Source organism: Glycine max, chromosome 13 (assembly GCF_000004515.6).
Source record: "Glycine max cultivar Williams 82 chromosome 13, Glycine_max_v4.0, whole genome shotgun sequence".
Classification (NCBI taxonomy): Eukaryota; Viridiplantae; Streptophyta; class Magnoliopsida; order Fabales; family Fabaceae; genus Glycine; species Glycine max.
In genome coordinates, this window is record NC_038249.2 from 35509655 (window position 1) to 35638719 (window position 129065).

Genomic DNA, 129065 nt, shown 5'->3' on the forward strand with positions numbered 1-129065 from the left:
TGGTACAACTCCTTGGTTTGTGCCATGGAAAAAATGATCTCCTTCTTGTATATGAATTCATGCCAAATGGAAGCTTAGATTTCCATTTATATGGTGGGAAATACTTCTTGACATGGCCGGTAAGGTATAAACATAGCTCTAGGCTTGGCTTCAGCATTCTTATACCTGCAAGAAGACTGGGAACAATGCAAATGTGTTCCTCATAGGGACATCAAATCAAGCAACATTATGCTGGATGCAAGTTTCAATGCTAAGCTTGGTGATTTTGGTTTAGCTAGGTCACAAACCACCTTAAAGTAGCAGACCCAAAGCTATGTGGAGCATTTGATGCGGAGCAAATGGAAAGGTTAATTAGTGATTATTGGCCTTTGGTGTGCTCATCCAAATTACAGATTCAGGCCTTCTGTAATGCAAGTGTTCCAAATGCTTAAGTTTGAAGCTGAATTGCTAATTCTGCCAGTGGATGCCTTTGACAAACTACTAGCTATCCTTTAACACTAAAAGCAAATTTTTCAACAGTTTCAAACAGTGTATTTAAGTAGTAATTTTTGTAGTAGCAAACTATAGAAAAGTATTGTGCTGACCATTTTACATTGGAAAAAATTTAGATGCAATTGTTTTTGTTGTTTTCTAATTAAAACTGGACTTTTATCTCAATAATCTGTTCAATAAAACTTTACATTAAACATAAATATAAGTTATTAAGATGAAATTCTAATTTTAATTGTAGAATAACGTAAAAAACACTTACAGGGGCAGTCACACCTTCTCAATTTTTTTTTTTTTGTTGAGGAAACACATCTTCTCAAATTTAATTTAAAAAACACTGGAAAAAAACAAACAAGAAAAAGGGTGTTATCACATCATGATGAGCTCGAGCAGTTCGTATGACATAGAAGTGGAGTTAACAAAGTATCATGACTTGAGTTTTTATTCATCACACTCTTTTTTTTTATATTTGGACTTAATTAAATATACGGATAATATTATGAATTTTATTTTATTAAAATTATTAAATCTTGCTGTAGAAAAAATTAATTTGCAGAAATAAATCTTTACAGTTTGAATAGTTAGTATTAAATTGTTTTCAATTTTGACTCAATATGATGTGATAAAACCATTTTGATAGTGTGCGTGGCTCTCTAATAAGTGGAGAGGGGTTTGGTGAAATACGGGGTAGGAGGAGGGGATAGAGAAGCGAAAGAAACCAAACCACAATAAAATATATAAAAGCCCCTTTGATAGAACAGTGATACATACATTTGCCTTTTCTTTCTTACTCATCACGTTCGTTTCGTGGATCCTTACTCATCACAAGTGTGAGGTGACTCTGAATCTCTTATTAACGAAATATTACTATTTACAAAGCTGTTTTGTTATATCTTCAAGTTCTCGTTCGTTTTGGCCATCTCTGTTTAGGATTAGGATTTCGTATTTTCATAATTCATCCTATAAAGTTCCTGTGTTGATAGATCTTTAGGCGATCTGCTTAATTTAGTTAATGAATTTATATATGATTCTTAGGCTGCTTCTTATATCCGTTAAAGTCAACTCAGCCTGTGTGAGTTTTGGTCTTAGCACTTGCAATCATGAAATTAATTATTTCATCTTACTAGGGTCTTGGGGCAACATTTTTCGTATAATTACTAGCATCAAACCAATTTTTCTAACTTTTTTCAATCTCTATCCCTGACTTCTTTGATTTATTAGAAATTAAATGAGGATAATAAGCTTTAAATTCTTGCTAAACTCCCTTTGTGTTAGTTTCATGAAAAGTAAGCTAATAGTTAATCGCATTATGGTGGAGTAGAAAAATTATGAGTTCCAAAGGTGTTGGTGAAGATTGCCTGGGATGGGCAGCAAGAGATGCATCCGGAGTTCTATCACCTTACAAATTCAGTCGCAGGTATATATGTATCTCTCTTATTCCACTTTATATAATGGAGTATGGACTAATGGAGTGTCCATTTTCTGTAAATCACCATATTCTTTTTTCATGGCAACACAACTTCCAAAAGTTACTAGTTATTGCAGTTCCTGGTTGGATGCTACATTCGTGTATATATTTTTGTTTCATTTTTTGTCTTGTCTTGGGATAAAACTTGACTTTCTGACCTTTTTCCTCCCCCTTTTAAATGTCTTGAAAATATGATAATGATGATTGCTCAGGACTCTTGGGAACGAAGATGTTCATATTAAAATTACGCACTGTGGTGTTTGCTTCGCTGATGTAGTTTGGACAAGGAATAAACATGGTGACTCAAAGTATCCTGTCGTGCCTGGGTATTAGGCCTTATTTTTCTGTATGGATGATAAATTGAGAATCCTGTATACTTAAGCTAATCGGGCCATGGTTCCTTTTTCATATCAGTCATGAGATTGCTGGGATTGTGACAAAGGTTGGCGCCAATGTCCACCATTTTAAGGTTGGCGACCATGTTGGAGTGGGGACTTATATAAACTCATGTAGGGATTGTGAGTATTGTAATGATGGACAAGAAGTTCATTGTACCAAGGGATCTGTATACACTTTTAATGGTGTTGATTTTGATGGTACAATTACAAAAGGAGGATACTCCAGTTACATAGTAGTCCATGAGAGGTAAACTTAAAAGACGGCTAGATGCTAATAACAAGTTTTATGAGGTCTTCTCTTCCTGAATTTTATCATAAGCTCTAAAAGTAAGTTTTATTTCATACTAATCACAGGTTATAGCTCCTGTTCATATCATTTTTAGTTTTGCATCTGCAGGTACTGCTTCATGATACCAAAAAGCTATCCATTGGCTTCCGCAGCTCCTTTGCTTTGTGCTGGAATTACTGTTTATTCACCGATGGTCCGCCACAAGATGAATCAACCTGGTAAATCTCTAGGAGTGATTGGTCTTGGTGGCCTCGGTCATATGGCGGTGAAATTTGGAAAGGCATTTGGTTTGAGTGTAACGGTTTTTAGCACTAGTATATCCAAGAAAGAGGAGGCACTGAGCCTGCTTGGCGCAGACAAATTTGTTGTTTCATCTAATCAAGAGGAAATGACGGTAAGCATAACATGAAGCATCTACTACATAACATTTTCTTTAGACCATGAAGAAAACACTAATGATGACAGACTCATGCTTCTTTGTTCTGAAAACTAATTGTGATTCCCATACAGGCGTTGGCTAAATCGTTGGACTTTATAATCGACACAGCATCTGGTGATCACTCGTTTGATCCTTACATGTCACTGCTGAAGACATATGGTGTTTTTGTCCTAGTTGGTTTCCCTAGTCAAGTCAAATTTATCCCTGCAAGCCTTAATATAGGTATGTTGCCTTTGAAGTATAGAAAGCTTGTTGGAATGGCCAGTTTTCATTCGTGTAATTCAATTCGTTGAAGCAGTGGAACTGTAAATATTCATCTTCTGTACGACAGGATCAAAGACTGTTGCCGGAAGTGTTACAGGTGGTACAAAAGATATACAGGAGATGATTGGCTTCTGTGCTGCAAACGAGATTCACCCAAATATAGAGGTGATTCCAATCGAGTATGCCAATGAAGCTCTTGAGAGGCTCATAAATAGGGACGTCAAGTACCGGTTTGTAATAGATGTTGAGAATTCCCTGAAAGAAAAATGAGTTGTTGCCTCCCAAATTGGACATTATTGGACTTCACCTTGTTCGATAAATAATGATGGTCGGAGTTCGTAATTTACTTACATAGAGTTGATTTGAATTTTCTTTAATTATTTTGTGAACTAATATTATGTGATTATAAGAATATTTTGGATTTTTAAATAATAATAATTATGGAAATTAATATGGTGTTATTTTAATTTTAATAATAGATGTTGTAAGTAGTTTGCTTCTAAAGTGTAAAAATTCAATCAAGATTGGAATGCATGATAAGTTTATTGATTTTGTAATTATTATTTTATAAGTTTTATTTATCATGATTTTTCATTAGAGATATAAAGTTTGTCTAATAGTTGAAAAAGAGGGAAGAGAGAGGAAAATGTTGTGGGTTCAAATTCATCATTTGACATCTTTAATAAAATTAATAAAATAATATTTATCCATAAAAAATCATGATTTTTTTATTATTGGTTGACAATTGATTTTTTTTTACCATGAAAATGTATAAATTTTAAACTCTAACGCATATTTGTTATTGGATTTTTAATGTGGATAACCGTTGATGGGTTGGTTTATGCCCTTATGTAGTCTAACTACAAAAGTTGTTAGGATTGTGAAATGAGTTTGGCTGAAGAAGCAACCCGTTTAAACTGATTGGATTTTCAACTCACCAATCTATTTTAACTCCTCTACTTAATCCTTCAAGAAAACTAAACTAGACAAGACAAGTCAACCACCAACCTTTTTTAAGTAAAAATGTTAATATTTTTAATTTAAAAGATAATTAATATTGATTTATTTATTTTTATTTACTTTAGTTTTGTTAAGTTACTATTTTGTTTGTTTGCTGACAAAAAAAACTATTTTATTTATTTAATATTTTAGTTTTTCGGGCAGTGAATTATTATTTCATTGGTTCTTCTTCTATAAAATAAAATATACCTAAGACACCCAACAACAATTTTAGATTAAAATTAAGTTTGTAACTAGAATTTGCAAAAGCGTTTCCAGACTTGTCTCATCACAATTGAATTTTCAAGTAAAATTTTACTCTCAAACATACTTTTAAGAAATAACTAAATATGATTTCAAACATTTTATTTTCAAACATACTTTTAGATCCTTTTGAAAATCCAAACATACTTTTAAAAAGAAATTTGTGGAGGGCAAGACTCCACACCACAACAAAGTCGATATCAGGAGAGGAACTTTGTTTGGCTTGCCAAGAGGCCAAGACAATTCGACAATAGGCAAACGAGAAGAAGAAAAAAAAACGTTGATGTCATGGATGAGCACTGAGAAGTGTTATTAGTGCTGTCATGGATGATCACTGAGAAGTTTCATTTGACATAGGAAGCGCAACTTGACTTGACACGTTTTGCTTTTGCTAATTGCTAATTAGTGTGGTTGTTAATTAAGGATATCATCATATGAATACTTTAGAAATGAACTGCACTAGGTGCAGTTTGGATCCAATGACTTTCACTAACACCTAACGACCATTCAGTTTAAAAAGCAACGGCAAAAGATCTCGTAGCATATTCTTTAAAATTATGTTGACTATCTCAAAGTCACAATATCATCGTGATTTTTTTCAAAGTAACTATATGCAGCTTTATATTCAACGTTGCAGCTTTATATTCAACGTGATTTTATAATTGATTTTGACTCATCTCCCCGTTATTTCAAACATACAATCAATCCAGCTCCTAAACTATAGGAAAAACCCCTATATATAAAAGGGACATATACATTCACTTTTTGTTTCGTATTAGATGATAATTTTTCCTTTGAATAAATCATGAATTTCATAGGGGACTTATTATCTAAGTGATCTTTGTAAAACTATTTAGCTAATTTACAAAGTATTGGACATTCACCACCCTCTAAATAAATGTATTTTAGTAAAGTTTTAATCATTTGAAGGATTTTTATAACATTTGAGGAACTACTTAACATAATTTCTAATGTTTCTAGAATTAATTAATTTTTTATTTAGGACATTTTAGGAAAAGGGATAATATTTCATGGAAGAAAATGGTGATTATTTTTTTTTTTGGAAAATACTGAATATTGTAAATTTGGTAAATAATGTAATAGAAAGAGAAGAGCCTAATATAAAGAAAATAGAGTGAAAATGAAATGAGGGAAAGAAGATACTTACAATGATAATTTTATAACAAAGGCTCGTGCACTTGTCATTAAAACAAAGCTGCAATCAGATGCGGGCATATATCTATCTGTCATAGTATGTGAGTTGATTGAATAAGAACTTGTGAATTATTGTAAACCTTCTAATATTATTTTTGATTTTTACGTGATAAAAAAATGTTTAAAATATCTCATAAAAAGTAAATATACAAGTAGCAAAATATCGATACTAATACTGGTGCAAACTTATTAGGTGATCTGGTTAAAGATAAGAAAAAGGCTAATGTATTCTTGTGTTGATGGATCTTTTATGTGATCTAGTTAATTTCACTAATGAATTACAATCTCGGTTTGAATGCAAACTTATTTAAGCGCTTATTCATGAGTAGCGTTTGGATGCAATTACATAAGCCTTTCTATTTGATCGCACTGATAAAAAGGGCTAGTCTAAGATAAATCAAAGTAAATATTAAGGCTTTTAAGTACAGATAAAAATAAAATTAAAATATATGCTTTGTCCTTATAAATATAAAATTAATATTTTAATTTACTTTTTCTTGAAACCAACATATGATTCAATACTAAGATTCGTTGATCCAGTATAACTTTACCCTATATGTGTCTCCCATTACTACCCGTTTGAACAGCAACATCAGGCACTTGAATGAATTAAATGCTGCACAGCCGCTAGCAGTACATATAGCTCAGAGATTGAGTGTGGCCAGAAATTCCCTGCTCATGCACCATAGTGGTGTGTAATAGTTAGATTGGACAAAGGATTTGACCCCTTTCAATCTTTGGGCCACCCATAACCAGCTAGAAGTCAAAATTTTGAGGAAAAACTCGTTATATTAAGGGTACTCCAAGAAATTCTCAACCCTTTACCATTGAGAGAAAGATGAAACAGAAGTCTGTAATTAGGCTGGTTAAGACAGGATTTCAAGATCTCGCACTAAAACAACAAAAGCTTGGACGGAAACAACTAGTTTAACCTTGGGTCCAATCAACCCAAAATTGCTTTAATTTGCTGCTAAATCTATCAATCCCTTTTCTGAAATTTTGCATATTCAATAATTTCATTTCTGAAGAAGCTGACAAGAAACAAAAGAGACTTGAAAAAAAAAGCTGAAAATTCAGTAACACAGCAAACTCAGGTGCAAATCAAAACCACGTATCACAATGCGGAGATGCACATTCAGATAAACAGAACCCCCAGCAGCTACAATTACAGTAAACAATATGAATGCACAATAAATATATCAAATCACATAAACCTTCCCACTTAAAGATATTCGGATATATACCAATATAATAAACCTTTTTGAAGTATGACAATACTCAATTTATAATAAACAAAAATAATTAAATGATGATTGATTTTAAGTATTATAAAAAAACGAACAGAAAAAGATAGTTAAATCCCAATAAAATTGATGATAAAATAGATGAAGCTTGGTTACTTCTAACTTCAAAGAAGAAACACATGAAGCTTCATTAATTAATAATGATAAAATATAAATCAAGTAAGTCTCAAAGCTTCCAACAAAATAATACAAACAAAATTCTCAAATCCTGCCCGTATTTTAAATCTACCTTAGGCATGCTGGTAATGGTGCAGCTTATACAATAACACTTTGCCTGACGCGTTTCCGACAGCCATGAATCCACCACCAGGACTAAAATCAATACAGCGGGGATAATGCAGGTTCGTGTTTGACGGTGGCCAGTTGGAGAACACAGAATACGATGGGATATGTATTAATTTTAAGCTGCTCTTCTTCATGCCTGAACAGATTGCTAATATTTGAGAGTCATGATTAAATCTCATAAAATCCACTTTTGTAGTCAAATTCTCTATGGTTCTGATAGGCTTTCTCTTACCCCCAAGAAATTCCTCTCTATTGTAAATATTCACAATTCCACTGTCTGAACCAGCTGCAAAATGAGTCCCACTTGGTGAAGTACAGAGAGCTGTGCCATTGATGCAACCTTCATCTACACCTTTATGCAGGCAAGTCATTGTTCTCAGATCCCAGTGGTAAACCTGACCATCACCACCACCACTCAACAACTTTTGTCCATTCTCAGCAAAAGCTAAGGAACGGATTGTTCCATTCATCTTTAGAGTACCAACCAATTGCTTTGTTTTTGTTGATACCAACAAAATATAACCTTCATTACCCGTAAATGCTATCATTTGAGAATCAGGAGACACCTCAAAAACCTCCAAACTCTTCTCTTCCCTACCAACCAGAGGACCTATTTTATCAACTCTAGCCTTAACTAAATCAAAACTATAGAAGAACTTTCTTCTTCCTGATACTATAACCTGAGATCCATCCGGCAAAAAAGAGGCTTTTCGAATGGGGCAATCTTCAAGGAAGATGCTCTGAATTTTGGTGTTCCGCTTGCCATCAATTTGAAAGAATCTAAGCTTCCGGTCCAATCCGGCTGCAAGAAACAACTGTGCATTAGGATGGAACTGGACTGAATTTATGGGACCATTAGCAGGATCCTGAATATTTGCATCCACAAGTCTCGAGTATTCAAGATGTCCCGGCAACAATTTTGTGCCACTCTTCACAACCAGGTCTTCATTTGTCCTGAGAACATCATTCACATCCTCATAACCATGGCTCAAAACAGCTTCGTTTTCATCATCCGTCAACTCATCATCAGAGGATCTATCTATTCTAGAATCAGCCCGTGCCCATTCAGTTCCTGGGTTAAGCTTAACATGCTGAGCCCTCAATCTTGACACGTACTCTGAACCCGAGATCAAATCCTCATCCTCTCCCTTCCTCAACTTCCTTAATCTGTTAACCTTGGCTATGTTCACTGTGGCATTTTCTTCTTCATCATCCACCCACACAGGTTTCTTCTGCAAAGCGCGGTCATCATCATCATGACTTCCCTCAGACAAGTCAGCATCTTCTTCCCGGTAAACCGTGAGAACGCTATCCGCAGAACGGTCAGTGAAGAACAAATCAGAAACCTTTTCAGCAGCCTTCGGAGGTTCAACTTCATCCTCCTCCTTTCCAAACTCAAGTGGGGAATATAAAGAACCAAACAAAAAGTTCTCAAGCTTCTTCATCTCTTTCACTTGTTCCATTGCCAATTGTTCCCCCTCGTCATATTTCTTCTTCTTCTTCACTTTCAGAGTATCACTATTCTCAACATCATCTTCAACCTCCCTCTTGCTCTTATTGACCACATTTTTAGTGCTAGCGTTTTGGGATATCAAACTCATTTTTCACAACCCAACCTGCAAGGTAAATAAGGTTCAACCAATTTGACATTTTGGAATTCAAATCATGAAATGAAATACATAACAAAATACGGAATTAGAGAGACAGTAAATAACAAATTCAAATGAAACAACTAACAATTACAAATAGGTGACGCTGTGATTGGTAAAATCAGAGACAAAGGAAAAAGGGGAATCTTAAATCAAATAAATTAGGGTTGAAAAAGGAGCGGGATTACCTTTGTTTAATAGCCAACTCGGAATTGAGCGAGACGGTGGTGGCTGAGTGAGAGGGACGACGGAGACGTTTTACGGTTTTAGGTTTAAGAGAGGAGAGAAAAACTGCCCCAAGGGTTTTAGCAAATGGATTGGGCTTTTTGTCTTGGGCTAGACGGATTGTATACCAGTTAATTTAACATTAATAGAGAAAGGATTCAACCTTATTATTACCACGACACTTTAATTAATAATTATATTATAAAATAATTAATGTTGTTATATATAATATTAAAAATTTTAATGTATATTTCATAAACATATAAATTTACATAATAAATTTTATGATAATTAATTTTTATTTAATAATTAATTTGTTTATATATATGAATTGTAAATAAAATTATAGGTTTAATAAAAATTTATATATGTAAAAAAATAACAAATTTATTTAATTATCAATTGTTGTGATAAACATTTAAATACGTCATTCAATTAAATATTATATTTGTTTAATTTTCAATCATTATAATAAACATCTAAATACATCATTCAATTAAATATTAAATTTATTTAACTATTAATTACTACAATAAATATCTAAATACAACATTCAGTTAAATATCAAATTTGTTTAATTATCAAATTTTGTAAATAAATTAAATGTATAAAATTATAATTTTTAAAAAAATTCAAAAAATACGGATTGACAGTCCGTATGTTTTAAATTTTTTTAATACGCACCTTTTCTTCTTCGATGATGAAAAATCTCCGAATTTTAGCATATATCCATAAACAACATATGTACACTATCGACGACTACAAACACTTGCAAAAAGATGTTAACAGAAACAAGTTACACTAAAGGAGTGCGATTTTACAAAAAAAAAAGGCGTTACAAAAATGAAAAAAGTAATTTGCTATTTATAACCATAAATACTCATAAGGGTATTTTTGGTATTAAAAAAACTACTCGGTTGTCAACAAGAATGCTCCAAAAGGATAGGATATTAACAGAAGCAAGTTACATTTAAGGAGTGTGTTTTAAAAAAAAAAAAAAAAGACGTTACAAAAATGAAAAAAAAATAATCTGTTGTTTATAACCATAAATACTCATAAGGATATTTTTGGTATTTTAAAAAACCGCTGGATGTGTGTCAACAAAAATGCTAGGTGCCCCCAAAGAGTTCCCAATTTTCAACTAAGCCTCTCTTAGTTTTTGGTTTTTATATCTCTCTAACCTTAAAAAAAAATTCTTCTTTCTTTTTTTTTATTTACAAAAAAAATAATCTTATTTAACTGTTTTTAATTTGGATTAGAATCTCTAGTAAGATAGGTACGTAGAAGCCAAACCCAAAGTGTTTCTTTTAAATTTTATACGGTTTAGCTTAACTTCTTAATTCTTATAACTTACCATCTATCATCTATCATGGTTAACATCTTTTGTTTAACCTTCAATTTCAACATTTTTTAAATTAACAATAATTAAAAACTACAATATATCACATAAATTATTTATCATAAAATTAAGATATAGTTTATATGTTAAAAAATTATTTATTTAAGATTTTAACTATAACATGATTTATGTATTTAGAAATATTTATTTATTATAAATTATAATTTTTAATTGTATAAAATAAGCATTTACTCTCTTTGCTACGCATATGCTAAAATACTATTATATGATAAAAAAATTTATATTAATAATGCATTTTAATTATTAAAAAAATCTGATCACAAATATATTTTTACAAGTTATTGGTATGAAATTAGTATTTTAAAAATATGCAAATTAATCTTATTCTCATTGTAAAATAATAATAACAATAATCATATTCTCACGAGAATAAAAATAATTACTTGGTAAGTGTTTATTCTAAGATTATTATGACAATGTGCTAGCTACTACTATAAGGTTATTCCAAAAAAAAAGTACTATAAGGTATATTCAGCAAAAAAAAAAAAGCTACTACTATAAGGTCAAGCTTGCTTTGTTCCTAAAAGAAGAAGCATTAAAGTAAAATAAAAGAATCATATGTTATATGTACTACATGATGATGCTTGACATAAAAATTAAAATTAAAATAATATTTTTTAATGAATAAATTAAAATAATAATAACAAATCACCTGGGAGCTAAATTAATGATTGGATTAAAAAAGATACAAAAATGGTTAAACTAATTCTCCAATCAATTGACTGCTGATGCTGAGTGAACCAAACACATAATCAGTCTTTAAATTTCAGATCACATGCATCCGTCTAGTCTGAACGAATTACCCACCTCCTCAAGTATATTCTTCGTAAAATGTAAAATCTTATTCAAGGTATGTTCAGGCATTATGTGTGATAATCTATAGTTAAAGTTTTAAATTGCGGTTTGTTAAAACTAATCGAGATTTTCTAAATTAATTATTTAACCAATGCTTCAAACCGCGTTTTAATTTAAAATTTTCCTCACCTCATTGTCGTACGGATAGCTTCTCTTTGGTTGCAACTTTCAATCAAAATTTATTGATTGGATTTTAGCATTCGGCATCGCTTGCCATGGGGAAAGAAACTTGTAACATCATGGTAACTCAAACTATATATATAATTTTTGGGTGTCTAGAAAGAAACAAAACAGCATTTATATGAACCCTCCTTTATTTTTTAGGGGGTGGGGAATTCATGGAAATTTCCTTCTATTGCTTTCCCTGACGTAGAATATCATCCCCTTGGATATTGATTATTGTCTTTTTCAGCGTTTGTTCTTTTCCCTATCTCTGAAAGTTCATTTTGGAATCAAAACTCGTTTTGTGTGTCTGCGATCGAGTTTGGTCAAGAAATACCATCCATGTTGAGAAAATGTGATGCAACTTTTATCTTTCTCGTAACAAAATCTTAATACTAGTGTACCAATCTTAGTCCCCATTTCATAAAACAAGTTAAACTAGCCTAAGGTTAAGATATAAAATATAGTCCGTGACAAATCATGAAAAGGACAGAAATTTGGGCTAGAGAGAATATAGCTGGAGAAAATAGAATTAAATGTAACCAAACATTAAGCTCAAATTATTAATGAATGAATTCATTACATTTCATCATCTGAAATGGCATACTCAGCAGGCCTAGCGGTTTGACTATTAAATAAAAAGGTGAACTCTAAGCTTCATTCGATATTCGAGAAGAGGTTTGTGGCCGTGCTCATTTCTATATTGTTAGCAGAGGAAGAACTATGAGACGATTATACAAATCCAAAACTCATAAAAACAACGAATAAAATCACTGTCTAAGTTACATAAATAAGAAAATCAAAGTTGAGCAATCACAAGACTCATTTGTACATGTATGATATAATTAGAAGCCAAGAAAGGTTTCAAAATAAATTCTCACCCAGAGATGGCTCCTTGCCATGTTAGTCTCCATGCAACCAACCATCTAATATTCTGTTATGCAAGGGGAATCATTTTCTTACTTCTTATGATTACTTTTGTAAACCCACTTTTATTTCATTACCAAGGGTTTGACTATGATGATGCCAGGATTGAAGGAGATGCTACTTTGTTACATTCAAAAATCCAACTCACTTCGACCACAAGGTACCAAAGCAATGCTTACAGTGTTGGGAGAGTCACAAGTTTTGAGTCATTGCACCTGTGGGACATCACATTGATTGGGGAAGTTACATGAAGTAGTAGACTGAAAGCTTGGGGAAGCATTTGATGAGGAGGAAATGGAACATTTAGTGATTGTTGGCCTTTGGTGTGCCAATCCAAATTATACTTCCAGGCCATCTGTAAGGCAAGTGATTCAAGTGCTTAAGTTTGAAACTCCTTTACCAGTTCTCCCACAGAAAATGCCTAAGCCAAATTACCATTCTCCAACTTTGAGTACAATTTTTGCTGCAGTTTCTTCTCCCTCTCCAGCTACATGTGAGAGCCAAATACAATGTGATCAATAGGGGAATTTGATGTACATAAAGTTATTGTTAAGTTCATGTTTCTTTAGTTTTGTGGTGACATCTCACATTCTTGTACAGCATAACTTACAGCATATAGGCGAGTCATTATCTGATGGGGAACTGATAAGTTTCCTTTTTTTGCAGTTATTTGTAAAGTTTATGTAAACTCTTTGCATGCTCGTGTGTGCACTTGTGTTCTTGTGAATTGTGCCGTACGTTTGTATACTTGTGATATAAAATAGAGAGTATGAAAGACACAGAGCAGAAAGTGGAAAAGAGAAGGGCATAGAGCCCAGTACATTAGTCTCTGCTCTTTATAATATATATGATTCTCCAATTATGAAATATTTGTACAACTTAATGAAATAAATAGATGTTGTCTGATTTCTAATATAGTAGAAACCGATTTGACACCAAATCATGCCACTCGTTTTTGTGTAAATTCAGTGATCTTTTTAAGAGTCCTGATTGTTGGGCTGGTATAGAAGTAGGAGTTGGTCAAATAAACAGTTTCATACATAACACCCCAACTTATATACTCTTCACTTTTCTTCATCCCAATTATGTGGAACTTTACATTTTCCAACAATATCACTTGTTTTCTTTAGTAGTACAAACTACAGAAGTAGTTTTGAACCAGAGTATAAAAAACTATATCATGAGCTATATTACAAAAAATTGTACTAAAGAAAGCAAGTGATATTGTTGGAAAAAATTGAATTAAATATAAGAAACATTAAGCTCGAATATTATTAAAATGAATGTAAGTTCATTACATTTCATCATCCCTTTTATTGGTCAACATAACACTTCATCAGCTGAAATGGTATACTCAGCAGGCCTAGCGGTTTGGACTTCATATCGTATGGGTATGGGTCCTGTGAGTGTGACTTAGTCATATTGATTTTAATTAAAAAAGTGAACTCTAATCTTCAATATTGCAAGGTGAGCTGAGGCAGAACTACAAGACAACTATACAGATACAAAACTCATAAAAAACAACGAATAAAATCACTGTCCAAGTTACATAAATAAGAAAATCAAATTTGAGCAATTACATAAGACTCATTTGTACATTACAAAACTCATAAAAAACAACTCATAAAATCACTGTCCAAGTTACATAAATAAGAAAATCAAATTTGAGCAATTACATAAGACTCATTTGTACATTGCATGTTATGATTTAGTGGCAAGGAAAGGTTTCAAAATCAACTCTCACCCAGAGATGGCTACTTCCCATGTTGGTCTCCATGCAACCAGCCACCTATTCTGTTATGCAAGGGGAATCGTTTTCTTTCTTATGATTACTTTTGTAAACCCACTTTCATTTCATTACCAAGGGTTTGAGTATAATGATGCCAGGATTGAAGGTGATGCTACTTTGTCACATTCAGAAATTCAACTTACTGCAACCACAAGGTACCAAAGCAATGCTTACAGTGTTGGGAGAGTCACAAGTTTTAAGTTATTGCAACTGTGGGACATGAGCTCAGGAAAACTCACCGACTTCACTACCGAATTTTCATTTGTCATTTACTCAAACGAGACTAGTTTTGGAGATGGCTTCGCTTTTTTCTTTGCAGATCCAAAGCTTCCACTTTCAAATCAAATACAACAAGGAGGTGGTCTTGGTCTTGTGGATGGTAACCGATTATTAAAGCCAACTAAATATCCATTTGTAGCAGTGGAGTTTGACACACACCAAAATTCCTGGGATCCACCTGGCACTCATGTAGGTATAAATTTCAACTCTATGAGATCTAACATAACTGTTCCATGGTCCATTGATATTAGGCAAATGAAAGTTTATTATTGTGCAATTGAGTACAATGCAAGTACACATAATTTAAATGTTTCTTTCACTGGAAACCAAATCAATGGCAAGCCAATAAAAAGTTATATCTCATGCAATGTTAATTTGAGAGATTACCTACCAGAGAGGGTTATTTTTGGCTTCTCAGCTGCTACAGGATTTATGTTTGAGATGAACACATTGTTGTCATGGTCATTCCGTTCAAGTTTACCAAGTGATGAGAAGGTGTCAAATCAAATACCTCCAATGGCAGCCCCACCAATCCAAAATCCTTCTCCTTCACCATTTCCCACTGCTAATATTAGCCCTAAACAAGAGGGCAACAAAGGTTTATTGAAGGGGATAGAAGCAGGTATAGGTATAGCTGCAAGTTTCCTTATTTTAGGGTTGGTTTGTATTTTTATTTGGAAGAGGGCTAAATTGAAAAAAGAAGATTCAGTTTTTGATCTGAGCATGGATGATGAATTCCAAAAGGGCATTGGACCCAAAAGATTTTGCTATAAAGAATTGGCAAGTGCAACAAATAACTTTGCAGAGGCCCAAAAGATTGGACAAGGTGGTTTTGGTGGTGTTTATAAAGGCTATTTGAAAAAGCTAAACTCCAATGTTGCTATAAAGAGGATATCAAGAGAATCTAGGCAAGGTATAAAGGAATATGCAGCTGAAGTTAAGATCATCAGCCAACTGAGGCATAGGAATTTAGTACAACTAATTGGTTGGTGCCACATGAAGAAAGATCTCCTCCTTATATATGAGTTCATGCAAAATGGTAGCTTAGATTCCCACCTATATCGTGGAAAAAGCATCTTGACATGGCAGATGAGGTACAACATTGCTATGGACTTGGCTTTGGCAGTGTTGTACCTTCATGAAGAATGGGAGCAGTGTGTTCTTCATAGGGACATTAAATCCAGCAATGTTATGTTAGACTTAAGTTTCAATGCTAAGCTTGGGGATTTTGGCTTAGCTAGGCTGGTTGACCATGAGAAAGGATCACAAACCACAATTTTAGCAGGTACCGTGGGCTACATAGCCCCTGAATATTGCACTACAGGGAAGGCTAGGAAGGAATCTGATATATACAGTTTTGGGGTTGTTTTGTTGGAGTTAGCCAGTGGAAGAAAACCAATTGACCTTAATGCCAAGGAAGGTCAAATAACCATATTTGAGTGGGTTTGGGAGCTCTATAGATTGGGAAAGTTACTTGAAGTAGTAGACTCAAAGCTTGGGGGAGCATTTGATGAGGAGCAAATGGAACATTTAGTGATTGTTGGCCTTTGGTGTGCCAATCCAGATTATACTTCCAGGCCATCTGTAAGGCAAGTGATTCAAGTGCTTACGTTTGAAGCTCCTTTACCAGTTCTCCCACAGAAAATGCCTGAGCCATATCACCATTCTCCAACAATGAGTACTATTTTTGCTTCAGTTTCTTCTCTCTCTCTGGCTACATGTTAGAATCAAATACAATGTGTCCAATAGGGGGAATTTGATGTACATAGTTTTACTGGAAAGTCCATGTTTCTTAAGTTTGGTGGTGACATCTGGCATTCTAATGCAGCATAGGTTACAGACTATTGGCGAGTCATTATCTAATGGGAAACTGTGAAATTTCCTTTTTACAGTTGTGAGTAAAGTTCATTTAAACTCTATGTAATTTGTATGTGCGTGTGTGCACTTGTGTTCTTGTGATATCGTACGTTTGTAAATTTGTGATATAGAAACAGAGAAAATGAAAGAAATAAAGAGCAGAAAGTGGAAAAGAGAAAGGCATAGAATCAAGTATATTAGTCTCTCTTATACGTGATTCTACAATTATGAAATATTTGAGCAACTTAATAAAATAAATAGATGTTGTCTGAGTTCTATCAAAGAAGAAACCAATTCCTCTAACCGCAAACGTTTGTGTGTAAAATCTGTAATTGAAATTAATTTGAACACACAACAGATTCAAAATTAATTTTATCAAAATCAATTCTACTACTTTAAAATAAATGAGTCAATCTTCAGCTTTGGATCACTGAGGTGTAAATAGTCATTTGCTTTCTTAGTACAAACTACAGAAGATGTTCTGAACCAGCTATGAAAAAAATATATTATGAGCTATATTACAAAAGTAATGTTTGTTCAACGCAATTAACATATACAAGTTATGACTTATAAATGATGGGAGTAGTAATCATGTGAAAAAAAATCATGCATGTGTAATAGTTGATCCTTACTTCCTTAATACCAAAAAAAAAATGGAAGTATAAGAAAGTTTTCTGAATAATTATTTTCTTTTTTTTGACTGATGACAATTTTTTATTCTCGAAGAAAGAAAAGTAACTATGAATCAAGGACCTTGCATGATGCATGCACATTTATGTATTTTTTTTTGTCAGGTGCACATGTATGTATTTTTTTATCAGGTGCACATGTATGTGTAATGCAAATTGAATTAAGAGCCAGTGAGGAACAAATAGTGGGAGTCTAAATGTATACAGTTTTGGTGTTGTGGTTTCGGAGATAGCTTGTGGAAAAGCAATTGAATTAAGAGCCAGTGAGGAACAAATAGTAGTTATGGTGGAATGGGTTTGGGAACTCTGGCATTGGTAATCTGTTAGAAGCATCTGATTCAAGATTGTGTGGAGACTTTGATGAGCAAGAAATGGAAAGGTTAATGATAGTTGGCCTATGGAGTGCTCACCCAGATTACTCTGAGGCCTACAATTAGAGAAGCAATGCATGTACTTAATTTTGAAGCTCCATTGCCCACTTTCCCATCTAAGATGCCTACAATTGACGTAGCCAAAAGCTACTTACATTGTTCCTTCAACTACTGCATCTGCATCTTCAAACTCTCCATCTTCTAGTGCTGATGCTTTTGGGCCTGCTAAAACCGAGCTTTTGTCAAGTAGCTCTTACACTTGCTCCTCAGAATCCAAAACATCTGCCGCACTTCTGCATTCTATTGAGTACTATGATATGTAATATGTATTCTCACATGTAACCCTTTTGTTTATTATGATAGTTGAAGTCACATGCATGTATGCTGAAGTATAAATGTGAAAGTGTGAGATGAAGTCTCACATTAAGTAGGAATGAAAAAATTGAACACCACATAAATGAAAAAAAATCTATAAAATTGAGTTTTAAGATTTTCTGACTTCATGCATAAACAAAATATTATATTTAAAATATTAGTTTCATTTCTAATATCTCATTCTTTTCTCACATTGATGTTCAACCATGAACTAGTTGAATTCTATTTACATATATGATGAAGCTATTTCCTTCTAATAACGTAACGCCATATAACTAGTATTTTATATATGCACAACATTATGTATATACAATTTTGCAACATTAAGTTATATTTTTTAATTTGTACACTATTACACCAAAATTGTTTCATATATAAAATCACTTTAAATTTTCAAATTTGGTCTTCTTTTATTTATTTTTCATGCATATTGCACTGAACATTCAATAAAATGAAAATATTGATTGCTTCAAAGGTGGGGGCTTTGGGGGAATGAATCTGAATAGCAATTAGGAAGTATATTGTGCATGGTAAGAGTCTTTTCTTGTAATCTTGGACTATGACATCCCTTGCCAGATGAAATTAATGCCGGCCAAAATGGTGGTACCAGCTGTAAGAATCTGAGAGGAGAAAACATTGTTTTCACTCCTCCTTGTTCCATCAAACAGTTACAACAGACCTTGCCTGGGCACCTAACTTGAAGAATCCTCTTATCACATTAATTTTTACTAATTTTCTTATTTGTTAAATATAAAAAAATAGATTAAATATTGCTTTAGTTACATTTTGAGGACTTCAAAAAAATTATTTGTAAAAGTATCAACTAATAAATATTTCATAAATCATTACATATCTAAAAAAAGAAGAAAACAAAAAATACTACTAGATTATCATATATATCAACTCCCCGTTGCTCATAATTTCTTTCAGCTAATCTTTTTTCAACATTTTAATTTGGTAATGCATTGAGAGGAGATTCACTCATTTGGGCGCATTCACGGCATATTTCTCTCAAAACAAAATTAAATGGTATCCATATTTGTTGGTTTGTTTGAAAGCAAGTGTTTAAGATTATATTATTATCCCTCTGCATGCAACGAATGTGTGTGAATGCATATCGGTCTTATCAATGGCTGGAATTATTTCAAATCTTTGGCCTAACGTGTTTTTTACTATTAAGAGATTACTTGCACTGCATTGGACTAGTCAATCTCATTAGCAGTTCAAGTACTCATTCAAAGTTGTTTTATTCACAAACTATCAAGGGCAATGAACATAATAACTGAATAGAGGAAATGATTTTGTATTTTTCATTCCTTATCTTGCTTCGAGGGCCAGCGCCTCCAAAGAAAGAAGGAGAAGGCTAGAGGAAATGATTTTGTATTTTTCATTCCTTATCTTGCTTTATTACATGGCTATTTATAATACTTTTCTAATAACTGAATTTGTCATTTTGCTATGCAAAAATATTACAAATAACAAATTTGTTATATTTATTCCCTAATGGCAGACAACTTATTCTAACAAGATTATGCTACCAGCACAGCCAATTTTTCTATATGAAGTCTTTAAGGTACGATGACTTTGTAATCTTCCTCTTGGACTTGTCTACTTTCTGCACCCCTGCTTGCACCTTTGATTCCATCTTTGTGCCTGTATTTTCTACTACTTCCTTTGGTTCCTTATTAAATAAGTTTTACCTATCAGCTGCAGTGACTATTTTTTTTTTCGTGTTTACTTTTGAAAAGCAAGGATAGTTGAACCATTCCAAATATTAATTAGCGGTAGAGTTCCAAATCCTCTATCCTTCAAAATAATTGCATAAAATTTCAGCCTTATAAAATGTTTTATTTATTATAACAAAAAAAAAAACTTAACAAATGTTAGACATTTGATCAATAACTGCAGCTTGTGCGGTTTTTTAAAACATGCAAAGAATCATGATCTCTTGTCTTGATGCGGTCGTCATGTGTGCATATTCCAATTTCCAACAGGAGCTGTAGACTGTGGATTTGCCTAGTTTGTAACGCATTTTTTTAAACATTGTTGATAGGATCTAACCTAAAAAGAATTCATTTTCTCGTGCCTTATACATGGTGCAATATGGCATTGAATCTTTTGCACGTAACCATTCCTAATTTGACCAAGACTGTCAATACTCAAGGGAACACAAATTGATAAATGATCATTCTATCTGTATCAATTGGTATTCAGAAAGTTTATTCGATTAATAATATTTTAGCATGGGAATTGATAAATACTAAATAGGGATGTGATAATGGTGGGTATAGAGATGTTTATTTCAGGAACATTTTTATATATGGTACGTACGTAGTTGAGGTTGGGGATGAATTACGGAGAACCCATGCAGTCCGTACTCCCATGAAACTTCATGAGTAGAAATATATGTGCCCATTATAATTTTATGTATCTCACATACATGTATATTTCATTTCTCTTATTTGCTTTTTCTTATCACATCATAAATCTAATTATATATATATATATATATATATATATATATTTTTTTTTTACTCAACATATTAAATTTTCATCAAACATTTTTCAAACTCAAACTTTATAGAGATTTATTAACGTACACTCATTTCTTTTTTAGAGTTAGTCTTATTAAGTTATAACTTGAGTATATTTTAAAATTTACCTAAAAAATAAATGAATGTTTCTTAATAAATACTTTTTGGATATATTAATGTATATAATTTTATTTATTTTTAGTTAGAGCATGTTAATTAATAAATCATGCATAACTAAGAATTATCTTAAAATTCACTGACAGTATAACTTATTAATGTATTTCGATTAAAAAATAAATGAACTATGTTAAAAAATCCAAACTAAAGTTAATATATACACACAAGGTGCTTCAAATAAAAATAATTTTTATAATAAAAAATTATAATTAATAATAACAACACTTAAGTTAAAATTAAAAATAATAGATGATTAAATTAAAATTCAATTTAAACAAGTCAATATCTAATTTTTAGATGATTATGATTTTTATTAATCCAGCCGTTGAATCATATTTATGTATCACAAAGATCATTTATATTAAATTTTATTAAAATTGAAAAACAATAAGAAATGATCTATTTTAGTATATTTTAAAATATTTATATTAAGTTGATGTTAATTTATATAAAAGAGATAAAAAATTATTTTAGATTAATATGAAATTTTGTATGGATAATTTATGTGGAAAAAAATTTAATTCAACGATAATTTTTTTAAAAATATATTATTCAATTAAAAGCAATAAAATAATATAATAATTATTAAAATATACTATTTATACAGTAATTGAAGAATTTCTTGACATGAGCCCATTAATCCGTGGTATAATAAACTGATGTAGCCGTTGGTTTATTAATTGATAATTCAGAAGGCATAGCAATATTACTATCCTTTTATCCTTTTCTCACGTGGCAAACGAGTAAGATACCGCACGACAACGGCTATATTTTTTTAATTATTATTTTTGCTAATTTCTTAAAAGAGTTTATTAATCATATATATATATATATATATATTGATGGTGTAAAATAACAGTATAAATTATGATTGACGCAATTTTTAAGATAATTATTATATTAAATTTATCTTATATCTAAATTATAATTTGATAATAATTTAAAATTTTAAAATTAGATGGAAGTTGAGAAGATCCAATGCATAATTAGATTTTTTTCTTCTTCTGGAGATGCATAATTAGAGATGTAATCATATTTGAAGCCAAAAATCCTAAGGGTTTGATGGAGAATTTCCTAGTCTACTGCATTATATTTTTTTTTCAAATTTAATTAAAAACTATACCATTTCAATTTCTTTTATTTGGACTTTTTCATGTGGTAGAGAATTTCTTTTACTCTTCCCAAAAAAATAATTAGAAAGGACACCACAGAGTTTATAATATGAAATATAATTATCCCACAGAGATATGGTAAATTTGAATTTGGTGAATTTTGGTGGACAAGTTATAAGTACATTTATAAGTATGCTTTGAACCTTGAAATATATTCTAACACTGTAAAAAAAAAGATAAGATACAAAATAATAGTAAAAGACTTTCTATGTTTTACGCATTTTAATTTATAGGGAAAAAAAGACAAAGACAAGTTATTTTTGTCATAAAAATATTATTAATTGATAACTTATCAACTATATTTATTTATTATCAATGTAGGTTCATAATAATTTGTTTTTTTTTATAAAAATTTAAAATAAATATATGATACTCCAATCTAAAATTGGAAAATCTGACAAATTTAAAGAAAAAAATAACTTACTCTAAAAAAAAGAATAAATAACTTACATTTATTTTACCTTAAAGAGATCAGTGAAGCTGGAATATAAAGATATAATAAATATATTGTAAATATAGAAATTTATTTTTATTGTAAATCCATCTCATTTGGTAATTGATATAGATAATAATCTTTGAAAATTTTCTTCAATAAGAATTTCGGTACCCTTTCCCCTTTAATATTTTTCCTTAGATTGATAGTAGAAATTTTGTAGAAAGCACTTTAGTGACGAGTTGTGTTTTTTTACAATAATATTAGACCTCTATATATATATATATATACATATATAGTAGTTAATCACTCTTAATAAAAAAAGTTTAATGCAATAAAATATCTTCTTCAATCATATTTTTCTTTTATCCGTAAAACTTAAACTTAAAAGATTTAAACTTAATTTGTAGTAGTAGTGGAACTTTAATAAAATTTAATAAAAAAAACTCAAACTCCACGTATTGTTTTTAATTGTTACCCCTGGATTGGTTACTAGTAATAAGTCGTCCCTAAAATTTATTATTATTTTTAACCAAGGATCACTCAATTTTTTTTTGTAAGCGTATATAATAATACTATATATCACTCAAATATATTGTTATTATTATTCGTATTTACTTATTTAGTTTTGTGAGTGTATTTAGGAGGAGAGTTCTTCCTCAAAAAAAAAAAATCTAGGAAGAGACCAAACCTGAACACGTACTATTTTATATACGTTAAAAGAGTTCATTACTGATTTTTTTTTTTTTTTACTGTTGTACATAAATGATTATGTTGATTATTGTTTATATTGCATTGAAAAAGAATAATGAATAATGAATAATGATTAATACATGTGTAACGGCATGGAAACATTAATCTCTGAAATGGTCCGAGTAATGTGAGCATAACCGATGCTGATTGCTCACACCTCTATTTCTTCGCCTCTGGATCAGATCCCCCCAATCCCAGTTTCTTCATCTTCTTCTTCTTCATAACATGACTAGAATACTTTCTCTCTCTCTCTCTCCGAGCTTACAAGGGTAGTTAGTGAAGAAGAATGGTAGTACTTCTTGTTCCTCTACCCTTGTAACGCCAAACCAACCAAAAACATAACATAACCAATGTTCCATTTCCACATACAACAACATTCATTGACAATCCAATAACGCCAATAACCCCCCCTTTTGGCCTTTGTTTTGTTCCTCGCAATCCCTCCATTATTTTCCCTTTGGATTGGGATTGGGTGTTGTTGAGTCAAAATCTGTTAACCTCACCCAGATGCAGACTCTGGGTTTGTTGGTTGCTCCTGTTCTCGGTTTCTACCTGAGGTTCCTTCGTTTCTCTCTTCGCTTCCTTCTTCTCATGTTCATGGATTTCCCTTCCACCTTCAAGTTCATCACGCAAGCCAGTGAACTCGGTTGTGGCTTCCTCCTCCTCGGTTACTTCTCGCGCCTCTTCAACTTCCTCGGCCTCCTCTTGATCTTCTTCTTCTGTCTAAAGTTTCTCCGCTCTCCGCTCCTCATCTCCAACCACGAGAAATCGTCGTCGTCGTCGTCGAGAGACGACAATTCGAATTCGAAGGAGGAGGAGAATTTGTTCAGAGAGGAGAGTTTGGAGGACGAGGTGTTCGACGTAATGTCGCTCAGGAGGATGGTGAAGGAGGAGCGGCAGCGGTACAACGCGGCGTGCGCGGAGATCGAGCAGGAGCAGGGGGCGGCGGCGTCCGCGGCGGAGGAGGCCATGTCCATGATTCTGCGGCTGCAGAGCGAGAAGAGCGCCGTGGAGATTCAGGCCAAGCAGTTCCAGCGCGTGGTGGAGCAGAAGCAGGAGTACGATCTCGAGGTCATCGAGTCGCTCCGGTGGACGGTGGTGCAGGTGGAGTCGCAGAAGAACCTTCTAGAGCGTCAGTTAGGGGTTTTGAGAGAGAGGCTTAGACAGTTCGTCAATGATCAAGAGATACAGCAGCTTCAAGAACAAGAACAAGAACAGGAACTCCAAGGCACAGCCAGTGATGATGATTATTATGATGATCATGATTATGATGGTAATGATGATGATGGTGATGAAGATAGCAGTGGATTCTTGAATTTCTCTATTGAATATGATGATGCAGATGCTTCTTCTTCTAGAAATCACTCACCCCCACACACACCACAGCACTTGTAAGTTTGCATGCTCATCCACATGCACATGGACATGGACATGGTTCCTCAATGAAAAATGCCTTTTTTTGCCTTTCTATTGTAAATTGTATTTATTTATTTGTTTGTTTTATTCACAATGTTGGTGAAAAGCTACACAATATGTGTTAATAATGCGTGTGTCTGTTGTCATGGTGGGGATTGGAATAGGTTTAAAGTTGGTTCAGGTTTACTACACTAATTGTTCTCACTTGACAGGGCAAGTATTTGACCAAGGTTTTAAATTGTGATACGGAGGAGATAATTTACAATCTTGATTGTTGATTTTGTATCTGGTTTTGCTTTTGTTAAAACCTCACTTTAGAAAAATGTAAGTAGATAGTTTCATTGAATGATGGTAGTAGGATTAGGCATCTCATGAATGAGAAAGCAACCTGGTACTGGAGGTTGAATCAATCAGATGGGCCAGTGCCAGTGTCAAGTGGGGCTTGTCGGGTAATGTAGGAAGCACTAATCTTTGCCTAATATCTTCGACTTTTTCATAATCCTCTAGGAGATTTAGAAGTTCATTTCTCAATGTCTGGAATTTAGTGATAACACGAGACTGTGTATGAAGTATCAACTATAAAGGAAGTTCATTTCTGTTCAAAAATTAGTAATCTTCAAATGAAGAGCACTATTAGGTTCCAAGATACATGCATATTCCTCAGTTAGCGTACCATCTTGTAGACGTTTCAATCTTCAGGTAATGACACAGATATTCACATTAATTGTAACCTTTGATGTTCAGAGTTCAGACTCTTGAGTATGTACTTGCTCGGTATTGACACAATGTTAGTTGATGTTAACACAGCATCCTAAAATAATGTGATCACTGTAGCACTGCCATTTTTATTTTTGAAAAAAATAAGAAGTTTAGAACGAAAACAACTTTCATGTTCTAAAGATTCTTACAAATTTCAGAAAAAAATATATTGTAGAAATTAAATTTAACATCTAATCGACATATGAATAAGTTTTGGTATTTTTGGGTGAGGACAAAAGACCCACAAGCAACAACTAATGCACTACAACACGGGGCAGAGGATTGCCAATGAGTCCATTACATCAAAACATGAACATGATAACATCAGGGTGAATTGAGGACAGGATGTGTGAAGTGCTGTGTGTATGCTTGCGCTTCCACCCATCATGTTTGATTATAATTAATAAAAGTATTTCGTAAACCTTTCATCCAAACTAATGTAATGATTAAGGACTTAAACATTTCTAAAAAGCTTGGAAGGTCCTGTAATATTTACTCGGGGTTGTTATCAGCATTAATTTCGGAAGTGAGAAAGGAAATAAAATTATTTAGTTCAATAAAAATTACTATTATTTTAAGTTTTTTTACGACAGTTTAATCTTTTATTTTGACATTAGTAGTTTAATATTAATACACGGTAAATTATTTTTACAATATTATGTAATTTAAGAAATGCAATCACATCCAGTAAAAAGAAAAAAAAAAAAGAAGAAAGAAATGCAATCATATAAAACATTTTAAATTATGTTGTTACATTGAATATCTATTAACTCTTATCTCTATCTATTTTTCTATTTATATTATACAATTCACAGATTTTTATCTGTATCTCTTACATCCCTTTTTGTTTATTTTTCTGCCTGTAGGAAAGAGTTCTTTTTCGTTATTGCCAGAAGGTAAAAAAAGTAACATTGTATATTTGCATATCTTATTTCCTATTTTGTTATGCTAAAAACGCTACTGTCTCTTAATCCGCACTGTCCAATTTATGCGAAGTTTCTGATTAACCAGAAAAGAGATACATTTTTAGAAGGAAAAATAATCATTTAGTATACAACATCACTTTTTCCTCACCCAGTAAGAGTTTCTTGTCTTCTCTTATTTTCCAAAAGGTAAGATAACCATAGATTTCAATACAAAGCGACAATATGATTCAAAATAGTTAGGTGATTGTTAAGGGTCACATTAAAGATATTGCGAGTGATTGAGGTAACAATGCAACTGTAATCGGTCCACTTGAAACGATATTTTTTTATCAAATTCTCTTCCTATTTCTGAGTGTATGTCTTATTTCATTTTTTTAAAGTGGAATTAAACATATTTCTATTACTTAGTTAAAAGCAATATGTCAAATACATATGAAGAAAAGAGACGATAGCTAGCAAGGAAACTAGATGGTGCAGTCGTGCAGGCTATAATGTTGATTCTTGATTTAATATATCTGGTTTGTTAAATAACGTTTTATCAAAAACCTCACTTTAGAGAAATATAACTAATTGGTTTCATTTAATAAGTTACTTTTGATGTTGACGGAGTCTAGGTTCCAAAATACATGCATATTCCTCTGCTAGCTTACCATGCCATAGATGTTTCAACTTTCATTTATCGAAAAAAAAATGTTTGTTGACAATGGTCATTTTTTAAATCTATTTCATGATATATTTTTATAGGGATGCTTTTATAATTATTATAAAAATAAAACAAAAAACAAATAAAAACTGTTCAAACTAAATAAATTTTAATTAATTAATTATAATTAAGATTGAATACTAGAAAATACCACATATGATATTGATAAATTTCTTATTTTTTTATTATATTATTTGATTTAAAAGATGAAAAAATAGATTTTTTAATGAAATACTTATTTTAATAAAAAGCAGTAAAAATTCATCCAAATCAAATCGTAAAACATTGATTTTGTTACTCCTCAATCCTGTCTTTGCTAAAAAAGTAAAGATATATGTTAAGAATAGATATTAACCAGAGTACAATATGTTGCTATCCATAATCATGTAAACAATTTTTCCACTCTTGGATAAAGCTTGCTACATTCTGCTTTGCTCGAAACTCTCATCATGTCAAGCCTCAATGCGGCTGAACCCATAGCATTTCTTTAACCTTTGTAGTTTCATGGCTTCCCTCACTTGTTCTGTATCAAGCCAATGACCATTTCTGCTATGTACAATCTGCCATGAAGCTTACAAGCCGACACGAGAGAGCTCCATATTCTTGCACTTGGTTTCATGGGCATTGTTCTCAGTATTTTCAGAGCATCTTCAAGCTTCCCTGACCTTCCAAGAAGATCGACTAGGCATTCATAATGCTCTATAGTTAATGGAATTTTACAATCTGCTTGTACTTGTTTGAATATCTGGTGCCCCTCAGCTACAAGGCCAGCATGATTTCAAGCAGATAAAACTGCAAGGAAGGTTATTGCATCAGGTTTCACTCCTCTCTCGTTCATTTCATTAAAATCTTGTTCACCAAATCCATGAAAGCCATAGGCACTGATCAAACTAATCCATTAAATCCATTTAAACTAATTAAGGACGAGTTACTTTGCAGATTAAGTTTGCATTTTGCAAGTGATACTCTAGCAAGAAAGGAAACTAGTGTCACCGAAGTAAAATGTGTGTCTTGCCTTTTTGATTGTGTCCATGTTTCTGCCTCACATGGATCATCTTATTAAATTTAATTTCTGAATAGATAATATTAGGAAGAATGTCAGATCTTACAGTTTGAGAAGTCTATATTAATTTTGCTTTTGTGATGACTGATAAATGTGTTCTTATTTATCCATCAAGTAATGGAATACTAAATATTATCGTCCACCCTTGAGTTTTTCTTCCCCATCCATGTAATGGTACGTGCAGCATGCTTCTATGGTAATAGCAAACTTAACTGGCAGAACTCAGAAATATACAGTATGCTGTCCACTTTCATGATTCATCATTTTTGGTTACATGCAACTTATGGCAGAAAGAATTGGATATCATAACTTTGGCATTTTTCCAGGTGCTTCTGTAATGCTTGCAGAATTGGCAATGGAAGCTGGTTTGCCTGAGGGTGTCTTAAATATAGTTCATGGAACCCATGTATGCTATAATCTTTTCTAATTAAACTTTTGTTCTTCACTTGTTCACTTGTTTCTCGAAAAAATTTCCAAGTAAAGGAACTCTTGGGCTTATTTGGTATTTGGTAATTAATTGCATCATGTATTCAAGTTTTAAATCGGAGAGTTGCATATAACAACAATTTTGATGCGCCCATGCCACTTTCTGTGCTTTGCTTTTCTTGTTTATTAATTGTCTTAATAATCCAATTGATGACAGGATATTGTGAATGCTATTTGAGACGATGATGACATCAAAGCCGTATCTTTTGTTGGTTCAAATGTTGTAAGTCATCTAATGTTTCGTTTAGCTTTACTGCTTTTATGTGATGCCTAGGCAATCCTGTTTTATGTTAGCAAAATTGAATTATTTTACAATTTAACGGTACTTACATAAAAAGATGCAAGATGACTAGTGATTCAAATGCTATTTTTTCTTAACTGAAATTCTCCTCTTAAATATCCTTTTTTGATGTTTTTATTTTGTATAGGCTGGAATGCACATATATGCTAGAGCAGCAGCTAAAGGGAAACGTGTTCAGGTGGATGCACTTAGCTTTCTCCTCCCCTTAGCAAAATTGTTTCTTACTGCTCATGGTAGTGATCAGAAATTTTGAACCTAATAAAAATTTGTATTCAGGCTAATATGGGGGCCAAAAATCATGTGGTTGTAATGCCTGATGCTAATGTAAATGCTTTAGTTGCTGCAGGTTTTGGTGCTGCTGGTCAAAGGTGCATGGCTCTCAGCACTGTTGTTTTTGTTGGAGGCTCAAAACTGTGGTATCTTTCTCTATCAAGTTCTTATTCAATTTGTTTTATTATGATTTTTGTGGTGTCATCTTGCGCTTGAAGCAATTTTATGCTCTTCCTCTAGTGCTTGTTCCAAAATGATCTGGATGTCTTTGGTGTGTGCCAAACTGAATCACCACTCTTCCTTTCCCAAGACATAATTCAACATCTCCAAAATATAATCACATTTTTTGAACATTGATACTGCTGTGCAAATTAGCAGGAATGGTTAATTCTTTCCATCCTTTTGATAATACTGGTGACTGTTCCAAGTATTTCGATTTGTTTGTGATGCAGTCTTGGTGAGGAAATTGACTTTAGTTATCTGGCCTCATAAAACTTACTTTTAACCATGTATTTATAATCTTTCAAGTATAATAACTTCATCCTTTAGCCTTTACAATATTTTTCCAGGGAAAGTAAACTTCTGGAGCATGCCAAAGCTCTTAAAGTAAATGTTGGAACTAAACCTGATGCAGACCTTGGTCCAGTCATTAGCAAACAGGTATGTGTTTGGCTCTTGAACTAATAGCAAATCTTCAGATTATTGTTTAAGAATTACTATTCAGTGCATCACATTTCCATATTGATCTTGTATACATTGTAGTTATATGTTTCTTAAATATTCTCGCAATCTTACCCACTGCACAGGCAAAGGAGCGAATACATAAATTAATTCAATCTGGGGTTGAAAGTGGTGCCAGATTAGTGCTCGATGGAAGAAATATAGTGGTAGCTTTTATAGTCTCAATCACTTCATTTCATATTGCGTTGTTGGTAGACATTTCTATACTTTTTCATATACGATCAATATACCTCTTCAATCTTTAGCAATTAGCATAGCAATTGACCTGGGAATGTTCTGAAACTCAAAGGCAGCAGAAAGGTTTATGCATACAAAGATTGTAATCAAAGTAATAATCCTCAATTAAGACTGCTCAACAATTCTTTCGTGCATATCAAGTAGGTCCTAGGGTATGAATCTGGCAATTTTATTGACCCAACCATCTTATCAGATGTCACTGCCAACATGGAGTGCTACAAGGTATTTTAGCACTAATTTAATCACCAATCTGTTGGTGTTTACTAAAGAATTCCAGAAAGTAGAAAGACTTGAGTGTTAATTATACTTAAAGCTAAACTTGATATCTCTCTATCATGGCCTGTGAAGGAGGAGATCTTTGGACCAGTTCTTCTCATGGAGGTGCATTTTATTTGTCTCATACTTAGCATTCTCTAATTTGGAAATGTTTTATTTGTCATTATTTGTTAAAGTAAGAGGCCCCATCTGCCTTGGATTTTTCATTTTGGCTCAATATAATGTTCTGCTGACACAGTTTTTCATTTTTACTTTTTAACTTCAGGCTGATAGCTTGGAAGAGGCCATAAACATTATCAATGAAAACAAGTACATTGGTTAACAACTAATCCATTTCATTTGTATTTGTTGAACTGTCATTTATCTCTTACTGTGACTTTTACAACAGGTATGGAAACGGTGCTTCTATATTTACCACATCTAGTGTGGCTGCGAGGAAATTTCAGGCCGAGATTGAGGCTGGGCAGGTTTGTCAACTTAGTGGGATGTTTTCTACCAAGTCATGTGACTTTTTAAAAAACTTGATGAGTTGTGTTTTAATCTTCACCATTCACAATGAGATTTAACACTCAATGTTTATTTCTCTCACTCTCACATGAAAAAGGTCCTCTCACTATATATATATATATATAGATATATATATATATATATATTATGGATACTCACGTGTGACTGCATTTGAACTAGGTGGGCATCAATGTTTCCAGTTCCTTTGCCCTTTTTCTCATTTACTGGCAACAAGGCCTCATTTGCTGGCGATCTCAATTTCTACGGTATAGTGATTTCTCCCTAAGCTAGCTCTTCCTTTTCAATTTTGCATGTGATATTGGTTATACCCTTGGATTTGAAATTGGTACAATTTTTCGAATGATAGGCAAGGCAGGAGTTAACTTTTATATATTGCCTCAGAAACCTTTTTACTCAAATAAATCCTGTTAAACTATTATCTTATATTTTCAACTTCATTTCGTATCCTTATCAAATTCTTATGTAAGTAATACACCCACCTATTTTTATAAGAGAAGGAATTAGTTTACTCTAAAGAGTAACTCTTCTCATTCTTTGCATTCATTTTATTGAAATTTAATAATTATAATAAGTATTTAATTTTATTCATTAGATTCTAGAAAAATCAATAAATAATTAAAATAAAGAATAATTCTTTTAAAATTATTCTTGTATTTGTGTATTGTTAATTTGTTATAGGAATACTTGAATCTCTCGAGAGCAAGGGTATGAACTTTCAACCTGACACTATATACATTCTAAATATAGGAAACTATAATTTTTTTTTTTTGGTGCTGAATGGAAACTATAATTATGTTATCATTAGCACAATATTATATTCAATTACTAATTACAAAATATGATTCAACTTGTTTTTTTCGTTTAAGGTCAGAGCTTGAGTTCAAAACGAGGAAAATGACAAAGTATCAAGAAGGAGATTAGGAACTCATGGAATCATATTTACTAACGAGTGACATAAACAAACGAATTTAATTCTATACTTTTTTATATAAAAAAATTGTATAATTGTAGAGTCGAATATAAAGAGACTAGTAAAATTTATTAATTTCTTTTACAAAGTTAATGTAAATAATAACAAAGATTTTAGGTTAATGAATAATCTTAGTTGATCATTGAAATTCAAGTTTCCTTCTCACTTGACGTACTGGTGGGAATCCTCAATCCAAGAATCCAACTTTCTCCATTTTTTATTTCTGTTCAAATGCTCCGAGCAATGAACGATCATGAGACATTTATTTTTCGCCATACATTCACAGCATAAAACAAGAGAAAAGGATATTAAAAATAAAACATTCCAAACACTTTCGGAAAGTGACCACCACGACTAATAATATCCTCTCTAATACACTCATATTAATTGAAATATACACTCTCTTATTGGTTGGTTGAAATATATTAAAAATTACAAAATCATCTTATTGGATCATCAAATACGATATGAAACACATCATTTTTTCTAGTTTTCTAAAAACTTCAACCAATAAAAAAGTTGATATTCAAAACATTTTTCTCACTAATTAATTAAGATCTAGAAACCACTTCCAGCAAAGTGTTGAAATCTTGTGCTGCTTTCCCTTGTGGTCCTGCTGCATCCACAACTGTCTTTTTCACCTTGATTGCATTTTCCTTCATCTTTTTCCCCTCTTCCTCCACCAGAACCAGCCTCAAGCATTTCACCAACCCATCTTTGGTGAACACTCCACCTTCCACTCTCACACCAATCTCCCAAACATCCTCAACCATCCTTCCAGTCAACCCATGATCCCCAAAGAAAGGCCTGCATATCATAGGCACCCCATTGGACATGCTCTCAAACACCGAGTTACACCCGCAGTGTGTCACAAACACACCCACAGAACCATGTCCCAAAACCTGAGTCTGTGGGGCCCAAGCCACAACTTTCCCACTCTCACTTGTTCTCTCAAGAAACCCTCTTGGCAGAACACCCTTCAGATGCTCCTTGAGAGACCAAAGAAAGGGAACACCACTTGCTTCCAATGCTTCAGCCACTGCCACAATCTCATGAGGAGGTGGGGTCACCACTGTCCCAAAGCTAACATATGCCACTGACCCAACACCATTATTCTGCTTCTGCTTGTGATCCAGCCATGACAAGCACCCTGTTGCATCTGTGTCTGATGGAGGCAAGGGTGGTAGAGGCACTGAAAGAGTCAGAAAACCAACGTAGAGAAAACTCTTCAACTTTGACCTCATGTCATGAACCAACAACGGTGGATCTAGTTCCTCAAAGAAATTCACAACCACTGCCTCAGCTTGTGGCAAGACACTTCCCAATGAAGCTAGTGTCTTTGAAAACAGTGTCTCCTCTTCGCTGTCAGTACTGTTGATCACATCTTCTGGCAAGTCTTCAACTCGCATCTTTGACAACCCAGGAATGAAATCCAAAGGGGTGTTTTTGTCACTGTTGTTATCATATTTCTGGCGTATTAAGTCGGTGTGAAAATGTGCAGAGAGAGAACATGACAAAGGAGGCCAAACTAGAACGCATGGAACGTTCAAGTGTTGAGCCACAAGGAGAGAAGGTGTGACAAAAGCATCAGCGATGATGCAAGTGACACTCTCTTTAGTCTCTGCCACTGCCATGTCTATACCCTTTTGCAAGTTCTCAGGACCAGCCTCAAGAAAAAAGTTTACTCTCTCAACTGGGTGGCCACCTGGGACATGACCCTCTGGGACTCCATCGCTTATACTATAGAACTTGATGGTGTCTGGGATGTGGGGTTTTGAGAGAAGAGGTTTGTTGGAGTGTTCAGTGCCTAGGAATGAGAATTTCAAGTTATTGGGAGTGGCATGAACTAGCTTGAGCACAAGGTTTAAGAGGGGAACAGGGTGGCTTCCAAAGGGGAAAACAAACACTGCGACATGTTTCTTCTCTTGTGAGTTTTTCATGGTTTGGTGAGAGCAATGGAGTTTGGTTGGGTTGGAGACTTGATATTGAGATTTGAGAGTGCAGTGTGATTACTGGTTTGTGAATGTCTATTTGTATCTATTCATGGTGTAGTAAATAATATGTAACCAGCTTTCAACTCAAAACAAGCCTTCCCTTGTTTTAGTTTCCAACATACAGTCCATCACGATCTTTGACTATAATATGTAACATTTTTGCCTAACTATTGTAAATAAAATAACACCAAAAAATTAGTTTTCTTAATCTGAAACCGCTTAAAAATTCTAATTCTAATATACAAAATGAAATACCATGAGTGGTAGGTAGTGAGTATATTATAACTCGAGGCAATTGAAATTATCTCACTTTCACCATGAATCTAGTGTTTCTAACCATATTCGCGGGGTCCCTATACTTAATGAAAATTTATTGTACGCATGCATATGTACATCAACTTGCAAGTTGGGGTGCTACTAGGAATCCAACGCACTTGTACGATTTTTTAATATCTCATTTTTCTAAGTTTCATTAACATTATTTTTTTTTTATCATATCATATCACTTTTTATATTTATATTTATATTTTTTTTCTCTTTTATCTCTTACTAGGTGCCAAATAATAATATTTTGATGTTCAAAACAATCAAGGTGAATTACACTGATAATTTGCCAAAAAGATGTACCCATTAATTAAATTTAGTTAGGTGCATGAGGATACTATTTTTGGTTTACTTACTTTTCATTGCTTATTAATTTGCTTAGCAATATTCTTAACAAGACTTAATGACATATTCAGGCCATTTTATCACTTGAGTTTAACCCAATAATATTACATATCATTTGCAACAAGTCAAGCCTCGTGACCAAATAAGAAAAGTCTCATATGACTTTTTCTCTGGATTTATACTCTGGACTCCAGAGCCACAAAACGCCTCTTTCAGTGATCAAAATTCTGTTTCAAGATCAGCTTCTTGAATTTTAAAATTTCAAATTAATCAGTAAAAACACACTCTAGATCTCTTTTATTATTTTAGAGGAGTACTGAGAATATATTTTCTAACACATTTTTTTGTTGTTGTCAAAATATATTAAAAACTATAAATCTAGAAAAGAGTCATGAAATATAGAACTCATTAATAAAAGAAGCTGTTAAGAAAGTTTATTTCTAACATTTCTGTAAGTGAAAGATTAGGAGCAAAGCTAACATGCTCACTTAGTCACCTGCCTTGATTTTAGATTTCATTTAAACATCTTTTATTATTCTTACAAAACATTCATTTTTTAAAGAATATAAATAATAAAATTGATGATATAATAAAATAAATAAAATAATATCATAATATATTTAGCACAAAATTTAGAATAAAAATATGGATATTATAATAAATATTTCGTAAATAATAATTATATTTTTTTATGATATTAATATTTAAAAAACGAATAAGTTTTTTTTAAATGGAAAACACCTACTTATTAAAAAATAATGACACCTAATTAGTAGGCATCTTTCATTTAAAAAAGATTAAATATAAAATATTATCTTATTTAATTTTAATAAAATACAATATAAAAAATAATATAGTAAAATAATTTGTTATTATTTGTGAAATGTTTGTTAATATTAATACAAATATTTTTAATTTATATTGTTTATGTATATTATACAGACTTTTTTTATTAAAAGGATGTATATTATACACATAAAAATACCAAATGCAAGTAATTTGTCATCATCAATTTTTGTTTGTACAGAACTTTCTGCCGTAAATATGTTTTATTTTTTAAAAAAAAAAGTAAGAATAATACCTAATAAATAGATGTATTTTTATTACGCGTCTCACTTTTGTAGTTTTGTTTCAACTGATATCTTACATGTCAGAATTTATCTTTTTATTAATATCTTCTGTGATTTTTTTTATTGCACACAATATCTTCATATTTAACGTTTACAGCAATCTTTCTCTTATCTCCTAAAATAATCCTATCTTATAAGAATACTGTAATATTTTTAAACATTCAAAATATTATGTGTAATTGTGAAAAAATATTCAAGAAATATAAGTATATTTTGTTATATAATATTTTTAAGAAGAAAAAAAAAACTTTATGCAGCCACAGAAACGTGGTGACTGGTGAGCCATTCACGGAAAATTAAACATGTTGTCGCAGTCTGTCCTTGCTCATTTACTCACGTGGAGCTCGCTTTCACTATTAAAAAATATACTCACACCTTTCAATTTTATATACCTTAGTTTTTGATATTTTAACATCCTATTTCGTAAGTTAATTTAAAAAAATAATTTTTATTTATAAATAAATAGAGTTTTAGAAAAATGATGAGATTTTATAAATAAATAAATAAAGAAATATAATTATTAATTAAAATAATGATTTAAGAGAAAATAAAAAAGTATTTTATTTATTTGTTTGATAGAGAATAAAATAGAGTTTATTTTTATAAAATAATAAATAAATAGAGTAAACCTAGCTATAAATAGTGTTAGGTTAGTTTTCACACTGACGTTGTCTCTTTTTTTTTCTCGTTTTTTCCCTTCTCCTCTCAAAACCTTTTCTTCTTTCCTACAGCCAAACCTGTCTCAGAAAAACAATGATCTCAGACTCATTCACCGTTGGATCGTCATGAAATTTGAGCACCACGCTCGCAACCCAATTCCGAGCATTCTCACCGTTGGGAATTTCGATATCATGTTTGAACTGAGATAAATATCCTTCGCATTGTAGCTTTTTTCTTTCCCGCAGAAACCAAGAGCTGTTTTGGTATAACTATGATCCCGGTTTCATTAATCGTTGGATTATTGTGAAATTTGGATATGTTGTTCGAAATTAAATTGCGCACGCTTTTACTGTTGGGATTTTCGAGATGATGTTCGTAGAGAGAGAAAAAGGAATCGCATGAAGATAGTCTAAATGGAGGCTTCAATCTCTTTTACGTTTCTCTGACGTTTAGGAACTCTATCGGAGCAATCGGAGGAGAAACTTGAGGAATCTTAGGAAATCGCTAGAGATGCTGTTATCGCTATCGGAAGACACGTGAGTCCGCTTAGAGGTAAGTGCTGAGTTATTCACAGTTGGGGATTAGTGAGAACATGTGTAGGGATCCTTAGAGGATTTTATTTTTGGATGTTTGTTAAATTGCAATTTTTCCTTTATGATTACAAATAAAATATTGATGTCCTAATGAAAATTGCTTGATAAATTGTGTTCTTGATATTTGTATATTTTGACCTATGATTTTGATATAATTGTGTAATATTATTTGAGGGGTTTTAGTCCTCATGTTGTGATAGTCTTTTATATAAATTGTTATATTGAGGATATGAAATGATGATTCAAATTGTGAGTATGTGATGAATTGTAGGATAACATGTTACTTTGAGATTATAATATTGTTATTGAGATTGAGTATAAGTGTAAAGTTGAACATGTGTTACTTTGTGAGATACGTGTAAACATGTAATGGTGGATTGTGACACTATGAGATGTGAAATTGTGAATGAGTTCTAGTTGTGGATGAGTGTGTAGTTAACACTTGATGTGAAATCACTTGTGTTGTAAGCTATGAATTGTACAATAACCCGACCATCGTTATCTTGAGAAAAGCATTGATGAGCAGTGTTAAAGAGAAAATGTAGGTTTCCTATTTAGGAACCAGTGTTAAATCGTAGCGCAATTGTGTTGAACGTGTTTAAAACACAAGTGTAAGGTCGTTGGTATTGTATAATTCATGAACAGTGTCTGCATGCAAAAATTATTTTAGGGGTTGGACCTGAATCAGGAGGGAGAGGCCCTGACGGACTCTTCGGAGTGTAGGCTTTGGGGGTCACCGGGTTTGAGTGCTCCTTTAAGCCTATGTTGATCCCATATGGTTAGAACATTCTCGCAAAACATCGTGACCCTGACTAGTCTCCCTATGATCTTACTTAGTGATAGTGACCTGACAAACCCATGGTGTGGTGTGTCTTGTTATGTACTCCTAAGCGTCCCAGGGTGGTTTTTCACTGACATGGTACCACATTGCATATAGGATTGAGTCTTAGCATAACTGTTGCATATGTTTGCTGATTGATGTGTTATTATTTCTTGATCGAAGTGTGAGATTCTTGTGTAATGTGATTGATGATTGAAAAGTGAATTTTGAATGACGAAGTGATGAAGTTACGTGAAATATGTTTAAGCAAGTGGTATCTCATTTATATAATATGCATATTTAATTGTCTTGTTTCTCTATTAGCTAGGAATGTGATAACTCACTCCATGTGTGTTGTTGTGTTTGGATCCTGTGATGATCTTGAACTTGTGTTCGAGGGAGCAGATGAATAGGTGGATGACTATGAAGGACCTCATGCTAGAGGACACGAGAACACAACGCTCTGATAGGATGTGACATTAGGATATAGGTTCTATATTAATTGTATGAAGCTTAAGCGACTTTATTTGAGTCGAGAATACTTTATTATTTATTTGGACAAGTTTGAATATGAGGTAGAAGAAAATGAATGCGAGTCTTTTTCCCCTTTGAAAGACTTGTAAAAAAAATGTGTTTTAAAAATACTTTTAATTAATATTTGAATTTTATTTTTTCTTATTAATATATATGAGAGGGATTGAGGGTGTCACGTTAAAAAATAATGACACCTAATTAGTAGGCATCTTTCATTTAAAAAAGATTAAATATAAAATATTATCTTATTTAATTCTGCCGTAAATATGTTTTATTTTTTAAAGAAAGTAAGAATAATACCTAATAAATAGATGTATTTTTATTACGCGTCTCACTTTTGTAGTTTTGTTTCAACTGATATCTTACATGTCAGAATTTATCTTTTTATTAATATTTTCTGTGATTTTTTTTATTGCACACAATATCTTCATATTTAACGTTTACAACAATCTTTCTCTTATCTCCTAAAATAATCCTATCTTATAAGAATACTGTAATATTTTTAAACATTCAAAATATTATGTGTAACTGTGAAAAAATATTCAAGAAATATAAGTATATTTTGTTATATAATATTTTTAAGAAGAAAAAAAAAAACTTTATGCAGCCACAGAAACGTGGTGACTGGTGAGCCATTCACGGAAAATTAAACATGTTGTCGCAGTCTGTCCTTGCTCATTTACTCACGTGGAGCTCGCTTTCACTATTAAAAAATATACTCACCCCTTTCAATTTTATATACCTTAGGTTTTGATATAAGTACAAAAAATATAAATTAATATTTTAGATTTCATAAAATATATGAATGTCATTTATCTTTTTATAATTATTTTTTTCTCATGTATTACACACTAACAACGACGCCGATTAAATTATTCTATGAAAAATATTTAATGTTTCGTTAATTTTATAAAATGACAATTAATTTAAATGATTTTTGTTTTACTAAAACATCAAAATAAAATGAAACAGAGAGAGTAATTAAATAATACTTTAATAATTAAAAATGAGTGTTTTTAATTAGTAATACTTATTAAAACATTTAAAATTAAATTAAATGCTTCATCAGTTATTTTTTAAAACTTATCTTTATAGTGTCATCCTAAAAATTAGTAGTATAATATTGAAAGTTCGCATAATCGAACTGGTTATGGAATCGGTGAAAGTACTTCGGGATCGATATTAATAAAATATTTTTAAAATAACATAATACACATAAATTAATAATAATAAAAAAGTAAACTTCACTTACAAGTCTCATAAGTTATAATATTTTTTTAAAAAAAAAACCAAAATGGTGGTAATCATTTTGGAAATAAAAAAACAATTTTAAATAAATCAGTTAAACCATCGGATTTATCAATTTTTAATCAATTTTATGATGCATCGATTTTCAAGAAATATTGGACGGATAGTTGACCTGTTTCTGGTCAAACCGGTTTTCAAAGAAGTCATAATATTTTATAAGTATTTACAGTTAACTTCTAACTTCTTTAAGTTTATTTGTAGTATGTTTGGAATTTGGACAACACCAGAAATCAATTCTATTTTTCAAAATCATAAAAATATAGAAACAAATATTTATTAACAAAACTTAATTATTTCTCATCATAAATCTAATCCAAACACACTATTAACCAGTGTTGTATAAACACAAATTCTTCTAATAACTTGTAAAGTTTTTGAGACAGCGTGATGAGATGGCAAAGCAAACAGGCCACAGGTCATTTGACCTAAATTCCACCGTGCTACTTACACTCAACAGAAAAGAATACAAGTTATTAGCTCACATCCTTTGTGCCAAAACTTCTAGAACACTCGGCAGTTAATGAGTTATGTCACGATAGATTTTATCTCATGACTAGGGGCTTCAAAATGAGAATGATGACTTATTTGAAATTGAGTCTTGTAAAAAAGGATTGTTTTACACCATCAAAATCATATAGTGTAATAAGGTATATGAACTTGAGTCTATGAACCATCCGTTTAACTCATAAATTATATAAGGTGATATGTAAGTTCATTTAAGCACGAACTTATTGACCTGAAAATTCACTTCATTAACTCAGAGACTAATGTACTCCTATGCTACTTCCATGTTACTTCTTGTGAATAAAGGTGTGAGGAAATTAATAGTTTCGTAATTTGTGGCGTGGAATCTGTTTCTAATGGAGAGTGATAATAGGTTGAGAGAGCATCTATCTTGCGAGACGCATACGGCATATCTATAGTCCAAGTATCAGGATGCGTGAAGTAAAGTCACTACCATGGGATAGCACTATAGCAATTTTCTTTCCATATTTCCTTTGAACGGCTCAAGTCTCCTCTTTGTCTTGGTCTTTCAGTATGTATCGGGTTGGAGAGAAGATTAATTAAGGAAAAGAAAATGAAAAAGGATTATTTTTTCTCTAATATTATGAAGATTTAATTTGGAAAAGAAAAAAAATAATTTATATTTTCCTCTTTAATTACTAAAGAAGCTAAAATTCTTGTCCTTTTTGCACAAGTCTATTTTGATTGTGGCGAATAAAGCATGAGGGAGAGGGCGATGGATGAGTTGAAGGAATATGGAGCAGCCACACTGAGCAATTAACACGCTGGAGTTTGGATCGAATCTTGTTACCGCGTTAATATATCCTTTCACGTCAAATAATAAGAAGACGCAAGACTAAAGCATCTTGTTGCCGAAGCTTGGAATACGCGCATGAAAACAGTAGTTCCTACGCGTAATGCGGATGGATAGCGATGTGAGTAAAATGGATAGAAACTAAGAGAATATGATAATACTAGTAAATAGAATAGTGAGGAGAGGACAGTGTTGTAATAAAAGGGACCCAACGTGGGCAGTTTCATATATGGGCATAAGCCTTTGAAGTTTAAAGAAAGGCATCCCTGGGGTTTCTCTCTCTGTGTGACTAACATAAAATAATTAGAGAGAGAGAGAGAGGATATGGGTTCGAAGAGGTATGCGCTATTGATGTGCGGTGAGGATTCGGAGTACTTGGTGAAGATGCACGGAGGCACCTATGGGGTATTCATGAAGTTGCTCCAAGAGCAAGAGGAAAAGTGGGACCTCTACAAGCTCGTCCAAGGAGAGTTCCCGGAGCAGCATGACTTGCCTCTCTACGATGGCTTTGTCATCAGTGGAAGCTGCTATGATGCACATGCCAATGACCCATGGATCCTTGACCTCATTGCTCTCGTTATCAAATTGGACTCCATGCACAAGAAGATCCTTGGCATTTGCTTTGGCCACCAGGTTCAATTCCTTATGCTTAACACTTCACATCCCTATCAATCATCCTTTGGATCTTCATTAGTTAATTGCCACCCCTTCTATATTTTTTAGTTTCGCCTCTCTCATTGCTCTGCCATCGTCTCAATTATTATTCTCTTTTTTTTTATCTAGTTGGAACATGTATATTATTACGGGGGCTTATCGATTGGCCGATTTTAGTTTTTAAAATCTTGAGAGAGAAAAACATAGTACTGAAGACAAGTCTCATGTTAGAGATGTACAAACGAGAGGATACAATTATACAAATAACTGTATTAAAAAAATAACAAATAAGCTGAGTTAGAGATTTTAGAAAGGTGGACACGATTTTCATTATTGATGTGTGGTCCAGTCCGTCGGAAGAAACATGTTGTCGATGCTATGTCCTATTACTCTGGACCATAGATGTTGGAAAGTTTTGGTGGACCCATTTGCATTCTGGGATAAAAAGAATTTAGGTTAAATTCGGAGGGTCTTAACTCTTTAAGTCTTATATATACTAATATACTTATGAAATGATCGAGGATTACTTATTCTGAGTCCTGTCGTATTTCGTACGCAGAAGCAGAAGTATTCAGGACCGCTAAAAATATATTATGTGGACTTTTGTGTTGAATTAATATTCCATTATGTGTGGAAATATTTGTCTATTTGGGTCCTACCAAAACAAAAAGTTTGTGGTCAGCCTGCGTTCTGATAAAGGAGAAAATAAAGTCAGGATAAGGATGCAATTCGTTTACTTAAAACGAATTTAAACCTCTAAAAATCAATGGGATTTATTTGTCAATTTAATCATTTGATGACTTCCGGTGGTTGATTTTTGCTTTATCATTTTCAGTTTTTTTAATTATTATTTTCAATTGCTTGTTCATGGATACATAGTATAAAAATGTTTATTAACATATTTAATAATATGTTTAAAGCGTGTTTGACACCTTTTTATGACATCAAAATCTTTTTAAAGTGTGTAGCATATACTAGAGCTTAAGCAATGATCAGGGTATCCCATAAATATAATCGGTGTTATATTATAAAAAAAAAGTCCCAATCTTTTCTCATAAAGTAGGTATATATGGCTTTTGTTTTATGATTTATTGTATCCAATGACAACCTTCACATTATGTGTAAATAGATAATTGGGCGTGCATTGGGAGGAAAAGTGGGTCGCTCTCCCAATGGTTGGGACATTGGTGTTAAAGCTATAAACGTGTCATCATCTTTACCCTTGGCTTTCTCATCTCTTAAGCTCCCATCAAAGCTTTCCATTTACAAATGTCACCGGGATGAGGTAAGTGTGTAATTTCGATCTAAACATACTCATAGCTTCCAACATTATTATATTTTTTAGAACTATGATACTAGTATATAGCATTAAATTAAACTGGGTATGTTGAATTAATTGTATAAATGAAATTAGATCCTAGAGCTCCCTCCAAAAGCAGAGGTGATTGCTTGGTCAGAAATGACTGGAGTTGAGATGTTTAGCTATGGAGACCACATGTTTGGCATCCAAGGCCACCCGGAATTCACCTATGACCTTCTCTTGTTCTTTATTGACCGTATTATTCAGCGAAATTTGGTCCAGGTCATTTTCCTTGTCTTGCATTAAGCTTGTTTCTTTTGGTTTTTCGAATGAAATTAATGGTTACTCATTACCATAGATGTTTTGGAATATCAGGAAGCGTTTGCTGTGGATGCAAAGGTTAAGGCGGCATCGCAAGAGCCAGATAAAGAGATATTGAAAAGATTGTGCGTTGATTTTCTAAAGGGTCGATTGTGACTGACAATTCAATATGAATAGACAAATAATATTTTTGAGATATTATTATTGTGTAAGAGGGTTTTTATTAATTAGAAGAAGCAACACTTGGGCTGCGTGTGGCCTTTGCCTAATGTTAGCCATGCTATTGCTAGGTTGGTATCCATTATGAACAATGACTATGGGTGCAGTCAATGCCCCGGTATTCCACAAGAATTATCTAATTTCTTCATTCTAATTCAATTAACTATTAGTAATTCCTAGACTTTAGTACTCTCCAAGGGTAGTACTTGTTTAAATTGCCAGCGAATGATTAATTTGATTAATTGTTTTGATTTATCAGTTTTAAAATTTTAAGTAACAAAATTTCCTAATGTTATAGTGAAAGTGAAACTCAAGGAGTCATCTCATAGTTAATAATGTATTGGATATTTTTTGGGTAAAGTCTAATAATCAGAGAAGAAATATATTGCTTCAGAGTAAATTTCAATCGAATAGTTTTTCCTTTTTGTCTTTAACGTCGTAACTTACAAACAAAAAAAACGAAAATTATTTTTGAATTGAATGTTCGAAAAAAAAATGCACTTGAATTCCAGGCTCCAGCGTTCGTTACTAAAATTTATTTTATTATTTTCTTGTGTTATTGTATGTGGTGCCCAACCAGGTAATTTAAACATATTAACTCGGAGTCATTAGATTCACAATAATTATATTGGAACAAATATCGAGCAAAACCGATTTATTAATTAACAATATGGAATACTTAGTAACAAAAAAAAAACGTAATTCTAACCATGAGACACATCTGGGCTCCAATGTAAACTCGGAGTCATTAGATTCAAGTAATTATATAGGGGCAAATATCAGACAAAACCAATTTATTAATTAGCAATGTGGAATACTTAGTAATAAAAAAAACATAATTCTAACCATGAGACACATCTGGTCTCCAATGCAAACTCGAAGTCATTAGATTCACAATAATTATATTGGGGCAAATATCGGACAAAACCGATTTATTAATTAGCAATGTGGAATACTTAGTAACAAAAAAAACGTAGTTCTAATCATGAGACACATCTGGGCTCCAATGCAAACTCGGAGTCATTAGATTATATTGGGGCAAATATCGGACAAAACCGATTTATTAATTAGCAATGTGGAATACTTAGTAACAAAAAAAACGTAGTTCTAACCATGAGACACATCTGGGCTCCAATGCAAACTTGGAGTCATTAGATTCACAGAAATTATATTGGAGCAAATATCGGACAAAACTGATTTATTAATTAGCAATGTGGAATACTTAGTAACAAAAAAAACGTAGTTCTAACCATGAGACATATCTGAGCTCCAATGCAAACTCGGAGTCATTAGATTCACAGTAATTATATTGGGACAAATATCGGACAAAACCGATTCATTAATTAACAATGTGGAATACTTAGTAACAAAAAAAACATAGTTCTAACCATGAGACACATCTGGACTCCAATGCAAACTCGGAGTCATTAGATTCACAGTAATTATATTGGGACAAATATCGGACAAAACCGATTTATTAATTAGCAATGTGGAATACTTAGTAACATAAAAAACGTAGTTCTAACCATGAGACACATCTGGACTCCAATGCAAACTCCAAAGCTATACCATTGCAAGGCAAAGCAAATGAAGCAAGCATGTTCATGCACTCAATGTGGCTCCAGAATTTCTTCTGCACTCTGCTAGCATGTTTATGTAAAACTGGCACTTGCTAATGTCACTCTCATAGCTGTTCAGGCACTGCAAGCAATTGAACGTCATATTAAGTAATATTATCTTAGAAAACACGTAACATAACATAATATGTACATAGAAAATAAAATTTTGCCGAGATTGGTTTATATAGGAGCGTCGAGGGACAATATTATACTTCTATATAAAGGCTCCCCCTAACAATAGCCTATGAACAGCAGGGCATTGTACCACTGAAACTGGCGGCTATCATAAAGAAAATTACTACTTTGGAGGCTAAAAAATTGCTTCTAGTCAGCCAACATCAACAAATTCAGCTAGAAACTCAAAGCATGATTCCATACAATGATATATATAGCTTATTAGCTTAATACTCATCCCAGAAAAATAATGGCGATATTTTAGTTCTTACTTCTTAGAGGAACTAATGGGTAAAAGATTAAAATATTTGGGGGACTATGGTGACTAAAGTTTTGTAAAGACTAATGGGGTGATGCATGTAACCTTGGAAGACCAAATAAAGGGTTTTCTCAAAGTTCAATATACCTACATTCTCCTTTCTCAAGAAAACTATCATATCTACATTTCTTGAGAATCTGTTACTCTGTTATTCAAATATGGAAAGATAAGTTGTCCCTCCCACACCTGTTCAAGCTGCTATAGCTTACAGGGTTAGTGAATGATATTACATCATATATGGGGAGATATCTTTGTATGTTTCAGTTCAGCTTCTGATACTAAAATACTGAGTTATTAGCAGATTTAGGACATGTCTGATTCTCTTTCACTTTTTTGTTTTGTTTTTAAAACTGTTTTTTAAATCTATTTCACAATACTCAACAATCAATTTCTCATCCAAAAACTATTAAAAGTTTTGAAAATTGTTTCTAAAACACTTTAAAACCAGAAACAACTGGGAAATATTTCTCATCCTCTTCTTCTGGTATCCTCTAGTGTTTTGTTCAAGTACTCGAGGGAGAAACTTTTAGAAAAGAAAAATGTAGTCAAGAGACAACCACTTTTAAATGTGCAAACAAATTTTAGAAAATTGAAAACTGTTTTTGAAAACAGTAAACAAACAAGACCTTAGTAGTATCTACCAAAAACACAGAACTTGAGAACTACATACATCTTGGAAAGCCTTTGCGTGAACATTGCATGCATCACCGCCCAGCTTATTAGCAGCAGAAGCAGGAGGAGGCCCAGTAGCTGCTACTTCATGTTGAATAGTTCGAGGACCGAATACAGAATCCACAGCCCTGTGTGCCACAGCACTTCCAGAACCAAAAGCCAATCCTAGAAAAAAAAAAAAAAAACCATATTCAGTACCAGAAAAGTATATAGTAATATTTGAAAAATTATAATGATAGGTTTCATATAGCAGATGGAACAGTCATGTTTAATGACATACCTTCAGCTACAGTCCCAAAGAGAGATCCACGATTGTCACTCTGAGCAGGAGCTGGAGGTGGAGCATGGTTAACTTCACCAAGACATCAATATAAGGCAAATCAGCAGAATAATTTAAAACCCCCAGTTACTACTAGTTGAAACTTGAAAGACAAAAATTGAAATAACTAGATGCGTTTTCAAAAGATACATTCTATTCATCTATCATATTCATTCACACCTGGCCGTGAAGCATGACTTCGAGCTGAATGAGCAGATCTTCCTGCAGACATAAGCAATGACTCTATGATTCATATAACCAGAAAAGGGCATTGCAATGCAAAATCCATGTTACTATACTATTGTTCGTCCAATATAATCTCTTTGAAGTTCTAACTGTTAAATATTCCTAACACTAACACTTATTAAAGGCATTCTTCAATTATGATCCTATATGGCTATAATATATCATGGAAGCAACAAAAGTAAACATGCCAAAGAAAGCTTGATTTACAATTTTACATAAACATCGCATAACATACTCAACACAGCCACCAACAAAACCGAGAATATTTTACAAAAAGTAAAAAATAAAAAGTGAATGTTTTATTAAGTAAAAAATCAAGCCTAGAGAAACATAAATAATGCATATAAATAAAAAAAAATGGATGGGAAGAGATGAAGAGGCTCACCGCCACCGGAGCTACCGCCACCACCGCGAGGCATTTTTGTTTTCAGAAGAAGAAGAAGACAGAATATGCTGATTGATTCTGATGCTGTTCTAGATTTTGAATGTGAATGTGAATGTTGAACAACATAGAACACTGTTGCACTTCATGCGTTATAATTATAGCTTCAATTGTTTGATGAGGTCACGGCTGGTGCGAGACGTGGCGGGTGCTGATTGGTCCCTTTCTGGGATTTTGACGTATTCACGTTGTGCCGAGTAGATTATTTCTTGCGGGAGAAGAAAAAGTTTTTTTTTTTCTTAAAAAAAGAATTGATAACAAATCTTTAAATTAATCCTTTACTATTTATTTATACTCTGACATGATAAACCCAATACTCATTGGTTTCTAGTTTTTTAAACCTATTTGTTTTTCCTTTTAAAAAAACTATTTGTCTTTTAGCTATTTGTGCTGAGTACATATATCTTTCACATCTCACTCAATTCTCAAATGCAGTCATATAATGCATTTCTTTCAGTAGCACTTTTAAATAATTACTATATATGTTTGGATTTCAGTTGAAAGAATTAAAGTGATTTTGCTCTCAAAGTAATAAATTCTTATTTCTCCATTTTATGCATAAGAATTCACAAAATACATTCCTAACTTTAATCCAACATTTGTAAAAAAAAAAACTTTAATCCAACATGGCCTAAATTATTGTCTTCAAATTAAAATGTTGCCATTTTAATTTTACAGAATTTTTTCTTTTCTTTTCTGGTAAGCCTTTTCTATAAAATTAAATATAGAAAAACTGAATTATGAAAAATTCAATAAAAATGGTTTTATAAAAATTAATTGTCACAAAAGTATTTAAAAACCATTGTATATATTTAGATTTTAGTATGTAAAAAAAATTGAAAAATTCGAAACAAACTTATTCATTGAAAGAAAAATCGAAACAAACTCAAAAAGTTTGTGCTTCTTCTTCACTAAAAGGGTAATTATATTATATTATTAATATATTTTAACTTGGATATACTGATTTTTTGGCAAGTAGATCTCCCTTTCACATGCCACATCTTTCGGTATAATAAGTCATTAAAAAAAAATTGATAAACAATAAACTGTGTAATTTTATGTTTTAATTTACCAGAACATTCTAAATTTCTATACTAAACTGCTTAGTGAGCAAGAGTTCTATACTTCATGCTACTACGTAATCAGTTTTTTCATCAAATTAAGCAGGCTTAGAAATTTAGCCTTAATTTTATCATGAGGTCCAATACTCATGCATTTTTTTTTTAAAGAAAACTCGCATGCAACTTTTATTACTTTCAAAATGAAACAAGCGTAAGAGTAAAAGAATTTCTTCGAATTTATAAGAGAAATTTTATTAGTAGTATACTAGTTTATTATATTTAATATAATTTTATTATTGAATGAAAATTACGTGAATCCTATTCAGTTAAATTCATTAAATAAGAACTATAACTTATGCGTTTAATTAAGTTCATCTAAATATAATAATTGCAATAACAATCACAAGGGAAATCCCTACATTTTATCTAAACTTGATAGTTCAGTATTACTTGCAAATTCACACAGCCAATTCAACCAAAAAAAAAAAAAAAACTCTCGAACTACATAATTGTCTATTGATGACAAAGATATCTGACTAACTAAAAAAGATAATAAGGTCATATACACGAATTTATAGAAAGCCGATTCTCAAAAATGTTAACAATCACCTGCTCCTATTATTCTTTCTCTGGAGCCTTGTAAAAAATGTCAATGCTTTATGAGAAGAAAAAGTGAACATATGTAAAGAAAGCAGTGACCAACATTCAACACCATTTTAGTTAGATAGAGTAATTTCATGCAGTCCAGCTCCGGGAGGCAGAATTCTAAATCCCGGAAGTTGCAGTGTAATCAAATGAATAAAATGCCTTGAGTTAAACTACTTCCACCAATGAGCTCATTCACCTATAGCTCATGCATCCACCGTGGGATAAAAACCTGACATGAATGGCCTTCCACTTCCATTGGAATCTGCATTGGCATGCAATGGTGATTGCAGCTCCCCAGAATGGGAAGACCTTTTTGACCTAGAGTGCTTCGGAGAAGCTGCATAATAGTCTCCAGAACTGCTTGTAGAGTACATGGATGATGTTGGTAATCCATGAATTTTAGGCAAACCAGATGTTTCAGGCAAACTGTATCCTCTTTCAACTGTTTCAGCTTCCAGAGGCAGTTCCTCCAAGTCCTACCAAAAACAAAATACAGTTCTTAAACAGTGTCTATATGTTATTGGTACATATGAAGTTTTTTTTTGGAACTTTGTCTATATTTTGTTACAGGTATTTTTAGACAGAAAAGCCTAGATAAATAAATAAATATTGAACCACATACAATGAAAGTAATGAGAATAAAATCGACTCAGCATCAGTGACAAGTCAAAAGCATGCATGTAGAAAAGAAGCATCACGTCATATTGCAACCACAAAATGTATTTAGAAAAGTGTCACATCATGTTGCAACCTACAACCCTCGCTATTCACAGAAAACCAATGCTTCAAAGAAAATAAATGGGTAAGACAATACATGGACCAAATATTGTCAGAAGTCATCAATTAGAATCAAGAACCAAATTTCTCTTTAGAGCAGTGGCTTATTGGGAAAGTGAGGAACAAATCCTGAACTATTAGATGTTATATGGATAATTAATTAAGATTTTTTTAAAAAAAAGTGAGGTAACTTTCTCAACAAATCACATAACTTTTAATTTTGGCCATTATTAGGGGTAGGATTTGTTTGTCACCTCTTGCGATAACCTACTCTTCTAACTAGAAGAGTAACAAAGATTGAGAATATCTCCACCATGATAAAGCAACCAATTTAGTTAAAATATAAACAAATGTGCCAAATAACACATAAAATTGGTAAGACATTGCCCATAAAAAGTATTAGGACTGTCCACCTTAAAAGCCTGCTGATAAGCTCGGAGAAGTTCTCGACAGCGCTTTCTTTTCACAGCTATCTCATCAGGTTCTTGCAACATTTCTTCAAACAGGTTGTCTCTGGTTTGAATTTTAACATACAAAGTACAATCAGCTATCAACATTAGAGAAGTATACATCAGAATGTATTAGCATGCCACAACCACTATATATTACCTGTATAGCTTTTTAATGAAGACGTTGTGCAGCTCTCTCTTGGTGTTGTTTACCTGATATGATTTAGTAAAAGACAGTCATCAGTATAGTATTTAGTGAATGCATAAAATTCTCAACCACTCCAAAATAAATAGCAGAATACACAATCAAAATCAAATATCAAGAACATTAGCAAAAGAACATCCCACCTGCTCTCTTTCAAAAAGGTGAACAGCATAGTTCATATATTCATGGATGAGATATCACAATTTCTCATGTTGCTTTGCAATTGTGCAAAAGAATATATGCCTACCGAATAACACCTCGATTTAAACATACTAAGCAAACTCACCATTTTCTGTAGGAGACACCAGAGACGGATCTAGAGGGGGGCAGTAGGGGACCGAGCCCCCTCCCCATCTCTGGGAACTTTTCATGTATATACATATATTTTAAATGAATTAGTATAAAATTAATTTTGTATGTTGTTATTATAATAATGGTTAAGATTAATTAGTGCAAAATTGTGTAAAATTAGTTGTATTTGTTGTTTAATTGAAATGTTTAAAGTGATAACTAGTGTAAAATTGTGCAAAACTAGTTGTGTGTTTGTTGTTATTATCATTTAATATAAAAATTAGTTTCAATTTTATGTGTAAAAATAGTAAATTTTTAAAAAATTATTATTTAATGAAAGTTAGACATTTAAACAATTATAAAGGAAGTTTTTTTTCAGCCCCCCCAATAAGGTTTCTAGATCCATCACTGGGAGACACTATGCTTATGCATCAGATCTAGTAGACAATGTCATTTAGATTAAAAACCAGAGATTCTTGTATAGACAGGAATTATTTATTTTGACATACAATCATTTTATATTAAAAAAATACCCACATACATTATTGTACCATTGTTAAGCATTTAAAGTGATTTGTGTTTGTTGTTTATTGGTATAGTGCACACAACTTTGTGTAGACACCTCTCTACGGTTTTCATTATAAATTGGACAAAGAAAAGCAGCATATAAGAACATGTTTCAATCCGGGTTTTGAAAATTGTTTTTCTGGTTTTAAAAAAAAACTTGGTTCAAAAGTGTAGTTTTTAAAAGTAATTTCAAAACCAATATCTCTTTAGTTTCTAAAAGGAAAAAAAATCAGAAATCTTTGAAGTTATTTTGGTTTTCTACTTCTAGTTTTTTATTACTAATGTTCTTTGTTACACTCACATCTTTCCCCACTTCTCCCTAAAAAAAATAGTTTTTGAAACATGATTTACGTTTTTAAAAACAAAAACACAATCAGACACACCCTAATTTTCTGTATGCAACATAAAAGACAGCAAAAGATGACTACTTTTAGATTTATATACCTTAAAAAATCTACAAGGATATGAAGTAGTAAAGTACCAAGAAGTGCATAATTGCTTTGGGGATAAGATCCTCAACATTTTTTCTGACAATGCCGTAGTATGATCTCAAAAGCAACTTTGTCACAGTTATTTCAATAGCTTCCGTCTCTGAATTGCTCTCCGATGGCCTCAAGATAGGAGGTGGCTACAAAAACCAAAGCACATTATGAAATTTATACCTATGGAACATATTGATCAAGTGATGATAAATGTGACACATAAATACCTCTCTCAAATGGATCATAGAGATTGATTGCTCAATGCTGTGAACTGGTTCAGCATGTGGTTTACTAGCTATATTCTCCTTCATAGTCATACGGCTATCACCTCCACCAAAAATCGATGAGATACCCCAACTTGATCCACCAGTGTTTCCTGAAAAAATATTGAGCATCGAAAAAAGTAAATATCTTGAAATTATAATAAAGCCCATTGATACACCAAAATCACTAGACTAAGATTGGACACCAAAACAAATACATAATAAAATAAATGCAATGAACCAAAACATTAAATAGAATAGGCTTAAATATGTTTGAGGTCCTTGATATATATCCAATTTTTGTTGAGTCCTTGATAAATTTTTTCGTTGTTTTGAATCCCTGATATATTAAAAGTTTTGTTTCAAGTTCCTGTTGTGAGTTAAGTGATGATGTGACATTATCTCAACGGCTCTTTCAATATATGTTAGGATGGTACCACGTTATCACTTAATTGACTGCAGGGACAAGGAACAAAACTTTTAATATATCATGGACTCAGAACAACGAAAATTCAAAACAAAAATCGGATATATATTGGGGATCTCAAACATATTTAAGCCAATGGAATATACAAATTACCAGAGGGTACAATTTTTTCAACATCTGATGCAGCACGGACACCCTGTTTTTCATTTGTATCATAAGAATTGAGTAATAACAGTAAGATATTAAGGAAAATTTCATGTCAATTAAACAATACACAATTACAAACCGGATCAGTAACTACTCCATTAGCTTGTCTTGCTAGAATAGCCCTAGACTTCACACTTCTCTCAGAGGCAGATCCCTTATCAGATTCCAGAGCATCCTATAGGAGATTAATAAGAAAATTTAAAGAGAAAAGAAAGGCCAACACAAATAAGAATACATATCTCAAATGAAAAATATGGGGCATATTTGGAATTAGATCTCATAACAAGTATACCTTTTGCCTAGAAACTGGTATAGCAACCCTAGAGGACTTGGTCTGTTGCGCAGCTATTTCTAATGCCTTGCTTCCACCAATAAAATTTGGGTGGGAAGTGTTTATGTAGTCCATCTGCATAATTGAGTAGTTCAAATAAGAAATCATGGACATTGAAATTGATTATTCACTCTAATAGACTGACCATCACAATTGATATGAATAAGCTGACTGACAGACTCGTGGCATGTCAATGGTTCCTACTAGACACCAAAAACTTATGAAGATCTTAAATTGAAATGATTTTTCCATTTTATTTGAAGAGAGACTGTTCACCAATGTTCTGATAAGACAGCACCCCAAGCCATACTCAGGCAACTAAACAAGCAAAATAGGTAAACTCATTTTAGTGCAATACCTCCATTTCTATGAGGTGCGCAATCATGTTCTCTGAGGGTTCAAGGCCTTCTCGTAGAAAGTTCCCTATAACTTCATCCATGCGCTTCCGCAAGAAAGGGAATCGCTGCAGTTCAGTCACCATACAGCGATGGCTGATCTGAAGAGAAGGGATTTTGTTTAGGCACATTCTTCATAAAGCAAGACAGCAGAGATGACAAACTTTTAAAGCCATGTTCCTACCTTTATTAATTCATCATATATAAACCTGGCACATTGAAGGCTTGGATCCAATAGACGCGATATTTGCCTTCGCACAAGGACTTCAAATGGCACCTGATTACACGAAAATAAATGGATAAACATGTTTTAGGGTAGAATTTTTTTTATGCAAATTTGGATTCACAGAATATAGCAAAGCATTTACAAAAATCAACTAAAGAAACTTCTAAATATAATTTCTATGTCTTCTTTTTCTTTAAAAAGAAAGGTAAAAAGACCTACTTCTGGAACAAACAATGCTGATTTGGGCCCAGTAGCATTCTGTATGGCAGTACGGATGTCATCATCAGTTAGGTCTTCACACGGATCCACCTCCTGCATGATAGCATTAAGTTAAACAATAAGGCAAGGAATTAGCACATTTTGCCAATTGCTTAAAACTCAACGCCATATAAACGATTGGGTAATCGCATATCCATCCAAGAAATGCAATAAAGTTGACAGGACTAATGGATTCATTATAGCCTGTTCACTTTCCATCTTTAATTCAAGTGTAGCATGAGAACAGGCATATTTTTAACATTATCATATGTAAATACAGCATTATATACCTCTAAACTTCTGACAAAGATGGATTGAAAAATGTAATGGATTCGTGCTCCACCAGATAGCTCGGATGTAGACATCTCATTCTTTCCCTCAAGCATGGAGGAGAACGCTGTTTTCCAAAAGAAGGAAAATGAAGATAGCATTTAATTGGGAAAGGTAACAATATGTGGAATACTGGTCAAAAAATACAAAAGGAAAAGAAAAGACAAGTTTATGATGAATAAAGATAAGAAACTAGATGGCCGGATAGTTAGGTACCTTCACAATATTTTGAAAGAATATTCAGGAGAAGTGCACCCTGACCAGCCTGTCAGAGATGAACAACTATAAATAACATATAGGGAAAAATTCCAGCCAAAGTAGAAAAATCGCTGCTTCTTTAACACAATAAGAAGAATAGTTATACAGTATATTTAACTATTTAAGTATCTAGCAAGTCATAGGGACATCCAAGACGCATCCCAGTATTAACACATGCCTTGGACTCGGTGATTTCTCCATAGCTTGCATGCTCCTTCGCAACAGCAACTAGTGAAGTGCTTATACGTGCTCTCAGCCCAGGTAGCACAGCCTTTATATGTTGTGCCAGAATCTGCAAAAATATGAACAGGCAAATGCACATGCCATATTGGCATATATTAGTCCAGAAACCTTGATCCTGGTATGAATTCATAATGGTTTAATCTTTCACAGGATTTGGAAGAATTCGGTTCTGTCCAAAAACTATATAAATTTTCCCTCTTCAATGTTAACATGATATGCCTTTACTATGAGAAAGTTATAATTTGGCCATATTCATACACTCTTTAAACTCATTTATCCCTAACAGACCCAAGCAACAAATAAAGTTCATTCTTTCACAGGACAAAAAAGAAAAGAAGGCCCATTCTTTCAATCTCTTTCCTCCCCTCCCTTTCCAAAGGATGATACCAATTATTCAAAGAAAAATTTCAAAGCCACCACAAATCAACGTTGAAGGTGAAATAATTAAGTACATTTCTTTGAAAACTCCCTCCTATAGTTAAAGGATATAATTAAATGATTTTGACTGCCTCTGTACAAAGGATAAACCTAGATATATAGTGTAAAGAAAAGAAGGAAAAAGTGTGAAGACAGAAGCAGACTTTAACTCTGCATGAGTAAGGGAAACTGAAAGCCCTAAATAACAAGCTGTAAAATTTCTTACAGAAGACTATTTTGTGTTTTCAGCGTCATGAAGACTCTACCTGGTTCAACTTCTTTGCTAGTTGAGGAACACCACAACTATCTGCTAAACCATTGTATACCTATGAATAACATAAATAGATAAAAAAAAGTAAATATAAGCAAAAAAAAAAAACTACTGTTAACTATGCATAAGAACTTCCTTACAGGACGATTGCGGAAAAAATTCTCTTCAGCAACAAGAGCATCCTTTATACTCCGGTTCATTTGAATATCCTAATATGATGAAACAATAAATTAAAAATTGCATATTAACCTTCATGTCAATTGAGCAAAGTACATGTTTATATTTATTTGCATTTGAAAAATACCCTTATGTACAGTGTGAAGTGTGATTACCTCCTGACTGCGATTTACAACACCTACATAACCAAGTCGGAGAGGAATAACTTTTCCTAGTAACAGATTCCGGGCATCAGTACCTCTGTCCATTATATCCAACTACATTCCAAATAACAAATGCCTAACAATGTCAGAACATGGCAACAGCTTAACAAAATTCACAAATATGTGTCAGTTAAAATGCTAGAAGAGTATACCGCACCTTTGTGATTACACCGATTGTTCTATTACCTGCAACAGATACAAGAAACTTTAAAAACCAATTAATTAGAGAGGTGTGAAAAGATTTAAGTTTCAGAGACATGGAAGCAAAAACTCACCATCAGGATCAGCAATCCCTGCCATCTGAAGAGCATCTGAATTAGCCAAATCTGAATTAGCTGGTGTGACAGCTAGAATGAGACAGGTGGGAGTTTTGATATATGACATGATCATTGTTCTGATGCGAGCTTCAATATCAGAAGGCTGGTCACCCACAGGAACCTTCGTAATGCCTGGGAGATCTACCAGTGTGATATCAAGAACATTTGGTGAAAAAATCTTAAGTCGGATCTGCTTGTCTGATACACCTTTGTTCCCACCCGCTTCCCTATCAGTTTCAGCCTGCAGAAAAGAGAGTGAAGATATACAAGTCAATAGAGAGATGGGGCGGAGTATTAAACTAGTAGACCACATACCTTATCCGTACATTGCCATCAAGAGTATTACATTACATCTACACAGATGCAATCGCAAATAATGGAAATCTCAAATTCAACTGCTTTTTAAGCTTAAAACACCAAAATAAATCAAGACAGTATTAACTATTAATAATATGATGATAACGTTGACTTTACAGTCAAAGCTAGAGTGTCAAATCAGCAAACAATATACCTGAAAATTCATTCAATTATACTCCATTTCACTAATGTCAAAGGATCAAGTCTCTAAACTTGAAACATATGCACACTCGCACCTAAGTTCAACTGAGTCCAGTGATGGTTAATGTGGCAGTGAGGGGTTGGTGTTTTGTTAGTGGGTGAACAGGAAAAGCAAGCTCAAGCTCCAAGCTAGTCTTCATCACTTAGAGAAAATAATCTTCATGATTGAAAGGGGTCACCCTCCTCATTTGCCCAATCGAGGCTAAGGATTCTTTTCTCCCATCCACAATAGGGAAAGCAGTGTTGAATACACAGTAAACGCAAGCAAAACAAACAAGCACGTGTAAAAGCTAAACATGAGAAGTTTAGAGAGTAGGGCAGCGGAAAGACCTGAATTTCCCTGCGAATCTCGGAGAAATCGTGGAATTTCCGGCCGGGGAGGTGGAGGAACTCGCCGTACTCGTCGTTGTTGTCGAGGTTGGGCTTGCGCTTGGTCTGGACGAGCTGGAGGACGAGGGGGCGGCGCGTGCAGATGTCGTTGCCGCGGGGGAGGAAGTCGCGGCCGACGAGGGCTTCGAGGACGCTGGACTTGCCGCTGCTCTGGCTGCCGACGACGGCGACTTGGGGGAGGTCGATGGTGGATTGGCTTCCGACGCGGGCGAAGATGTCCTGAAGGCGGTTCACAAGGGAGATCACGCTGGAACCAAGAGGAGCAGTAGCTGCAGATGCTGCGGGAGGAGAAGGAACCTCGTCTGCCATGATCGATGGATCGATGGATCGATGGAAGGAACCCTAGCTAGGGTTTTGATTTGAAAAAAATGGGGGACTGGCTTACTCACTCCCGCACACGTTGTTGTGTATGCCTGGCTTTGCCTTAGCGTCTATTCTAATTTCAATTTGTATTGCGTTGGCGTTTGAAAAGGTTGAAATGGAAATGAATGAATGATATTAGAGGTGCGATTTGCGTTGCGTGTGTGGGCCTTTAAGCTCGTTCGAGTAGTACTGTGCTGCCTTCTCCGTTCCAAATTGCGTGACCACCAATCGCTAGATTAACTAGGTTAATATATACGCCGACGGGAACAAATAAAATAAAATAATAATAAAAGGAGTGGGGATTGGGGAAGAAGGGGCAACTCACACCGTCACACACATGACACAACACAACACAGCCTAAACCCTATTTTGCCCTCCTGTGTTCGGGACGACATCAAAATTTCAAATTTGAAACCAAACAAAAGTGAATAAAAAAGAAAAGCAAAATTATTCTTTCAAGATCATTTTTTTGTTTATTGAACTAAACATAAATATATATCATTATTTATGTTTTTTTGTTAAAATTAAAACGTACCAGTAAATGTAATGTCTGTTTGTTGTACTCGTATTTAAAAAAACTATATATTCGAACAAATACTTGTGTTTTAATCAATATTTTTAAAATAAGAGTAAACTATGTTTAAGATCATTTAAAATTTGAAAGGTATTAATTTTGAAATTTTTTATTAATTTGATCTTTGTGAAAATAAAATATATTTTTATTGATACTTAATTGTAACTTTGTTCTAAAAAGCATATAAAAATATGTTTTACTTTTATAATTTTTTTATGAAAATAAAATTAATACTTTTTTAAATTTTACACCACCTCAAACATATTTTATCCTTAAAATAACTACACTAATAATGGGTCTCTTTAATTTTCTCTTATCTACAATTAAATTATTTTATCTAATTTTGAGTTCACATGGTAGCCAGCCAAACATGAGTATTGAATAAATATAATGTATCAACTAAAAAATATATATAATATTTTAATTACAATGATCTAAAGATACGCTTTGATGGTATTGACTTAATTGTTGTGTCAATGATGCTGGTAGTATATTATTGTTTTTTTTAAAACAACATTGAATGAAAAATAAATATGAGAGAAAAAGAATAATGAAGTCAATTGACACAATTAAAATTCAATATCTCAAAATTGCAAAATCATAATATCTCATTAAAACTGTATGAAAAATAAATAAAAACTCAGATGAAGTGTATTAGTAATATTCTCTAAAAAAAATTATCTTCAATTATTTAGCCAATATTTTTAGGACATTAATTAGTGCTTACCCTAAATCAAGTAATCACTTTAAGTTGGTTTTCTTCCCTAATGTTTTTTATCTGACATTTGTGAGGGATTCCTATTGATTTCATGATTGTGACTACCATTGTCCTCTATATGTATTTGCACATATTCTTTTTGAGAAAATAATAATAATAATAATAGGTATATTATATATATAGCTTGGGAATTAAGTGGAGTCCCACTACAAACCTGGCCAATCGTTTAATCTTAGACAGTGTAATTGGACTCATCTAGTTGAGCCATCATGTGATTTGTGCTGTACATTATTTGAGCTGAGTACTGAACCTTCCTTCTTTCATTTGGTAGTGGATAATTCTTTTTGCATCCTCTATATAGAAAATTAGTTTTCAAAATAAAAAGTCTTGAATACTAGTAGCCAAAATAAAAGGAGGGAAGGGAAGAAGACCGTTACAACGACTTTGTTTGATTTTTCCCGCCGAAATGCCAGTTTCCCGAGAAAATTCAATTTGGGCAGTTCGGAATCGGGCTCGCAGCTCTTGCGGCCACGCAATCGCAGTCTTCTCCGACACCAGAGTGTGCATTGGCGGTTATGTCCTCGTGCTCTTCATCTTCTACACGCAACAACCTCCTGATCTCCCCGTAAGCTTCATCTTCTTTTCTCTCCTTCCAATTCCAAATTCAATCTAACATCCTTTCTTTCGTTTCATTCAAGTCCGATTCCGATGCGCTTCGTCGCACGTTGCCGTTCTCCTCCGGCGTCTTCCACTCTCCGGAGGAGGCTTTCCGCTTGGACTACCAGAAGATGGAGGAGGAGTTCAAGGTCTTCGTCTATCCCGACGGAGATCCCGAAACCTATTTCCACACGCCGAGGAAACTCACCGGAAAATACGCCAGCGAAGGCTACTTCTTCAAGAACATCAGAGAGAGCCGATTCTTCACCGATGATCCGCGTCGAGCTCACCTTTTCTTCCTTCCTATTTCTTGCCACAAAATGCGAGGCAGAGTACGTCCTCTCCTCTTCGAGATTACGCATTGATTTAATTTAATTTCATCAATTATTCAACGTCGATTTACGAATTCATAAACTGTTTTTCGAGCGTAAGCTTTGTTGGATATAAGAAGAAAAAAAACCATATCCATTGTGTAATGTACCTAATTCATCTTGTATTGCAGATAATAAATAAATAAATAGCTTAATAAAATCTATTTCACTATTGGATTTGGTTTCTTCTCAAATGAATAAAATAAACCACTAATTTCGTCTCCGAAATATTAATCTCTCTAATTAAATAGTCTGTGATAAAACCATTTAAATAATTTTAGTCTTGAAATTAATGTATTTAAGTAAAATTCAGCGACTAATTTGAATGATTCTTTAATATTTTGAGAATTACTTAACATGATTTTTAATACCTGTAAGAACTAAGATTGTTTGAGTATTTTTTTTCTTTTACTATAAAGACAATTTAGGAAAAAAGATAATCTAATGAAATTGGTTTTTTTACTAGTCTAATCATCCAACAAAACTGTTTATTTATAGTTATTACAATATATAAGTTTTTATCAAAAAAATTATTAGGTGATTCAAACTTATTGTGTATCTATGATTTTCACTAATTTCTAAGTAATATATATTTAATTTTTTTAATTTAGGATAGACAATTAACTAACACTTAATTATATGTTAGATAAATATTAATGGAGATCATGATCACCTACTAACTTCTCTTTTGCTTAAAAATTAAATTCTTTATAAAGTAGCAATAGATTCTTGAATACTATTTCTCCTTGGTGTATGTTTGTGTGTATGACATTCAAGTGTTATATAGTCGTGGTGGCAGCTGCCTAGCATAGTTTCCGATGTGAATTGTAATGCACATATGAATATGCAGGGGTTGACTAACGAGCGTATGATTGATGAAGTAGAGAAGTATGTGGAGCACCTAAAGTTTGAGTACCCTTATTGGAACAGAACATTGGGTGCTGATCACTTTTTTGTGACTTGTCACGATATCGGTGTCAAAGCTACTAAAGGAGTTCCACATATGATGAAAAATTCGATTCGAGTGATTTGTTCATCAAGGTATGACGACGACGGCTATATTCCACATAAGGATGTTACCCTCCCACAAGTTCAACTGCCATTTTTTCACCCTCCAGGAGGAAATGACATTAAGAATAGGTAGCTTCACTTTTACTTTTTGTCTTCTAAATCAATCCAACAGAATTAGTTTCTCCACAAAAACTGGAATTTTTCACCCACCAGAAATGGAAATTTCAATTACTGTCAATGGAAATATTGCAGGAACACTCTTGCTTTCTGGGCTGGTCGTTCTGATTCTAGATTGAAAGAAGATCTAATAGCTATTTGGGACAATGATACTGAAATTGACATACAGAACAGCAGAGTTGACCTTCGAGCGACTGGGCCAGTGGTATACATGGAGAAACTTTATAAATCCAAGTTTTGTTTGTGCCCTCATGGGCCTATCGGCAGCAGTCGTATCGCAGACTCAATCCACTTTGGGTGTGTGCCAGGTAAACCATATATGGTAGTTGAAAACCACAACTTCTTATGTTCTGTTTTGTTCTCTTCAATTTTTTGTTAGTTACCTCCTTGTTTTATCAACTTGTCTATATCTCTTCTACAAGCAATGCCCATGGATATGATTTTTTTTTTTTTTTTGGCATCCAGAAAACTATTATAGTTATTGGAAAGAGTCTCCAGACTCCAATAGGGAGTAATATACTATATATATTTGCTGGTTACCCAACGGATTTTTCTCTTGAGAACATACCTTCTCATTTGAAACATAGGATAAAGCTCTAAGTATATATAATAAACTTTCCCACTCCCACTTTTGTGACAAAAGTGTGGATATATTATTTTATCAAATTTCATTTGCTACATGAACCAGGGAACGGGAAGCTAATCTATTACATAGGAGAAGAAAATCTAAAAAATAAAGAGGAAAAGAAAATGGTCAGAGTAAATAGATCCCTTCTCTTGTGCACCTGTTATGGAATCATGTCGTTACCAGTTATGGAATCATGTCGTTATTTCATCTAAGTATCTTTTACCTGCACATATCATGCAAAGTGGGATGTTTGTGGAAGTTTGACATTCTGAATTTTCGCTTCAGCCATTTCTGCCATTCATAATGGATAAAGTTATGTAGAAATAGCCTCAGGAGAGTGATTTGCTTCTTGTATGTCTATTTACGTAGCTTACCTCAGACTTTTGGTTGTATTTCACATATAAGCTGTACTATTAGTTGCCATGCATAAAAAATATGCTGTTCCTAACGGAAGTTCTTGTCTGCCTTTCTGCAGTTATCATGTCAAAATATTATGACTTGCCTTTTAATGATATTCTGGATTGGACTCAATTTTCTATTGTACTGAAGGAAACCGACGTTTATCAGCTCAAATATACTCTCAGAAGCATATCTGAGAAACATTTCATCACATTGAATCATAACATAGTGAAGGTACTATCAATAAAAGTATTAAAGTTCAGTTTCTCAACTTCTAAAAACTAAACGATTTGGTGAGAAATTGTGAGGATAGTACTGATATTACTTATCCTAGTTTAACAAGTTTAAAGTTTGACATCTACTTTCTTTTCAGTTAAAACATCCTTCGTACTACTTGTTAAGTTGGTGAAGTGAGAAGATAACAAATCATACAATAATATAGAGGATCGCTTCTATGATTCTATCCGTACATGAATGTTGGTTCCCGAAGTTATTATATCTTAGTAGTACTTTGTAGTGCGGCCTGAATCTTAATATGACGGAGTTAAAATTGAGTGGAGGAACCCTTTAAACTAATTTACTCTTAAGTAGATAAATAAAATCATTAATCTCAATTATTCAAACTAAAGATAATTTAGTAAGAGCAGTCCATAAACTCTTGCCCGCTCCTCGAACTTCCCCTTTCTCTCCCAAATTTCTAAATCAAAGAAAGGAAAGTGAGGCATTTAGTATTTGTAGTCAGAAGATTATAACCTCTATTTTTCCTGTGTATCTCTTTTAATTTTCTGCTTTTATCGTTCAGATTCAAAAGCATTTCAAGTGGAATACACCTCCAGTCAGACAAGATGCGTTTCATATGGTCATGTATGAACTCTGGCGGCGCCGCCATCTGATTAGGTATTGATTTTTTCAATGAACTCACGCAGTGTTATCGAAATCAAGGAATTGTTTCTGTACATAATTGTTGATTCACCACCAATCCTGACCCCACGTTGGAGAATCCCCTAAACAATTGTAACCTGAATTCAAACTTGTTTTACCACGAAAACTTCTCTGTATGAAATTAGGAAACTAACAGAATCTGTTTTAGCGTGAGAGAAGTTCAGGTATGCTTGAGATCAGGGTTTGAGTTGAGTTTGGTAAAATCACCACCCAATTCAAAGGGTTTGAATGGGGTCAACTAAGTCAAAATATTAATTTTTTTTTCAATATAATATTTTTTACAAGATAAACTTGTATTAAATGAATCAGATATAACTATTTTTTTAGATAATTTTTTTTGTTAAACTTCTATCTATCCATGGGAATGAAAAATTAAGTCTATCATATTCGAGATAAGAAACTTCAATAAATATAGTGAGAATAAATTTCAAATATTTTTTTCTACCAAAACTAATGGGACATTACAACACCTACTATTTGTAAATAGATTCAAAATATTTTTAAATGTTCATATGAAGTGACTTCAATCAATAAAACTCTTGTCGCCTTGATCTTGAAGGTTAATAATACATTAATGCTTACTCAATTCAAGTTGATAAGTTTATGTAATCAATAGTCAATAATATTTAATTTTTTTAAATCTAAAATATATATTACATATCACATATATTAATAATAATAATAATAATAATAATTTAATATAAATTGATGGGTCAACAGATCAGCAGGTGTAGACATTAAAACTTATGACCCAACCCAAAACTCAATCGGTTAAATTTGTTGATTTGAATCAGTTCGGATTGACAAATCCTCCACACCCAGTTAGACCCCTACTTGAAACACCAAAACCTTGCAAGAAATAAAAGGGATTTTGAAATGAAATGTATTCGTGGGAAACCAAAAGATTGTGGTGTATGAGATTGGCATATTACTGAAAAACTGTTTTCGTTTCAGGTTCCTTCACCAAGGGTGTGCAGACTTATTTTTTGCAAATTAGATTATACACAAGCTAACTTTAACTTATAAAAAAATTCTTTATTTTTTTCATCTTGTTTTATCCAAACATGCCCGGTATCAATTCGATATTTCATATTGTTTTAACCCCTGGTCATATCTAAAACTATATAATTTCCTGGGACTTATATTTGCTCATTATGGATAATAATATGGGAGATAGTCATCGGGAGTTCATTTAAATTATCCGAACTAAACTATATCAGTAATTGAATAGTAGGGATACTACCTAGGTCAGATCTTAAAAGGAAACCAGGTCAACAACCCGAGAGTTTTCTTTTTTTTTTTAATGAAAGGCTTAACGATACTTTGTTATGCACTAATGAATCAAGTTATTGATTTTAAATAACTACACTTACGCCACTAACCACGGATGACTGTTTGGGAATAATACAAGGCTGGATATTACATGATTTCAGGTGGAGAGAAAAAGGAAGCGAACAAACTAAATAATGGGGCCATTGGAGAGAGGGGATATGTCATGAGCCACTAAGAATAAATGCTTGGAGAAGGCTCTGCGCTGCTTGGGTTTCATCTGGTGTACCGGATATGACAATAATCCTGTCACTTGTTCCGGGACGAGGTTCATGGATAACAACCTTGGCACCCGATATCTAATAAGGACAATAAATCAAGTTTAGATAACCAAGGAAAATAATGAGGCATTTTTCACAATATTTTAGTAGGTAATGCAACATATCTAAATAAAAACATAAAACATAAAATACTCCCTGCATGTTATATTATATGTTTATTAATGTATTTGTAAAAGGATTAAAAAGTAATTGATTCACCTCAATTATTGAAAATGTAAGAGCATTGAACTATTTTATCTTCTATTAAAAAACTGTCACTCCATCAATGCCCTCACTCGTTCCATTTATAGTGAAAATATCAAGACATAAAGTTGATAATGATGAATAAAAAATCAACAGTTTCTTGGTTTTCAAAAATGACAGGCTGAAACAGAATGGCTTTCCTTAAAAGATAGATAACTTAAAACAGAGTATCAAGTAATTTGAAATCAAATCCAATTAGTGATCACAAATGCAAGTTCATAAGAATAACATGGTAAGCTGGTGAACAAGAAAACAAAAAATATACGCATATAAACTTATCCAAGTTTGTGTACCTGTCTCAGACGAACCAAATTGCGACCATTTTCCCCGTATACACAGTCAATAGTATCATCAGGAACCACAATTTCGACTGTCGTATTAGTCACGATAGCAGATTTACTTCCACTGCTGACCAAAAAAAGAACAATAATAAGAAATTGACAGTTGACAGTTTTGGCATTCTATTTTATATGTTAAACTGACTATTTCCATCATTCTTTTTAGAAACCATGTTCTTGTTAACTACAATTTCACCCCAAAGCAAGGATTTCAAATAAGAGCAAATGAGCAATGACCCAAGAAAAGCAACGTCAAATCAAATAGTATATATACCAGTCAAGTATAACGGTCAATCACTGGATTGATAGAGCACCAATAAAATATAATGCTGAATGCACAAATCACAAACAATACAGCAATACACATGCTGTCCTCTAGACAAAGGTCTGATGCAGAAAGTATTTTTTGTCCACAAATAACAACACCAGCCTAATAACACACCCTACTATCAAACATATGCTAATACACAACTTTCATCTGCTATATTCTATGCATAACTGTCACCAAGGTAGTTTGTAATTCTAATACAGAATAACTACAGAACAGCTAATCACCAAGGTATTTTCTATTAAATATTCTAATAATAGATTATTGTTCCTGACTTCTGCCAAGAATTTCCAACATGACTATTTATAATTATCAGTTCCCATCACAGAGAGTACTTACAATGCAAGGTACAATACCACTAAATATTCTTGAGTTCCACACAAACATGGCTTTGATAGGGTAGCAGAACTTATTGAAAACATTATAAGATGACACAAATAAACAACTACTCAAGAACATGATTGGAAAATGTGAAGGGACGTGTATACCGCAGACATCAACATCCATTACATCACACCATAAATAGCTGTTAATATTATTAAAATCTTAAAATTTGAGATAACAAGAAAACAAGATTTGCAATTTGGATTACAACAAGTTTAATTTGTTTTGCAAATCAACAACCTCACAAGTTCTAAGCCGCCTTTTCGAGATGTCAATCCCAAACTAAAATCATTAATGCTTCTTGAATTTATCCCAGCCACTGTCTGCAATCAAATTTTAATCACAAAATTGTTAATAAAAAAGTAATCATCAGTTGGTGAAGGTAAAATCGACCAGCGCAGAGAGAGAGAGAGATATACTGGCTGCGTCCATAACCCCGGTGAAGAAGGACGATCTAATTTTCTAGTCCATAACCCCGGCGAAGAGGGACGGTCTAAATTTCTAGTCCATAACCCTGGCGAAGAAGGACAGTCTAAATTTCTAGTCCATAACAAAGGTGAAGAAGTACGGTCTAAATTTCTAGTCCATAACCCTGGTGACGAAGGATGATCTAAATTTCTAGAAAGACCAAGATGATCAATGCCCTGAGCAAAAGTATGTCTACTCAGACAGTGAGAAGTGGTTGCAGGCAGTTGGCTTCCATGAGGAACAAAATCCTGCTGTATCCCATAGGGACTGGTATCAACTCGTAGAGAAGAAAGGCTCCTTGTTCCAGCACTATTCTGTGTGCTGACAAAAAGATTATCTCGCAGTCTACCAGTAGCATTATACAAGGCATCTTGCACACTTGAAAACTCTCCTGATATCTGAGGCAAAAAAGAGGATTTAGATAGTATAACTAATAAACACCTAAAGATCACCCCAAGGATTTTCATGACAATTTAAGATAAATATAGTGAACATATATTAGGAGTTTTAGGCAAACATAGAATTGCTCTGGGAAACAAGATTGCTCTCTGGTCAATTCTAATCAGTGCAAGGAAAAAATACAGATAAACAGTTAGACACTTGGGGAGTGTTTAGTAGGGCTATTCTTATAAGTTTCTTAGAAATCTTAGGTTGAGAATGTTAAATTCCTATGCTTGGTATAAATAATTTAAGAATCATTCTCAAGAATCTAACATTCCCAGGAATTGTTTTTAAATTAAGTTTCCCACTAAAACTTTCCCATAAAAGGGGAAAAGATTTTTTTTTATAATTATGTCTCTCATTCCCAAGAATATCTTAGACATGCCAAACATATTTATGACATTCCCAGATAACATGATTCCTAGAAAATATAATTCCCACGACATTATTTCCAGGGATGAAAAAAGATTTTGTATACCAAACGTCCCCTTAAGGATAATAATTATTTGCAGAATTCAAGTGGCAAGAGTAGATGCATATAATTTAAAATATTTAAATGTCACATAATTAAGATTGAGGAATTTGGAAGAAAAGTCTGGTAATATCACTATAAAATTAGCATCATGAAGGATTAGAAATTTTATTTTAGTTTAAGGGGGAACAATTTATTAGAGTTGCCAGATACACAGAATTACATTCATTGAAAAAAAAAAAAGCATTCTTCAGCATGTTTTAATTATAAAATAAAATAAAACCAAGTATTTTTTTTTTTATCAGCAAAATAAAACCAAGTATAATCTCCAAACCTGTACGACTTGATCATTATCTGATGCGCATTTTGGCACCTGATCAGTCCCAATTATTCTTATGTTGGCCCCAGTTGCCTTTCGAATTTCTGATACTATTACTCCACCTTTTCCTATCAAACAACCAACTTGGCTTGATGGAACTACAAGACGCACAGTAACAGTTGACCCCTTATTTAATCCAGAGTCTAGCTCCTTCTCAAAACCAACCTCAATGGACCTGGAGAAAACAAGCACAGCAGCCTTTTGTGCTGGTGAATATCTTGACTCAGGATTCTGTAGAAAGATGAAGCCACAACCAAATAATAAGTTGATAAAACAGTAACAATAATAATGATATGCAAACAACTGCAAGAAAAGTAAGTAAAACCAAAAAGATCATATTTAACAGACCTCTGAAGCAGCAATAGTAATTAATCGATCCTCGCACTCAGCTACCAAAGGACCAATACTTATTGTAGCCCCTGTCTCACTCTGAAGAGCTCTAACAATATTGCCTCCCTTTCCAATAACTCCTCCAACTCTATCATTTGAACAAAGTATTCTGAAGGAGACTTCCTGCTGAAGTGCTTTTGGTTCCAAGGATGAGACTCTATTAACTTCTGCTGACAGTGAATGAACTCTGGTGGCATAGCTGTTAGAGGAACTGGATAAAGTAGAAAGTGCAGAGCTCCTAAGCAAAAGATGATCTACAGTCTCATGTGGTACTACAGTTAAAGTCCCACGTGGAGCTGCAGTTAAAATCTCACGAGGAAGTGCATCTAAAGTTTCATACTGAACTATTTCATAAGGTTTGTTTCCCATCATCTTTATTCTATTAACAGAGGGACAATCTTGAAGCCGTTGGGAGACCGCAACAAGTGCCTTCTTTACAGATGACACTCTGCCTTCTATCTACCACAGTCCACAAATCCAAAAGATGTTTCCTCAGCATATAAAGAGAGTAATTTTGAACAGCATAAATAATTTGAAGCTCATTTACATATTCATGTATCCTTTAATGGTTAGTTAAGAACATGTTACCAATTCTAACCCATGAAATTTAAATCCTATCTAATATGCATCAAAGGCAAATGATGCCTGAGACACAAGACCTCCCCCTAGTACCCTCTCGACATTAACTGCTAGCAACCAAGCTCTCACCTTCAGGTTCTAATTATATAATAAAGAATTGGAACTCAAATGTATTAAAAGGAAAAGTCAACTACAAACTTACTATTAAAAAACCCACCCAATCCATGAACCAAATCAGAGAATGAGAAAGCATAAGGGACACCTTTCATCTTCTTATTTTGGGATTTCTTCGAGAAGAAATCAGCTTCTTTCATTGTAAAATAATGTCTCTTAACATCCTTTTATAGGGCTCATTATCATAAGAAAATAGGTGATTATACAAGAATATATAAATATTATTATCAATTTAGATATTTTGTTATAAACTTATATTTCATTTCTGGTGGGTTTCGGTGGGGTGGGGTGTGTGTAGCTTTGAATGAGAGGGTGAGGCATTTATGATGGTTACCCAGTATTTGGGCTAAATATCTCAAATACAATGAAACCATTTTTGAGGTATTGGTTAATACGACGTTTGTAATTTGGTTTGGGTGTTTCTTATGCCCCTTTTTTTAATATATCTCTTTTTGTTGATAAAAAGAAACTCATTTCATTTGAGTGTTTTTCTCTATATAAATGTGAGTGTGTGAGCACGTGGGTTCCGGCATGCGAGTGTGCAAAAAGCACGTGGGTTAGGCTGTTTGCACATGAGCGTGTGATGAATGCGCATGGGTTCAAGCATGTGTATGTGATGACCACGCGTGGGTTCAGGAATGTGTGTGTTGAACCGGAGTTTTCAGACATTATCCATGTCAGAGTGTTCATGCTCCATCATAGATAATAAATGACTCAATCATTCTCCGTAGGTAATAAACCAACAATCTAGTATCAAACTGTCCCCTTTACTCTAGAGGTATTAACCTTTTCAAATTCAAGAATATCCAATGATGTTTTCTGACATCACATCTTCTTCAATTAACAACTCCAAAGCAGTATATTACAAAATCAGGGGAAAAGAAAACTAATCCCTCTACCATAAACTAACAAACCATATCTATCAGCTCCACCTGAGATTCTTAACCCTATAAACTTGAATGCACACTAAACAACAAAGCAAAACAAACACTATCAGTAGTAATGGCACGACTATGTGGTGCTAACCTAAAACATTAAATGACAAGTGCGGAAATGAAGAAGAGCATGAAGCAAAATTACCTCGATCATTTCATCGGAAGCGGAGGCACAAAGTGGCAAATCATCAGTTAATACCCTAATTTTACATCCGGTTTCCTTCTTGATCCTCTCCACCACCTTCCCGCCCTTGCCGATGACGGAGCCAGCCTGCGCCGAGTCCGCCACCAGCCGGCAAGACATTACCCTGTCCCCAACGTCGACTCCTTCCATCTCCGCTGCCACTTCGAGGATCCTATCGAACACCTTCAGCAGCGCCTCCTGCGCCTTCGACACCTCAACGACTTCTTCGTTTCTCAGCAGAACCTTGCAGCTGAGTGCGGCGTCGGCAATCACCAGGATGACTCGGTCCGGCGACTCCTGCGGCGCGTCCTCGATTCGGATCTTGGCGCCGGTGGATTGCTGGAGAGTTTTGATGACGGAGCCAGACTTGCCGATAACGCCGCCGATTCGGGAGGCGTTGCAGAGGAGGCGGAAGGCTACGTGGCCGGGCGGCACGGAGAGCGGCGGCGGAGGCTTGGATTGCCTGGAGCGCTTTGAAGGTCCGTTTGGAGGAAACGGATTCGGGTCGAGTGCGGAGCGCTTAGCTGGCGGAGAGAGAAAGTTGCTTCCCATAATTCTCTCTCTCTCTCTCTCTCTCTGTGGGAATTCGGAATTGTGTGAAGCTACCAAAAAGGAAGAGTAAAAGAAACAGTGTAATAGAATTCTGAATTCTTATGCTAAAATGCGCCGAGAAGAAGGGCCTCGTGCGCGCACTGCACCTAGGGTTACCGAACCCGCGAAATAGCCTCTTTCACTTTTTTTCTTCTTCAGTTTTATACCGAGGATCTGTATGGGGCCACGTTTACGACTGGATGACAAGGAGTCTCTGTCGAACTCTGATGAAAAGATTGAATTTTACTAAAAATTAATTTTTATTATATTTTTCATGTTTTGTTAAGAATTTATTTAGGACAACGAATTATTTATCAAGAGGGTTGATGTGAATTGGTTGAGGAAGGTGTGTGAATTGTTATAAATTTTTTATATTTATTTTCAATTCTTATCATATAAAATAATATAAAAAAATATGTTTTTTTCATTTGTTAATATGTGTTCATAGACTTTATTTTGTGTTCTTAGATGTGAAGGTTACCGTGCACTTGTATGAATATAATTTTTATACTTGTGTATGGATGGAATATATATAATGTACTTGTATGTATATGATATTTATACTTGTGATGGAATATTATGACAAAAATATACTTTTGTTCGTTGTTATGAAATATTAAGTATTTTGATATAGTTTCATTTATAAATATTTAAAGGTTAAATTTAAATTTATTTAAATATTTTAAACAATTAATAAAGATGATTCAATTTAGAAACTAAATTTAAATGTTAAAATGCTTCGATCCCCAAGTTAAAAAAAAGTTAATAAACTAAAATATTTCAATTCCATATATACCTTGACATAGTAATTTTAAAAGTAAAAAGATACTCATAGCAAACATTTAGTGTTTTTTTAGTCAAGATTACTTCTCCTTAATAAGAATAAGAAGATAACTTCTCTTTAACCTAAAAAAGCAAAGGAGAATAAAAATGAAGATCAAGAGGAGACTCGTTTGGTGTCTTTTTTTATATATAAAATATAAATATTATAACACTATAAAAGCATATTTACAAGATTCATATGCTCACGGTTAACAATTTGCACGATTTTCATCCATTCAACTTCGTGCAACCTTGAATAAAGAAATGTGCCGATAAAATTAAATGATGTATCCTTGAACAGCTCACACTATTGAGTTTGAACACAAAAGACAAGAAGATGAATTTTGAGATAACCGGAATAAAAAATAAAAGACAAACTAGAAAAACTTATTGCATGTATAGATTAAGCAAACATTTGGTGTTGAATTTGGCAGAATTCATTTTGAACTGTTAAATGTGATCAAGTTATTTGCCAAAATTAATCTGAAATAGTACATATTAACATTGAACTGTGTGTATTTTTCAATAGAAAGTTCATGAATTGATTTTATAACTTCAAAATTACAACAACCAGGAGCTAACTTATTTCGGAGTCGAAGAGAGCTTTAAAAAATTATTATTTCTTAAAATAAAGGTTACCAACGAATACTTAACACTCAACCTAGCAAAGCAGATAAAAGTTGAATTTCTATTTTGATAAGCCAGATGCTTACTTTCCTTTGGCCCAAGAAAAAGTTAGATTTCATTAACACCCAATCATTGATAAACAAACGCTAAAACACCATAAGAAATCATCACAAAAAAGTAGGTTCAAATAGTTTGTTAGATCAATTTTATTCACTAACCATGCCAACAATATAATTTCTTTGCTTTTTTTTTTATCCATAGTAATCATCTAATTTTTTTTAAGGCAGGTATAAAAAGATTTACAGCTCAACCAATTGAGTTAAACTCTCTTGGTAATATAATTTCTTTGCTTTAAAGGGGAAAATTAATTTATTAATTTTTTGTGCAGAAGATCAATATCATATTATCATTAGTAACTGCTTTTATTAAATCTTAAATATGGAGAACTTGCAAAATCAGTAGACAGAATTTACAATATTTACAATATGTACAGCAAAACCCTATTTCTGAAGCCTCAGCCGATTGAAGAGGACCAAAAAAGGATTCTCAGGGGTCAAGTACATAAATCCAATAACAAGACCTGCTTTGATGTACTGCAAATCAACATACGGAATGTTTCAATCAGAGCCATTTGCACGACAATAATAAAGGATGATTCCAAACCAGATTAAAAATACCAGGATAAAACAATAAGACAAGATTGAACAATAACAACCTTTCCATCTAGAATCACAAGTTCACCGTCAACCCATCGAGGATTCTCGAATCTTGGCTCTGCAAGCCTCCCTTGACCTTTATAGCGTGCAATCTGTGATGACAGTAACATCATAACATTAATCAAAACTCTTAGAATGTGGGTTTATCTTAGTACTATCTTTGGTCAACGTGGACCTTCAACATATCCCATTTTTATCCATGACTACTTGTCGTGAGTCTTTCAACACATTGCTTACCACTCCAAATTCTTTAGGAATTATTCCCTTAAGAGGAAGCTGATACCTCTTTCCTACTTTTGCTCGAAATGCTACCTAAGGAAGGAACATGACACATTAATAAGTATACAATACAGTGCATAACAACAAAATTAGCAAAAAAAAAAGTGAATGTAAATTCCTAACTGCAACAAAGAAATATTTTAGCTTACATTAAACCCTGGGTCAATACTGCATTGATTAGTTAATTCCCAGAGGAAAAATTGCTAACAAAATACATTGAATACTTTCTCTCATCCTAGTAACAAGCTTGAAGTTGGTGCTTACCAACCAAACAGAATACATTGAATATTTTCCCTCAGCATAGGTTATACCTTGCATTAACTGAAAGTAATATTTTGGAGTTAACACGTAGTAGTTGCACTTTTCTCTATTGTACATTTAAATATTTAATCCTTCGATGAGACACTTCCAACTTACAGCACTAAAGTCCAGAAACAAAACTCTGCAATTGAAGACCACAAAATGGCTCTCACACCTTCTCACAAATTAAATGACAGTGATGTCATTTGATCTCATGTTCAATCTCTAAGATATGTGACCTAAGTCATCAATTCACCAGGCAATTGAGAGTGAAAACTGAAAATGTGCCAAAATATCAAAATTTAAAAATCTTACAGTGCAGGTGCAACTTGAGTGTCTGTCGATATTTCTATTTTTAAGTATCTAATTATCCAAATATACTTATCAATTTAATAAGCAACAAATTTTGCTTTTATATTTAGAAAGAAATGTTTAATACTATTAAAATAAGTATGTAATTTTAAGTTTTTGTTTGTTCACATATTATTTCTAATTACTAGTGTCAAACATGTATGTTAAAGGCATGTTTTAAAATTAGTGGGAAATAAAGTGTGAATTAAGTAAATTGAAGTCTGAACCATGACTTATTATGTCACACGGGTACTGGAGTCCCACACTATAGTGTCTCTATTCAGAGTCAGACTTGCACAGTCACTTTGATCTGAAAATTACAAGGAAAGAAGTGAAAGTGTTCCCTAAACCATGAATTCAGTTTTTCTTATTTCACAATATTATTTCCTTAGTTCACAAATTTTTGACAAATTAGCATCTAACTTGTCATTTTGCATGATGGAGGTCAATGCATTGTCCTAGTTATAAGAACTAAAAAAATATGATACGTTGTTTATAAAATCTATCAAATAAATTTACAGTATTACCTGGCCAACTGGTACATAAGAATCCCCAGTCAATTTCAAAGCTTCCACATACTCACAAAACTCAAGATCAGAAGGCTCCTTAGGCCCACCATCTTCTTGCCATTGGCCATATCTACATCTCAGTTGAATTACTTCAGAGGAGTAAAGCCCATGTGCACCAATGTATAGACCTGATGAAAATGAAAACATTTGCAATTCAGTATACTCTCAGATTGAAGTCCTACAGTGAGAAGACAACTTCAGCACCTCAAAATACTTAAATTGACAAGTTCTCTAAAATATCACCATTTAAAGGATCTAAAGAAGTTGGTATTTCAATGCGACTGAACATTGTTGACCCTGACAATCGTTCATGGTTCCAAGCCCGGCTAAGACTAAGACTTATTAATTCTCCCAAATCTTTCAGCACCTAAAAGATTGAAGCAAAACATTATCATATAAGCAACCTTTCAGATAGACTCAACTAAGAGACCAACCTTTGCAAACACTACAATTTACAGGTTTCTATTTTACTCAGCAAAAGATCATAACAATTATCAAATAATAAACTTTGACCAACCTTCGAGGGTACCTTCCCCCTTCCAATCAACTTAGCAAGATTAACCATAACACCATCAACACTATTTTGGCGTTGAATTTTTGTTGATTTATCTGATGAAGGCTTCCCTTTGCCATGACCAACCTGTTGATTGGCTACCTTTTCAAAGGTAAGGGAAAATGAACCTTGTCCGGTTTTCTCCAGCTTAGCAGGAACTCGAAGCAAATTTCTAGTAGTCAAACTGCTGGGAAGTTTCTGAACAAGACCACCAACGATAACTTTGACTGCAATTTTATTTTGTTCTTCACGTTCAAAAGATTCCACACTAGAATTTAATTCAATCTCGTCATCAGTTTCAGTTTTGATATCACTCAGTTCTGGATTTTCTGTCTCATTGTCCTTACCAGCACATTCATCTGAATCTTCATCTTCATTCCCTTCATCATCAGTTATCTGCTCAATCACCTTAGATATTGTATCGTTGTCTACCTTGTCTGGAGTTGTGACCTTCAAAACCTTCATCTTTACACCAGGAATTGTATCTTTCAAGACATTCTGAAATCCAGGCATTGCCTCAGATGGATCAGAGTTATCATTCCTATCATCAACAACCTCAGGATCTTCAGGACTCCCAACAACTAGCTCACTTCTATCTTCAGGTGACTCCACTGATCTCAATCTCTCAGCAGCATCCAACGCTTTAGAGGATGTTGTCGGGGGAGTATGGAAAGCCTCTCTCCGCTTTAAGTACACAACCTGAAAATTATAAGAATTAATAAGATCAAAGGTACTATTAAGTTAGCAACAGATTGTGGATTAAATCAAAACTAAAACAAGAACTATGGATTGGTTCAGGCCATTCTTAAATAAATGACTTGTCACTTGGTAAGGTGTCTGAAATTTGTAAACCGTGAAGCATGGTTTGGTTTTAAAGTCTGAGCCTCGAACAAATCAAGCTGGAAGATGAAACCAATAGGCCACAGCTAGAAACATAACACCTAAGTTTTCACTGTTAAGTTTAACTAGCAATGTCTTGGAAAAATCCTACAATTCAGATTGTGTAAAAGATCTAATGATAACAAATCAGATTGTAGGAACAATGAAGAAACAAAATTTTTGGATCATAAACAATATTCTTCATCTTCATTCTTGCATATAATCCCTGATTCTTCTGCCATAATGAATACGATAAAAATTAATTTTTTTTTTCAACAGAATTATTAAAAGAAAATTTGTATAGCAGTCTACTGAAGATCATCCTTAGCACCATCATACTCATATTCAGCTAGAAAAAATTTCAGTGAGCAACAACAATCCATCTTGAGATGAATGCCTGCTTTTATGTTGTAATGATCCCAGAAAAAAAAAATTAATGGAACAGTTGAGAAGAGATACCTGTGACTTAAATTCACCATTTTTATTCTTCGTAAGAAAAAATTCAAATAGAGGAACACCAGCAGCAGAAGTAGCAAGTTGCCTGAAAAATTATGGTGAAAGGGTCAACACCAGAAGCCATATAAGATAGCATGACCACCTGAATATTTTTCACAAATTCAGATAAATTATTCCTCAATATTACGGTGCTAAAGTGGTAGGCACTTCCTTCCCCAAAATCAGTTTTCCCTTTCATTAAAGAGCCAAATTTCCTTACACACTTTTTATCCATAAGAAATAGAACTTACCTAGGACTATAACTCCTTGCTACATATCTTCCGTGCTCTGGAGTTATGCGAATAATTAGACCATGTGGATCATTAATGTCTTTTGACATTCCAGCCCACCAACCCACCTGCAAGAGGCAAAACATATGTGAATGTGATGTCAAAGTATATTATTATTGGTAATGGTAAGCTCCTAACTAAGTCCCAATGAAAACTCACAAGTCCAGTGCCAGCTTCATCTCTCAAGAAAGCTGCATCACTGTACCGCTCTTCCTCTATGGCCCTCTGAAATGTTAAAGAGACACATAATAATACTTTAGATGAAACTAAGGAAGTAACAACTAACAAGTCGAAAGGAATGCAAAGAGAAAGCAGAAAAAGTAAGGGAGTGAAAACTGGTACCTTGAGATGAGATATGGCTGTTCCAACAGTGTCCTTGGTAGCTACAGTGGCAATGGCCACCTTAAGTGTAGCTGCATCTTCATAATCCTCCAAACGCAGAGCATCACCTAAGCGAGACTGTTATGTCATTGTCATTTGTCAGAGCAACATAACACATAATTCAATCTTTGTTCAAACAAACAATTGAAAACAACATTTGTACTTGGTAGTGTAGTGTGTGTACCTTGAGAATGTCGAGGAGAAGCTCTTGTTCATCGACCACGTGGAAATGGTTTTGCCATCGTTCCCAATCCCATTCGGTGTCTTCCACGGAGGCAGAGCAGCGCAGAGAATTGGAGTAGGAATAGAATTTGTTGAGGGAAGAGAAAAGAAATGAGGGTCTTGTTGAGAATGAGAATGGAAGAGAGGAACACAATTTGGAGTTTGGTAAGTTAAACTGTGTTGTGGTTCGAGATGATGATAGGGAAGCCATGGATGGATGTGTCAATGTCATGTTTAAGCAACAAAGGTGAAATGAAATACAGAAATAGAAAAAACGTGTGTGTTGGTTGCGTGTGGCTGTGATGAACCACTTGTTCTCTCTGGTGATTGAAATGCGCTTCAGTTCTGAGTTCTGACCAAACAAATAAACATGAGGCTGTGAATAAGTTGGGAGGCTAGAAACAATTTGATTCAGCAACAAAAAAGATAAGGACGAACTTTGTTACATGCTTCGATGAGGTGTCACCACCTTAACTTGGTCAGAGATTAAAACGGCGTATACATGAGATATCATAAACTAAACTAGTTACTGTATTTGAGAGGAACTCAAAACTTGAAACAATTCTACTCTAATAAATAATCCATTTAATTCCTGAAACTATGTATCATTCCCATTTTTTTTAATTTTATTTAAATCTTTTAAAATTGACTCTTTTTTCTTTTTCATCGTTTTGGCCGTAGTCCATGCCTCAAGCTTTGCGCGTGTGGACGTGTTGCAGGTTTTTTCTGTTGAAAAAAAAAAGATATTGTTTTCCAAATTAATTTACTAATATGATAAAAAAAAATAATAATTAGTAGTAAGGAATTATTTTTTTTTTAAACAAGAGTTTCAGTCTGTCAATAGAATCATTCGACTTTATTCAAATTACTCGGGACTTGATTTAGTTTCTTGATACGGAAAATTTCGTGATAGAAATATAACGATAAAAGAAAAGCAAATATATTGAGAATGAAACCAGTGGAATGTGACTAACTTAACCAACCCTGAAAATAAATATAGGTATTGTGTATTATTGACACTCAAATTGAAGCTACCGTTCCCTAGAGTGTGAAAAGAAAATGAAATGAAAATTGTAAATTAAAATAAAATGTAAAAATGTGAATCTCACTTTATTTTAGTATTTATTTTTAGTCTTTTTTTGTTTTCTTACTTATTATGAGAATTTATAATTAAATAATAGTATAAAATTGAATTTATAGTGTCAGTATATATAACTCATAAAAAAATAATTGCTATATATACCCTTGACGGGGTGGTGGAAAGGGGACAAGACAGACACGTAATGCATGCATGGGTTGAATGGCAGGTGAAGAATCCCATCCCGGAGAAGCAAGCAAAGTGTAATACACGCAGTTGGTATTGAAAAAAACAACAAGAGTGAAAGAGAAGAAAAAACAGGAATGAATAAAATTGTATAACAAAGAGTTTGTTTCTTCTTATGTGAAAATGCGTAGAGGAGGTGAGGGAGAGAACATGGCAGTGCCTCAACTAACTTCAAGTTCCAGCACGAGAAGATTGAGCCTAAGAACAACGAGACCAGACCCTTTCTTGTCGCTGTGCAAATGCTTCAGCTTCGTTGTCGTTCTCTCTGCCATTCTCTGCATCGCCGTTAACGTCCTCTCTGCTATTCGCTCCTTCAAACACCAATCCGATGTACGATGTATCCCTCTGTCTATTTCTCTTTCTTTAAAACCTAATGTTAATGTCATTGGCTTTTCTAATTCAATATTCGTTGCGTGTTTTGTTGTGTCCTGTCCTTCAGATTTTCGATGGCATATTTCGGTGTTACGCGGTCTTCCTAGCGTGTTTCGTGGTTCTGGCTGAGACGGAATGGAACTTCATCATCAAGTTCTGGAAGGTTAATTAGTTATAGCCATTGAATTGTAGATGCTGACTGAACTAATAATGTCCGTTTTCTCACTTCCTTGAACCTGATTTCATGCATTGCTTTACAGGTTCTGGAGTATTGGGTTGGCAGGGGTATGCTGCAGATTTTGTACGTTTTCGCTTTATGATGCTTACTTTTGCTTGTTGCTTAGGTTATCTTGGTTTTCTTCTTAGTCCTTAACAGTGACACCTTACACAACAATAAAATATTAAGTACTTTAGGACCATTATGATCTTTACAAATCTCTACAGGATACATGATTAAGTGTTATTAATCCTCTCTCATAAATTAAAAACTTGAGTATTTGTCACAGAGAAATTGATTGGGATCATAGGCACGTAGTGGTTATGGACTACTTAATTTCTCCTTACACAATAGGGTTTTAGCTGGTAGAAGTTTTTGAGTTCACAACACTTGTATTACCATAATTGGCTGTCTACTATTGCCTATAATTAGTGTTCCAATAACTGTAGAGTGTAGAATTGCAATTGTTTTATGTTCGCATTATGAATTTATGATGCATAAACTTCGTAGTTTGGTTTCTTAGTCGTGGTTTTTTCTGTTCTGCAGTGTAGCAGTCATGACTAGGGCATTCCCTGACTATAGTGGGGAGCGAAAAGAACTTGTAATTTTCCAGGGCATAGCGTGCTATATGCTTCTTGCTTGTGGCTCAATTTATGTTGTGTCGGTAAGATTGTTGAAGAGGACAAACTAATTTGACATGACTTAAATTCTTTAGTTGTGTATGCAAAAATGTAGGTATGCTTTATAGATAATACAAACGATTTGATGTTTACTTTATTTTATATATATGAAGTTATGTTCATTTTGTAATTTATAACTTTTCTATTGATTTTTCAAAAATATTGTGCTGTGAATGTTTTACCATCAGACAGACAGACAGACAGAGGTTTATATTTTAAAGAGCATGATTTGTATTAAACCAGGTTCTATATCATCTTGCCTTTACCCTTGTTTTAATACTTTTCATTTTCACTACAAAAAATCATTCTAAAATGTTTTAATTTGCATACCGTGTATTTTATTTCCCGGAAGATTTGCTATCTATTTTAGTTTCCACTGCCTTTGTTTGATAAACCTTTGGACAGGGTTCTATGTACTATATTCTAAGAGTTACTGTTCCATTGTATTACCATTTGAAGGGAATCCTTTGCGTTGGTTTACTGAAACGTTCTCGCCAGAAGCAAGAGATCTCTAGAGAGCAAGCAGAAAAGGATCTTCAGGTAATATGGCTTAGATTAGATTGCATTCCATATGCATATCTGTAGTTTTTGCCTTTCCTTAATAGCAATTAATAACATAACATTGTACTATGAGCAAACTTAAATGCTGGAACATTTTATATGCCCTTTTATTGCAACCTTTTTCTATCCACCTGATAGAGAAAAGACATCATAGATTATTGTTGTTTTTCTTTAAAGGATTGTATCTACAGGACTATACCCTACTTGTTATTTCAATAATCTTCGAATTGAGGTTTGCTTCTCTTTGCCAACACCATTGTTCTCAGATTGGAATACTACTATCCTTGTTTGTGTATTCTTGCCCCCTTTCTCCATCATCCTTCGTGGAGATTTGGCATAAAGATTCATAGCATGGACTTCTGTTTTCACTCTTAATGGCTGATAGAGTTCCTAATATTATCTCTCTGTGACTTTCTATCTCCATTTAATCCATAGTAATTTCTTTTCTTTTTCTGAAAGATCAACAAAATTTACTTGCTTCTATGGACACTCAACAGGAGTTGGAACGGCGTAGAGAAGAACTTGAACAACTGCTTATAACAGAATAGGTTCGAAGCTTTTGAAAGTAGTGCTGAAATTGTCTCATTACACAGTGAACAAACCTCTACAGGCAACAACCTATGAATACCTGATTATGGTAGTGTTGTTGATTACTATTGTTCGTTCAATTAAACTAATGAATTACATTCTTTAAGGGGAGAAATTGACCTATTGAGTAAATATGTATAAGCAATATTCAAAATGATGTTTCAACTTCTATTCTTAAGAATGAATTCAATCATAACCGATGTTCAGATAAACACTTTATATTCGTGAACTTCTTTGAAGAATGACTTGATAGAGTAGTTTCTGTCGCTAAAAATTATAATTTGATGCTGAGATAGTATGAAATTAGCCGCTAAACAGAATTCATAATCTCAACTAAAATATGAAATCACCACTAGAAACACTTCAGTAAAGTATGCACCTTACTGGCCCAAGACGTAAGGATGTCCTGGTTCTCCTAAAAAACAAGCTTGTTTTTAGAACACCAAGTGATCCACATGGTCACAGGAATAATGACACCGCAAATAATAAGGATCTTGCCCATCCATTGCAGCCAGTTTTCCTCCAAATTAGGAGAGGATAATTGAGCAATACCGAGCTAGGTGATGAAAGGGCATTCAAAAAAATTATGTGTGTTGCATATAAGCGAAGACATTCTTATATGTCCTTTACTAATGTACTGTACCATAAGACTTACATTGTCCCTTCATTAAATTTAGTTTGGGGATCATATTTAATTATTATCAAGTATCACAATTTATTTGATCCATTATCAATGTAATGCTTTCAGGACATAACAGTTTTTTGAGTTATTTCTCCGTGTCAAGATTAAATTTTTTAGTGTGTTTGGATAAATGATTGTAAAATTAATTTTGAATTAATTTAATTTAGTAAAATGATTTTAAAAGTGAAGTAATTTTATATATTTGGATGTTCTTATTCTAAAAGCAAGATAATAGTAAATTTTGATATAGAATTTTTTAGGCTAAAATATATTTTTATTATCTGATCTTAGAATCATATTTGATTTTTAGTCCCTAATAAAAAATTGTTAGCAAAGTGATTCCTTATGAATCTTATATTAGTATTTTTTTTAGTCATTTTGTTAAATATCAGCAAGTTACATATCCATGATAGAGTTAATGTCCAATTTGTTTCAAATTAAAAAAAAAAAGTGATTCTGATGTAAAATAATTTAATGATTATTTCTTGAAGATTTTTTTTTATAAAAAAAAGTGGAAAAAATTATTCATGTTTGTTTATATTCAGAAAAAACATTTTTTTAACAAAAGAAATACTTATTTTTGGTACACTATGAATAGAAGTGCAACAAAAGAAGTACTTAATACTATGAGAAGTTGTTTCAAATAGCTTTTAATTGTAATCAAATTTTTTTAAAAAAAATCTGATTATTTTGAATAGCTGAAACAAACAAATAAAAATAAAAAAGTGATTTTTTTTAAAAAAATTTTATTATTTACTGAAAAAAGCATCAACAAAGGTGCATAAGAAGATATAATGAGATACAAATCTCACAATTTTTTTAAGAGACTAAAAACAAAAATTGTTATTTATTAAAACAAACATTGTTAATTTTGTAGAAAACCTACCTTTTAACTTTAAAAATTTAAAATAAAGGAGCTTAGTCAAAATTAAAGCAAGAAATGTTAAGAACGATTTTTTTTTAGATAGGTTTAATTACTCATGTGATCCATATAGTTTCACAATTCATAACTTCTTAGTCTATAGTTTGAAAATGTTTTTTTATTCCTATATTTTACATTTTAATTCTTTTTTAATTCCTGTGTTTTAAAATTGATTTTTTTTAGTCTTTATAATTTAAAAGTGATATTTTTAATTTCTATATTTTAAATGATTTTAGTTCAACAAACTTTGAAAATTCAAAATTGAAAAAGAGCGCGTCCTTGCCGCCGCAGTCACTGCTTGATAAGTTCAAGCAATCGTATGAGATTCAGATTTGTGTGCGTCTTTTGTTCCCTTTCTCAACAACGCCCGGCACCAGGTAGGTAAATCTCCTAACCGAATCTAAAATATACTCTTCACATTTGTTTAACGCACTTCGCTACACTACACATCGCATGTCCTAGATTATGTTTCATTAATACGAATATTTTTCAATTCCACGAATGTATAATTTCTCAGATCTGCTACAGTTGCCATTCTTCAATCATCTTTTAATTTCTCAAATCAAATCTTTTGTTGTTTGAGTTTGATTTGCGCTCGAGCATTTAACGGCTTAATGCTTGTATCGAAATAACATTGTGTCCGTATGTATTGTAATATTATTATTATTGTTATATTATATCATTCCTGAGTTAAACTCTGTGTTGGAAGGGTGAGAGTAGAATGGACAATGTGTATGCTGAGTTAGACGATGCCAAAGCAGAAGTGGAGAAGCTCAAGGCTGAATGCCGACTCAAAACACAACTTTTCGACGGTTTGAAGAAAGATCGTGCCGAAGAATTTCTCAAATTTCAAGAAACTAAGAAGCTGGCTGAGGTACAGGCACGTGAGCTCGATCTCAAGTCTGAGGAGATCCATGAACTGAAGAAGATTCTAGAAGATCTCAAGTCTAGTTTGCAGGAAAAGGAAACACACATTGCACATTTGAGTTCGGAGAATAAAAAGATCCAAGTCAGTTCTGCTGACAGGTTGCTCAAATTGGAGGAAAGTAATAGAGAGTTGGGGTTGGCTTTAGATGAAGTGAGAGCAAGAAATGATTCTCTGGAGCAGAATGCCTGTGCCAGCAGTAAAGAAGTTTCTAGCCTTAAGGAACTCTTGTTGGCTGCAGAGAAGAAGTGTTCAGAAGCAGAGGAAAAAGCGCAGGAAGCTACAATGCTGAAACGGAGAGATGATGTGATACTGCAACTGGAGGAAGAGAATATCAGCATGAAAGATAAGATTAAATGGAGGAATGAACAGTTTAAACATCTCGAAGAAGCACATGAAAAGCTTCAAGTCGAGTTACGATTGAGCAAGGAGGAGTGGGACAAGGAGAGATCTGTGTTGCTTGAGGAAATGTCTTCATTGCAGGTTAGCTTGGATTCTCAAACAAGAAATGTGGAGGGACTTCAATCACGTTTGGAGATGTGTAACCATGCATTGGCTCATGAAGAGAGCAAGAGGAAACTCCTGGAGGCTGAATTTTCTGAATTCAAATCTAGCTTTGAGAATGTTTTCAGTCAATGTGAGGAAAAGAAGTCAGAGATACAACAATTGACCATTCTGAGAAATGATGAGATAGCACAGCTGAGAAACTCACTAGGAGAGAAAGAGATGGTGGTGAGAGAACTAGAACGTAAAATTGTTCGACTTGAACAAGATAATAAGGAATTGGGAGATTTACTTAAAGAACTCAGGGAAGCTCAGATCAATAATGGTGGAGCAAATTCATTGACATCAAAGCTCCGCAACAAGCTTAGACGGTTGGAAGAGGTGCATAAAAACTGTGCCTCAATTCTCAAGTCTAAAGAATCTCAATGTGGTGATCAAGTGGCAAAGATGGAAGCAGATATTGTTACTTTCAAGTCTACACTGGCCAACAAAGAACAAGAAATAAGAGAGCTTCAGATGGAATTGGAAAATTGTTATTATGCCATTGAAGAGAATCGCTTGGGACTCTTGATCTTTAAATCTGTACTTGTTGAGACTTACTCCAAATCATTCAGGGGCAGGGAAGACTCTTATAAAGCATTTGATGTCAAAGAGAATGAAAATATGCTTCTAATTTCTACAGAGCAATTGGGAGTGAAAGACAAGTCTCTAAAAACTATGACACAAGCTTCACAACAACATTCTCTGTTGGAGGAAGAGCTTAAACAAAAAAAGAAAAAGCTTGAGGAATCATATGAGGGTCAACTAATCTTGGAAGAACAACTACTGCAGATGGAATACACCCTACAATATGAAAAAAGTGCAGCATTTGAGGCTTTAGAAGTGCTGGAACATGAAATAGCCGGTAAAAATGATGAAATATCTCGATTAGATCGTGAAGTACAGGATTGGAAGTCTACTGCTGAAACCCTCAAAGTTTCCTATGAAGAAATTCAGGGAACTAGTAAAAAGATGGAAGCTTCCCTTCTATCACATATTGAGAATGAGAAAGCCCTTAACCAGGCCAATGAAAACCTGCTCTGTGTTCTCAAGGATAAGGAGAGAAAAACTGAAGACCTACTACTGCAGATTGGTTTATTGGAAAGTTGCAATGCAGAGAAAATGAAGGAAGCAGAAAGATGTAAGCAAGAGAACAAGGGTCTTATTCAAATTGTAGAGGAGAGGGAATGTTGCATAAAGGATCTTCAAAAAGATATAGCCGTCAAATGCTTGAAGCAAGAATCCATGGAAAAAGAATTAAAAGATGCAATTCATGCACAGCTGGATGCAGAGAAAGCCCTCAAGCAGGAGAAAGAAATTCTTTTGAAGATTAAAGACAAGAAAGATCAAACTATAGATCACCTTCAGGGGCTAGCTACAACATCAGAGCAAGATTTGTTAGGTGCGCTGTGCTTTTCCTTCTCAAAACAAGTGGAAAAGTGGGTCGAGGTCAGTGTGCTTAGGGACGCATTGAAAAATGTAGAATACCTGGCAAAGCTAGAAATTGAAGAAAGGAACATGAGAATAGAGAAATCAGAAGAATCAATCTTCCATTTAAAACAAGAAGCAGAGCAGCTTCAAGCATCACTGGAAGCCATGAAGTTTGAAAATGAAAATTTGACAGATAAACAGCAGACCATGGAATTCATGATAACAGAGCTCAAGTTTGAGAACGGAAATTTGCTGCAAGACATCATGAACTTATCGACAGAAAGGGGAGATATGTTGGCACAATTTGAAGACATCTTTGGTAGAATTGGAGAGTTGTCTAGTGGGGATATGCAATTGACGGAGATGTTGGGGGAGGTGTTGAATACTTCTGAAGATGAAAATAAAATAGAAATGGGTTCAGTAGTTTGTGACAATCCACATGAGTCTGCTAGAGATAGGGCAAATAGTCTTCTTTTTCTTCCCACAACTAAAAAAACTGAAGAAAATTTTGATGGGCGATCGCCACTGAGAGAGGTTAATAGTTTGCATATGTAGATCAAAAAAGGAATCTGTGATCTTGCTGATGAAAACGCCAAAAAGGTACAAGTTCAGAAACAATTTCCTCTTCGCATTGGCATTTCAATTGTTGATGACATTAAATGCACATGTAGGCGAACCGTCCCTCAAAACTATATTGAAAAAAATGTGTACCAAGATAAGTTGAAAATGGAGGTAATAAATTGGCTACAGATAGGAAGCTTATAATATTTTTTCCCTGAACCTCATTGTTTTTTTTTTTTTAGCGAAGCCCTATTACTCGTCATCTTGTCAATAATAGAAAAGCCATTTACTATTCTGTTACAACACTATTGAAGACAATACTGTGGGCTAACATTCAGATCTTGATTAACTGAATTTACCTTGTGGATAATTCATTCACCCAAAAATTTCCCATAATTGTGTGTAAGTTGGTGCTAATTTGTTTCATAAGACCATAGGTTTAATTGTATTTTTGGTTCAATTTTTTTTCAAGTTTATTAGTTTTTCTATTTTTAAAATTAAGTAAATTTAGTCCTTTTATCAATTTTCTTTCACCTAAAACATCCAAAAATTCTCATTTTTTTATTGAAATATTTGTGAGGCTTATGAAAAATTTAGGATATGGAATGATTTTAAAGGTTTAGAAATTAGAAATTTAGTGAGAATTTGAAAATATTAAAAGGATTTGGTAGGATGAAAGATTAAGATTTACAGAAGAAGAAAAATTAGAAATCCTTTTATTTTGGATAGAATTTGATATTTTAGTCAGTGAAATTTGAGTATGAAAAATGAGTAAAAAATGAGAATTTGAAGATTTTTTATATATAAAAAAAAAGAACAATAAAGAGATTTCAGCTAGTTAGAAACAAACTTGGGGATCAAAATTTCATATAAACTAAATTATAAGGAATACAAAATTTAATTAAGCCATGTTTTAACTGGTTTTATTGGGTGCTATACTTTTAAGATATCAGTCATCTGAGAAGTTCTATGGAATATGCAGGTGTTGGCCGTTTGCCCGTTTCACAAGCAAGCTGGAAATCAAACATCTTACATTTGCATTAGCAAACGACGTATTCTGTTGTTTTAAGTAATTGACGATATCTGTATATTTTCTTGTTTCAGTAATTGCCACACGTTTCTTTCTGAGACGTTTGGATTAGGTGAGTGGTCAAAACTATTGACAAAGTGTTGGAAAAGTTCTTTCTGATTCTTTAGCCACATGGGCAAGTCTCTTTAAATGATTGAATTCTTTGATAATTTATGCAGAAGTTGCATTAACTTTCTTTTAGCACATTTTAAATTTAATAGTACCAAAAAATGTATATTTTGGTGCATAAACGAAAGGCAAAGGATAAGAAAGAAAGGCACAAAGACTAGAGAAGCCGAATTCTGCATTCCAGAAGATCATCTAACTTCTGAACAAATCTGACCATCTAAAATTTCCGGTAAAGTGAATTTTACTATCCAATAACATTAATGCTGCATAACAACACTCACAAATAGGGAACAGGACGAAAGCTGTGACTTCTATTTAAGTTCATTAAATAGTTTCTGAATCAAATCCATAGAAAATTCCAATTGAATATTCAAGTATATAGCTGTTGGAAATACCAGGTTTCTATTCAAGTTCTCCCAGTTTGCTTCATTAAGGGAAACGACTGATACAAAATACTGTGGTTCTGAATAGAATCCAGATAGAGAAAATTCAATGGGATGTTAAATTTCATGCAGTGGGGTTGGAAGTATCTGACTTGTTGGAGTACTTGGAAAGCCATTTCTGCTTGTTCTTCTGCGACGCATTCCAGTTTCGAGAGAATTGTGTAAGGCCTTCCCTTAACGACCCAAGGTTTACCCCATCTCCAACCAAAATGCTAGTTACTCCCATTTTAGACACCTATGATGATCCAACGAATTAACATCAAAAGTGTGAGTGTGAGTATGTAATACGTGAATTATTGTAAATCTTCTGACACCGTCTTTAATTTTCATGGATAAAAAAGTAAGTAGTAAGTATGTATGTATTACCGCTTGGATGTTCCTATTCTCATCATCGAAAAAGAGCATGGAGTTGAAGGGGACACTGGTCCTCGAATGAATCCTCTGAAAATGATCGGTTTTATGTGTCCAACTGGAATATATTTCCTGAAGAAATAAAGCAAATAATCACAAGTGAACTCAAATAAATGCATGCTATGGAAATTGGAATTGAACAGCACTAGATAACTATTTTGTTAACAGGAGAATTGAAGCCACGACTTTTCCCTCTCCTTTTACGACCAAGTCAACCTTATAACTCCAATAAGACATACCTGTGAGACGAACATTGGGGTGAGGTTCAATTTGTTGAGGAAAGCGGTTGCGATGTCTGCCGTTGGCGAGCGAGAAGCGATGGCAATGTCGATGCCTTTCTCTTTGAGAGCTAACAATATGCCTTTGGCGTGGGGATACAGAGAAGGAATCTCGCGCTTCGATCGACACTCACTGAAATTTCAACAACAATTCACAATAATTTCATCATTGGAGAGTATAAATTAAATTAGGTTAGGTTAAGGAACGAACCAGTAGAAAGGCCAGAGAGTGTAATCGAGATCGAAAACCACGAGCTTAGGCAGAACCTCAAACGCTTCAATTATCTGAACTGCCTCAGACTTCACCTTCTCCGTCTTCTCCTCCATCTCTCTCTCTCTCCGTCTCCCCTCAAACTTTGATATTTCTTTTTAATAATAATATAAATATATGCAGAGCAACCTACCACCCAACTTTCGGATCATTTACCCGACCCGACCCGACCCGAAAAGTTCTTATTCTGTCTTCGTTTCTTCTCATGGTGGCAAAATTTTATTAACTTTTTTATTTGACCTGCTCCAAGGATTGACCTTTGATTTCTGGGATTTTCTATTTGCTGTTTTTTTTTTTTAATTTTTATTTGGGATTGTAGTCGGATACCCCTACAATCACAAGCCGTGAAACTAGTCTCTAAAAAATCCACTGGGTCCAAGTCGGTTTTTAAAACTCTAACTAAGTTGGTTTCAACGAGTTGTGATTTCTAGTTCAAACTTGAGTTTGTTAGTGAAAAATTACTTGATTCAAAGAGAGTCCAAGTCGATTTTTAAATCATTGATTAAGTTGCTTTTAAGTTGTGATTTCTAGTTCAGACTTGAGATTGTTAGTGGGAAAATTACTCGATTCAACGGGAGTCTTAGTCGATTTCTAAAACTCTTATTAAGTTGCTTTCAAGGAGTTGTGATTTTTAGTCCAGACTTGAGATTGCTAGTTGGGAAATTACTTGATTCAAAGGGAGAGTTGAGGAATGAGAGATGTCTAGTGAGAAAGGATTCTTTACCGTGGGATTTATTAGAGAGGAGTCTAGTAAGTTATGAGATGCACTCTCTTTTATGCACACTCACTGCACTTTGAATGTATGAGGTCACCACTGAAAAAATATATCACAAAAACAGTGTTTCAAGATTCGGTTTGACTCCATCATAGTACTGTATGTGACACTTATTAAACTAACCCGATTTATCTTTTTACTATTGCAGTATAGTATTAGCATTTTAATCTTTTAAGGTTGCTTCCCAGTTTCATACAAGGTTGCTATAGATTAATATGGACTTAATCGTAATGTATGAATTGTATTAGAAGTCTAAGTGCACAGCACCCAAAGGTACACATGTGCATGTGAGGCATTAACACGGACTTGCACAATGATGCTGATGGTTCTATCTGAGTTTAAATACTATCGATTTATTTGTTGTACAAATGTTAGATGATATATAGATCCACCACATTTGAAAGGGCTAAACGATACTTTCAAATTTACACAATGACGAAATATGAGCGGCTTTGTCTAAATTATTTAAACAGTCCCACCAAAATTATACATTTTTATACGTCATCCTGCAGTGGTGAGGCAAGGGGTTTACACAAAATGCTCCACCATTCGGGGCTATGTTGATACGACCAAAACCTTTTTAATTTGCGGTTAATGCTTTCTTTAATATATTAACATTTAATTTGCTTATAGCCACCCTGCTGCTACTAACACTATTCACAAGACATTACACATGCTTTTTTTACCATGCTTCTAGTGAATCTACGACTTGGACCACCTGCATTCATAAGCTTAGGCCTCTTGGCATCTCGTTCATCAGATTCAAATGCTAGTGACTCTTCCTTGCTAACTAAAGTATTATCTTCGAGACTCGTATTGTGAGTCAGATCAAATATTTGATGGGTTACTGAATTCATATTATTCCGGAATGAGGAATGAGATTCAACACTCACATCAACATCATTTGCGACAGGAGAATCCGGAACAGTGTAGTCTGTAAGCTCCTCACCAGAGACTGAGGTTGATAAATACTCAAGCGCTGTCTTATCAGGAATGCTGGACTCTTCGATTTTCTCAAGAGGCTGGTCTTCATGAGTAGCTGTATTCGATGGGATCCAGGATACACCAGTAGATGTTCTTGAATGAGAATGGCTCTCAACAGCTTCCACAAAATTTACAGAGAACCCAACCTGAAATGTTTCTGATGCTCCATGATCATTGCTGACATATGTGGCTGGGAAATCATATGCCAATATACCAACTTGAGAATTTTCTCTCTCTAATGATAAAACAGTCTCCTCACTAGACTCTTCAATTTCCTGTATTAGAGCAAGAAAATCTTCAGTTGCTTTATGATTTTTTCTGTCAATTTAACTACTTTAAGCAGATGAATAACTGGGTAACCATTTTATTTCTTCATTTCTAGTTCTACTAATTTACATTGTGAAATAGACAAAAAAGGAGGGGCATCATGGTGAAGGGAATTGAGAAATATTTATAAACACCATAGGACTGTAGACTTGACATTCTAGCCTGTGAAATATCACAAGCTTTTTTTATTCTAAATGTCAAACTAATGAATTTTTCTACACATTTCATTTATATTTTGCTTTTGTGATTTAGTGATATATAGTTTTTTGAGTTTTGGGGTGACTTCTTCACAGGCTGTCCAAGTTCGCCTACCCCCTTGAATCAAGGGCAGAAGCTGAACTATGTTGCCAGTAGATCATTCCTTTTAATTCCATCTGCCATAGAATTTTTTTTAACATGACTTAGACGCCTCAAAAAATGTACTTAAAGCTTCTAATAAACACGTACATCTATATTATGACAATTCCAGAGAGAAAATTAAATGGATCTGAATTTTGTAACCCTGGGTTATCTTTCAAGGTAGGCTAATGTCGTGTAGAAAACATACCAGCAGAATAGGAACAAATTGTAGATAAAATAACTATGAAATTAGTAATCAATTCAATGATTGAAATTCCTTTACCTCTAATGGTGACAGGAAGCCCCTCTGATGACATGCTGACATCTGCAGACAAGCAGAACGTGAAGTTACAACAGCCACTAAGTCCTTGGAAACAAGTCCAGGTCCTGTCAAACATGATGCAACTCTTATGGGTGAAGCTGTTGGATAACAGCAACCCCTTAGGGAATCTTCTTCCAGTTTGGGATTGACAATAATGGCAGGGTCTTCTAAAAGAAGATCTTTGTCAAGGCAATCAGTATGAGGTGCTTGCAAAGAATTATTTTCAAATATATCATAAATTACGCTCTGTATATGAGATCGTTTCAGAGAAACCTCCAGTGGAGGGAACCAATTGCTGTTCAACTGAAAATGAAAAGAAGAAATTTAACCGTGAGTCAACTGTAAAAATTAACAAATGAAACATGTAGCTTCTCACACAGACCATTGTTGAGATGTTTTTTTATAAAATATAAATGCAGGTGCCACTAAAAACACACATGTAAGAATGTTGGCAATTAAGAAAGACTATTCATCTAAATAACCCAATCTGAAAATAAAGGGAAAATAAAGGTAAACTCAAGCAACCAAACACACATCTGATACACCCAAGCACAAGCACCAAATGCAATCTAAAATTGACGAGCTTATGTAAAATAAATTAAATAATAAAAAACAGAATGCAGTATAAAACACTTTGCATAAGAACATTACAATCTTTGGGAGGGGGGTAAAAAGACGAATGTAAGGAAAAATAGGAGCATCACTCGTACATGTCATGAACTAAATTATGAGTTAAGGAACCATTTCACATATCATGTCTACAATACAAGTAACCAATTGCTCAAAAGATTTCTCCAAATAAAATATTTTTACAGCAGGTTGGAACTAAATGCAGGGAATGACTTCATTAGTTTAGCTCATACATTCCTTAGTTGAAGTTCCCTAATCTCTTCTTAATTTCAGAAAGAAAAAAAAAAGGCAGAGTGCCATAGGTGTATGCATATTGTCATGATTTTCCTAAAATTTTCTCGTCTAGCATAGCAATTGATAGAATCAGCCAGAGCATCATCAGAGAAACCTGAATGCAAGATACAACAGCAATGATGCCACTTGAGAAATTGAAATGAAACTAAAAGTCAAACATTATATCACTGAAAATGCAAAATGAGATTACATATCAAGTTCAAGTTTTGATGCAATGGGCAGTCACTCACAAAGATGGAGGACTTCGTTATCATGAAAGGGTTAAAGTTGATTGGAGCTTCTTCCAGAAAACGTTCCACATAGTGGAGCAAAAAGAGGCCACAATCATATAAATTTTCCTGCTGAGGCAGCTGAAATAGAAAATAAAGGAAAAACAGAAGTCAATAAAAAGTTGCACTGGATTCCTTATATTGTATGGAGAGGGACTACCTCAAGTGAGATGAATCTCAGATGTAAAAATTTAGAAGAAACATCCTCCACTACATTACTGTGCCTCTCTTTCCATTCTTCACATAGGTAACTGCCATTTCAAAAGATATAAAAGAAAACATTGTCAGATTCAGTACAATGACAGAAAACAGATGAACTCTACTTAAACAAGTTTTTACTGGATTAAATAAAGTACATTTCAACTAAATTTTGTTAAAACAAATTTCTGTAGTGGCTATCAAAAATCAAAATTCCTGTAATGTAAGGAAATAAAACAGTGCCAATAAAGCCTTGTGAAACCATTTGGTTCAACCTCAGACAAAATATCAGTTACTATGCTGTTTTATAACCTTGTGAAGTTTCAAGCTGTTTGCCACCTACGATGAAACTTCAATGGTTTACACCTCAATGGCTTGAGGTAATTAGTTGTTTGATATGGATTGTGGTTAACAAATTTTTCACAGGAATGACTATTATGCTGGTAGGGTCCAGAGTTGGCTGAAATTTGGTGATTAGTGATGCCTATGGTGGCCAAAGTCACCATTCATAGTTAACCATTGGTAGGGTTAAAATGTAGTGAGATTTCGGTGATTGATGATGGTGGCTGAAGTTGTCAATCACCGGTAGTAGTGTATGGTGGTTGAATTTTGGCAACTGGTGACAATGGACAGTGGCTGGTGGTCACAACCATCAATGAAATGGAGATGCATATTTGATAACATGATAATAGAATAATAGATGGATAGGTACTTTAGACATTTCACAAGTCAAAATATATTCCCATGCAATGGGAATTGAACATATCCACCTCCCCACAAGAATGAATATGTGGGAATATTGGGCAGAAATCTAGGGAATGATTTTTGAAATACTTTTACAATACATGGAAGGCTAACACTTTCATGTAAAGATTCTCATGAATGCACAATCCAGAGAGAATTAAACTCCTCCAGACTGGTGTCAGTATATTTGCCTCCTTAGATGTCCTTCACAATTTTTTATTGTCAGTTGATGTAATTTATTTACACATCTCATGTATATATCCTATCTTGGCTTTGTCTTGGATTTTTAATGCACTAAAAAGATTTAAAAAAAAGCCTCCACAAATTAATACCAGAGTACGAATCACACAGAATCTATTCTACAGTAGTTAGGTTTCTGGAAGAAACCAGAATCCAATGGCCAACAGTTATACCAGCAGGACCAATTCCATGAGTCTATCCCATGTTACTTCGACTTTTAAGTCAGAAATTACAAAAATGTATTCAAGCAACTTCTTGCAACAGCAAAATGCCAATTTTTGTATGGAATGAAATTCTAAGAAGAGGGTAATATTTAATGGACCTCCAAATCATCATAAACTAGAAAATAGAAGGTGGACATATATGTCAATCTCAGCTATCAACATGCTACCTTTGGAAAACATTCTTGAGACCTTTATGACTTCCTTTTAGGGAATCCATGTGCAAGATACAAGGTACTTTGGAAGATTCCTTAATTTCTTCATCTACAAGACAGTCAAATAAAATGAAGAATGTCCGCATAAGCAATAGAATAATAACTTAAAGGAAAGATATCTTACCTTTGAAGCATGACACTTCACCCGGATGACAAATGACAATTAAACTCCAGTGAAGACTGTCATCAAGACACATCAATAATACTTGAGATGCTAATAATTCTTGAAAGGTAACAAAATCCATGAGCAAGCAAGATATTGCCTTGGACTCTTACCTGTAGTTTACAGGAATGAAGATATAATCCTTTTCAAAAAGGTTCACTTTTCTTGTCCATTTGCGTACACGTTGAAATGCTGCTCTACCATCACAAGCACTTGATGGATCTTTGTCTAAATCAGCAAGCTTACGAAAGAAGAAGCTATTGAAAAAGTGAAACCTGTTCTGTTCATCAGTTGGGAGTTTCTTTTTCAAATACCTATAGATATGCCAGATTTAGCAAATGTCAGTTCATATGACAAAGAATGGGGAAATTTATAACAAGATGTTCAAATCAATTTCTATCAAGCTAAAAAACGAAGATGAGACTGATAAAGATCAAATATGTGCATTTATGTGTGGGAGAAAAGGTGGGTGAACACTACTTTCTGAATAATAAATTATAGCAACATCCTAGGCTTGAATCCATAAAGGTTATAGTTTCTGCTACTATGCTTACTTGATATAAAAGTCAATGATAGTATCATTAATGAATGTCTGAGGCTGTAAAAGCTCAATATCTCTCTTACTAATAGAAACAGCGTCAGGCTCCCCCTTTGGATAAATAACCTCATCAAAGGCCTCATCAAAGCTGCAGAATACATTATTACATTAACAAATAAGTTCTCCTCAATAATTATCATGCTACACCGATAGAGATTTCCTAATACCAAAAATAGATTTGCTAAATAAATACAAACAAAAGGAATTTATTAAGGTGTAGTATGATAATTTTCCTAATAACCATCAGAACCAAGGTTTATGGTGTGGCATGCAAAAAAAAGCTAAGGGTACATTTTTTTTTATTTATAACACTCAATGTCACAGATCATATTTCAAAAAACTGCAATAACAGAAGTGAAAATGTTGGACTTACTTGGGAAAATAATGTTTTTGAGAGAAAAAGCAGTCCTGCCCCAATGCAGAAATACTTCCACTGTTATCTGCATCAACACTGCATGGGGGAAATAAAATGTAACACTAATTAACACCTTATAATAGTTAGCAACAGACAATTGAACAAAAAAAACTATCAAACGAAAAAATGTGGACAACTTTCACAAAAAACAACACTGAAAACTAATACAAACTGAAATCCATCTCACCACAACAGAAACTGAAAACTAAATAGGATGAGATACTAAAACATAATACTAATTGATAAAGACATATGAAATCTATCTAAGTTGAAAATGATCACCCTGCTGAATTATATATTAATTAAGGCAGAGAGAGCACATTATATAGATACACCTTCAGCCTTGTTCTTCATTTCCTCTGATCAGCAATGATAAGAGAATTTGTTATGCTTGCTTTGATCCATAAAAATAGTAAAATATATAATTTGGGTTGTAAAAGCAAACATCATTGCAATTACAAAACATTTTACACTCCATTGAATTACAAATAACATTCTTACTCAAGAAATGTACTCCATATATCTGTGTATCTCATGTCCAATAGTTTGATTGCCTCTTCTGCCTTGTACCAACATGAATCATAAACAGCGAATTTCAACAGCTTAAAACCTGCACAAATTGTTAAGCAAATTATTGACAGCTTTTACATGAGGTGCAGCTGTCTAAATTATAACAAGATGATCAACCCAAAAATAAAAAACAGACAGAAAATTATAACCAGCAAACGGTATGGTGTCCGTCTAAATTATTCTTGAATAAGAAAAGGAATTTATTAAGATTAAATATCAAATCAAACAAAAATAGAATAAATGAAATGAATATAATATCCATATACTCACCAACACAATTGCAATTAATTAAGAATTTCAAATTTAAAAACATAAGGAGAGAACATATATACTCCGTATTGATGCACAGAAAAAATATCATCAACATAATTTTCAAAAAATAGTCAAACCTGGATTTTGATTTGTATTTCCAGCTTCTGTAAAATCTTTGGGTTTAAGGAGAAGGTTGATTGAGGCTGTTTCAATCTACAGACAGAAGAAAATCAAATTTATTTATGAGGGATTAATAAAAAAAGAAAAGGCAACTTACATTTCCAAACCAACACGATTCAATTTTTCTAATCTCTTCAGTTGCCCACTCAATTTTAAAAGATTCCCTAGTTCCATTGTTTGTTGAGCCTTCAAGTTTCAGGGAGTTGCATGAGAATGTTAATCGAGACCTAGTGGAATATAAATCCTCATATTGAATAAAATTAGGGATGACATCAACCACCTTTTCTATGTCATTCTGCACATCAAGAAACCAGTTCAGTTTATCAGAAAAATAAGAAATCCATACATACATTCAATATCTCAATGAACTAGATTAAGCATATAAAATATTTCACTTTAGAGCAAATATTATTAAATAAAAATAATTGCAATGAAAGACCTACAATTACATGTATGTACAATAATAAACAGGATTTTGGAAACTATCTTTTAAGACTGAGTTGACAAGATCAGATCACACATGCAGACCAAATGAATTGAAGAGTATAAAAGAGGGTAAACAGATTTTAGTTTTCAAAATAAATGGGGAAAAAAAGTCTATCAACCATTAGGAAACTAATGATTTTAGAAAACCAAAACAAGTGCAGAATAACATAACACTATAGAATGGAAATAAATAATTCCATTTTATACAGCATTCCTTTATAAGGAACCTCAACACTACACATACCTTTAGGTCATTTAACTTTATTATTTTCTACATACACTTCTTCCAATTTCAAAATTATCCTATGATGAGTTTTCACACAAATAACTATCTTTTAACATCAACAAGTAATCAAAATCAAAGTCAATTTTAAAACTAAAGATTAACGCTGATTCACCCTTTACGCAAAATTTTCCACCGGTGATGGTTGTAAGGAATCTCAACACTACACATACCTTTAGGTCATTTAACTTTATTATTTTCTACATATACACTTCTTCCAGTTTCAAAATTATCCTATGATGAGTTTTCACATGAATAATCATCTTTCAACATCAACAATTAATCAAAATCAAGTTAATTTTAAAACTAAGATTAACGCTGCTTCGCCCTTTATGCCAATTTTCCACCGGTGATGGTCGTGAGAATCTGACCAAGCCTCAACGATGACACAATTTTGCACCACATCAGCATAGACCCTCTCCTTTATCCTTTGTCAATGACCACTCTCCAAGAAAGAACCAAAACCAAGTGAACATTAATTCAGAGGATTTTCTTATGAAGAAGTCTTTTTTGTTTGGGTTCGAGCAGAGTCTCGTGTCGGAGAGGATGGCAACGGAAGCTGACATGGCTTCATCGTGCAAGTATCAGTGATGGAGTAGTGATTTTTGGAGCAAGAGGCCTTTGTCGCTTGGGTCGCATGGGAAGCCAAGGGTGTTTTCATTCTGGTATTACAGGGGGATTGTCAAAGTTGAGCGTGAGATATGGCAGCGGTGGGAGTTCGTCTGATTAAACAAGTTAATAACAAGTCCGATGATTCCTGAATGTAAATTGTCGCAAGTGAGAAGATAATAGAGGCACGTGCCTTCACTTAAGGGTGTTTTAGTCTTAGTTGTTAATTGTTTTTAATTGTAATCTGAAGGCTATCATTAAAGGTTCCCATTTCTTATCTTAAGAAGTTTCTTGTTAGGGGTTATAAGGTTGCCTTGGTGGTGTAGGGTGAAGGGAGGGGCAGATGTCATGTGTTCAAACCCCCCACTAACAATTAACAACTAACATTTGCCAAAAAAAAAAAAAAAATTCTCGTCTGAAAAAACCCCTATACACACACACCTTCCCTCATTCATTGTTTTTTGTGGTCTCTCCTCTCCTACTTCAGTTGTCATGATACTATTATTTAAAATGCCATAATCTGATTTCTTTCCCCCTAAAGCAAATGAGATAAGAGAACATAGAATGCATTTCATTTTTTTCCAAAATGAAACCGAAGTTTTCATATGTAATTTCCACAGATTACAGCAATCAGGTAACGCAATTAAGCAAATAATTAATAAACCATGACAAGTACACTTACAATTTCAAATGCAGCAGAATCATCCTCCACTAGCTGCTCTTCGAAATTAACTAAAATAACAAGAATCAAAACTGACAATTAGTAAAGGAAAAAACCAGTACATAATAAGAGAGGGTCAGTACTGATTAGCAAAACAACAATACCTCAAATATCACTTGGAAAATCTTAAAGCAACGAAAAAAAAATACCTTCATCTTCTGAGGGATTTGAAGTTGAAGTCGAAGAGGAACTCATTTGATTACTATCGCCGTCATCAGAAACCACATCAAGTGACTGATTCTGAAACAAAATTAAATCAAAACTCAACGAAAATATCCACGACTTTCTCTCGCCCGAAGCAAGGAAAAGCATGGCATGCAAAAGAAAATGATTAATTATTACTACTTTCGAGTCCAAATCGCTTTCAGCGAAATCAGTGTGGCCTGGAATCTCTTCATCAGCGGAGTCTAGCAGCGGTGTGTCTATTGAACACCGATTATCACATTTTCCTCGATTATCAACAACACCGCCATCTCCACCACCACCACCACCACCACCACCACCACCATCATCATCAACAACAACCTCTAAGGGTTTGTTGGCAACTTCCTCCGGTGAGCGCTTCATTTCTTCTTCTGAATCACTCGAAAAATGAGAAAAAAAGCACATAAACGATAATCAGGCACAGGAAGAAGGACGAAAGAGTTGGTGCATGGATGATCCGTACCTTGCTCGGAATCGAGGTCAATAGGATCGGCGGTAACGTCATCGGAGAGAGGTTTGGAATTGGTACCGCTCGCCACTGCAGAGAAGAATGACGATGAATGGGAATGAAGGAACGGGAAATTGAAAGAGTGGAGTGAGTGACTTACAGGCTTGGAGGAAGTCGTATTTGGTGACGGTGGAAGAGCGAGACCTGCTACTACTAGTGCTAGGGTTTGCGAACTTGCGGAGAATCTTCCGAGAGGTCTTCTCGACGTTCTCGTCTTCGTCATTGAATTCGAAAACCTCGAATTTCTTGGTCGAGGAAGAAGAAGATGATGATGATCGCTTGCGCCGAGTCATGAAGCGAGTGAGTGAAAGCGATTCGGATAGATGGAGAAAACTATCTGCCAAGGGAAGAAAAATACAAATGGCTGTGAGGTTGATGAAGTGTTATGCGTTTTATATATAAAAAATATGCATTTGGATTTGTAGAAGCAATGTTTGTCTTTTGGATCTCCTTTTACTTTCCCCCTTTCAACTCATGGACCCCTGTTGTATGTATGTACCTTCTTCACTTCAGTCGCTCCAGTCAACTACCTTCCACCGTTCCACGGTACTACTTTTCTAGAGTTTAATACTACCAAATTAAATCCATTTAGACCGTCAATTTGATTTTTTTTTAAAAAAAATTATTCTAATAAATGATAATATACTATTTTATATCATCCTAAATAATAAAATAACAAAAGTCCTATGCTTTATTTTATTTACAAACAACAACAATTTTTTTAGAGGAAAACTGCACCGAAGCTTTATTTTATTTACCAAATTAATCTAAAAAAATATTGGTCTTTTGTTATTTTATTATTTATGATGATATAAATGTCCTTTTTAAAGTCCAGGAGACTTTAAGATATTATTAAATCCAACATTATATTAATTTTTTTTATTAGTCATTCAAATAAAATTAATTTTAAAATGAGTTTAATGATATATGGTATAAAATGATTTTTTACATTTTCATTCATTGATTACAAATAATGATTAGTATATTTTTTAATTTTTTTATAAAATTTAATAAATTTATTATATATGATGAGTTATAATTTAAAGAAGTTTCAAAAATATTTTACATTATCAATATATGGTTTTTTTTCTCTTAAAATTCATATAAAAATAAATAAATAATTTTAAAAAAAAACTGAAAAACTAATCGAAACCAAAATGCAAAAACATTGCTTTTATTTGAATTTGATATTAAATCTAAATTGGATGGAATTGAACCATACATTAATTTTATAATAAGCTTGGATAACTTTTTGCCCAAGAATTAAAGGAAACTCAACGTAGGCCCGATCTTATGCTTAGTTTTGATGCCGAATAATTAAACCAACAATTAGGTCATCAGTAAGCACAAAGATGTATATCATGATTTATGATCAAACCTTGAAATAAGATCAACATAGCTAACAACCTCTACATAAGCTCACACTAGCTTAGTGCTTTATAGTCCCTTTGGTGCTCTTTGTTGGTGGCTAGAATAGAGAGTTCAAGTGCTGAACAATTTGTGCTTAAGGTAAACTAGTTATTAGCATTAACGAGATCTATTTGTGCATACAATTATGCAACAATGATGCATAACTAGTGCAAATCATGACTTCCTAAATGTCAATGGTGTTCAATTGGGTTATCATGTACATAATTAACTCTTAAACCTATAAATGATACAAAGCAATCAGTCTAAACATATGCTTTTGAAATAATATCATAGCTAAACCATATCCATTACGGTCCCACTAATAACAAACATGAATTACTAGAATCTATTATACTTGAACATACGTGAACCATTTTATCCTTGGTGATTCACTCTTCCTTTTCAGTTTTCACACTAATTAAAACGCAGCATCATGGTCCCCTCATTGCTCAGAAACTCTACTTTGAGCCAGCAGGAAAAGGTAGCCTGCAAGGCATAGCAAAACAACTAATCATTCGAGTTGCACGCATGAAAATAATTAAGTTTTAATCGTCTTATGATTTCCTATTCCTCACAATATACATTCATTCACATGTTCTAATTAAAACTCTATAAAAACAAAATCCATTATGATTTTTTTCAAGAATTAGTGGCACATCTTCAAGAAACTTACCCCAACGTGAGGGAGGTGTCAAAGAGCTGGCCTTGTTCATGCTCATGTCTCTGGACCGAACATATTTCATTCCTCGGTAATTTTATCATCTACAATGAGAAAGAAGAGGAACAATATTAAGAAGAAAAAAACTAATATATGCTAACAAAAAAAGTCCTGTTATCGAGTGAATGTCTTAAAAAGATTATTTAAGAGATTTTTTTTATAAAAAAAAATATTATTTAAGAAATTAATAAATATTTTTTATTGGTAATTATGATTGGATTACATTGAAATCACAGTAGAGAATACTTTTAACACTTTTTTCATAAAAGGCATTTCATCACTTTTAATTTCATAATCAATATCTTAAAGATACTTGTTAGTATTTTCCAAAAAAAAAAAATTAGTTATTAAGCTTAATTTGATTGATATGGGTTTTTTGTTTAACAAAATTGCAAATGTTAGTATAGACATAGATATACAGGTAGGGGCAAATACATGAAAGTTCTCAACCTAGCAACTGTTATTAAATTCTATGAGAAAGAGATCAGTAAAAACGAAAGGTAAGCATATCTTTTCTTTAGTGGCCGAATTATTAATATATTCTAACATGTAGCCATTATATTTCTTACATAATTTTTCTAAAGTCCCAAAGAGAGTTCTTAACATTCAAAGGTCTTTTTTTTGGAGAAGCAGAGACACATATAAATAAGAGAGTAGCTTATTGGTGTGTTGGAATAAACCATGTCAACCTTAAAAAAGAGAGGACTAATTGAAGGCCACCTGTTTTTTCACTGCAGCAAGGTCATACCAGTTTGGTGGGCATCGTGGTCTTGGGTGAACATGGTAGGGGTCTTCCCAATGAACCCAAAACAACATTTCCTCCAACACATTTCTGAAGTGAATGTTGGGATAAGGACTAATAGATGGAAATGGTGGTGGTTAGCCTTGACATGGACTATTTGGCAACACAGGAACAAAATCATCTTTTCTAATGATATATTTAACGCTACCAAACTGCTGGACGATGCAGTCTTTTTGTTATGGACGTGGCTTCCAAACTTGGCGAAGGATTTTGTTATCCATTACAACCACTGGTCTACTAACATCACAAGTGGTTTTAGTAGGTAGCTCAGGGTGTAATGATAGACTGCTATTAGATTTTATTATATGCTTTGTACCCAGAAATTGATTCTTTGATAGACTATATTAAGTCTGCCTTGGAACCAAAAATCTGATCCCACTATGTGTATTTTAGAGTACCCCTGGTACTTCATTAATATAAATACTTATTTTTGCTGATAAAAAAAAATGATTGATAATACTTGATAAGAATGTCATTTGGTATAACATCTTGTTTGAAGGCAAACACTTAGGGATTGGTGAAGGAATTAAAAAAAAAATTATTGGAATATGTAAAATTGTGATGTTCATGATTTTTTAATACTCTTTTATGATCACCACAATAAATGTTTTCTCATTTTAGTTCATTAATCAATGTTTTAAAGATCCTGGTTGTTAAGATCTCCGTTTAATTGATGTTCATCCCTACAGACCAGTTAAGAGGGCAGCCACATTGCGAGGCCACAACAATGAGGAATGAGCACGTGCCATGAAAAATCCTTTCGAACAAGAACAAAATGGGAATTTATGGAATGAACTGTAAACAAACCGAGGGAAGGAAACATTGAATCCGAAGTAGAAGACTCGTGGACAGTTCAATCTATGCAATTGCTAGTGTCATAGATCATGAACACACGTACGGTGAGACCAAATTTGCACTTTGCAATATCTTATAACATGGAAAATGCATGAGATCTATAGCCGAGTGTAAGCAAGCAAGTATAATGGGAAGTGGGAATCTGAAGGTATTGTGGGAAGAACTCGCAAATTATGAACAAATACCCATGTGCAGTTGGGAAGGCTACGGTTGTACGTGGGACTGTGATTACTTAAAGGTAACTAATTAATTAATGTTAAAGATACTATATATGTTAAGATACTATAAACTATAGGATTATCTATATTAATTGATAGTTTAAATTTAGTACAAGTCTTTTTGACTTGTAACTATATATGCAACCGATTCTATCTCATTTTTTTTTCTGGGTAATGAAATAATAGAAAGACTATTCCGTGAAAACCAATTACCTGTTTTATCAGCATGTTATCTTCCATGAGTTTTTTTCCCTGTATTGAGAAATGAGAAGTGATAACTAAACATCATAGAGCCGAGAGAGAGATTATAAGACAAACATATGTTGCAACAGTAACATGACGAGAAAGAAAAACTATATGACATTTTTCAGTTGAACATATTCCAGATTTATATTAAGAGTGTAATGCATATTTAAAATAATTTTATATTGTCATTCAATCACAAGTTATCGTTTGAATTATTTTAAAATAATTATTTTAAATGTCAATAAATTTATCATACATGATAAATTATAATTGAATGACACTATAAAACTTTTTATACCGTAAATGCATAATTTTTTTTCTCTTATATTAATAGTGTGATATCTTATAATAATAAATAATTTAAGAGTTTAATGTTTATGCACATATGAACACCCTCATCCAATCATAATCATTTGAATTACTAAGATAATTATTTTAAAAGTCAACAAACTTACTATATATGATAGATTATAATTAGATTATCAAATAAAACTTTTTACATAATTGATGCATAACTTTTTTCTCATAATTAATTGATATAGAAAATTAATACATATTTTCAATACATCAAATATTTGTATTAAACCATCATATTCTTACTATAAACTCATGACTATACTAATAACTTGGAGTTTTTTTTTATAGATAAAGGCTATAACAATAGAATTAATCCAAATACCTAATATTTTGTTTGTTAGGTAAATGACATTTTACTAGGTAAATGGTTTAACTAAATAATTATTTAATAAACATAATCGAATAAGAATTTGTCATGAGTTTAATCATAAAAATATTAAAATAAATTAAAAAACAAGTCATAAATTATTTTTATAAGCTTAAATAAATTTTATACAAAATCTCTCTAATCCCATGTCTAGATCTAGAACTGTTATTGTAATATGATGCATCATCTATATATCAATTTCCAAATATAATGTTTGTAAGTACTTTCAATATTTATACTAATAATTATATTTTCATTAGATAATGCCTTTATAAATTGAGACAGATTTAACAACTAATCATTAGTATATGATTTTTTTAAGTGATGCCTTGTGCTTTACACATCAAACCTTAGTTCAACAAATTGTAAGTGCATTTGTTTTAAGATATTGAAACAATATGGTGTTTACATTATATGATCAATTACACTATAACATCACGTTAATTGATAGTATTTTAAAATTTTAACTATTTAACGATAACAAAGTTTTATATTGCCTAAGATGATCCCTTTCAGAATTTACGAGCCGAATTACTTTAGACTTGTAAAAGAGTGAGAAAAAAAAAAAAGGATTTGCAAGAACCAGGATTGGTTCCATTTGGCTGCGCTCTTTTCTCCAACACATCTACAATCCATCCCGTTTGCAACGATTTCAAATCAGAAAGAATTCTCTCAACTCAAATCTTAGGGATCAGTGTGTTAAGTTTAATATTTCCCCTCTCAAAAAAGTTGTTTTCAAGGGATAGTGAGCAATTGATTTTGTTATTATTCATTATAACCGGGGCCGGGGGAAAAATAAATGCACAAGATTATTTTGACGATGAAGAATAACTCTACCTTTTCCTTAAGAATACCGATCTCTTTTATAAAATTTTCAACCTGAAAGACATGCCACATGTTGTCCCTGTTAAAGAGTATGAATAGAAATATAAATGTGTCCAAACCAGAAATTAAAAGTGTCAGAGAAGGGAATCATAATTCATAAACCTTCGCTTTATAAACACGGTTCAAGGATGAGTCAAGTCGTTCTTCTAATTTCTGAAGTTCCCTTAGGGTCAATCCTTGCAGTTCTTCTCCATTCAGTTGTCTATGATTAAATTGTAAAATTATAATAGACTGAATTTAAATGCATCATAAAATGAATACTTTTGTGATAAAATCATCAACCGATTCCGAGTTAGAAATACCTCATTTCACGAGTCCTGTCTGCAAATTCCTTGTTCAAATCAGCATAATTACATCTCACCTGTACAATCACCAAATTAAACAAATTAGACCTCCACACACACTACTAAAAAAATGTCATATACTAACAAGAAAAATGATAAGCATATATATGTAGTCTTTGTTTAATGTAAGTTAAACTATAACAAAAGACATTGTAGTTTCTCCACAAAGTTTCTCCTCCTAACGATAGTTGTGCAATGGAAATATCTGGAGTTCTTGTCCTCGAACTTAAGCAATTGACATCCTCCTGATTTCTGGAATCAAAAGATTTCTTCCCTATACATCAAAAGCTTTAATTCATTCTAAACTCTTTTTGAAGATTGACTTAAAACGGATTAGGAAACTCAACATCTTGTGCGGTCAATTTCCTTGTAATCTTTTAGCAAAGCTTCTCTAAATATATTTCCATACACTCTCTTCTGATCTAGTCTTTCAATTCATCACTTCTAAACTACTGAATGAAGACTAGCCAATTATCACGGGGATTGGAATCATTGTTGATACACGTACACTCCGCAAAGTGAGCCAAATTGTCTTAAAGGGCCTACGAATTAAACACATCATGATTTCATGTTAAGAGAGGTTTTAAGCAAAATAGACCTATGATTAGGGATGAAAAAAAAATAAAAACTTGCACCCGCGGATATCCTAGAACAACCCATGGCTAGCTCCACCAATTAGAACTTTAAGATATTCTAGAGTTCCAGCAAAAGCTATTTTCGAAGACTTTCCCTAAGCTAGGCTCCCATAAACGGTAGTTACAAACGAAGGATCCTCAGCACATGGAATCTGACTGTTTTCAGATGTAGGGTTTGACCTATCTTTGATAGGACCTCAACCTTCTTCCAATCACTAGTCTTCCAGACACACCAAATCCCCCCGAACTGGGTGGCCTCTCGAATCGACTATGGCACAGTCATCAAAACCAGCCTTTGAATCATTTTTCTAGCTTTAGAAGCATCATAGTGGATTTCCATAAGAGCAAGCATGCTCTCCGTTATAGGGACGAAACTTCACAGTGGATTTCTCCTTGATAATCGAAGATTTCCCCTCCTTGACAACTTGTTCTCTATTCTTGGCTTGGCCTACATCTTCGTGATTCCGTGAAGTATAGCCTCTTAATTGGTTTTTCTCATGATCACATTGATCTATTTTATGTCCATATATCTTCCACAAGCAAAACATATTGAATGCAGACCTTAATATTCAAGGAACAATGGATGTCCTCTAATTATCTCGTGGGTCACTAACGCCCTTCTAAGGTCTAACTCCACACATAGCCTTGCAAGATGTTCCCAAGCAGAACTTATCCTTCTAAGTTCTCAGGAAACAATCATTGAATAATTCAATAGGGAGCCTATTTCAGGTAGGTCCTCCTCATCTGAATCTTCCATGTTCATCCATGATCCATGAAAATCTTCTAGTTCAACGAGCTTGTCTTTGTAAAAAGGTGTTTAGAAGCGTTTTGTGTGGACCATCCTGTTGGAGTACAAGTGTGAGGTGAAGTCCCACGTTAGGAATCTCCCCGGTATTTCCTCGCATCGAGTTTTTTTCCCAACAGTGGTATCAAGAGTCAGGTTCATCCGGAGCCGTCATTAGCTCGTGCAGTTCAAGATAAAGGATAACGTCGCTCATGATGGAGACATGTTCAAGGATGTGTTTACAAAATTGAAGAATGGAGAAGAGTCATGCAAAAAGAGATGCAATCCTTGCATGAGAATAACACCTATGAATTGGTGGAGTGGAGAAGAGCCATGCAAGAAGAGAAGCAATCCTTGCATGATGACCAAAGCACATTGACATAAGGTATCCAAGGTGCCGGTTTGCTACTACCCCCCAATTAAGTCGGGAGGGGGAGATTTGTTGGGATCTCTCCTTAATTGGAGAGGTTCTAAAAAATTCTGGAGCTTTCTGGAAAAGTATAGAATTTTCTAGAACGTCCTAGAGAACTCTAGAGTAGTGTAGAACTCTCTAGAAGCTTGTGAAAGAATGTGGAAACCTCTGGAATATTCTAGAGATGTGTGGAAGCTTCTGGAACCTTATGAAAAAGTATGAAAAAGAGTAGAAAAGTGTAGAGACTCTTAGAATGTGTGGAGCATTCTAGAGAATTAGTCTCCACCCTAGGATACAAGTAATCTCCACCATTCATTGTGGAGGTGGAGTAGTATAAATAAGGGTAGGAGCCTTCATTCCTATCCATTCAAGACAAGAGTGAATCCACTTCTTAGAGTGAGGAAGAGCCTCTTTGAGAGAGAAGAAAAATAGCTTGGGAAGTCTCTATCCTCAAACTTTAGTGAGCCACCATAGAGTAAGTCAATTTTGTAAACATATCCTTGTAACCCTACTATCACTTTGTATAGTGGAAGAATCTCCATATTAGAGAATTATAATCGTGTTCCCAATACTATCTTTAATTACTAAGTGTCTATCTTAACTTCACGAAACGGGAAAGTCCGAGTTTTCCCAACACATCCAAACGCATATGGCTAAAACCTGAACCATCATCTCCAACATCCTTTATATATCTCTACTTTCTTGGAGCTGCGACTAGTGGGGTCTTCCTCCTGCCAAGAAGACCGAGGTTGAACCTAAACCTCCATGCAAGAAAAAGGAACAGGAAAGGAAAAAGAAACGGTTTGAGCAAAGAAAACACTAGCAAGAGAAGAAATGACAGATCCTGTTTGTGTTGTCCTCTTACTTTTTAAGGGTCAACTTAAATCTTGTAGATTGAGATATATAAAGCAAACCGGTGCAATATATAGTACGTTACAGTTAATGCAAAATTTGTCTATACGTAGCATCCTTAAAATTTGGCTTTGAAGCACATGTCCAAAAGATGAAATTCAAGTTTAGACACCAGCTTATATGTGCCTAGATTTCCTTCAAGACAAGTACGGTCGTTCTCATTCAATTTTTTCTCTCTCGACACCAGTATTTTCCATGAAAGAGATAATCTCATTTTAAGGCATAATCATAAATATAAATTTATCTCTCCACAGGAATTTAAATCATAATTTACTACTTTATTAGAAATTAACTCTCTCTACTTCCCCCAACTTCTGTTATAGTAATCATTTTATTTCAAATTAATGGGACATTCTCACTAATTACTTACATTATTTCTTCCTCTTTACAACTTACAAGAGCATACATAATCACAAATATTGTTTTTCTTTTTGTCATTCAAATGCTTGAACACACAATTGAACATCACTAGTGAAATTAAAAAATTAAATGAAATGTACCTGCTCCGTAGGACACGACTGGTCTAATTTTTCAAGGTTAAGCTCTGACCGTAAAATATGCCTTTCAATTACCTTCTGCATACTTCAAACAACAAAAAAGACTGCATATTAATCTCTCTAGGGGGAAAACTTGGATTTAATTATTTGTATTCTTATCATCATGTTTACACATTTGGATATTCTTTCTAATAATAAACAACTTATATTAAATATCTATTAGAAAAACTTACATAAATATCCACGTTTAATTAAACAACTAAACGTATAAAAAATAAATATAACACACACACATAGTGCCTAAAGCTTTTTTAGGCTACTATTCAATCATAAACTACTATGATAATCTATTAATTTTTATTATACTCTTGTTTTACTCTATTTGTGACATGGATATTAATTAAGAAATATAATTAATATTTTGGATTTAATGTTATATGATTTCCTCATATATCTTTTATCTCTTTAATTAATTAGATTTTTTCTCACTTATTGCACAATGACAGTTACTTCCACTAAGGATAGTTCATAGGAAAAAATACTTCATTGATTTTATAAAATGATAACTAATTTAGAACTTTTTTTTTTTGCTAAGACATATAAAGTGGAACAAAGAGTGTAATTATCTAAAAAGTCAAACCAAATATGATTTTCTATTTGTTTGACAATATAAAATTCTGGCATTGCATGCATAATGATGAAACTCATGTATAAATAACTTGTATAAGTTTTGAAATTTAATTAGAATGTAGTGATACTGATTTTAAAAATTATTATTTAATTATAAATAATTATATATAGCAACTTTATTGATTTTAATAATAACTTTTTAAAAGTTATACCTAAGATAATTTTTTATTAGTTGATAATTTTTTTATATTAACGATACATAAAACTTAAACTTGTAAATTATATGTTTCCTTTAATTCCTTTTAAATTCGTTCCACTTAATACTTGATGTTTATAATAAAATTCTATATCTCCTTTTAGCCAATTGGGGGAATCTTCGGCTAAATTTTGGGGCATAAGATATTTTCTTGAAGAAATAACTCTTGAATAAGAATTTTCTGGTGAAAAGTGTAAATAATATTTATATGTCATCTAATTGTAAACCGGCCACATATAGAATAAGTTAATTAATATAAAAGTTAATTAAGTTAGTTGTTATTAATTCATATAGAAAACTATTAGCTAGTAATTAATTTATTATATAAAAAAAAAGTTTACAAAGGTTAGAAGAAATAACATATAGAATTCTCCCGTCTCTTGGTAGATTAGCTTCTTTTTTTCCTCTTTCAAAGAGTTTCTAATTTTCTTAGGATGAATTACAAGTCCAACCTTTTATAAATGATAATTTTCTTATCATTTGCTAAATATGATGGATTTTGTTTGGGAGCACATTCAGCATATATAAAATTCCTTTTTGGTTACAAATTAAGGAGATAAACTAAAAAGGTCATAAAAATATGCACTAATAGGAAAAATAATTTGAGAGATTAAAAATCTAGTTAAGCACGATAATTATTTTAAATAGTTATTCCTATTTGCTTTATATGTTTTTTTTCAACCAAAAATTTTTATTTAAATATACAAAGAATAATCCCGACCCGATGTAGTGGTATAAGATTCTGTTGCGTTCACATGAATGAGAACGATCTATCTAATTGAAGAATTTGTATTTGATTCTTACCATGTGCAAAATTTCCTTAGACTAACAGCAAATATGCACCACGATAAAGATTAATCTCTGATCCAATGAATTAAGAGACACCCATAGTATGTGAAAAAAAAAAAATAATCCCAACCCTTATACATAAAGAGCATCAATTGCCCTTCAATTCCTACTGACTTACATAACCCTTGCAAATATACCTGCACTACACATCACTACATACAACAGCTCATCATTCCCTACTGAGTTACATCCTGACTGCACATTTACATATTTCTGCGTAAAGCAATTGTTACAGACCAAAGTACATTTATATACTAGTTTATTGAAAGAGCATGTGAATAAAGTATATATTTAACAGTTCTACATGTCAACCACTACTATTGGTTTAAAGTTGGATAAATACATATTTTCATCCCTAAATAAGTAGAACTTTGATAAATTTATCTTCGAAAGATAAAAATTCAAATTTTAATCTCCGAAAATGAAAAAAAATGTGATAAATTCATTCATCTGTTAACTTTCGTCTTAATGAAAAGATATACGTGACACATTCATGAACGAATTTATTAACATTTTACACATTCAAACACAAAAATGATTATTTATCCTTTAAATTTTAAACACATAAATCAAATGACAAAATAGAGAAACAAGAGGAAAGTGGTACTACAAGATATTTATAACATCAAGAATTAATTAAACAGTAATGCTAGCTATATGGCACGTAGGAACCTATTTTAGCGAGTGAAAATAATAGTGCATGAATAAGATGAAAGAAAAAAGAGGCTAGCTATATCAACGCAATTAGTACTAATTGATACGAGTAATAAGAATTTGGATGTCCTAGCTAAGTAAAAATTTCTAGTTCGATTATTGTGAATTGATCTCTCTCTCTCTCTCTGGTGAATTTGTTCGAACTCAAGCGTGCGAGAAAGAAGAGGAAATTAAAGTACCTTGAACTACCATAGTCGAAGAGCTTGCCACCAGGTGAAAAGACTATGAGTGCTATCTCAGCATCACAGAGAAGAGAGAGCTCACGTGCCTTCTTGAAAAGACCACTCTTCCTCTTTGAGAATGTCACCTGCCTCGCAGTTACGTCGTCGATCTTCTTGATCGGTATCTTCCTTCTCACCATTTTCCTGAGCAACAACTCACGGGAATATATAACTCTAGCTAGAAAATTTTAAAATATTTATGCATATTCAATTCTGTTTGCTTCTGAGGGTGATCCAGTTTCACATGAAATAAGATTAAAAAAAAAAAAAGGACTCATTATGATTTGGGCGTTTTCGTACTTACAGAGATAAGGGCGAAGGAAAATGGTGATTGGCGAAAATAAAATGTGTCGTGAGAGAAATTATTCCAGTAAAAGAGGAAAAGGAAGTTGATTATGTTACTTTACTTGTTACGATGGAAGGCAGAAGATTCCTTGGCGATCGAGAATGCAGAAGCGAAAGCAACCCTAGCTAGCCAGGATAAATGGGTTATAAAGAAGAAAGAAGCGTAAAGTAAAGAAAGAAAATCAAATCAAAATTAAATACAAAAACTAACCCCAGTCCTTTGATTCCAAAGAAAAAACGGTGTGGGGGAAGACATGAATATGCCACATTTAGTCATTTATCTCTCCATTTATTCCATTTATTATCATCGTACGCACTGATCGATACCCGTCATCCAACACATTTTTTATAGGACCTCGCACATTTTTTTAAGGTACTACTATAAATCTTAGCTATTGATTGTTATAGAATTAAAAAAATTACTTGATTTTCAAAATTATGTTTAAGATGATATTTAATTAATTAACAATATGGAATAATTTGTTCAAACTTGATGAAGTTTATATATGACTTGTGAAAGAATAATTTGTTCAAACTTAACATTTATTTAAAAGAAACTTAATTAAAAACTTGAACTTTACTTATTAAAAAATATAACTTTAATTTGATTTATTTATTTTATTTATAACTTAATTATTTTTAATGTGAAATTTTCCTTTGAATTATTTTTCAACTTATGAATTTAGTATTTAATATATATTTTAATACTAGATGATGATATATTTTTCAACTTAATACAAACATATAGTAGAACCTAGCTGTCTTTAACTTTCATGATAAAACTAAATTGGATCATGTTTGGTAATACGCGTGTTATTATTGTTGGACTAAATTGGATCATGTTTGGTAATACGCGTGTTATTATTGTTGGACATGAATCCAACTAAAGCTACTTAGGCTTTTTTTGCGTCATTTGACGAAAATTCGAAGGAAAACCTAGTGCGTGTTTGTTTCGTCATTTTGCTTTCAACATAAATTCTCATGTTCGAACACACAGCAAAAACAATCATTGGATCCACGTGCACGTACTGTCCTGAAACGCGTTACGTACCAAGCACAAGGTTACATTATAAATGCTTATGCAAATACGAACTCAGAAAAACCAAAGAAAATAAAAAAAAGCCTTAGTTAAGGTAAAGTTTGAAATTTTCATTCATCTCTTTATTTTGTACATGAGACTCCTTTTTATATTAGATGAAACATAGTTGATAAATAATTGATCCTACTTATTGCATACAACTAATTAATTATGACTATTAAGTTATGAACATGCGTATATACTTTGAGTTCAAGTTGACTTTGAAAGAAAAAACGCATTTTGATAAGAGTCGAGATCGAGTTTGAATTTTTGCTAACTTGTTAAAGTGGAGTTGGAATTGGAAACATATTAGAATTAATATTTTTACTTATATACTTTTTTATAATTATGAAATATATTTTAGTTATTAAGAATTTGTATAATTTAAATTATAATAATTGAATAATAAAGTTAAATTATACATTTAACTGAAATATGATTTAATTCTGATTTTTTTTTTCATTTATTAGCTAAGGGGCGTATTCTGAAAAAGTACTACAGTAGATGGTAGATCACATGCTCTAAAATTTAATTTTTTACATATGCATTCAGCTTTTCTTTTCTGTACGAATAGCTTGATGCAACAATGCATTAATGTGAGACACATGGTCAGGTTTCAGGACTAAATGAAAACTCGGGCACGTGATTCTCGTTTCAATAGTCATTAATATTTTTATTGAAAGGTACAAATATTTTTATACATACATTTAAAAATTATATTTCAAAATTAAAGAAAATAATTTTTTTTTATAGACGAGAATCGGATATAAGAAAATTTATGATAACTCATATATTTTGTACTTTGTGTCTCTTTGAATGGAGGTAGAGGAAGGAGATTAACGGTAAACCTTTATAATTGTTCTTTCATTTGATTTGTCCTAAAAGAAGAAAAAAAAGAACAAAAGTATTTAGATGGGATCCAAGTTAAAAGGTATTCAATCCAAACTTGAAGGGAAAATAGTATTTTTGATGGGATCCAAGTTAGAAGGCATTAGATGTTAATTTGTAATTTTTATTTCTTAGTTATATAGTTTGATCAAAAATAAATTTTTATATTATTTCTTAGTTGTTATAGTTGTAATCCAAGTTATACTATTTTTATATTATTTCATATTTTTAAGAATTATGAAGAAAGACAAATAATATTTATTTATTTTTCAAAAAATAAAAATAAACCAAACACTGGGTTATCACATCTGACATAATGGCAACTGCAATGTTCTGTTTAGTTTAGCAAATAAGTTGCTCCAGCTGTGAATTTTTTCCCTGTAAAATCTAGCATTACATGCACTCCACTCACCAGCAAATTGTTAAATACGAAAAAACAACATTGATCTTGGCTGAGACAGAAATAGAACCAAATGCGTTAACTTCTCACTATAGTCTTCTGAACCAACATTTTTGTTTCATTCAAATAAAGACAACCTGCATATACATAGATATTAAGATAAGCACAAATTGCCAATCAAAAAAATAAAAAGATAAGATAACCACAAATCAGAAGAATTAAGCTTCTAAAGTAACACCAGATTTATGGAAGTATTCCATAAATTTTGTATTCTCCCCGGTAAGTTTTATTACTAGACATGTTATTAAACATGTTGAGATGTTAATTACAATGTATTATGAATGACTAAGCTTGTAATAAAATGTTCTAACTATTATAGGATAAAGTGTAAACTAACCCCAGCTTGAGAGATGTGTCAGAATTACCACAGTCTGGAGGAAATTCAGATGAACTGCAGGTAAATGACTCGTATGGTTGCCTTTGTTCTCGTACGAAGCTCTGTACATAAAAATTTCTATTACATTATTTACACCAGTTATTGCTAAGTCATAAAGTATCTCTATCAGGAAGCTCGTGGACCAGAAATAAATGGGCAAGATTTTGAAAGGCGTAACCACCTGCTTCAATTTCTGGTTCTCTTCCATAAGTTTGGCTTCCTTCACGAGCAACATTGCCAAACATCATTGCAGAAAAAGGTTGTGTGAATATAGATAGATGAAAAATTGCTTATACGCTGTATTATTATAAACAACAAAATAAAATACACATTTTTAACACTTCATTTTTACTATATATAACGAATAAATAATACCTTCAGCTTATTTTCTATATATCACGTGGACCTCTTCCGGCTTCTGAATCAGATAGATGGCTTCTTCAAATTATTTTAATAACTTCATGAGTTGAACTTGTATCTTTTAGGTTTCATGTTGGAAATCAAGTTTGAGTGATTGACATTGGTTAGGAAAAAACTAACGTCTTAAGGTTTTAGGTGAATATGCAATGTCGAATTCTATATTGGTAGTCTTGGTTATGAGCCTATCAACCCTTCTTAATGATAAGAATGGTCACACAATGTGTCCCATTGGTAATGAAGGACATATAAAAGATGTGACTCATAAATAATACTTAAGAGTTTTGGGAAGTGGTGACCACAGAAGCAGACTGAATTATGTGTTTCAAGTGTTTCAAGCTCAACGCTAGAGGGATTATGGACTGTCCAACTACAAAAAGGTTGATGATTAGAAGAGCATACACCTTTTAGGTTTGACACCTTGAGGGGTCTTTCAGGCGTTGGCACTTGAAGGGTTGCGAATCGTCCTGTCACAAAGGCCAACCATTACAAGTGCCCAAGCCATAGAAATTGACAGCTAGAAGCACCCATGCCTTCTAGGCTCGGCACTTAATTAAGGGCAGTGGACTGTTCAACCAAACAAACTGGCCAACATATATAGGACAATCGCATTCAATACCCCCCCGATCATTCACACATTTTAGGATTGTTGAGGTCTCATAAGCCTCCAGATTTAGGTCACTTGGCTTCTGGACATATATATATATATATATATATATATATATATATATATATATCCGATTCTATCAGTAAACCAATCTCTTAGATTTCCCAACATTTCATTTTGATTCCCGTTAAGTTTGAGAAATAATGTTTTCTTCGCAACCTTTTACAAGTTCCAATATCTAGTTCCTCACCTAAGTTGCTCACAAATGGCTATAACGTCACAAAGTTAATTTACAAATATTTTCCACATATAGTTTAAGTTATTATAGATCACAAAGGATCTATGTATGATACGCTGAAATAATTTACAAATATTTTCCACATATAGATTACTCACATTTAGAAATTAATTTGCTTTCGAACTGTTTAATCCTATTTTAGGACTATGTATGATACGTTGTCCTCAAAACTAAATTAATTCCGCATACATCACAAAGGATGAAATTTATTTGACCAAAACTACGAATAAATAACTCAAACAAAATATTTGATATGTATCTGAGCGTTGTTGTTTTTACCTTTGTTTTAAGGTGATTGATCTCTTGTATAATTTTTTCATCCTGAAATTAACACGTGTCAAAAGCATGCATAACTTAAGCACAAGGTTGAATAAATTTACAGGTACAATCGAGTTCTAGATTTCATTCCATAAGGGAAATCAACTAATGAACTGAGAGTGCAATTTATTTGGGACGAACCTTAATTTTTGAAATAGTGGTCCAACGTCTTTGAAGAAGTTCCTCCACTTTCTGCAATTCTTTTATTGTCAATCCTTGGATCTCTTCCCCATTCAACTGACTGCATTAAAGATGCATTTATGGAAACCATGTCTTAAATTTTTTTTTATCAGTAACTAACAGAATATATATATATATATATATATATATATATATATCAAGGGTACCCTAACCCTTATTCAAAACAAATCTATATTGTCCAAACCCCCAAAACTCCCCTATCATCCCAAGGTTACCCCATAGTTATATTCTGAAATAATATAAATATAGATTAACCGGGGAATTGAAATACCACGATGTACCCAGCAAGGACTAACATACAAAGCCTACACCAAATAAATCTATCTATGACATCCCGAAAAAAACAACCACAAGTGCCTCCAGCAATTAACATTCAGGGCCCACTATTTTTTAAGATGTCTCTCAATGATGTATATTTTTATGGCGCATGCATTGTATATATATAAGTCTAAATTAAAGTAGTTGCAGTGTAGTGCATACCTCATTTCATTAGTCTTATGTTCTATTTCCTTTCGCAGGATGCCAAGGGAGTCACTTCCAAGCTATACGTACATATAGAATATTTCAGAATTAACTTCAAACTAAAAAAAAACTGCCTCTCCTGATTTCCAATTGTGCATGCTTAAGCAAGCTAGCTATGTCAAAAGTCAAAACTTTATCTAAATCAATTTTTATTTTTTTCATTGTTCCAATTTTCCTTTCGAGGTAAGGATGCAGAATGCTGTAGAAACATTGTGATATCATTCACCAATTGTCTACTTCAAAAAAAAAATTCATTCACTAATTGCCAAGCACTTACAAGAGCAGATTCACTTTAGATATACAACTGCATCAATATTAATCTACGATAAGAAAATTGAAAAATAACTGACGTGAAATCCATAGAATCATCGTGAGACAATTGTTTCAATTTTCAAATGTCCATGAGAGATTGCTTAGCCGGTAACAAGTAACAATAATACTTATTCCACTAGGTAGAATCATTAGACTCTTCAAAATAAAACATTTTAAAATCATCCGAGAAGGAAAAAAACTAAGAAAAAAAAAAAGCAAACAGCAGGAGTACTGCGCTGAACTTGCTTTCTCATTGTAGTAAAATATTCAATTCCCGCTCAGAAACAGAGGCCCCTTTTTCATGGTTCCATGATAAAAAAAAGGTGCATAATTATTAATTCATCATTCAAGGAATATTGGAAAGTAAACGTAATTATACCTGTTGACCAATAGATGGATTAACTAATCCTTGAATCCCTGAATGCCGATCACGCCTTTCAAGTATTTGTTGCATGCTGAGAAATAACAAGGACATTAAAATTAAAATTCAAAATTTCCTCTTACTATTTCTTTTGAACCAACGTATGGGCTCATGGAATCAATAACTTTATATTATGTCAATGTAGATTATTTTTGATCCAATTGTATTACATCAAGTAGTTAAAATCAAATTTGGGGAGTAACCAAATTAAGCATTTAAATTCATATTAATAGGTGTGCATTAAGCTCATAATCTTAGTCTTAAAATGTATAATGAAAGAAGCCTAACACAACTTAAAAAGCTAACTTAAGGGGTGAGGGTTGTCCCTCACTTATATATTTTAATGTGAGATTATTTTTAGTCGATGTGGAACTTGGATTATTTTCAAGACTTAGTATATATATGGTACATTTATGAGCTAACTAGTGCCTCAATGCATATAGTTCCCGCTTATATTATATGTTGAGAAAATTGACTATTCGATCGAAAGCCAAGTTGTAGCTTTGGAATCAAATGGCTAGCTCGTGTGTATGGAGAAGACAAATATAGGTTAAAGAAAAGTGAATCAATATATGGAAAATATTCCAATTTAAAAAAGCAGAAGACCGAATATAACTTTCAGAGAAACCACTAAAAATTGACTCTTTGACCGGAAATTCTCACAGGCAAAACTACAAGATGTAAAAAATGGTGGTTAAGTAAAGTCTTCCCAGAATATATGATTCCAGGATTCAAACCTTGACATTGCTAGATAAAGTCTTCCTAGAATACATTCTTCCTCTGTGATTAGTCATTATTGGAAAAGTAAAACCATACTCTCAAGCATGTGGGTTTCTTAAAATTTTATTTTTGATATAGTTTAATTGTTTCATTTGATTTCTTTATCGGACTTTACTAAGGTTGAGTTTTTTTTTTTTTTTATCTCTTCAACATGAGCCGCCGGTACCGATTATTGTTCTTGCATAGAAAATTTTCTTGAAGAGATAAAAAGTTATAAATCAGGAAAGGTTCCGGCTCGTGTTCTGGCAGAGGCATGCATGCATATTATTGCTTGCATGATCACGTACTAAATGTACTAAGAGATTAAACTCATTAGGATAGGTTAGTGTTAGTGGTGAAGGTTTAGACAGTCTGCTTGTAATTCTAAGCTCAAACTTATAGCTGTCATTATATATATATATATATATATATATATATATTGCGGCCACTACCAGGTTCTGTAGACTATAGAGAATGTGTATTGATGTATAAAATGTATTGTACTAGTATTCCTATAGTATTGTACTAGTAGTGTTGATCATAGTTCTTGACTATATATGTTGCTATCATGTATTCTCATGTTTGATGTAAGTTTCAAATAAAAAGTATGTTTAGGCATTATTGATTCTCATGAAATTGAAATGGCATTTTCATATTTTGTTTGACTTTTGGTAACCGATGGTGATATGTTACTTTTTTTATGAGGATATGAGATATTTTATATAATCTAATTTTATCCTTTTCTATATATATTTATTTTCACTTCTACTTTATTTTATCATTTAATTTAAAAAAATATTAAATTTTAACCAAGCATGTTTTGAAGTATATATACTCCGAAATAATATTTAAAATCAATATATTCATGAAAATATAATTTTTAAGAACATGATAATATGCCATAAAAGTAATATATCCTTAAATAAGCGTTAATTCAGATACATGCATCATGCATGCAAGCAGCTAGCTAAATAATAAACAGTATAAGGAAAACAAAGTTGCGTGATTGTTGAGAACATGTTCAGAAAAAGTTTAACGGAGAAGGTTGTAAAGAACGCAAATATTTTTTCTATTATTTTGGTATTGAGAAGCAACTATTTTGTTTAGGTAGAAAACTATTAACTAGTTAATTGAAAATCTCAGAGCTATAAAAACCAGTAATGAAAATACAGCATATATACATGTGTATAATGATGAACTCACAGTGCATTATTGGTTTTCTCTAAAAATATGGTATATCAAATTTAGAGTTTAATTTTCATGTAGTAAAATTTTTTTAGTGTCGTCGACTTAGAAATCAGTTTAAATATAATTTTAAAATAAAATAATTATTATAAAATTCAAATTTTACATGATAATTAATAATTAAATTATAGTGTAAGAAACTTTACAGAGTTAAAATATTCTAATTAAATTCATCAAGAGTTATTATTATCATATATCTATTTTCTCTTCTATCTCACTTTCATCTTTTTTTTTTCTTATTTTTCTCTGCGTCTAGTTTTTTTCTCTCTCTTTATTTCTTTTTAGTCACACACCCAATTTTTGAGTTTCCATTCGATATTGTGCAAGGTTTTAACTTTTAAATTATAAAAAAATTGTTAAGGTTTTAAATTATGGTTGCAAAATTTTATGATAATGCAAAAAATTATAGACAAATGCAGCAAATAATCAATAATGATCGTGTTGTGATTGTAGACAATATTACTTCAAAAACTTTGACGTTGCAGCCAAAATCATAATTGCATACCTTATTTTAAAACCTTGGTATTCCATTGATCAAAACTTATCAATCTCTATCTATAAAAATAAATAGAGGAGTATAAAAAAATTCACCAAAAAAAGGAGTAACGAAATGGATAAGAATAAGATGATGACAAAGGACATTATGAGTTAGTGTTAGTACGTTTGTGAGTAATTTCCCTTGACATGCACATACATAGAAAATGATGAAGAAAAAAGAGTAAAGAGAATGGTACGGAAATATATATATATATATATATATATACCTTGAACTAGCGTACTCAAAGAGTTTGCTAGTGGTGGAAAAGACTATGAGAGCAATCTCAGCATCGCAAAGAGTTGACAGTTCCTGAGCCTTCTTGAAAAGACCTTTTCTCCTCTTTGAGAATGTTACCTGCCTCGCGTTTATGTTATCGATCTTCTTGATCGGTATCTTCTTTCTCGCCATATTAATTCTTCTATACATACAATTACACACCTTTCATAATCATGCATATATATATACAAATTCCGACCCAATATACATAGATATTCGAGTAGACAAACATTTTCCACATGTACAAGTATCATAAACACAACAGATCAAGGTGAAAACAACATATATATGCATGTACGGTTATGGGGCGTTTTGACAGAAAACCATATACCATGATAGATCTTCCAAGAACAAACAACGAATTAAGACTATGGGAAGCATATATACACAAGGGAAAAAAAACACAAACTTTACTGAAATAACAGAAACATACAGGCCTTAATTTGCAAGGAATCTGGGACAAACCTTTACGGGTTGGAAATTTTGCAGATAAAAGGTGTTTCAGTTTGAACAGTGAAGTTATCATACGAGAGAAATGAAATGAAATGAACCCTTACCTTAATTCCTTGTATTACCAGAAATGGATGGCTAGAATGATTCCTGAAAACACGTTAATGGCAGCTAAAAGAGAAGGGAATGAAAATGAATGATGATGGGGTTATCCCTAGCTAATGGGTAACTCTGATATATCTATTAGTATGCATCCTTTTCCAATCTCTGGCTGCTATTTGCTCAGTTTGGAATTTAGATAGAAGGGAAGACCACTTTATATTGTTTACCAAATAAAGTATTTTATTTTTTTATTGGTTTTTCCATTTGGGAGCTTTTCTTCTACTTTTTTTATTTTCTTAATTCCTTTAAGCCTTTCCGTACAGATAGCTACTGGTATCAATCGCCAGCTATATTGACAACTGATGTGATATGATCTCTAGCCATTTGTACTGATCTCTTTGCTGTGTGAGGATTTTGGCAAACATTAGTAATGTTTTACGGGTGTTTGATTTGATTGTTTTTTGTTTTTATTTTTATTAAAAATAGAAAATGATGATAGAAATATTTTTGGTTAGATTTTTAAAAATATTTTCGATAAAAGTATTTTTACAAATGAACTAAAAATTAGAAATAATAAAATTTTATTTTCAATGTTTTCAGTTGAAATTAGAAATCTCATTTTTAGTAAAATAAAAATACGGTCACAATGAATGTAATTTTAAGCAAATTTAAAAATAAATTTCCTTTTGAGAACACACTTTCAGTATTTTTATTTCTTGAGAACAGAAAATAAAAAGTCAAACCAAACATATTTTCAGAATTTTAATCTTTTAAAAATGAAAACAAAAAATGAAAATGCAAATCAAACACACCCTTAATTTTTTTATATTTAAATATATTTTTCATTTTTTTAATTTTACTTTTTTTATAATTTTTTTCTATTTTATTCTTTAAAAATGTATTTATTTTATTATTTTTCTTAAAATTATTTTAAATAGGGTTTTTTATTTAAACCAAAAACAAAATTATGCCAAAAAAAGATAGAAAAAAATGTTTAATAAAAAAAATAAAACAAACATATTTTATAAAAATTAAAATAACAAAATTACAATAACAAAATTTAAAAAAATACTAAAATGTAGAGACAAAAAAGTATTTAATTTTTTTTATTTATAATTTATATCATCTTTTTTTAGTTATATTATTGGTAGAAGTATTTATTGATGTTATTGATGATTAATTTTCATCTGAAAAATCATATTGGACGCATTTAGTTGAGATTTTTTTTCTTTCAATTATATATTTTTTATTTATAAGATTCAAATTTAATATCTTCCTTAAAGAAATCCAAATTAATACCACTCGAATCAATAATTTATTGGTGGTAGTTAATATCAATTTTTGTACTGGTTAATTTTAAGCAATTAAAATTAAGAAAAAATTTAATGAAAAATATTTTATCATGTTAAATTATATAAATATAATAAATATTTTTAATTATTTTTTAACTTTTAAAATAATTTTTTCAAGGGTGACGTTAGTAAAGATTATTTATAAATTCTATTTATGACTTATGTCATCAAATCCGCTTTCTTGTCTTTGCTAAGCCTTTTCTTTTTTTGCTAAAAATAAAAATGTCAGAGTCAAAGAAACTATTTATGGTCTCCTTGCACAATTATTTTCCTGTGCGTTAACTAACTAGATTTTTATCTAACTTTTTTATACGATTTTGAAATAATGCAGCATAATAGAATGCCGCATAATACATGTTAAGTGTATTTTTATATTTTAGTTTAAACTGCAAAATTTTCTCTCCTTTTATATTTTATTTTTAAAAAATAATTATTACAAAAAAAAACTATCAAAAATACAATTTATAACTATATAACTATTTTTGTTTTTACAGGAACTATATAACAATATAGAAATCCTTTACAATTACAATATATGCTTTATTTACTCAAATTAAATTCCTTAAAAAACATCATGACATCATTCACCAAACGTTTTAATTAAATTTTCGCCAAAAAAAGGTTCTAATTAAATTAAACTCAATTTGATCCCATCATGTACATGCAAATTGTACGGAAGCGATTGCTTTTTGTCTGTAATTTCTGTGGTGATCTAATTTTTTTACACTTTTTTATTTGGTAGGAATTGAATATATTATTATCGATTTATAACATTTATATATCCTATTTAATCAATTAAATTATAATGTTGATAATTTTTTTATCCTTAAAAGATACATCTCATCTTATACGATCCTATTTGTCGTTAATAAGATAGATAAAAAATAGTTAAAAATCTAGAATTTGATAAAAAAAATATTTCATATTTAATGTACACTAGATAAATTTAGAGATAATATATATGCTATTTTATTTTATGTATGAGATCAATTATATAATATATAAATTAACTACAAAATCAATGACATGAATAATATTGAAAAATTTATAACAAATCATAAAGGGAAAAAATATCATAAAGAAACATATATAAACATGATGAATGATATAAGTTTTATCATTAATATTATTCTTGAATAATTTCTTTTAAAATGAATGGTATTTATTTAATTTTTCATATGTTAATATTTTGATCAATAATATATTTTAATTTTATATGTCAGAGTTTTATGAATGTGTATAAGGAAATATGTTGAATACATATGTATATATTATTATATTATATATTTACATAATATTATATGTGTGTTATAATATATTTTTCTTGCAAAATGTTATATGTCATAATATTATGTGTCATAGAGACATATGTATGTACTATCTTATCATGTAATTTTATTTAGTACCTTTCACAAGATAAAAAATACATTAAACTAATAAGATAAGATAACAAAAAAGATGAGGTAATGTTAACTCATTGAAAAGTGTATCATATTGTCACAAGTGATAAAGTAAAACAGAAGTTTGAGTTTCAGTCGAGTCCACATGGACTTTGTATTTTAGATTGGTACAAACCCAATTTTTAATAGAGTGGAAAAGATAAAGAATTATAAGTGAAAAAGTAAAAGGCAAGAGAACAAGACAAATAAACAATAACTTGAATGCGAAAGATGAATTTAAAATGCAAATGTGTTGAGTCTAACATGCCAAAACTACTTGTGGTACAATGTTGATAATTTTTCTCTATCTAATGTTATCTCAGTTTTTACTCGCATCTACTATGATACTCTATCTTTGGTTCACTGTATGAAGAGTCTAATTTATCTATTTACTCTCCCAAATTCCTTTGCAAAGATAAAATAGTAAATCACATTAAGATTAAATATGCATGAAATAGGCTAAATAAACATCACTATATTCTTAGACATTATTTTATTTAGATGTTTTTTCTCGGTTATCTAGAAAATAATCATTTTCTAATGCATTAATTCCTAAATAAATACATGAACATGAGTGATCAAAGCACAATCAATAACAATACAACATAGAAAAGAACAATAAAAATTGGAATTGTATTAAATAGATAATAAGGAAGAATTACATTACAAGAGTTTGTCCTAGGCTCCCAACAATGGAGGGTTTAGCCTCATTGCCATGAGAAACTTTACATTCTAGAGGTTGAAGGGGATAGAAGAAGAAGAAAAGGAATGGATAATAGAGGAGAAGGGGAGAATGGCTAAAGAAAGAGAGTTTCCCTTATCAGAAATGTTTAGGCTTTTGGTGTATTCAATAGAGAGATTGATGTGTCTTTCTCATTTGTTTCCTACTCTTTTTATAGGCGGTAGCTTAAAATTCATGCGACCTCACGCTAAGCGTTTTCTTTTGGGCTTAACGGGTATGACAGTGATCACGCGTTGAACGCAACGACATCTAGGCTTAGCGAGTATGGCGGCGAGCATGCCCTTAGCAGGGGATTTGCGTTAAAAACGCTTTTGGGTTTCTTCATGGGACCTTCTTCACGCTAAACGAGCTGTCTAGTCTTCAACTTTTTTCTTCAAATTTTTGCATTAATTTTTCTTTCAAGTACTTGAAATTTCCTTCTTTTAAATCTTGTTGGTCAAGAATTAAGATGATGTCAAAAATCTCATTATTCTATTAAAAACAACAGTAAAATAAATAAATTTTAATCATTCTTAATCAAAATTAATTATTAATTAAACTCAAATTTCATAGTTATCAAATAATAAAATATCTTATTGAAACAACAGACTGAGATAGAATAAATCTTATCCTATTCTAGTAAATAAATGAGTCCTTAATTATGTGGGCTAGGATAAGTTAGAGCATAGTAGTGTATGTCATTCTTATTTTGTCACCCTTTTCATGGATAAAATAGAAATGATAATAAGTAAGTTTAAATTCAAAGTGTTAAAATATGTTAAGTTTGATGGTTGACCTGATTAGCTTGATGCATAGGTTGGTCTAGATTTTGAAAATCTAAAGTTGATCTTATTTTGGCTTAGCTTAAAATTGGCCCAAATTGAGTTGGGTTAACCTATTAGTTCAATTTATTTATTACTTTTTTCTTAACTCATCAACTCATTTTAGGATTTTAGGATTGAGTTGATTCGATTCACTAGTGGATTGAAACTTTACTAGTTTAGCTCAACTATTAATGATTTATGAGTCAAACAGGTTGGTTAATAGATATAGATCAATAACATTTCTAAAATATATACAAAATTAAAATTATTAAAAATAAATATATAACAAGTTACTACTTTAATCACTATATACACAATGACAAAAAATATACTTTTAAATATTTTATCTCAAAATAATAACTATTTATAGAATTTAAACAGTAAATGAAAATGATAAAAAAAAGGTAAATGAAAAAACCATTACCCTGTTTGGTCGGTTTCATTAGGGTATGGTCCCACCTTACTAGGAAGTAGGAACCAATGGTCTGCATTTTGTAATGCTAGCGTGTGCGTGTTGTCTTACTCTGCGACGTTTCTACGGGACCTATTTGATTTATTTTTTTCATCTACTCAATTTGCTAATCGTAGAGAAGTATTTATGAGGACAATACCCAACATGATATTGGAGATGCCAATACTTGAGTTGAGATACATGCTTCCAATCTGAATTTCATGCTATTACCCTGCTTGTATTTTTAATTATAAATGAAAAGTTCTAACGTACTATTGCCTCTTTCAAAAAAAAAAAGTTATATTTCACAAGAAAAAGAAAAAGATGTTTTAATTTCAAGTGCTTTAATAATTATTAGAATCTTTGACTTCCCATAAAACCTGAAGTATGTTCTCAAACTTTTGTTTGAAACTTCATATTAACAATCTGACTTAACGTGTTTTGCAAATACGCCATAAGTCAATTCAATTGAACCAATCTTCACTTATACGTACAATGCAGGGATAATATATTAACTATTTTGAAAAGAAATGGTCGGGGTAGGAAAAAGTTGTCAGAGCACTGTTTTTTTTTAGAATGCGATTAAAATTTTGATTATAATCTTTACTATTTTTTTATCAAAGGAAATAACTTTTCCAACATAATGTTTTAGAATTTATAATTAAAAATTAATAATTTATCTGTTGATTTTTATTTTTATTTTGTCCTTAACAATTAATTATTTTAAATATAAATTTAAATTAAGTATTACTATAAAAATGTTTTTTATACGATTTAAATCGTGTGTTTAATTTTGCTATATTGTTAGTATAAAATTTTGTCTATTGTCAATCAATTAGTAATCATCCTAAATATGATTTTTTTTACTAATTATTACAAAATTTAATAATCTTACTATGACCGACAACCTATGATTCAATTTTTTTTACATTGTTAATAAATTTTAATTAAATTCTTTAAATTATATAAATAATTTTAAAATAACTGTTCATCTAGTGTATTAAAACATAAAATTCTTTCCTATTAATGAATTATAATAATAATTGTCTACAATTGCAAAAATATATGATATAAATATAATTTAAACGGTCTGTTCACAATTTTTTAATTTTTGTAGTATTACTTTACGTTTCAAAAAGGAATTAATCTCCAAGTATCGGTTGGAACTTGGAAGACATATACTGAGTTACAACCAAAAAAAATATTAACCATTAATCCTAAAGATCAGCAAAACTGATTATATTAGTACTTGGATTTTGGATTTATTGTTGTAAAGCGACAGGTAGGTTTCTTCTCCTTCAATGTTGGATGTCATAAAAAATATTAACCATTAACCTAATGTTTTATTTGGATAAATCAATTTAAATTTTTTTCATTTTAAATTATTTGTTTGGATAGGACAATTCAATTTTTTTCATATGCAAAATTTCAATTTTATATTTTAAATAGAAAAATTTTTAATATTAAACTTTATAGAAATAAACACAATCTAATTTTGAAATATTAATTAAAAAATATTTTCAATTTTTAATAATTTATAAATATAAAATATTGATAATTTTAACTAGGATTGTTTTGTCTGACCACAACCAGTGATGTTTTCAAACCGACATCAACCAAGGTTATTTTTCGATCGACATCAAATAAGATTTTTTTTGTCAAAATATGCTGGGAATATTTGTCAGCTGATGTCAGTTGGGGCTATTTTTTGGCTAACGTTGGTTGAATCTATTTTTTAGTCGATGTTGGCTAGATTTTTTTTACCAACGTCGACTAGGGTTTTTTTGGCCGACACCGGCTAGGGTCTTTTCGAACGACATTGACCAAGGCTATTTTTAGCCTACGTCGGCCTAAAAAATCCTAGCAGGCGTTGACAAAAAAATTACCAATATCGGCTAAAAAATAGCTTGATTGATGCCAACCAATAAAACCTATCCGATGTTGGCTGAAAAACATTATTGGTCAACATTAGCCGAAAAATCCGTAGTCGAAATTGGCAAAAAAAATAGCTCTGACCAATGTCGGACAAAAAATCTTACCCAACATCAGATATAAAATGATATTGGCTGATGTTGGCTAAAAAATAGTTATGACTGATGTCGGCCGAAAAAACTCTAGTAGATGTCGACTGTAAGATCCTAATCGATGTCGACTAAAAATAGTTATGTCTGATGTTGGTCAAAAATATCTAGCTGGTGTTAGCAGAAAAAACATCAACCAAAAAACCTAGCTAATGTGGTTAAGAAATAGTTTTGGTTGATGTCAGCAAGAAAACCCTAGTTGATGTCAGCTAAGAAAATCTAGTTGACATCAGCCAAAACACCCTAGCTAACATCGGCTAAAAAATAACCTTAATCGATATTGGCTAAAAATAGCTTTGACTGATGTTGGCTGAAAAAATCTAGCTGACGTCAGCTGAAAAACCCTAATAGATGTTTACTCAAAAGTTAATCCGGACCGATGTAAGTAGAAAAAATCTAGCAAACGTTGGTAAAAAAAATCATTAGTCAACATCAACTGAAAAAACCTGGATGACAACGACAAAAAAAATCCTTGGTCGACGTTAGCAAAAACTTTCCATGAGTGACGTTAGTGAGAAAATAACCCTAATCAACATCATCTAAAAAAAATCATAGCAGATATAGCAAAAAATAGTTTTGGTTGACATCATACAAAAAAATTTTGATCGAAAAAATCTTGACCAACATCATTGAAAAACAACTTATGTCGATATTGGTTGTAAAAACTTTGGTCACCCATAGTTGTGAGTTTTGAGCGAAAAAGAGTCACGAGTAAGAATGTAAGTTAGAGTGGGCATCTCTGAAAAAAGAATTTCAAATTTTATATTTTTGAGAGAATTTAAAATCCACTATTTTAGTCAATTAAAATGATTTATAAAAATACCAGAAATTAAATCTTATTTCAAATACTCTATTTAAACAAATTATTTTATCATGAATAATTTTAAATTCTTTAAAAAAAATAAATTCTCCTACTAAATTCTCAATCCAAACACATGTAAATGTTTTTTTCAATGTTAGTAATTTTTTGTGGTGTATACTTTATAGTAGCAATTCCGATGATTGTAGATTGCCATAATCTCTCTTGACGCTCTAACTACAACAAATTGTTTGCAAAAGGATAAATGGAGACCGTACTATCCCGTGTTTGTAATTTTTTCACAATTTTAATTTTTATATAATTAAATATATTTATCATATCTAAAAAATAGATTATTCTTAATTTACTATCTATAATTTATTTTTTATCGTCTACCTGACTGACATATTATATTTTTATGTTTTCTTATGTTTCAATTTAATATATGTGGATATTCTTGTAAAGTAATAACATGATAGATGAAATTTGTCATCAATACCTAAATATTAATATATTTTTTATTATTTAAATTATTTTTCTTTTTCTTTTTTGATTATATTTTCTCTCCTCCTCCTCCTCCCTCTACCCCACGAGCCCCACTCAGCCTCACCTGTGACAAACTCTACCTTCCGTTAGAAAAACACTACCCCTTCACAAATACACCGGCGTCATTGGGCTCCACCTCATTTCTCTCAAACACCTCCCCGACAATGCCGAAATGATCCTGCTCGACTTCCTAAACTCCACCATTTTCTCGCCGACTTGTGGCAAACATTTTTCGCTTCTCCCACTTAAGCAGTGCCCGAGTCCTCTGGTAAGACCCTTTCAAGTGTTTGATTCAGTTCCTGTGTTCTTTCAATAACAACATTGGGAGATTGCTATTTCCATTTCAAGAACGAGAACGAGCGGTGGCTTTTGGAGGGGGTTGGGGTTGGGGATGAGGAGTATCGGAAGGTGAACTGGGGTCCCAGAGTGCCGCCGAATGCGGTGGTGCACAGTGGCACCAAGAGGCGGTGAGGACAGTGCTGAAGCTAGTGGCGCTGTGGATTTTTAAAATAAA

General features: G+C 32.7%; 17 protein-coding genes, 1 non-coding gene and 1 pseudogene across 31 annotated transcripts; 8 read left to right on the forward strand and 11 right to left on the reverse strand.

Annotated features, from left to right (window-relative positions):
- Positions 1-1167: 1167 nt before the first annotated feature.
- On the forward strand, positions 1168-3798 carry LOC100806165 (probable cinnamyl alcohol dehydrogenase 1). Of its 2 annotated transcripts, none has more exons than XM_003543084.5 (7): positions 1168-1324; positions 1811-1906; positions 2170-2283; positions 2372-2602; positions 2753-3038; positions 3155-3305; positions 3415-3798. In XM_003543084.5, exons 2-7 carry the CDS (start codon positions 1818-1820, stop codon positions 3615-3617), a joined length of 1074 nt encoding a protein of 357 aa, XP_003543132.1. In that variant the 5' UTR covers positions 1168-1324; positions 1811-1817; the 3' UTR covers positions 3618-3798. The 2 variants fall into 2 exon arrangements, with proteins under 2 accessions (XP_003543132.1, XP_040864292.1); XM_041008358.1 differs by lacking the exon at positions 1168-1324 and adding an exon at positions 1333-1561.
- Positions 3799-6189: 2391 nt separating this feature from the next.
- Positions 6190-9395, reverse strand: LOC100806692 (U3 small nucleolar RNA-associated protein 18 homolog). Of its 3 annotated transcripts, none has more exons than XM_041008359.1 (3): positions 9252-9391; positions 7359-9030; positions 6190-6497 (listed from the first exon to the last, which is right to left on the reverse strand). In XM_041008359.1, the coding sequence occupies exon 2, from the start codon at positions 9013-9015 to the stop codon at positions 7360-7362; it is 1656 nt and encodes a 551-aa protein (XP_040864293.1). In that variant the 5' UTR covers positions 9016-9030; positions 9252-9391; the 3' UTR covers positions 6190-6497; position 7359. The 3 variants fall into 3 exon arrangements, with proteins under 3 accessions (XP_040864293.1, XP_040864294.1, XP_003543133.1); XM_041008360.1 differs by lacking the exon at positions 6190-6497 and adding an exon at positions 6966-6984; XM_003543085.4 differs by lacking the exon at positions 6190-6497 and having other exon boundaries at positions 7233-9030; positions 9252-9395.
- A 4989-nt stretch (positions 9396-14384) lies between these two features.
- LOC100814713 (L-type lectin-domain containing receptor kinase IX.1) lies at positions 14385-16734 on the forward strand. Its single transcript, XM_014766336.3, has one exon. It carries the CDS (start codon positions 14403-14405, stop codon positions 16443-16445), a length of 2043 nt encoding a protein of 680 aa, XP_014621822.1. The 5' UTR covers positions 14385-14402; the 3' UTR covers positions 16446-16734.
- A 6416-nt stretch (positions 16735-23150) lies between these two features.
- On the forward strand, positions 23151-24549 carry LOC100815236 (myosin-binding protein 7). The gene has a single exon (XM_003541731.5). The coding sequence runs from the start codon at positions 23589-23591 to the stop codon at positions 24474-24476; it is 888 nt and encodes a 295-aa protein (XP_003541779.1). The 5' UTR covers positions 23151-23588; the 3' UTR covers positions 24477-24549.
- Positions 24550-27274: 2725 nt separating this feature from the next.
- Positions 27275-31806, forward strand: LOC100815764 (methylmalonate-semialdehyde dehydrogenase [acylating], mitochondrial-like; annotated as a pseudogene).
- A 147-nt stretch (positions 31807-31953) lies between these two features.
- Positions 31954-33907, reverse strand: LOC100807224 (anthocyanidin 3-O-glucosyltransferase 7). The gene has a single exon (XM_003543086.5). It carries the CDS (start codon positions 33695-33697, stop codon positions 32309-32311), a length of 1389 nt encoding a protein of 462 aa, XP_003543134.1. The 5' UTR covers positions 33698-33907; the 3' UTR covers positions 31954-32308.
- Positions 33908-41014: 7107 nt separating this feature from the next.
- On the forward strand, positions 41015-43463 carry LOC100808286 (gamma-glutamyl peptidase 5-like). Its single transcript, NM_001255323.2, has 4 exons — positions 41015-41416; positions 42567-42722; positions 42852-43019; positions 43113-43463. Exons 1-4 carry the CDS (start codon positions 41108-41110, stop codon positions 43212-43214), a joined length of 735 nt encoding a protein of 244 aa, NP_001242252.2. The 5' UTR covers positions 41015-41107; the 3' UTR covers positions 43215-43463.
- Positions 43464-44541: 1078 nt separating this feature from the next.
- Positions 44542-47137, reverse strand: LOC100305931 (CHCH domain-containing protein). Its single transcript, NM_001248193.2, has 5 exons — positions 47012-47137; positions 46561-46602; positions 46342-46413; positions 46060-46226; positions 44542-44978 (listed from the first exon to the last, which is right to left on the reverse strand). The coding sequence occupies exons 1-5, from the start codon at positions 47043-47045 to the stop codon at positions 44880-44882; spliced, it is 414 nt and encodes a 137-aa protein (NP_001235122.1). The 5' UTR covers positions 47046-47137; the 3' UTR covers positions 44542-44879.
- A 1578-nt stretch (positions 47138-48715) lies between these two features.
- On the reverse strand, positions 48716-57556 carry LOC100807752 (dynamin-related protein 3A). The gene is made up of 20 exons (XM_003543087.5): positions 56760-57556; positions 55830-56112; positions 55712-55740; positions 55507-55608; positions 55315-55383; positions 55170-55229; positions 54422-54535; positions 54202-54250; positions 53946-54052; positions 53617-53709; positions 53356-53448; positions 53135-53272; positions 52738-52851; positions 52525-52620; positions 52392-52434; positions 51776-51924; positions 51548-51694; positions 50164-50216; positions 49968-50067; positions 48716-49253 (listed from the first exon to the last, which is right to left on the reverse strand). The coding sequence occupies exons 1-20, from the start codon at positions 57126-57128 to the stop codon at positions 48981-48983; spliced, it is 2481 nt and encodes an 826-aa protein (XP_003543135.1). The 5' UTR covers positions 57129-57556; the 3' UTR covers positions 48716-48980.
- On the reverse strand, positions 52120-52335 carry MIR5780B (microRNA MIR5780b). The gene has a single exon (NR_126758.1). It is a non-coding gene; the product is annotated as a microRNA MIR5780b (primary transcript).
- A 1384-nt stretch (positions 57557-58940) lies between the features above and the next one.
- On the forward strand, positions 58941-62796 carry LOC100816298 (probable glycosyltransferase At5g03795). Its single transcript, XM_026124874.2, has 6 exons — positions 58941-59099; positions 59173-59463; positions 60353-60642; positions 60766-60998; positions 61794-61951; positions 62520-62796. The coding sequence occupies exons 1-6, from the start codon at positions 58941-58943 to the stop codon at positions 62619-62621; spliced, it is 1233 nt and encodes a 410-aa protein (XP_025980659.2). The 3' UTR covers positions 62622-62796.
- Positions 62797-63988: 1192 nt separating this feature from the next.
- Positions 63989-70317, reverse strand: LOC100816819 (KH domain-containing protein HEN4). 2 transcript variants are annotated; one of them, XM_006594603.4, is made up of 7 exons: positions 69546-70317; positions 67671-68171; positions 67278-67553; positions 65982-66428; positions 65803-65885; positions 64806-64917; positions 63989-64287 (listed from the first exon to the last, which is right to left on the reverse strand). In XM_006594603.4, the coding sequence occupies exons 1-7, from the start codon at positions 70134-70136 to the stop codon at positions 64153-64155; spliced, it is 2145 nt and encodes a 714-aa protein (XP_006594666.1). In that variant the 5' UTR covers positions 70137-70317; the 3' UTR covers positions 63989-64152. The 2 variants fall into 2 exon arrangements, with proteins under 2 accessions (XP_006594666.1, XP_006594665.1); XM_006594602.4 differs by having other exon boundaries at positions 64806-64920.
- Positions 70318-72027: 1710 nt separating this feature from the next.
- Positions 72028-77114, reverse strand: LOC100817365 (protein EXECUTER 1, chloroplastic). The gene is made up of 12 exons (XM_003541735.5): positions 77098-77114; positions 76622-77011; positions 76399-76515; positions 76216-76281; positions 76018-76124; positions 75731-75812; positions 74357-75091; positions 74083-74206; positions 73798-73967; positions 72578-72652; positions 72340-72432; positions 72028-72217 (listed from the first exon to the last, which is right to left on the reverse strand). The coding sequence occupies exons 2-12, from the start codon at positions 76889-76891 to the stop codon at positions 72125-72127; spliced, it is 1932 nt and encodes a 643-aa protein (XP_003541783.2). The 5' UTR covers positions 76892-77011; positions 77098-77114; the 3' UTR covers positions 72028-72124.
- Positions 77115-77937: 823 nt separating this feature from the next.
- Positions 77938-80618, forward strand: LOC100809358 (uncharacterized). Its single transcript, XM_003543090.5, has 6 exons — positions 77938-78313; positions 78423-78518; positions 78616-78656; positions 79119-79236; positions 79712-79792; positions 80311-80618. The coding sequence occupies exons 1-6, from the start codon at positions 78107-78109 to the stop codon at positions 80359-80361; spliced, it is 594 nt and encodes a 197-aa protein (XP_003543138.1). The 5' UTR covers positions 77938-78106; the 3' UTR covers positions 80362-80618.
- Positions 80619-82252: 1634 nt separating this feature from the next.
- Positions 82253-86706, forward strand: LOC100817897 (uncharacterized protein At4g38062). Of its 2 annotated transcripts, none has more exons than XM_006594604.4 (3): positions 82253-82386; positions 82715-85504; positions 86448-86706. In XM_006594604.4, exon 2 carries the CDS (start codon positions 82727-82729, stop codon positions 85457-85459), a length of 2733 nt encoding a protein of 910 aa, XP_006594667.1. In that variant the 5' UTR covers positions 82253-82386; positions 82715-82726; the 3' UTR covers positions 85460-85504; positions 86448-86706. The 2 variants fall into 2 exon arrangements, with proteins under 2 accessions (XP_006594667.1, XP_003541784.1); XM_003541736.5 differs by having other exon boundaries at positions 82253-82382.
- A 115-nt stretch (positions 86707-86821) lies between these two features.
- Positions 86822-88153, reverse strand: LOC100305763 (haloacid dehalogenase superfamily protein). Its single transcript, NM_001249427.2, has 4 exons — positions 88007-88153; positions 87757-87928; positions 87473-87589; positions 86822-87341 (listed from the first exon to the last, which is right to left on the reverse strand). The coding sequence occupies exons 1-4, from the start codon at positions 88120-88122 to the stop codon at positions 87171-87173; spliced, it is 576 nt and encodes a 191-aa protein (NP_001236356.1). The 5' UTR covers positions 88123-88153; the 3' UTR covers positions 86822-87170.
- Positions 88154-89274: 1121 nt separating this feature from the next.
- Positions 89275-99176, reverse strand: LOC100809894 (probable ubiquitin-like-specific protease 2A). 3 transcript variants are annotated; one of them, XM_041008362.1, is made up of 18 exons: positions 99113-99176; positions 98714-98950; positions 98569-98643; positions 98244-98476; positions 98051-98141; positions 97863-97912; positions 95900-96097; positions 95760-95835; positions 95302-95410; positions 94759-94836; positions 94342-94473; positions 93901-94101; positions 93749-93804; positions 93580-93673; positions 92167-92257; positions 91968-92087; positions 90775-91116; positions 89275-90100 (listed from the first exon to the last, which is right to left on the reverse strand). In XM_041008362.1, exons 2-18 carry the CDS (start codon positions 98904-98906, stop codon positions 89495-89497), a joined length of 2745 nt encoding a protein of 914 aa, XP_040864296.1. In that variant the 5' UTR covers positions 98907-98950; positions 99113-99176; the 3' UTR covers positions 89275-89494. The 3 variants fall into 3 exon arrangements, with proteins under 3 accessions (XP_040864296.1, XP_040864297.1, XP_025980900.2); XM_041008363.1 differs by lacking the exon at positions 99113-99176 and having other exon boundaries at positions 96083-96097; positions 98714-99082; XM_026125115.2 differs by lacking the exon at positions 99113-99176 and having other exon boundaries at positions 98247-98476; positions 98714-99081.
- A 941-nt stretch (positions 99177-100117) lies between these two features.
- On the reverse strand, positions 100118-111381 carry LOC100818433 (MADS-box protein JOINTLESS). Of its 5 annotated transcripts, none has more exons than XM_006594609.4 (10): positions 111282-111381; positions 111133-111192; positions 110684-110869; positions 108059-108140; positions 104774-104832; positions 104574-104673; positions 104424-104465; positions 102830-102868; positions 100697-100785; positions 100118-100509 (listed from the first exon to the last, which is right to left on the reverse strand). In XM_006594609.4, exons 3-10 carry the CDS (start codon positions 110863-110865, stop codon positions 100482-100484), a joined length of 621 nt encoding a protein of 206 aa, XP_006594672.1. In that variant the 5' UTR covers positions 110866-110869; positions 111133-111192; positions 111282-111381; the 3' UTR covers positions 100118-100481. The 5 variants fall into 5 exon arrangements, with proteins under 5 accessions (XP_006594672.1, XP_014621339.1, XP_003541785.1 ...); XM_014765853.3 differs by having other exon boundaries at positions 111128-111192; positions 111282-111371; XM_003541737.5 differs by having other exon boundaries at positions 111030-111192; positions 111282-111371.
- A 1898-nt stretch (positions 111382-113279) lies between these two features.
- On the reverse strand, positions 113280-120753 carry LOC100810422 (MADS-box protein JOINTLESS). 3 transcript variants are annotated; one of them, XM_006594611.4, is made up of 9 exons: positions 120344-120753; positions 119737-119925; positions 116927-117002; positions 116194-116255; positions 115654-115753; positions 115474-115515; positions 114054-114092; positions 113862-113934; positions 113280-113573 (listed from the first exon to the last, which is right to left on the reverse strand). In XM_006594611.4, the coding sequence occupies exons 2-9, from the start codon at positions 119916-119918 to the stop codon at positions 113515-113517; spliced, it is 633 nt and encodes a 210-aa protein (XP_006594674.1). In that variant the 5' UTR covers positions 119919-119925; positions 120344-120753; the 3' UTR covers positions 113280-113514. The 3 variants fall into 3 exon arrangements, with proteins under 3 accessions (XP_006594674.1, XP_006594673.1, XP_003543140.1); XM_006594610.4 differs by having other exon boundaries at positions 119737-119928; positions 120344-120749; XM_003543092.5 differs by having other exon boundaries at positions 113834-113934; positions 119737-119928; positions 120344-120742.
- Positions 120754-129065: the final 8312 nt, after the last annotated feature.

Bases quoted from the DNA above. Each gene is read 5' to 3' on its own strand.
- LOC100806165 (XM_003543084.5), top strand. From the start codon at position 1,818: ATGAGTTCCAAAGGTGTTGGTGAAGATTGCCTGGGATGGGCAGCAAGA. The intron at 1,907-2,169 runs GTATATATGTAT...ATGATTGCTCAG, and splicing joins CCTTACAAATTCAGTCGCAG to GACTCTTGGGAACGAAGATG. The intron at 3,306-3,414 runs GTATGTTGCCTT...TCTGTACGACAG, and splicing joins CCCTGCAAGCCTTAATATAG to GATCAAAGACTGTTGCCGGA.
- LOC100806692 (XM_041008359.1), bottom strand. From the start codon at position 9,015: ATGAGTTTGATATCCCAAAACGCTAGCACTAAAAATGTGGTCAATAAG.
- LOC100814713 (XM_014766336.3), top strand. From the start codon at position 14,403: ATGGCTACTTCCCATGTTGGTCTCCATGCAACCAGCCACCTATTCTGT.
- LOC100815236 (XM_003541731.5), top strand. From the start codon at position 23,589: ATGCAGACTCTGGGTTTGTTGGTTGCTCCTGTTCTCGGTTTCTACCTG.
- LOC100807224 (XM_003543086.5), bottom strand. From the start codon at position 33,697: ATGAAAAACTCACAAGAGAAGAAACATGTCGCAGTGTTTGTTTTCCCC.
- LOC100808286 (NM_001255323.2), top strand. From the start codon at position 41,108: ATGGGTTCGAAGAGGTATGCGCTATTGATGTGCGGTGAGGATTCGGAG. The intron at 41,417-42,566 runs GTTCAATTCCTT...ATGTGTAAATAG, and splicing joins GCATTTGCTTTGGCCACCAG to ATAATTGGGCGTGCATTGGG. The intron at 42,723-42,851 runs GTAAGTGTGTAA...AAATGAAATTAG, and splicing joins ACAAATGTCACCGGGATGAG to ATCCTAGAGCTCCCTCCAAA.
- LOC100305931 (NM_001248193.2), bottom strand. From the start codon at position 47,045: ATGCCTCGCGGTGGTGGCGGTAGCTCCGGTGGCG. The intron at 46,603-47,011 runs GTGAGCCTCTTC...TTATGTCTGCAG, and splicing joins TGGCGGTAGCTCCGGTGGCG to GAAGATCTGCTCATTCAGCT. The intron at 46,414-46,560 runs GTGTGAATGAAT...GTCTTGGTGAAG, and splicing joins AAGTCATGCTTCACGGCCAG to TTAACCATGCTCCACCTCCA.
- LOC100807752 (XM_003543087.5), bottom strand. From the start codon at position 57,128: ATGGCAGACGAGGTTCCTTCTCCTCCCGCAGCATCTGCAGCTACTGCT. The intron at 55,741-55,829 runs GTGAGTTTTTGC...TATCTGTTGCAG, and splicing joins AGGGATTGCTGATCCTGATG to GTAATAGAACAATCGGTGTA. The intron at 54,251-54,421 runs GCATGTGTTAAT...CATCTCTGACAG, and splicing joins GAGAAATCACCGAGTCCAAG to GCTGGTCAGGGTGCACTTCT.
- LOC100816298 (XM_026124874.2), top strand. From the start codon at position 58,941: ATGCCAGTTTCCCGAGAAAATTCAATTTGGGCAGTTCGGAATCGGGCT. The intron at 59,464-60,352 runs GTACGTCCTCTC...ATGAATATGCAG, and splicing joins GCCACAAAATGCGAGGCAGA to GGGTTGACTAACGAGCGTAT. The intron at 61,952-62,519 runs GTACTATCAATA...TTTATCGTTCAG, and splicing joins TGAATCATAACATAGTGAAG to ATTCAAAAGCATTTCAAGTG.
- LOC100816819 (XM_006594602.4), bottom strand. From the start codon at position 70,136: ATGGGAAGCAACTTTCTCTCTCCGCCAGCTAAGCGCTCCGCACTCGAC. The intron at 66,429-67,277 runs GTTTGGAGATTA...TTTTTGCCTCAG, and splicing joins ATAATGATCAAGTCGTACAG to ATATCAGGAGAGTTTTCAAG. The intron at 64,288-64,805 runs GTACACAAACTT...TGTCCTTATTAG, and splicing joins ATTTGGTTCGTCTGAGACAG to ATATCGGGTGCCAAGGTTGT.
- LOC100817365 (XM_003541735.5), bottom strand. From the start codon at position 76,891: ATGACATTGACACATCCATCCATGGCTTCCCTATCATCATCTCGAACC. The intron at 74,207-74,356 runs GTTGGTCAAAGT...TCAATCTTTTAG, and splicing joins GGGGGAAGGTACCCTCGAAG to GTGCTGAAAGATTTGGGAGA. The intron at 72,218-72,339 runs GTTGTTATTGTT...GTTGATTTGCAG, and splicing joins TTGTGATTCTAGATGGAAAG to TACATCAAAGCAGGTCTTGT.
- LOC100809358 (XM_003543090.5), top strand. From the start codon at position 78,107: ATGCGTAGAGGAGGTGAGGGAGAGAACATGGCAGTGCCTCAACTAACT. The intron at 78,657-79,118 runs GTACGTTTTCGC...TCTGTTCTGCAG, and splicing joins AGGGGTATGCTGCAGATTTT to TGTAGCAGTCATGACTAGGG. The intron at 79,793-80,310 runs GTAATATGGCTT...GACACTCAACAG, and splicing joins AAGCAGAAAAGGATCTTCAG to GAGTTGGAACGGCGTAGAGA.
- LOC100817897 (XM_006594604.4), top strand. From the start codon at position 82,727: ATGGACAATGTGTATGCTGAGTTAGACGATGCCAAAGCAGAAGTGGAG.
- LOC100305763 (NM_001249427.2), bottom strand. From the start codon at position 88,122: ATGGAGGAGAAGACGGAGAAGGTGAAGTCTGAGGCAGTTCAGATAATT. The intron at 87,590-87,756 runs GTATGTCTTATT...TTATTTCTTCAG, and splicing joins CCCCAATGTTCGTCTCACAG to GAAATATATTCCAGTTGGAC. The intron at 87,342-87,472 runs GTAATACATACA...GGATCATCATAG, and splicing joins AGAATAGGAACATCCAAGCG to GTGTCTAAAATGGGAGTAAC.
- LOC100809894 (XM_041008362.1), bottom strand. From the start codon at position 98,906: ATGACTCGGCGCAAGCGATCATCATCATCTTCTTCTTCCTCGACCAAG. The intron at 98,477-98,568 runs GTACGGATCATC...CGAGTGATTCAG, and splicing joins TGACCTCGATTCCGAGCAAG to AAGAAGAAATGAAGCGCTCA. The intron at 93,805-93,900 runs GTAAGAGTCCAA...TCTTGATGACAG, and splicing joins TTCATTCCTGTAAACTACAG to TCTTCACTGGAGTTTAATTG.
- LOC100818433 (XM_006594607.4), bottom strand. From the start codon at position 111,339: ATGTGGCATATTCATGTCTTCCCCCACACCGTTTTTTCTTTGGAATCA. The intron at 102,869-104,423 runs GTAGAGTTATTC...TTCTCAATACAG, and splicing joins TCGGTATTCTTAAGGAAAAG to GGAAAAAAACTCATGGAAGA. The intron at 100,786-102,829 runs GTAATTGGTTTT...TTCTCATTGTAG, and splicing joins ATAACATGCTGATAAAACAG to ATGATAAAATTACCGAGGAA.
- LOC100810422 (XM_006594611.4), bottom strand. From the start codon at position 119,918: ATGGCGAGAAAGAAGATACCGATCAAGAAGATCGATAACATAAACGCG. The intron at 116,256-116,926 runs GTATAATTACGT...ATGTACGTATAG, and splicing joins ATCCATCTATTGGTCAACAG to CTTGGAAGTGACTCCCTTGG. The intron at 115,516-115,653 runs GTTCGTCCCAAA...TGTTAATTTCAG, and splicing joins CCACTATTTCAAAAATTAAG to GATGAAAAAATTATACAAGA.